This window comes from Onychomys torridus, chromosome 8 (assembly GCF_903995425.1).
Source record: "Onychomys torridus chromosome 8, mOncTor1.1, whole genome shotgun sequence".
Lineage (NCBI taxonomy): Eukaryota > Metazoa > Chordata > Mammalia > Rodentia > Cricetidae > Onychomys > Onychomys torridus.
The window spans coordinates 84,902,260-85,009,889 of record NC_050450.1 but is presented as its reverse complement, the minus strand read 5'-3'; the positions used below and the strand labels follow the sequence as shown (position 1 = coordinate 85,009,889).

Sequence of the window (107,630 nt, the reverse complement as noted above, 5' to 3'; positions counted from 1 at the left end):
CCCTGTATATGTAGTAGAAGTAAAGGATGGAATGAGGGCCAGACAGACACTGACAGGTCAAGCAGAAAGGAATCTGTACACATGACTCCTGGACGGGATGCTGGGTCTTTGCAGTTCCCCAGTGGAACCAACTGACTCTCCCCGAGCACAGCAACCCACAGGGTTAGTACCCCATGATTCTTCCTGAGACACCCTCCCTATACACACACACACACACACACACACACACACACACACACACACACACGCACACGCCAGGAGCAATAGCGGTCATGTAGGAATTCACTGGTCAAGGCTAGTTTGATGTGCAGCAGCAGAGGGGTGGTTGGAAAGGGGCAGGCACAAGGCAGGTGTGCTTGGCGTGGCCCCCGGGAGCTGAGCCAGTCCCAGGCAGGGAAGAAGGCTTGCTTTGGCATTCATCCCCCAGCAGTTACCAAGCTGCCCCGCCTGCCAGGCTGCTGGTGAGTAGAGCATAGCCCCCTCCCAAAAGGGCCCTTGAGAGGGGCCTGGAGTGGGGGAGGCCACCCGTGGCCTTGTGAGGCTGAAGCGTGAGCTCCTTCCTCAGCTGCCAGGGAAGAATTTAATTACCAATTAAAGCCCCCTCCATCTGTTTCGGGTCTGCCAGAGAGCTCTCTCTACCCTTTAATTACATCTCTGACAACAATTTAACTCAATTAGCTAGTAAACACAGCAGAATGCAGGCAACCCAGGGCACCCTCTTGTCCCTGCCATCTGTCTGTCTGTCTTTCACTTTCCCAGATCGCTCTCAGTCTGTCTGTCCTGGGCCTGCTTCCTCATCTCATTTTGACACCAGCACCATCACCCCCCTGCCCAGGTTCTTTTTTTTTCCTCTGCCTCCTCCACACCTCTTGTCTGTATCACACCAGCTGTGCCTTCTCTACACACTTTGTCCTTCTGTCTTCCTTTCCCGGCTGCTGTCTGTCCGTCCCTTTCCATGTTCTGCCTCATCCTGTCCTTTCGAGTTTTCCCTCTGCCCCAGCCTAGGTCTGTCCCCGTGAGCCCCCTCCTCTGCCCCAGCCTAGGTCTGTCCCCGTGAGCCCCCTCCTCTGCCCCAGCCTAGGTCTGTCCCCGTGAGCCCCCTCCTCTGCCCCTTGCCTCCTGCCAATCCTTCTCCCTCTCTCCCTCCATCTTGCATTCAGCCCTCCCTTCCAGCACTCGGCTGGACTCCCTTCCTGGCCCGTGAGCCCCCCGTCAGTCTCCCTCACTCTGTCTGTTCCACACAGCAAATGTGACCTCATGGTCACAGCTGTCATATTTTGGGCACTCACTTTACTGGTCCCTGGCTAACAACTTCATCTACATTATTTTCTTCTTCTTCTTCTTCTTCTTCTTCTTCTTCTTCTTCTTCTTCTTCTTTTCTCTCTCTTTTTTTCCCCTCTGGAGCTGAGGATCACACCCAGCCTTGTGTTTGCTAGGCAAGTGCTCTACCACTGAGCCAAATCCCCAAACCCTTCTCTTTTTTCAAATTCTGTGGAGTAAAGACCAGTCATGATGGTACACGCCTGTAATCCTAACAAACGCTTCAGAGGTTGAGACCTGAAGATCCTGGGTTTGAGGCAAGATTGGGCTACATGGTGAGATCCTGTCACAGAGTAATTAAAGGGAAATGAGATCTGTGCCTCCTCCTCCACAGGGGCAGTGACTGATGCGCAAGATATTTTGCAACTTGCCAAAAATCACCAAGTTTATAGCTGATAGAACCAGGTTTGAAACTCAGTCCTGCTGGCCACCCCTGGTGGTACAGGTTGGTCACCCCAACTGCTCTAGAGGCTGAGGCAGGAGGATTGAAAGTTCACGGCCTGCCTGGGCAACTTAGCGAAACTCTTATCTCAAAACAAAATGTAAGGCCGGGTATGGTGGCACACACCTTTAGTCTTAGCACTAAAGAGAAGGAGGCAGGTAGAGCTCTGTGAGTTCAAGGCCAGCCTGGTCTACGTCTACATAGCGAATCCCAGGCCAACCAGGGGTTACATAGAAAGATATTGTCTCAGCTCAATACCTTACACCCAAAACAGAACAACACAACACAACAGGCCACTCCACTGAATAGAGAGGTCTTCCTTCTGAGGACAGCAGCTGTGTCCACACTAAAAGAGCCTGAGCATTTAGGGGAAAGGCTCTGGCTTGCTAAATAAAGAGCAAAACAATAGGTTCCCACTTTACACTGGGAAGAAGGTAAACAGCGGGGGATAAACACGAAGGATACCCCTGAGAATTTCACCTTATGATTTCTGCTGAAGGGAGCCTTCCAGATTCTAGTTCCTCATGGAGTAGGTGAAGTGACTCAGACCCCCTGAAAAGGGAAAAAAGAAAAAAAAATTCTAGGACCCAAAGGAATTGGAGGGGAGAGAAAGAAACAAGCAGGCTATAATTATCCTAGCAACCTTCCCCGGGAACGGACGGAGGGGGAGGGCCAGCAAGAAGGTCAGCCTGATCTGTCTTGTGGACAGGTAGGGACATGATGGAGACCCCAGGTCAGCCAGGTAGTCACATGGCTACAGCTCGGGGAGACCCCAGCCAGATAAAAAGGCATCTGCTTTCTCCCACCATCCTTCCTGGCTTGCCTAATCAATCATTCTTCCGGTGGCTACAACAGGAAAGAACTGACTACAGCGGCGGAGGAGAGGGAGCCCTGGGTCTCCGATGCGTTCTCTGCCATCTTTATTGCTGAGATCTACAACCCATCCTCGGGACCTAGAACTCACGGGTTCCACCCCATCCCACCACCCCCCTCCTGCCATTTGAGCAAGAGTCTGGGACACTTAGTTCACTTTTTTCTTCTTCTTTGTTTTAGATTTATTTATTTTTAAATCTTACATGTCAAAGTGTGTTTTGCCTGTATGTATGTATGTATGTATGTATGTATGTATGTATGTATGTGTACCACAGGTGTGCCTGGAGCTCTAGGAGGTCAGAAGTTCCAGATGGTTGTGAGCCACCATGTGGGTGCTGAGAACTGAACCCCAAGTCCTCTGCAAGAGCAGCAAGTGTTCTTACCATCTCTCCAGATCCTTTTCTAAATGCAAGAATTATGCTATGAAAGTAAATGGCAAATGCAGTTAGCCTCAGGAGAGAGGGGTGGACAGATAGGATTTACTGCATTCCTGTTGTCCAACAGGGAAGTCTTATCCTATCCTGAAACAGGTATGGAAAGACTAGCCAGATATGGTGACTCATGACTATAATCCCAGCGCTTGCAGGACTGAAGCAGGAGGATTGTCATGAGTTTGCGGCTAGCTTGGGCTCTACGGTGAGTTTCAGGCCAACCTAAGCTACATAGTGAGACCTTGTTTTTTTGTTTTGTTTTGTCTGAAAAGGGGTTGGGGATTATCTCAGTTGGTATAGAGTGTTTCCCTGACACGTATGAAGATCTGGGTTGGATCCCTAGTACCACATAAACCAGGTGTGGTATCACATGCTTATACTTCCAGCACTTGGGTGTGGTGGAAGCAGGAGGATCAGAAGTTCAAGGTCACCCTCCAGGACACATGAAGTTCAAGGTCGGCCCCAAATATTATACCCTGTCTCAAAAAAACACAAGCCACTATGACAATCACACTCAGTGCTGTCCCCAGAGAGCCCATTTCCAGGCCACCCCAGTTTCTACTGTACACTGATGCATCTCCCCAGGTTGTGCTGTTTCCAGTCTCCCCTAGCTCCCCCTGCACATGAACTTATCTCCCCAGATTCAACTGTTTTCAGACTTCCCACACACTCTCTCTCTGCCTGCCTGTACACGAGCGGTCTCCCCAGATCCTGCTGTTTCCAGGTTCCCCTATATTTCGCTGGTACACAAATTAGCCTCTTTGGATTCGGCAGTTTCCAGACCACCCCCCTTGCTCTCTCACTAGGCAGTTCTATCTCCCCAGATTCAGCTGTTTTCAGGCTGCCCTCATTTGCTCTGTACACGGGTACCTCTCTCAGGTTCTGCCGTTTCAAGGCTCCCCTCTTCCCCTTGTACACGCATCAGTATCCAACTTCTGTTGATCCCAGCTGCCTAAGGGATTCAGTGGGCTTAAGGAGAGTGGAAGGAAGAGAGTCAGGAAGAGGAGGAGGAGGAGGAAACCCTGTCATCAGGGATACTCCTTATTCATTTCTCTTGTGACCCAGAGCCCTGAGCAGCTTGCACACCGGCAGTCTCTGGGCCTCTGCTCCTGCAAATAGATCCCTTAAGACCATTGGCCCTGAGACAGTCTAATTCCCTCCTCTTTGCCACTGCTCAAGACCTGAGCTTCAAGCTGAGGGTCCCCGGAGACCCATCTTGGTGGGCCGCTTGTCTCTGCACCTCCCCACGCCCCCTGCAAGCTCTCTCATCTCCCTGCTAATCTCCTCAGCCCCTTTGTCTTTCCTCCCTGCTACCCCTTAGCTCCCCTCAGTTTATTCACATAGAATTTAAGGGAGACTTCAATAGTCCTCCACCCCAACAAAGAGGGATTTGGAGTTAAAGAGCCATGCTTGATTTATTTTCCTCTCTGTTTTGGTTTGCAGGACGGAGAGCATCACCCACAGGAAACTCGGTGCCTGGACTAGCATCCCAGCATGCTCTCCAGGCGGGGTAAACAACTGTTTAATCTTTGTCTCAAAACCAGAGGGTCTGCAACCCGAGCTTCCTAGCCAGGGCAAGGGCAGCCATCTGCAAGGCTTCTTAAGATTCTTGGATTCTCGGATTGATTGTTAATTTACTTGTTCCTAGAATCTCAATCTGTAGCTGAGGTTTGTGCACTCAGGTTGGCCTTGAACATGTAGCAGTTCTGCCTTGAGTACTGGGATTACAGGTGTGAACCATCACATCCTGCCTTGGGCTGATTCCAATATTGCCCCCAAGGTTTCTGCTCTGCTGGCTCCCCCATCTCTTTCCTTCGCTCACACCTCCTGCTACCCATCAGTCTAATTCCTGCCATTTTGGTCACCGTAATGGAGCCATCTTGCTGGCCCTAGGAAGACTCTGAGTGCACAGGGAACAAATAGAAAGGGTGGACCCGGTGGGGTCAGGGCAGAGGGTTAATTGAAGGCTTGTCTTCTTCCTGGGGAAGCCCACACCTCGATTCCTGCCTCATTGTTTCTGTTCCCAGGGGCAGAGAGCAGATTGGGTTTTCCCACCTGTCAAGTATGGATGACAATATCTACCTCACAGAGGTCAGGGGTGCAAAGAAAGTTACATAGGTAAAGGAAGCAGACTGTTTCCAAGGAGCTTAGCAAATGCAATTGGCTCAAGTCTTATTAGAACTCTCTCTCTCTCTCTCTCTCTCTCTCTCTCTCTCTCTCTCTCTGTTTTTTCGAGACAGGTTTCTATGTGTAGTTTTGGTGCCTATCCTGGATCTTGCTCTGTAGACCAGGCTGGCCTCGAACTCACAGAGATCCACCTGGCTCTGCCTCCCGAGTGCTGGGATTAAAGGCGTGCGCCACTACCGCCTGGTCTTCTTTTTGGTTTATGCATATATTTTCCTTCAAAAAAAATGGCAGAAGAAAGCGCTTATTATTTCATCATCACCGTCCTCAGATTTTGCTTTTTTTTTTAAGACAAGATCTCGAAAAGCCTGGGTTGGCATTCAACTCTATTTGTAGTTGAGGATGATACTGAACACTTGATCCCCTGGCCCCACCTCCCAAATACTGAGATTCTGAGTATGTACCACCACCCCTACCTTAATTTTATTATTGAGGAAAATGCTATTGAGGTTGGGGAGACAGTTCAGTAGGTAAAGTAGCTGCTGTGCAAGAATGGGGACCTGAGTATGGATTCCTAGGACCTAAATAAAGAAGCCATGTATAGCGGTGACTCTGTACTCCCCTGGAGAGGTGGAGCCAGGTGGGTCCTGGGTGGTCCGTGGCACTTGTGGCAGGCACTCCGTGGTACTTTGTGGCACTCCATAGCCAGTGTAACTGAAAGTGTGAACTTCAAGTTTTGTGGGAGGTCTTGTCTCAAAACATAATGTGGGGGTTGCTAGAGAGGTACTCTGTGGTTAAGAACACCCATTCTTGAAGAGGACCCAAGTTAACCCAGCACCCCATGGTGGCTCACAACCATCTGTACCTCCAGTTCCAGGAACCCTCTTCTGGCTTCCACAGGCACCAGGTACACACATGGTATACATACATACATACATACAGACAGACAGACAGACAGACAAACACTCAAATACATAAAATAAAACAAATCTAAAGAAATAATAATACACACTGGGAAGCAGAAGCAGGTGGATCTCTGTGAGTTCCAGGCCAGCCTGGTCTACAGAGCTAGTCCAGGACAGCCAGGGCTACACAGAGAACCTATCTTGAGAAAAGAAAGAAAGAAAGAAAAGAAGCTAAGGATGTAGCTTAGTTGTAGACTGCTTGCCTACCATACACAAGGCTGTGAGTTCATACCAGGACAGAAAAACAGACAACAAACAATTATTGGACTAGAAATAGATAGCAACTACACAAAATATTTACACATGAGTATTACCTATACACTATATATGATATCTGATAAATGGGTATTGAATACCTAGTCTCAAGCTTAAAGGGGTCTAAAAGGAATGAATTCTAATGTGTTCCGGTGACTGGAGATATAGAGCAACTGTACTGGTAGAGTGCCTGCTTAGGATGCACAAATCCCTAGATTCAACCTCTAGCCCACATAAGTAGGGGTTGGAGGCGCACACCTATAATCCCAGTACTCGAGAGGTGGATGCAGAGGGTCAGAACTTCAAGGCCATGCTAGGCTACATAGGGAGTTCAAGGCCAGCCTGGTCTACATACCCAGTTTCAATGCTCAGCTTGATGGTTGCAGGATACCGGTACAGGGAGCTAAACCTGGAACTTCATGCGTGGTGGTTAAGCACTCTACCACTGAGCACATCCCTCGTCTTTCAGATCTTATCTGAAAAAAAAAATAAAATAAAACTATGTTAGAAATTCTGCGCCAGGCAGCGGTGGTGTACACCTGTAATCCCAGCACTCAGGAGGCAGAGGCAGGTGGATCTCTGTGAGTTCGAGGCCAGCCTGGTCTACAGAGCTAGTCCAAGACAGGCTCCAAAGCTACAGAGAAACCTTGTCTCAAAAAATAAATAAATAAATAAATAAAAATACAAAAAGAAAGAAAGAAAGAAAAGAAATTCTGCTACCATTTGAAATGCCTAGGAAGTCACTCATTGTCAAGGAAAAGCCATGTATAACTGTATTATTTTTTTCTTTATTTATTTATTAAAATTTTTTTCATTTTACATACTAACCCCAGTTCCCCCTCCCTCCCCTTCTCCCCCCTCCTCATCTCCCTCCCACTCTACCCCCATCCACTCCTCAGAGTGGGTAAGGCCTCCCATGGTAGTCAACAAAGGCTGGCATACCAAGTTGAAGGAGAGCCTAGCCCCATTGTATCAAGGCTGAGCAAGGTATCCCACCACAGGGAATGGGCTCCAAAAGGCCTGTTCATGCACCTGGGATAAGTCCTGGTCCTGCTGCCAGGGACCCCTCAAACAGATCAAGCCACACAACTGTCACCCACATTCAGCTGGTCTAGTTTGGTCCCATGCAAGTTCCCGGGCTGTCAGTCCAGTCAGTGAGCTCCAGCTAGTATCGGTCAGCTGTCTCTGTGGGTTTCCCCATCATGACCCCCCTCTTTTTCTTCTTCTTCTTTTTTTTTTGAATGCCGAATGCCATTTAACTGTATTATTTTTTTAAGATTTATTTATTTTATGAATATGATGGCTCTTTCTGCATATACAACTTGATGCCAGAAGAGGGCATCAGATTCCACTATCGATGGTTGTGAACTACCATGTGGTTGCTGGGAATTGAACTCAGGATTTCTGGAAGAACAGCCAGGGCTCTTAGCTGCAGAGCCATCTCTCCAGACCCCAGCCATATATAAATTGTAGGTTCTGATGTTTTACAGAAAACATGGGAAAAGAAAGGCAAGCAAAAGCTGTTAGGTATGCTAGCATACTACTGTAATTGTCAGCAGAAGGAGGCCGAGACAAGAGGATTGTGAGTTCAAGACCAGTCAGGGCTACATAGGAGATTCTGTCTCAAAAAAAAAAAAAAAAAAAAAAAAAAAAACCAAACAAACCAAGTGAGAGGTGACCGTTGGGCACACAGTCAGACACTGGACAAGTCACCTTTGGGCTTCACTTTCATCTCCTGAGCGCCCCCAGTTTGTTTAACTGCTTCACTCAAGTACTTTTCCCTACCAAGGTATAAACTTGACTGAGTGTGGGAGATCCCTGGCCCTCTCTCCAACCTGCCCTTACTCAGAGAAAATCCCATCTCCAGCGTGGAAGGCCTGGTTTTCTTAGTTGTTTATCACAGGCCCTGTTTGTTCAGCCCAACGGCTGTCCCAGGGTCCTGGGATGGAGCACCTTCTCGTCCCCCCCCCCCCCCCCGGGCTGTTCAGAGCTTTGATGTGGGACCTGCGCCCTGTGGTATTTACCAAAGCTCAACTCCTGTCCAGAGAAAAGTTCTTCAGGCCTGATTCCTTAAAGCCGGAATGCTTGATCCCAGCCAGGCTAAGGAGAATTTAAATGGCGCTTGTCTTACAGCGCCACCTTCTGGGCAAACCTGCGAGGGCTTCATTTTCTGATTCCCATTCCCGAACACTAGGACGGATTGTTTCTTTTCTTTTTTTGAGGGGGGGGGAGGATGGGGGGAGTATTATTGCTGTTATTATTATCACTATTAATGTGTGCACACTCAGTCAAGCGGATGCTATGGCGTCCTCGTGGAGGACAATTTTTGAGAGTCTGTTCTCCCCTCCTTCTGCGGGTTTAGAAAAAGGAACTCAGGCCAGGAAGCCTGCTTGACAATCCTTTCAGCCACTGGCCGTCTCTCCAGCCCACAGAGATGTTTTGTTTGTTTGTTTGTTTGTTTAGGTTTTTCGAGACAGGGTTTCTCTGTGTAGCTTTGCGCCTTTCCTGGATCTCACTCTGTAGACCAGGCTGGCCTTGAACTCACAGAGATCCACCTGCCTCTGCCTCCCGAGTGCTGGTCAAATCCATTGGAATTGGAGTTACAGACAGTTGTGAACTGCCATGTGGGTGCTGGGAATTGAACCCAGGTCCTTTGGAAGGGCGGCCAGGGCTCTGAGCTATCTCTCCAGCCCTGATTTCTGTTTGTATATTGTCTACTCTCCGAGGTCTAAATTCTTGGATTCCCCTGCTATCTTCTGGGAGGGGACATTCCACGAGCCTGCCAGCCATCCAGCCACAGGGAGGCCCCTCAGAGTGGTAGTGATGGGTGGTCCTCAAACCGTGGAGGCTGAGAAAGAGCTGTGGCAAGTCCTCCAATCACTTATCTGCCCCTGCATTCTCATCCTCACTACCAGGCTGTTGTCGGGAGACAGGAGCATCCTTTTTATGATGTCTAGGGTTTTCTCCTATGCTGGGGGTATACGAAAGGCCTCACATGTACTAAGCACAAGTGCCTAGCGGGGCTTCAGCCCCCAGCCCTCATATTTGCAAGTTAAACCATGGGTTCAGATGAAGAGAAACCACGCTGGTCTGGTCAAATGTAATCAGATTTTCTCCCTTGCTGCAATTTCTTGCCTTTAGTGTGTGTGTGTATGTGTGTGTATGTGTGTGTGTGTGTATGTGTGTGTGTGTGTGTGTGTGTGTGTGTGTGTGTGTATGCTCATGCATTCGTATGTGCCTATTTTCAGGGTGGTGCTATGTGTGTGTGTACTAAATATAGAGATATGGATGAAATTATTATTTTGTTTGTTTGTTTGTTTGTTTTGAGCTGAGGACCGAACCCAGGGCCTTGTGCTTGCCAGGCAAGCGCTCTACCACTGAGCTAAATCCCCAGCCCTTGTTTTGTTTTTTGAAACAAGGTTTCACTATGTAGCTCTGGCTATCCCAGAAGTCACTATGTAGACCAGGCTGGCCTCCAGCTCATAGGGATCTAACTGCCTCTGCCTCCCAAATGCTGAAATTATAGGTGTGCACCACCACACCTGGCTTTTGAACTTACTGTTCTAAGATACTTTCCAGAATTTAAAATGTCTAAATCATCATTATCGATTTGTTCATTAACACCAAGTCTTCAGGCTTTCAGAATAGATTGATGACAGCACACTGTGTGGTGGCTAAGATTGGCGATAAAGCTGGAGGGTGTTGTTTTATTTTACTTATGTGTTTATTTTGATTTTTGGAGAAAGAGTCTCATGTCTCCTTGGCCAGCCTGTTCTGAGGTCACTAGTGTAGCCAGGTACAGAGAGAAGCAAAGTGGCAATTATTTCTTCATCACCCACTGTGACCCACTCTCGCCCTGCCCAGGAAAAAGTCACCTATTTCAGCTTGTGTCAGGGGAAGACACACCCTCTATCAGCTCTCCTGGCAGATATACACTTTCTGCAATTACAGACAACACGTGGATGGATTGGAGAAATGGCTTGGAGGTAAAGAGCACTGGCTGCTTTTCCAGAGGACCCGGGTTCAACGCACCCACATGGCAGTTTACAACTGTCTGGAACTCCAATTTCCAAGAGTTCCAACACCTCCACACAGCTACATATGCAGGCAAAACACCAATGCGCATATACTAAAAATAAATAACAAACAAAACAGGGCTGGGGGCTGGGGCTGGAACTCTCATGAGAGCTGAAGAACACTTGTGCTGTCTCTCCCCAGATGTTTCCTATCATCATGTAATTTGAGGTCTCATCTGAATGTTTATAGACTCCTTATCTGCAAGCATAATTTTATACCCAGTCTAGTTGGAGTCTACTTAGATCAGATAGTGTGCCTTCCAACTCCTTTTAGAAGTTCCCATCAGGAGCTGGAGAGATGGCTCATCAATTAAGAGACCTTACTACTGCTTTTCCCAGAACCCAGCCTGACAGTTTACGATCTCCTGGAACTTCAGCTCCAGGGAATTAAATACCCTCTTCTGGCTTCTGAAGGTATGCTTCCACATATCACACACACACACACACACACACACACACACACACACACACACGCTAGGTGTAGTGACACACACCTTTAATCCAGGCAGAGGCAGGTGGATCTCTGAGTCTGAGGCCAACCTGGTCTCCAGAACTAATTTCACGATGGCTAGGGCTAGCCTTGTCTACAGAGCAAGTTCCAGGACAACCAGGACTACAAGGAGAAATCCTGTCTCAAAAACAACAAAAAAGATTAAAAAATAACAACAACAACAACACATTATTTTTTAAAAAAGAAGCTCCTATCGACCTCCAATAAAAGTGCCCAGCTCAGAACAGCCAGTTAGTAGATGTCTGTTGGAAAAATTCATTCTAAAAGAACTTTAATTTCAGTATTATGATCAGTACAGATTTTTTTTTCGAGACAGGATTTCTCTGTAGCTTTGGAGCCTGTCCTGGAACTCGCTTTGTAGACCAGGCTGGCCTCGAACTCACAGAGATCCACCTGCCTCTGCCTCCTGAGTGCTGGGATTACAGGTGTGTGCCACCACCGCCCCAGATTTTTTTTTCTCCCACCAAACAGTCGGTGTGGAGGGACCATAGCCATCGGTGTTCACGTATAAAATCTACACCTTTCCCAGTCACTCTCATTTCTTTCGGTCACCCCTCATCTGAGATGAAGGGGAGGTTAGGGTCCAGATGACGACCACGCAATGACGCTAGACTACGACTTGGTGACTACTTGTTTAACTTTTTGTTGAAAATTCTTACTAAAAAGAACACAAGCCAGGTGGTGGAGGCGCACGCCTGTAATCCCAGCACTCGGGAGGCAAAGGCAGGAGGATCTCTGTGAGTTCGAGGCCAGCCTGGTCTACAAAACGAGTTCCAGGACAGGCAGCAAAGCTAGAGAAACCCTGTCTCAAAAAACCAAAAAAACAAAAGACAAAAAACAAAAAACAAAAAACACATCTTACACATTGAACCTAAATTCCCATCACTACTCGGAACAGGATTGGATTTTTAAAAGGGTTTTATGTCTTGACATGTCCCTCAAATCCAATCTTTTCTTTGGACCCTCCACCCCAAGCCCACTGGCGAACCTTCGTTTCTCCCCAGTACACAGTTCATCACAGACACCTAAAAAATGTGAATACATCGAGTCAACAAACACCTGAACGAGACCCGGGTTGGAAGGAAAGAGGAGAGGGTTCCGTTGTGCCCAGTAAATTATTCCCATTGCCAGGACCAGAGTTGAAGGATCCCTGCCGTACAACAGCTCAGAATTAATTTCTCCCCACAATATAGAAAGAGTTGTCTTGTTTGTTTGTTTTGAGACAGGCACTGTCTCACTAAGTGGTCCCGGGTAGCCCCAAACCTCCTGTCTGAGCCTCCAGAAACCACAGCACGCTTCACGGTGAGTTTCAAAGGGCTCGTGGGCTTAGAAAGTGGGAACTCCGGGTGGGCCAGGGCTGCTTAGCTGATCCCTCTCCCCGGCCTGGCTGGCTCCGCCTCCGCCAATCAGTGCGGACTGAGCAGAGCTCCTGTCCCCTTCCCAGTTCTCCAGTCCACAGTGGTCCAGTCTTCAGGCAGCAGGGAGTCATCCATCAGTGTCCGGACCAGAGCCAATCCCGCACGCCCAGCCTGCCCGCCAGCCAATTGGAAGGAGGCGGGAGGAGCACAGGGTGTGTGTGTGTGTGTCTGTGTGTGTGTGTGTGTGTGTGTGTGTGTCTGTGTGTCTGTGTGTCTGTGTCTGTGTGTCTGTCTGTGTGTGTGGCAGGAGGAGCACAGGGTGTGCGTGTGTGTGTGTGTGTCTGTGTGTGTCTGTGTCTGTGTGTGTGGCAGGAGGAGCACAGGGTGTGCGTGTGTGTGTGTGTGTGTGTGTCTGTCTGTCTGTCTGTGTGTCTGTCTGTGTGTGTGGCAGGAGGAGCACAGGGTGTGCATGTGTGTCTGTGTGTGTCTGTCTGTGTCTGTCTGTGTGTCTGTGTGTGTGGCAGGAGGAGCACAGGGTGTGCGTGTGTGTGTGTGTGTGTGTGTGTGTGTGTGTGTGGCGGGAGGAGCACAGGGTGTGTGTGTGTGTGTGTCTGTGTGTGTGTGTGTGTGGCGGGAGGAGTACAGGGTGTGTGTGTCTGTGTCTGTGTGTCTGTGGGTGTCTGTGTCTGTGTGTGTCTGTGTCTGTGTGTGTGTGTGCCTCTGTGTGCCTCTGCGTGTGTTGGGCGTGGGGTGTGGCTGAGTTGACTCCAGGTGTTATATTACAAGAGGATTGAAGGGGTCCAGACGTGACTAGCATTCCCCCCGACCAAGTCCCTGAGTCTGTATCTCCAGAGCCCTCTGGCCGGGCCCTACGTTCCGTTCCGAGGTCTCCGTTTCTGACCTGATGCTAGTCAGCTGCAGGAAAAGGGGTGATCCTAACGCTCGCTCGGGAGCTGCAGGGTCTCCCTAGGATACGCAGGAGCTAGACACGGAAGGGCGGACTCTACGATGGGCCGACACGGGAAGGCAAACCCTGGCTCGGAACTGCAGACGTCCTTCCCGAAACCCCTCAGGCTCCGGTTTGTGGCAGCTCTGATGAGGCTATCATTTCGGGAAGCTGGTGCAGCGGGCAGAGCACGGGGCTGCCAGCCAGGCCTGCTGTCTTGGCAGCTCCACTTGGCTGCAGAAAGCGAGGGGACGTCCAAGAGACGCAATAGCCAGAAGGCAGGACTTGAAGACTGGGGGTCTTTGACACTGTGGGAATTCAGGGCAATCTGCTTTGAGCTACCCCTCCAGGCTGCTTTGCCAAAGTTTCCCAACGGGATCAGGGAAGCCTATAGCCATAGCAGGTGAAGGGACACTTTCTTATCGCTCCTACCCCATGACTGTGTTTTGGTTTGGGTTATTTTAAAGATGGTGTCCCATCTGTAGCCCAGGCTGGTCTCAAACACACTAAGTAGTAAAGGTGACCTTGAACTTTCTCTCTCTTTACCTTTTTAGAGCTTTATTGGGCGAGAGAGGGGGAGAGGGAGGGAGAGAGGGAGAGAGAGAAGAGAAACAGACAGTGCGGAGGGAAGAGAGCAGAAAGAGAAAAGGGCCTCTCTCTCTCTCTCTGTTTGTTTGTTTTTGTTTTTGTTTTTTCAAGGTAGGGTTTCTCTCTGTAGCTTTGGAGCCTGTTCCGGAACTCACTCTGTAGACCAGGCTGGCCTCGAACTCACAGAGATCCGCCTAGCTCTGCCTCCCGAATGCTGGGATTAAAGGCTCCCACACCCTGTGCGGTCCAAGTGTGAGCAATGAATTCAGTTGTTCTAGAATAGTGAGAAAGTTACTGTTCCTCCCCCCACCCCCTTACAGAGCGTGACTTTGTGGGAGCCGCTGCATACTTGAAAGTTTCAGGGCCTCGGCATACTCCTTAATAAAATGTGGACAGCACCGTGTGGTTCAAAGAATTGCCAGCTTGCATGAAGCTCCTAGCTCCTGCTTGACGCTTCCCATTCCCATCCTGACACAATTGAAATTGCAGGTCCATGCCAGGTTGCCAGGAAGCAGTTTACTCCTCCGAGCCTTGCCGTCGCTTAGGGACCATGGATGGAGCCAAGCTCTATGGGAGGCAGAATATTTGAGAAGTATTTCTGAAGAACTTCGTTCCCGCCACCACACTGGCCCTGAACTCCACAATTCAATTGCACATTTTCCCTCTCACTCCTTCCAGGGTTACATTTTTTGCATCTCAGGGCTGTGTGCACAGTGACTCAGGAAAGGGTTGTACACGCAGTGACTCTGGAAAACTGTATATATAGTCAGCGTTTATAATGCAAAGATTTACATTCCTGTACCTTCTCTGAGTTCTCTAATTACAAATGGAGTCCAATCTAGTATAAATATCCGGTCTGCTTTTTTGATTTTGTTTTAAGGTAGAGTCTCATGCAACCTAGGCTGGTCTCAAACTCATTATGTAGTAAAAGATGACCTTGAATTTGTGATTCTCCTGCCTCTGCCTGCCAAGGACAGGCGTGTCTTGTACGCTGGGCCTGCTGGGCCTGGAAGTGACAACCGCAGGGACAGGCTTTTACTAAGACCCAAAGCTCACCACTATATTATAGCAGCTGGCAAAAAGCCCTGTGTTGAGAGGGCAGTCGCTCGTGCTGGTTGCTAGGGCGACGCACTGCGCTGGTGTCAGAGATCAGCAAGAACGCGGAGAGAAGAGTCCATCCCACTCCAGGGGCGGAGTTAATCGAGGCCCCGGACCCGGAGACGTGCCCGTCGTTCCCTCCAGATGGCGCTGTAGGACCACGGATGTTGCGCGGGGGCGGAGCTTCCTGCTGAGCTTCGCTCCTGTGAGGGGCGGGAGCTGGGGCGGGGCGTGGGAGCCAGCCGCCCAAACCCTCGAGGGATCCAAGAAGATGACTCCCCACGCTACCGGAGAAAAGTTCGCGAGTGAAAAGCGTACCGGTCAGAGAAAGACTGGGACAAAGTGCAGAGTCTGGGGCTAGCATAGGGAAGTGGGGTCAGGATGCTCAGAAAGTTGATTCATCTCCATCCTTGAGGTTTGTCCCCGTGAATCTCTTCTATCGCCTCTCTGGAGCCCCGATCCTTCACAACCTCAGAGGTGCGGATGCTCTGGACATACATACGCGCAGTGGGCACAAGTCGGGGGCCTCCTCGCCCCCAGGATCCAGATAGAACCAGCAAGTTTATAGGTCTCTGGTGCTCAGGATATACGCCAAGACAGAATTCCGCAGTCCCAGGCACGCCAAGAAAAATAGCCAAAGGGTTCCTTAGTTTGTCAAAGTAAGCCTGACTCCTCTTCCTTTCTGGAAGCTAGGAACGGAAAACATGACTCAGGCCTTCCTGTATGTACTGCACACACAAAACGGGGGTACCATCTTCACCCTCCCCTTTCCTGGAAGACTCTTTCCTGTCACTTATACCTCGCCACGCCTTCGCATCTAGCCACTCAACCACACATGGAACCCCAGGCTATCTGTGTGGTATCCTCCCCCCACCCCGACCCCCACTCCGTGCTAAAGACTTCCCTTTCTCTTGACCCCGACGACCCCATTCACAGGTATAACCCACCCGATGGCCCTGAAAATCCGAAAAGATGCACCGCGGAAGCCTTCCTCCGAACACACACACACACACACACACACACACACACACACACACACACACTCCCAAAGCCAAGAAAGGAGATCTTGGGCAAGAAATGAAAGTTTATTAAGGCCTAGGGCTGAGAATGGCCGAGGTCCGAGGGAAGGAAGCTTTGCTGGTTCCCATGGCCCCGGGGGCAGGCCAGGGTGCTGAGCAGGGTTAACGGAGCTGGGACCAAACTGCTGCTTCTCGGAATTCCTGGCAGGAGACCTCTGGGATCAGTTCCGGGAGAGGCCTGAGAAGGCAGAGGGGTCTCTCCTGCCCCCGGAGGCTCAGGGCTTTTGCAGCGACTGGGAAAGATGCTCTCTGGACAGGGAGCCTCGACTCCAAGGTCTTCATTTCAGTAACGACCACTTAATTTGTTCCTTGGCTGACTGAAGAACCTGGGGTGAGGGGGGGATGTTGGGAGAAATAGTTGAGAACTATCAACAATCCACGTCGCCTTACCTGGAGGTCTGTGAGGCCTGAGGGCGCCTCTCCAGCCCTGGTCACTAGGTGGCGGCAGCTCGCCTCTCCTTAGTTTAAATGAGACCTGGCAGGCCCAGCTAGCTGCAGCCAAACCCCAGCTGGCTGCCGCCCACCCCTATCCAAGTGTGGGTGTGGCCGTGGCCCCTGCCTCCCCACTCCCGAACCCCCATCCATGCCATGCTACATTAGTTCCTCGTCCCACTGCCATCCCTAGGCAGGGGCTGGGCTCGGATACTCGGCACCCTAACAAACCCCCGATTATTGCGGTGTGTTCCCTACACCATAGCCCGTCCAACGATGTGGCAACGGCTGTCGATGTGTGGGCTCCTACTGCCAAGAAAAAACACCTCGGTCCAGTGCGTGCCCATATCAGTACCAAGACTCCCTCTAGGCATGAAGCCTCCTTCTCTCCCCCCAAATGTCGGTCCCACACTGCGCGTGTGTCCCTTTCTCCTGCAGGCTCCCTCCTTCCTGGGGACAGTGAACTCCTCCCATCTCTCCTACGGAACGCTCTCTCCACATTTCATTTCATGTTCACTACTATAAGCTCTGTTTTTATTTAAGATTTCCACTAACACACAGGTGTGGTTCCTGTAATTTCAGCTCCTGGGAGGCTGAGGCGGGAGGGTGATGAGTTCAAGGCCAGCCTGGGCTACATAGCAAGCCCCTACCAGTCTTCATTCCTTGTTCATTTAGAGAAATAGAAATAGTTATTTCCGGGGGCTGGAGAGATGGCTCAGAGGTTAAGAACACCGACTGCTCTTCCAGAGGTCCTGAGTTCAATTCCCAGCAACCACATGGTGGCTCACGACCATCTGTAATGAGATCTGGTGCCCTCTTATGTATATAATAATAATAATAATAATAATAATAATAATAATAATAATAATAAATCTTAAAAAAAAAGAAATAGTTGTTTCCTGATGATGTATGACTTCTAGGCTCTTTCCATTCACGAACTGGTTCATCTAAGTCTTTAAAATATTTTCTTTACAATTTGTGTGTGTGTGTGTATGTGTGTGTGTGTGTGAGAGAGAGATCTACAGTGCACACATGGGGGTAAGAGGACAATATGTGAACAGGGCATTGCGATTCATGCCTTTACTCAGAGGAGAGGTGGAGGCAGGTGGGGATTGAACTCATGTCCTCAGGCTTGGCAGCACGGCCCTTACTCACTGAGCTACCTTGCTGATATCTAATTCGTATAACTCCACACGGCAGGTCCTATTCTTCTGAGAGCCCTGGAGACGCTGAGTAACTCGCCATTCAACTTTTGCTGGTAAAGTAAAAGCTTTGAATGACTCACAGGAATGCAAAGTTGGTTTTTGTTTTGTTTTGTTTTGGTGGTGGTGGTGGTGGTTAGTTTTTGTTTTCGAAACAGTCTTGTCTTCGATCCAAATCTGAGCGCTGGAATTGCAAGCAGGCACCCCCACACATGTGCCATGAAGTGCTAGCTAAGAATCCCCCAGGGCTACGTGCAGGTTGAGAAAGCACTCTACATCACCAGTCCCAACTTACGCTCTTCTTCATTACTTTAATATTTAAAAATTGTTCGTGTGTTGCCAGGCGGTGGTGGTGGCGCACACCTTTCATCCCAGCACTCGGGAGGCAGAGGCAGGCGGATCTCTGTGAGTTCGAGGCCAGCCTGTTGGTTCTACAGGGTGAGATCCAGGACAGCCAGGGATACACAGAAAAGCCCTGTCTTGAAAAACTAAAAAAACTGTATGTGGCTTTTTTGGCTATATGTGTGTCTGTCTACCACATGTGTGCCTGGTGCCTGCAGAGTCCAAAAGAAGACATCAGATTCCCTAGAACTGGAGTTACAAATGGCTGAACTACCGTGGGTGTGCCTGAACCAGGTCCTCTAGAAGAGCACGGAGTGCCTTAACCCCGGAGTCATTTCTCCAGCTCTCCCCAACTTGTGTTCTTACTCACTCTGCTCATCAAAACTCCCCTCTAGAGGGCTGAATCTTTCTTTCCTTCATTACTTTAATGAGTTTGTGTAAAGGTCAGCAAACACCTTGTGGGGAGTCCATTCTCTGTCACAGTAATCAAACTCAGCTGAGACATCTCCATGGACTGCTTGTTGTATGTTTCTTATTTTTGTATTTTTAAAACAGGGTCTCATGGAGATCACTCTGGCCTCAAACATGATATGGCTTTGAACTCCTGATCCTCCTGCCTCCACCTCCCAAGTGCTGGGATTATGGGTGTGTGCCACCATGCCCAGCTTGGTTTATTATTTTATTTTAGATAAAGTCTCAGGCTATAGCCCTGGCTAGCCTGGAACTCACTGTGTAGCTCAGGCTTGTCTTGAACTTGAGATCTTCAAGCCCAGCTTGGTTTATTTTATTTTTAGATAAAGCCCCATGCTACAGCCCGGGCTAGCCTGGAACACACTGTGTAGCTCAGGCTGGCCTTGAATTTGAGATCTTCAGGTTTCAGCCTTTTGAGTATTGAGGTTATAGGTGTGAACCGCTGTGTCTGGTTCTTCCAACCTCCTTCCACCCTGAAAACCACCATGCAGCCACATTCTTTTCCAGCAGAACATGAGGAAACCCAGGGGAGCAGAGGGCAATGGGGTGAGGGGAACAGTGCAGGACAGTGTGCATCACTCCTGGTGCTCTCCACTGATGGCCTAAGCCTGGTCTCACAGGGCTACCACATTAGGACTAGTTTAATCCAGAGAGTGAAGCTCCTTGGACTCAGTAAGTCTGAGCAGACAGACCTACAGATGGACAGAACTGAAGTCAAACCATTTGGCTTGACTAGCAGGATGCCTGTGAGACTGGAGACCCAGTTTGTGGACAGTTTCTAGGATACACACACACATACACACACAATGCAGCCATGTTCTGCATGCACCCCAGCTCTTCAATAGCCAAGTTACTAAGGGCAGAAGGAGGAGTACAGAAAGTTAGACCCGGGGCTGGAGAGATGGCTCAGAGGTTAAGAGCACCAACTGCTCTTCCAGAGGTCCTGAGTTCAATTCCCAGCACCCACATGGTGGCTCACAACCATCTGTAATGAGATCTGGCACCCTCTTCTGTGTACATAATAAATAAATAAATCTTTAAAAAAAAAGAAAAGAAAGAAAGTTAGGCCCTATCCCTGGGTGATGAGGCCCTTAACAATCCAGCAGGACCCCTGAGTGGGGCAGGTAAGTGCTGGAGACAAACTCCCACATGGTATCCTGCCCAGGTTGGAGGAAATATGAGGGATCTGGGACTCCGCGTCACTTTGGTAACAAGTAACCCCTGGTTTAGGGGAGGAGAAGGGGTGAGCAGGCGGTAATTTGCCCACTCATTCTTCAGCACCCAGTTCCCAAGAGCTCAGTATCCTCAAGGGCTTACTCTAAGAGTCACCACCTCAGCCTGCGGTGGTGGGGCACAAAGCATTCAGGAGGCAGACAGATGGAGCTCTGTGAGTTCAAGGCCAGCCTGGTCTACAAAGCGAGTTCCAGAACAGCCAAGGCTACAGAAAGAAACCCTGTCTCAAAAAACACCAACAACACCAACACACACACACACACACACACACACACACACACACACACACACGCACACATGGAGAGAGTTACCAGCTCATCCCTTTTGTCCCACATCTCTGGTTTCTTAACTCCGACTATCTGCCCTGGGGCACTGGACTCTCCTTGTCCTTTGACCTGTTTCTGGCCAAGGCAGATGCATGGGGCTTACCTGGGCCACACTCTGTTCTGTTAGGCCAGCGTCATCAGTCTGTGGGGAAGGAGAATCACAGTCAGAAGGGAGAGGTGTCACTGAGTCAGGGAGGTGACGGCTTGCAGGCTGAGGGGTGCAGTAGTTAGCGTGACCCAGAACTGCACCTCTATCTCTGCTTAGCAGACAGAGGTCCTGCAGCCTGTCATTTGGAAGTCAAGACGTCTGATACCCCATCCTCCATTGCTGGGGACTAAACCCAGGGTCTCACACAAGCTAGCCAAGTGTTCTACCCCTGAGCTGCATCCTTCACCTAACTGAAGGGAGGCTGGTAAAGGGAACTAAAGTTGGGGAAAGGTGTCAGCCAGGCTGCAGGCGTGAAAAAGCCAAGCCAGAGCAGAAGGGTGTATCCACAGTCCCCAAGGCTGCCTCCTGGAGTCTGCAGTTGTTCAGTCCAAGCTTCTCACTGGAGGGTGGGGAGGAGCTGCTGGTTTATTTTTTTATTTGTTTGTTTATTTATTTATTTATTATTTTTATGGGGAATGAACAGGAAGTTTTTCCTCTTAGCAACAGACACCCTGCAGCTGCCACCAATAACTGCTTCTAAGTGTGAAGCCTGAGTGGCCAGGCTCCCCGCAGCTGAGCCCTAACAGCCTGATGCCCAGGAAGGACAGGGGGAGAAGGACAGGAAAGGCATTGTGGAAAGGGTAGGGGTGGGGTACAGGAAGGCTTACCCTAAAATTCACTTTCTGGATCACTTGTTGGGGGTCACTCTCCAGAATCACACTGCAAGGTAACAGAAAATTTGGAGGTGAGTCAGTGATGTGATTCCCCTCCAGCAAGCCACTTTCTGACTTTTCCATATATCCTGCAGTGTCTCTCCTCCCGGGAACCTTCCCAACGGTGGTCCTGGAACCACACCTGCCCCTCCCCCGGGGGACTCTCAGCTCCGTTCCCTCTGCACTTTATACCCTGGTCTACCTCCATGATCACCTGAGGGAATACTCATCTGAGGGGCTTGTGAGATGGTACAACCGTTAAAGGTGCTTGCCACCAGACCTGACGACCGAAGTTCGGTCCCCAGAACCCACAGGATAGATGGAAAGAACTGACCTCCATACTCAATGATCTGGCACACACAGTGATCAAATATAAATAATAATAAAAAATGTAAAAAACGGTTGGGGATTTAGCTCAGTGGTAGAGCACTTGCCTAGCAAGCGTAAGGCCCTGGGTTTAATCCTCAGCTCAAAAAAAAAAAAAAAAAGTAAAAAACAAAACAATAAAACAACAGAAATCAGGATAGCCCAGTTGAGATGAACAGATGCTGTGGAGGGCCTGGGTCTTCTCACATTTAGAATCCAGCCATCAGTATACCACCAAGCAATAGCAGGCAGTTAATAAAAACATTAGGAGGAGTGAGGCATTCACAGTACCCCCGCCTCCCAAAGGTCCCTGCTCTGGGTGCCATGGGAAGAACATAGCCTCTGAAACATCTCATGCACATGGTTTTAGATCTTGGCCCTTCTAATTCCCTTGCTGTGTGTCCTCGGATAAGTTACTAGAATCTCTGAGCCTCTGTTTCCTCCTATGTAAAATGGGCAGATGTTTCAAAGATGCTATAATCCCAGCACCTCTCTCCGGCACCAAGGCAAGAGGGTGGGTGGGTGGGGGGGTAAGGGGAAGACACTCAAGAGGTTTCTGCTACCATTTCCCCAGAGTCAGAACTTTTTTTCTTCCCTGATTATTGCCCCTCTTTCAAGGAATTCTACAAACCAACCTTTCTCATAAAGGCTCCCAATCATCTAGGAGTCTGCTATCATACTAACGAGAGGCAATATTTACTGAAGAAAAAGACAAAAAAAAAAAAAAATCCCCAAATTACCAATGAGAACCCTGGGCTTTCTACGCATCATTTTGTATGCCCTTCACCACCATCCTATATGCTAGCTTCCTTTTATCCCCATTTTAGTGACAGGAAAAGTAGACTTGGCTGGGTGGCGGTGGCCCACGCCTTTAATCCCAGCACTCGGGAGGCAGAGGCAGGAGGATCTCTGTGAGTTCGAGGCCAGCCTAATCTAACAAGTGAGTTCCAGGAAAGGCCCAAAGCTACACAGAGAAACCCTGTCTCAAGAAACCAAAAAAAAAAAAAAAAAAAAAAAAAAAAAAAGTAGACTCAAGGAGAGACAGTGCCACACGGGTATCCAGCTGGCATCAGAGGGGGATCCTCTGACTGAGGTCCTTTCAGAAAGGGATGGGAGTCTATATTCCTCCTCAGCCCTGGAGAACAATTTAGGTTTCCCCAAACTCAACCCACATAGCTGCCTGCTGGACATGGGTGTCAGGCTACCCTCCCCTTTGGCTTGACTCTGGCTAGTCATGACAAAGGGAGAAGGTTGGGGGCCTAGCAGGGATACATGGGAGAAGGAGGATGAGTTGGCCAGAGTGCTCCCAGCAGCGAGCCCACAAAGGTATGCTCAACATCTCTTCTCTCTCTCCCCTCCTCACCCGCCATCTACAATTTCATCCAGCACCAAGAAGGCTCCGTCCATGTTCTCCAACAACCAGCGTCTCTCCACGTTCTTCCTGTGGGCGGACACAAGCACCTGAGCCTCCAGGTGGCTGAGAGGAGCCATGACCTCAGCGAGGCAGCTCCCCTCCTCCAACACCCCTTCCCAACAAGGCCTGGGCCGGAGCACAAAAGGCAGGGGGAGCAGAGCCGATGTCAGAGACTCCTGAGCACAGGGCAGGCTAGGGTCGTCCTGGGTTGGTTTGTCCAGTGGTTATCAACCTTCCTAATGCTGTGACACAATATGTTCCTCATAGTGTGGTGACCCCCCAACCATGAAGTTATTTTGTTGCTACTTGATAAACTGTAATTTTGCTACTGTTATGAATCGTAATGTAAATAGCTGGTATGCAGGCTATCTGACATGCAACTCCTGTGAAAGGGATTTGACCTTCAAAGGGGTTGTGACCCACACTCTGGGCCATGTAGCTGGCGTAGGTATCAGTGTTGATTGAGGGTGCATGGAAAACCAACTCTGAACTTAAAGATACTGTTTATAGTGGGGCGTGGTGGTACACACCTGTAATTCCAGTGCTTGGGGGACTGAGGGGGAAGCCAGTGTGGCCTATGTAACAAGACCTTCCTCTCCTTGCTCTCCCTGCTTTAGGAACTTGTATTGATTTGAGGACTATGACCTCAGGCAACTCAGTGTCTTGAGATTTGATAGCTGATCATACCCTGTGCATGGCTCTGCCTGGGGCACCATGGAAGTCAGGGGCCCTGGAGGAAGCAACTCCAGTTCCAAGGCTTGCAGAGCCTTCCAGGCCAGCAGGGCAGAAGAGCCTTGCCTCTGGACAAAGGGAAAGGCTGGGGGCTGGGGCCCTGGAGAGCACAGGGTCTCACTTACCTTAAGATGTGGCTCAGAGAGTCAAACAGGCAGGCCAGAACAGACATGAGCATCAGCTGAGGAGGAGGGTGTGGGAGGAGGAAGAGAAAAAAAAAGAGCCGACGCTGAGGTCCAAAGCAGGCCTCGGAGCTCCCTGTGTGGGCCAGGAGGGAGCACTCCCTTTTTAGAGAGGCCGTGGCTGGAGGCTAGCTCACTTTGACTTGGGAAGGGGAATTTCCCTAGGTTTGAGCTGAGGGACACTGGAGTGCTCCACTGGAGGACATACTGGGTGTCTCCTTCCCTAAATATGTTTAGAAAGAACTAAACAGCTCCCTACAGAAAGGTGTGATGATTTAGTTCTTTTCTAGTTCCCAAGGACCTAAGGAACATTATGGATGTGTACAATTGCAGAGAGACCCATTCTGGCTGCCCTTCCACCCCCAGATCCTAAAGGAAGGATAGCAACAGGGAGCACCCAGAACCCACCTCCACCATAGGACAGACCCTCCTTTGTCACCCAACCTCTAAATTCACCTCGTTCTCAGAGGAAGAGCCCACCACATACAGGAGGAGGTCAATGCTGCTCTTGTAGACGATGGTCATGCCCCCCAAAAATGCGATCTCACCTAGAAGCAGGAAAGCTTTCAAATCAGCATAGGCTCACCCCAGCCTGGGGCTAGCCTGGTCTCCATTCCCCAGGCCTCTCTCTTTGTTTCCTACTTCCTTTCCCCAGGATTTCCAGTCAGACCACCATTACTAGGAGGCTGTTCTGTGTGTCCTTGGTCCCATCCCAAGTGTTATGTCTTGAGAGGGCCTCCTGGTGAGAAGTCAACAAATCCAGCCTGCAGCTGACCTCCCGCCCACCCTCCAGTCCCCTTATGGGCAGTGCAGTTCCCAGGATGAATGGAGGAAAGGAGTGGAAAGCAGCTGGGGAGGAGAGGACAAAGGGCCTCAGAGGAGAAGGGAGTGGCCTGTGGGTGTGAGAGGCCAACAAGGACAGATGTGTCCAGATGGAGAAGATGACAGGCAGTGGTGGTCAGTCATCTGGGAGTGTCAGTGGGAGAAGGCAGGCATTACTTTCAGCGCGGCTGGTCTTGTTGAAGACATTTTTCTCGAAAACCATCTGCTCCTTCGTGGAGGGAAATGTATCATCATAATACTGTGAGAAAGAGAAGGAGAAAGGCCATAGCCATCGCACAGAGCCAGCTCCATCCTTGGGAGGGGGCTAGCAGGGAGTGCTGGGGGCTGGCTAAGCTGGACCTCCTTGTCACCTCCCTCCAGGCCCTGTCTGTTTCCAGGTCCCCATAAACAAATTCCAGGGAAAGAAAATCAAAGTGGAGAAATATTGGGGCTGCCTTTGGAATCTTCATCTGGCTTCCTCCCTCTCTCCCTCCTTTCCTTTCTCACTTCCTCCCTCTCTCCCTCTCTCCCTTCCTCCCTTCCTCCCTTTCTCCCTCCTTTCCTTTCTCACTTCCTCCCTCTCTCCCTCTCTCCCTTCCTCCCTTTCTCCCTCCTTTCCTCTCTCCCTTCCTCCCTCTCTCCCTTCCTTGCTTCCTTCCAGCACTGCTGGGGTTGCAAACCAGAACTTCATACATGCTAGCAAAAAGTGTTCCACACCGAGCTGCGCCCAGCTTGTTTTCTCTTTCCCAACCCTTCCTTCCTTCCTTCCTTCCTTCCTTCCTTCCTTCCTTCCTTCCTTCCTTCCTTCTTTCCTCCCCTCCCTCTCTCCCTCCCTCCCCTTCCTTCCTTCCTGCTGGGAATGGAACCCAGGCATGCTAGGCAAGTAAGTGTTTTGAGGCTAACCTATATCCTCAGGCCCCTGTCTCAATTATTTTGTTTTACTTTTGAAACAGGGTCTCACTGTGCCACCTGGCTAGCCTGCTATATGTAGACCAGGTTAGCCTCAATTTCTTTTTTTTGGTTTTTCGAGACAGGGTTTCTCTGTGTAGCTTTGCGCTTTTCCTGGAACTCACTTGGTAGCCCAGGCTGGCCTCGAACTCACAGAGATCTGCCTGGCTCCGCCTCCCGAGTGCTGGGATTAAAGGCGTGCGCCACCACCGGCTCATCCTCCATTTCTTTCTTTCTTTTTTGTTTTTGTTTTGTTTTGTTTGTTTTTGAGACAGGATTTCTCTTTGTAGTTTTGGTGCCTTTCCTGGATCTTGCTCTGTAGACCATGCTGGCCTCGAACTCACAGAGATTCACCTGGCTCTGCCCTCATCCTCCATTTCTTTTTCTTTCTTTCTTTTTTTTTTTTTTTAAGGATTTATTTATTATGTATACAGTGTTCTGTCTGCATGTCTGCAGGCCAGAAGAGGGCACCAGATCTCATTACAGATGGTTGTGAGCCACCATGTGGTTGCTGGGAATTGAACTCAGGTCCTCTGGAAGAGCAGTTGGTGCTCTTAACCACTGAGCCATCTCTCCAGCCCTTATCCTCCATTTCTTAACCTATAACAAGGATGAGACCTTCTAGGAGGAGGCCCCTGAGGCTTTGGCAATGCCGATCCACCTCTGCCCATCTACTAAAGCAAGGAGTGGTCAGCTCAGTTTTCTGAATGTGACTTTTCCATTCAGTAGTCAGTTCTGCAGGCAAGTTATCAGACTCCCTGCTGAGTTCTACCGTGGGGAACAAACTCATTTAAATGAAGATTAAGTTTCAGCTCCAACAATTGGAAAAGCTTTAACAAATTTCATATCTAATGTAGATGTGATAGCTGGGTGTGGTGGCATATGCATGGAATCCCAGCACTTGGGAGGAAGAAGCAGGAAGATCACAAATTCTGGGCCAGCTTTGACTACACAAGACCCTGTCTCATTAAAAAAAAAAAAAAAAAGTATGGATCACACAAATAGTCTCAGAATTTGGGAGGAAGCTGAGGCAGGATCACTGACTTCCAGGCTAGTCTGGGCTACACAGTAAGTTCCAAGCCATCCTTAAGTATAGAGTGAGTCCCTGTTTCAAAAAAACAAAATAAGCAAACAAAAATATCTAGAGGGCTAGTTGAGGTGGTGCCCTTTAAACCTGGCAGATCTCTGAGTAGGAGGCCAGCCTGGTCTACAGAGTGAGCTCCAGGACAGCCAGGGCTGCACAGAGAACCCTGCCTAGAAAAACAGACAAACAAAAAAGTTAGGGCATGGTGTTACATGCTTGCCTGTGATCTCAGTACTCGAGAGGCAGAGGCAGGAGAAGCCAGACAGGTTTAAGGCCAACCTGATCCACAACAAAACAAAACAAAACAAGACAAGAGAGTTATATTTCTGCTACAGTTAATTGTGTTGGTGGCAGGAGTATTCTTTATTTAATTATTGGGATCGTTTTTGTTTTTGAGATAAATCTCAATATGTATCCCTGGCTAGCCTGAAACTCCCTACGTAGACCAGGCAGGCCTCGAACTCACAGAGATCCGCCTGCCTCTGCTTCCCGAATGTTGCGATTAAAGGCGTGCGCCACCATTGCCTGGGCTTCAGTGGCAGGAGTTTTAGGGCAGTTTTCTTTCTAAAGTTCTCTCTCTCTCTCCCTCTCTCTCTCTTTCCCCCGAGACAGGGTTTCTTTGTGTAGTTTTGCGCCTTTCTTGGAACTCAATTTGTAGACCAGGCTGGCCTTGAACTCACAGAGATCAACTTGGCTCTGCCTCCTGAGTGCTGGTTGCTGGGATTAAAGGCATGTGCCACCACCGCTGCCCGGCCTCTCTTTTTAAACAGTTATCTATCTGTGTGTGTGTGTGTGTGTGTGTGTGTGTGTGTGTGTGTGTGTGTGTTGTGGGGGCAAGTATGGACAGGGCAACTGACAACTTGAGGGAATGTTTCCCTCCATAGTGAATTCAGGATCCAACTGAAGCTATCTGGCTTGGTGGCAAGTGCCCTTACTCACTGAACCATCTGGCCCACCCTGAGACTTAGCTTCAAATTTAGTTTAGCCCATCTCACCGAGGCCATGTAGGATGGACGCCAGACAACTGAATGAGAGGTCCCTGAAAACCACCCAGAGCCTCCAATCCAAACCCTGAGTCTCAGTGTCAGTGATGACACCAACCCTGTGACCTCAGGCAGCCTACCTAGCTTCTCTACACGTCACTTTCTGCATCTGTGAAGTTAAAGTGGGACAACATGACCAAGTCCCACTTATTTCTAAATACCCACGCTAAGCTCTTTGTGTTTACCAAGCTGAAATGCAAAAGCACACGGGTTGCTTGTCTACAGTTTAGGGACTGGGACTCCTAGGTCCCAGCTCAGCTCTCTACTTTGGTGGAACTTCCCACGCCCGCCCAGGGTGCAGCTGGACAGAGCAAGGGCAACGAGAAGACATGTCAGGGAACATGAGTAGCAACAGAGAGGATGCCCCCTTCCCCCGCCCGCCATCAGATTGATAAGGCACAGCGTGGACAGGATGACTTCTAGAGAATCTAGGCTGGGCTGCTCTGCCATCCAGAAAGCAGAGTTTTCCCTACAGGACTTAAATGGGCTGGGTGGGGACCGCTTGTTTTGGACATGTGGCACTCACTGTCTTTAGGGTTTCTGTGGTTGAGGGGTTACCTTGGCCAGCAGCCTTCGCCCATCATTATCTAGGATGAAGACCGCCTTGATGGTGTAGAGAGAAGGTTCCTGAAACTGATACGGGAAAGGAACCTCTGACTCAAAGTGGACCGTATGGTGGGTCTATGGAGTCAGCTATGCCCCAATCTACAGCTAGTTCCAGCCCAACCCTGTGCCACATGGACCATTTCCGGTGCCCACTCTACTCCCAGGCAGATGTTCCACTGCAGGTCCAAGGAGTGGGTGCAGAAAGTCCTACCAGGCCCAAGTTCTGTCATGCACTGACTGCTCCAGAACCCGAGTCGGAGTGTATCACAGAACCTGGGCCCGGGGAACCGCGGCGCCGAGCCTCCTTGTGTTCAGCTGACCCCAAGCTCCAGAAGCGCGGCCATCACCCTGGAGCAAGGGAACCCAACCAGACCACCCCGCCACTCCCACTCCTCCCTCGTCCCGCCAGACTCTCACCCCCCAAGCCTGCCACCGCAGTCAGTCCCAATCACAGCTCTGAGTTCCCCCAGAACTTCAGCCCCGCGACACTCCACGCAGGCCTGGCCTCCTCGCCCCATGCGCTCCAGATCGAACTTTTTCTCCCTTCCTTGGGCCCGGGCTCCCTCTCCGGGGCTGGGCAGTGGTGGCACAAAGTTCCCAGCCCAAGAGCCCGGGGCAAGTCAACTGCCCCCCCACCCCAATCCTGCCGCCCCGGGACCCAGCACTCCATGCTCCGTACCCGCATTTCCGTGGCTCGGGTGGGTGGCGCTGCGCCCCCGGCTTGGGCGGCCGAGGCCCCCTCCCCCGGGTGCGGACGTGGCCAGGCCTCCGGCCGCTGCATTCCGCTCGCTGCTCGCACTGACAGCGCCGCCCCGCCCCGCGCCCGTCCCCCGCGGCGCCGCCCCTCCGCCCAGTCCTGCGTGGCTGGCCTCTGTGTGCGTCCCCCCCTCTCTGAGCGAGCTTTCCGCCTGACCCCCCACTCCGCAGAACCTCCTCTCCCCACCTGGCTTCTTTCTCATTCTTCACCCTGGGCCCCTCTCTGCGCTTCCAAGTCTCTCAGGTAACCCAGAACCAGCCCCCCTTTCCTCCTATGTGCGTCCTCTTCTGGCCTGGGCGCCTGTGGCTTCGGTTCATAGAGGTCTCTCCATGTGGCTGTCCTGGGCCAGCCCGAGTCACAGGTGAGGCTCACTTTTTTCTCAAGGACCCCCAGGTGTTAATGGGACAAATATTCCAAGTCACCTTTTTTGGATCTCAGGACAAAGTCTATCAGAAAGACCAGGTGGCGACTCCCTCCATGGAGAAGAAAGAGTTCCTCTCATACTACTTGGAGAAAGGAGCCATGGGCTGAGGGACACCTCCTCCGGACATTTTTCAAGACCCACAGGTGGATTAGGAGGGTAGGACATTGCCTGTAATCCAGCGTGAGCCTGTGGACTACTCTGGCCAGAGTACAATCACACTCAGTAAAGTGGTAATGGTACTTGGGCAACCATTCAGGACACTGATAGGTGTGCCTTTTACACTGAACACTCCCACTGTGTGTCAAAAGTCATGCCTGGGAAGTAGGTGTTTTCAGACACACCAGCTGAGAAGAGTCAGGTTTCATGTGAGCTTTTCGTGCTGGTTGGGCTAAGTTTCCTGGATTTTGCCCTTCAGGGCCTCCGTGTGGGGTGTCACAATCTCTCCTCTCAGATGGTTCACACAGGGCTTTCTTCCACTGAAGACACAAGCCTTTCTCTTTCCAACTTTCACCTTTTTTGTCTTTAAAAATACACTTCATCTATCTGTCTATCCATCCTCTGTCCTCGATCCAGATCATTCATGGGAGTGAGCCACAGCACCCACGTGGAGGTCAGAGAACAACTTCCAGGAGTCTGTTCTCTCCTCCTTTCCAGGTCCTGGGGATTGGACTTAGGTTGTTAGTCTTGGTAGCAAGTGTCTTTACCCATTGAGCCATCTTATTGGCCTGAAAGTTTCTTATTAAATATCCTCATCAAGGGGTCTGGAGAAACGGCTCAATAATTAATAGTATTTGTTGCTCTTGCAGAAGACCTGAGTTCAGTTCCCATCCCCACATCATGTGGTGCACAACCACCTGTAACTCAGGTTCCAGGGGATCTGGAACCCTCTTCTGGCTTCCACAGGCATTGCATACATGTGGTGCACGTACAGACAAGCAGGCACACACACAAAAATGAACGAATGAATAAATAAATACATCTTCCCAGGTATGGTGGTACATGTCTTTAATCCCAGTATTTGGGAGGCAGAAACAAGGTGTATCTCTATGAGTTTGAGGCCAGCCTGATCTATATAGCAAGTTCTAGTCCAGCTGGGGCTGCATAGGGAGAGCCTATCTGAATAATAACTTGATACTATTATTATTATTATCTGGATGTGGTGGCACATTTAGTCTCAGCCCTTGGAAGACAGAGGCAGCTCTCTGAGTTCGAGGCCAGCCTGATCTACAGAGCAGTTCCAGGACAACCAGGGCTACATAGAGAAACCCTGCCTTGAACAACCTAATGATGATGATGATGATGATAATAATAATAACAACAACAACAGAATAAAAATAGATTCCTCATCAAAAGCTAGTCTGGATGAATAGGTCTCACCTGTGGCAGTCAGCCTGTCATTTTCTTTCTTCCTTTTTTTTTTTTTTTTTTTTTGGTTTTTTGAGACAGGGTTTCTCTGTGTAGCTTTGCGCCTTTCCTGGAATCCTAGCTTGGTGGAGGCTGACACAGATGAGTGTGAGGCTGACACAGATGAGTGTGAGGCTGACACAGATGAGTGTGAGGCTGACACAGATGAGTGTGAGGCTGACACAGATGAGTGTGAGGCTGAGACAGGAGAACTATGAAATTGAGACCACCAGTGCGTGCTATGGAGTGAGTTCTCAAAACCAAAGGAAGAAACAACAACAACAAGAAGCGGGGTAGGGAGAAGCGTGGCTGTAATCCCAGTAATTGGAATAGAGAGGTAGGATGATCAGGAATTCAAGGCCAGTGTCAGCTGTACAAGATCCCGCCTTCCAGAAGAACTAACCTGGCGGCGCGGAGATGGCTCGGTGGGTATTGCTTGCTACCTAGCCCAATGGACTGAGTTTAATCCCCGAACAGACACGGTCAGGGGAGGGTGAACTCACAGTTAGTCTTCTGACCTCATATCTAAGCTGAGGCATGCACACACAAATGTACATACACAATAAATAAATGTGAAAAAACAACAACTAAATAAATAGGTGAGACTTAATATTTCTGTGACGTAATCTTTTTTTTTTTTTTTTTTTTTTTTTTTGTCTGTATAAGAACAGTATCAAAGCCAGGCAGTGGTGGTGAATGCCTTTAATCCCTCAACTTGGGTTGGGGATTTAGCTCAGTGGTAGAGTGCTTGCCTAGCAAGTGCAAGGCCCTGGGTTCGATCCTCAGCTAAAAAAAAAACAAAAACAAAAAACAAAAATCCCTGAACTCAGGAAGTAGAGTCAGGAGGATTTCTGTGAGTTCAAGGCCAGCCTGGTCTACAAAGCAAGTTTCAGGACAGCCAGAGCTGTTATATAGAGAAATCCAGTTTTGAAAAACAAAAACAGACAAACAAAAAACAGTACCCAAAGCTCATAGTCTTTCCCAGCCCTTGTTTGGTACATGAACCACATTGGGAGGTCAGTCTCTAAAGAAGGGACAGAGACCTTGAGAGACAGGAGCCTGAGAGAGCTGGGTGGCTCCACAGGGGTAATGGGGGAGGAGCTAGGCAGGGAGTGCGTGAGAACTGGGGATAAGGGAAGTCTAGGAAGGGACCGCAGGAGCTTTCAAGTTCAACTTCTTAAGAATTAGATATTGGATTTGGAAAGATGGCTCAGTGGTTAAGAGCACTGGCTGCTCTTCCAGAGGACCAGGGTTCAGTTCCCAGCACCCACATGGCAGCTCACAAATGTCTGTGTCTCCAGTCCCAGGGGATCTGTAGTGGGTAGCCATTCCAGCTTTGATCTCAATGGGGGTTAGAACTTCCAGATCAAAGCTGGAATGGCTACCCACTACAGGGATTCAATGCCTTCATCTGTCTTCTGTGGGCACTGCAGGTATGGTGCACAATCATGCATGCAGGCAAAACACCCCTACAGATTAAAAGAATAATTTTAGCTGGTTGTGGTGGCGCACGCCGGTAGGATTTGCTGAAGAAGGCGGAGGCAGGAGGATCATGAGTTGAGTCCAGCCTGGGCTACACATTAAAAAAAAAAAAGAATAATTTTAAAAAATGAGATCTCTGGGGTTGGGGATTTAGCTCAGCGGTAGAGCACTTGCCTAGCAAGAGCAAGGTTCTAGGTTCAGTCCTCAGTGCTGAGAAAAAGAAAAATGAGATGTTCATCAATGATAGCCCCTCCCAAGTCTTCAACAGAGCCCCTGGGATTCTCCCAGGTCATGGTTACTGTGAGTAATGGCACAGAGAAACTACCAAACTAGACTGCTTCATGGGCAGAAAGGAAGAGCTATTGGGGATCAAACTGCCAAGGTTATCTCTTGGGTGGTGGGGGAAGGAGAGGGACAGAGAGAAGAGCAAAAATGGCAGAAAAGCAAGATTTTATTTGACAGTCGTCAGGGTGGGCATCTGAGCTGATAGAAGCTGTCTGATTTGGAACTAGGTACCCTTGTCAGGGGTGTTTGACCTTGGGAGAATGTTAAGGGAAGTTCCCAGTGAATATAAACCGTCTTGAAGTCATCAACTCTTCTAGTGAACAGAAATCTTTAGGCTTGTTCACCCAACAGCAGTCCTTCTGTTAACTGGGCCAGAGTCCTTCTGTTTAGGACAACGTCACCACCAGCACTGCCATTTTGGGGGCAGGAGACTTTTGATAGTTACGCCTTTTAAGGAGCTTCCAAGTAAACATGCAGGCTCTCAAATGGAGCCGAGGTTGGCCAGTGTCATCCACACGGCATCCCCCCCGCTAGAGGACTTTACAGTTCACAGCCAGCTCTGGAAAAACACACAGGTGCAGCATCAGACAACTAGCTTGGTAGTCTGCCCAGAGTGAAGAAGCCGTGGCTGGATTTAAAACCAACCAGTCAGTAAAGTGCTTGCCTCAGAAGCCTTAGAATCAGAGTTCAGTCCTCAGAACCCATGTAAAGATGCCATGCATGGGTCATGCTTGGGAGAAGGACACCTGAGGATCTCTAGGGCTTACTGGTTAACCACTCTAATCTAATTGGGAGCTCCGGGTTAGTAAGAGACCCAGTATCAAAGCGGATGGGCAGCATTCCTAAAGACGACACCTGAGCTTGTCCTGGAGCCTCCACAGTACAGCTGCACACACACGAACAAGGACACGTTTGCCTCACAAAATACAGGGCAGAGAGCTAGGTGTGGTGGTGCAGGTGTAATCTTAGTGGAGTGAGGCAGGAGGATCGCACATGTGAGTACAACCTGGGATACACAGTGAGAATCTGTCTCAAAAGACAAAACAAGTGTGGTGGCACACACCTTTAATTCCAGCACTCAGGATGTAGAGACAGGAAGATCTCTGAGTTTGAGGTTAGCCTGGCCTACGTAATGAGTTCCAGGACAGGCATAACTGAGGAGAGAGACCCTGTCTCAACAAACAAACAAAGCACGAAACAATAATAACAAAATAATAATGAAATAAAAACAAGAGCTCCAGAGATGGTTCATTGTCTCGCTGGTTAAGTAAGAGTCCTTGCTTTGATGGGCCTTGCAGTTACTAGAAGCAGATATGAGGACAGTCAACAGCACAGACCTTTTAAAATGGGATGCTGAGCTGGGGCTGGAGAGATGGCTCAGTGGCTAAGAGCATCAGTTACTCTTGCAAGAGGACCCAGGTTCAATTCCCAGCACCCACATGACAGCTCACAACCATCTAGTTCCAGGGGATCCAATGCCTAAAAAAAAAAAAAAAAAAAAGTAAACTCTGTCTCCAGTTCTAAATCTAAATCCACCATTTAGAATTTTAGTTAAAAGACTGAATGATGGAGATGAAGAGATGGCTCAGCAGTTAAAGAGCACTGACTGCTGTTCCAGAGGACCTGGGTTCAATTCTCAGTACCCACATGGTGCCTCACAGCTGTCTGTAGCTCCAGTTCTAGGGGACCTGACACCCTCACACAGACGTACATGCAGGCAAAACACCAATGCACATAAAAGTAAATAAATTTAAAGTACTGAAGAAAAAAAAAAAAAAAAAAGCCGGGCGATGGTGGCGCACACCTGTAATCCCAGCACTCGGGAGGCAGAGGCAGGCGGATCTCTGTGAGTTCGAGGCCAGCCTGGTCTACAGAGTGAGTTCCAGGACAGACTCCAAAGCTATAGAGAAACCCTGTCTCAAAAAAAGAAAAAAAAAAGCGTTCTTGCTTTGAAGGGTCACCATGCCTTTAATGCCAGCACTCGGGAAGACAAGACAGGCAGATCTCTGTGAGTTTGAGGCCAGCCTGGTCTACAGAGTGAGATCTAGAAGAGCCAGGACTACTGAGTAAAACCCTGTCTCAAAAAAAAAAAAAAAAAAGAAAGAAAAGAGAGAGAGAGAGAGAGAGAGAGAGAGAGAGAGAGAGAGAGAGAAAGAAGGAAAGAAGGAAGGAAGGAAAGAGAAAGAAAAAAAAAGGAAAAAAAAAAAAGAATGCTTGCTTCTGTTCTAGAGCACCTGAGTTTGATGTCCAGCACCTAAGTCAGGCAGCTCACAACCTGTAACTCCAGCTGCAGGGCCTCCAAAGGCCCCTGTGGTCCCACTAGCACTGCACATCCATAGCACTCATACACAGACACACACGTGGATAAAAATCAAAATCAGTCCTTAAAAACAAACCCCACATGTCATCTTGGGGGTTCTTCCCTCTGCTTCCTCCAGGACTGTGTGACACTTGGGGGCCTGTCCCTCTCTAATTCAGAGCCCATGCCTCGGGGCGCTCCTGTCTGTCCTTTGTCTTTTGGAGCCCCAGGAGACGGGCATTTCCAGCATTTCCTGTGGGTCTTGGTATTTCTTGGAGAGGAGATCATTTTATTTCCTCTGACTCACCCCCCTGCTGCTGCCAGGCCTGAGTGTCTGTCCTGGGATTTTAGCATCTGCTCCTATGTGACAGGAGGAAACAGCTCTCTCTCTCTCTCTCTCTCTCTCTCTCTCTCTCTCTCTCTCTCTCTCTCTGGCACCAGCCTCGGTCCTTCCTGCTAGAATGTCAAGAGGGGGAGGTGTGTATGTTTCATAATATGAGAAGTGCGTGTGCTGCCCTGGACGGGAGCCGGATGGACGCGTTCCTGCTCTGTCTACAGGACAGCCTTCAGCAGATCGTTCTGGGGACAGCTCTCACATCTCCAGAGCCTTTAGTTTCTCTGAGACAAAGCTGCAGAGTGGGTGGAGAGGTGAAGTGAGAGAGCTGGCCAAGAAAGGAAGCCTGGCATGATGGTGCGTGTCTATAGTCCCAGTATTTGGGAGGCAGAGGCAGGTATGGCAGGAGTTAATGTCACCTTGATTACTTAGCAAGTTTGAGAGCAGCCTCATCTGCATGAGACCTTGTCTAAAATCAATCAGTCTTATCCTCAACTTAGCCCATTCATGGAATAACTACACATACACTGACTTTTTTCTTTGTTCTGAGGCAGTGTCTTGCTATGTAGCCTTGGCTGGCCTGGAACTCAATATACAGTTCTGTCTAGCATTGAACTCATAGCAATTCTCCTGCATCAACCTCCCAAGTGCTAGGACTACAGATGGGCACCCCCATGCCTGCCTGGCTGTCACTTGAGTTTTAGGATTTGTGATTATGCATATTGTTGCGTTCATTGAGCTAAAGCTAGTCCAATTAGTGAGCGACAAAGCTGGGCTTTGAAACCTACTAAATCCGAAACACCCACTGTCCAGACCTCCCAGTGCACCTGCCTGATTGTGACATGTCACACTTGCGACCTACACAAAGAACATTACCTAATTTTGTTTGGGGCAATTCTGGGAGACCTATCGGACAGTTGAACTCAGCTTCAAAAAATGTTATGCAGAGACACGAATGAACAATGAGATGTGTTCATTGTAGAGGTCAAGAAGAGCACGTCCTGAAATAGGATGATGATTCTAGCCTGGGCCTTTAACACTATTGTGGACTTCATCCTACCTGGATCCTTGCTTCAAGCTAGGGAATTATTCTCTACTTTAGCCTATAATCCCAGCACTTGGGAGGCAGAGGCAGAGGCAGGTGGATCTCTGTGAGTTCGAGGCCAGCCTGGTCTACAGAGCTAGTCTAGGACAGGCTCCAAAGCTACACAGAGAAACCCTGTCTTGAAAAACCAAAAAAAAAAATAAATAAATAAAAAAATAAACAAACAAACAAACAAACAAATAAATAAATAAATAAAATAAAATAAAATAAAATTCTGATTCTCAGTTATGCAGGGGATGGGGAGTGGATCTGACCAGGCTGGGGTGGGACTGGGTCACTGTTCTTTTTTCATAAGTTCCCTGGGTGGTTCTCGTGTGCAGCTGAGGTTGAGAAGCACTGTGGTAATGGGACACAGGGAGAGGCTGGATTTATGGGAACACACTTTCCAAGGAAGATTACCACCCAAGAAAAGAGACCAGATGTCTGCAGTAGCTGGAAAAACCAATTGATTTCCTTTGCAAGACATGTTAACGTTTTAGTATTGACAGGATATAACCTCTCTCAGTAGGGCTGTAGGAAAGCAATCTCAGGCAGTTATCTGGTCCATTCCCCTGGATTACATCGTGTTGGAGAGGGAAGAAACTTGTATAGATGGATTTGTTTTTTAAAGACAGGTCTCATGTATCCCAGGGTAGCCTCAGATTCTCCTACACTTGCTACAGAAGGAGGCCAGCCTTCAACTCCTGATCTTCCTGCCTCCACCTCCAGAATGCTAGGATTATAAGACATGCACCACCACATCTGGCTACTTTTTTTGTTTTGTTTTAAAGACAGGGTTTCTCTGTGTATCTCTGGCTGTCTTGGAACTTACTCTGTAGAGCAGGCTGGCTTCAAATTCAGAGATCTGTCCATCTCCGCCTCCCAAGTGCTGGGATTAAAGGTGTGCGCCACCACTGCCTGGCATGTATGTATGTGCATGTATGTATGTGTGTATGTGTGTATGTATGTATGTATGTAACACAGGATCTCATCATGTAACCCAGGCTCGACTCCAGTTCTCAGTGCCCTGCTTCATCTTCCTGAGGATTGGGATGGTAGGCATCCATCACTATATCCAGCTAAACAATTTTGTTTTGTTTTGAGACAATGCCCTGCTTCATCTTCCTGAGGATTGGGATGGTAGGCATCCATCACTATATCCAGCTAAACAATTTTGTTTTGTTTTGAGACAAAGACTCACCAGGTAGCTCTGGCTGGCCTGGAACTCACAGAAAGATGCCTGCTTCTGTTTCTAAGTACTGCGATCTGTCTCCAAGGGCGTGCCCCACTGCACCCAGCCAGGCAAAGGTTTTTAAAGAAAGGAAGACAATGGACAAGCAGAAAGGCAGCTTTAGGGGACAATGCAATTTCCACTGTTCCCGGTGTGGGTTCCAGTCCTTCCAGCCTCTCATAGCCTCTTCTTGGAGGGTTTTTGTTTGGCCTCCTTCTTCAGGGATCCTAGAGGACAGAAGTGCCCCGGTAGCAGCCTTTCCTAATGGAGGGGTGGCAGAGTCACCATGCATCCCCGGAGAGGTGGGCATTTCAGCATATGCCCTAGAGGTAGCTGGCCCTTTTAAAATCTTTATTTACTTTGTGTATGTGTGCCCGTAGTTGTCCAGACATGTCGCTGCAGGTGTGTGGAGGTCAGAGGGCAACTCTGTGTATCATTTCTCTCCTCCCTCCATATCAGTTCCAGGGACCAAACTCAGATGATCTGGCTTGGCCAGGGTCTTTACCTGGTGAGCCATTTCCATGGCCCCTTAGCTACTACCTCTCTTATGATCCCCAATCCCTGTGCCTTATGGCCAACTCTCCTCCTGGCTTCCCACTGCTCTTCTCTGTTATTGTGGCCTGCAGTTGCCGGGCAAGGCCTGGTTTTCCTGATGACAGTCAGCCCCTCCCTTAGGGAGCAAGGGCATGCTCTCACTTTTTCCAGCTGTCTTCTCGGTCTGATTTAAGGGATATACAGGGACTGATGACACATGAGCATGGGATCTTTCTTTTGCTTCTTGGGTAATTGTCCTATTAACAGCTGACCCAGGCAAAGAGAAAGGGGAGGGCCTGAGGGAGGGAGGAGGGTGCTTTCCTGGGTGAAGAACACACCCTGGATTTTACAAGGTTAATCAGCAGGTTTCGGGAAGGAACCAGTGCACCTGTTCAGACTTGATCTGGAACTCTAGACAGTGGCGATTGGCTTTTGGGCTGCACTCCCAACTACTGCATATTAAAAATCCCTAGTGCCTGCCCCCTGCCAGGGCCAAGTTGCCTGCCATTACGACAGAGGCTGTCTGTGTTGGTAAATCTCAGCAAGTTGTGAACCTTCCGTCTTTCCCTTCCTTTCCTTGCTACCCAGGTAAAGTATGTGTGTGTACTACTGGTATGTTACAATTCTAGCCTGCACCAGCCATAACATCTACACAGTCTAACCACAACAGTTTCTGATCTCTCTTTTTCTCCCCCAGTCTACACACAAACAGTTATTATACACATTTAATATAGTGTTGGGTGGTAAAAGAAAATGATCAGGACAGTGTAAGAAAGTCCAAAAGATCCCTTCACAACCTTCTCACCCTTCTCTATCTCTAGCCCCTCTCCTCAGTGCCTGCCATTCCCCTGACATCTGGAACCCCCGAGGGAGGGAAGGGATGGAGGAAGATAGTCACTGCTATTCTGTGATACTTAGCAATTATTAAAAAGTGACCAGACAGGGCCAGCTGCGGTTGCACGGCGCTTGGGAGGCATAGGTAAGTGAATCTGTGTGAGTTCAAGGCCAGCCTGAGCTGCACAGTGAGCTCCAGGCTAGCTAGGGCTGCATAGAGAGACCCTGTCTCCAAATAAATAAATAGACAAAATAAAAAGTGACCAACTAACCATGAAGGTGGTGGCAGGCTGAAGCAGAAGGATCACATGTCCCCAAGAGGAGTTTGGGTAACATAGTAACACCTATGTAGTAGAATACTTTAACAGGTGCTACTTTTGTTTATGTTGCATTTGTTTAACTCTGAGAAGCTGTGTTACTGTGCCTGTCGAAAACACCTGATAGCTTAATAAAGAACTGGCCAATAGCAAGGCAGGAGAAAGGCTAGGTGGGGCAGAGAGTGTATCTAGAAGGAGAAGACCGGGAGGAGAGAGCTAAGAGCAAGGAGCCAGGGAAGGAGGACCAAGAGCCAGTCACCCAGCTACACAAGAAGTTAGAGAATGGGAAAAGCCCAGAGGCAAAAGGTAGATGAGATACTTAGATAAGGAAAGGTAGCTAGAAACTAAGCCAAGCTAAGGCTGGGTATTCATAGAAAAGAATAAGCCTCCCAGCCGGGCGGTGGTAGCACAGACCTTTCATCTCAGCACTCAGGAGGCAGAGGCAGGCGGATCTCTGTGAGTTCGAGGCCAGCCTGGTCTACAGAGTGAGTTCCAGGAAAGGCGCAAAGACACACAGTGTTTTTGCTCCTGGGCTGTTTTCCTGTTCTCTTCCTCCCTGTCAGAATTCCGGAGGGAGCATCCCAAGCCAAAGACAAGGGAGGACATGTGACATATGACATAAGCATACTTGGGTGGGTGGGGGCATCTCAGCTTTCACAGCCACCTTCTCAGTGAACTGGAACAGCACAAGACACTTCCCCAGTGTACTGCGCGGTACGATGGCATTCCAGACTTCCATACTGCTAAGCCGGTTGTCATTTCTTTTTCTTGCCTTCTATTGCGAGATAAGATAAGTTCTCTCTCTATAGCAGAGGCTGCCCTTGAACTATTGATCTTCAGGTCAGCTTACCAAATGCTAAGATTAGAGGTGTGGGCTACTGTGCCTGGCCTGGCTCCAGTTTCTCCTTTTAAAAAATATTTACTTAATAGTATACTTACTTTTTTGTTTTATTTTTGAGATTATAGTTACACCATTTTCCCCTCCCCTCCCTCCAAACCTTCCCATATTCCCCTCCTTGTTCTTTTTCCAAATTCATGGTCTCTTTTTTTCATTAATTGCTGTTACATGCATATATATATGCATGTATGTATATACATATGTATTCCGAAATATACCCTGCTCAGTCTGTGTAATATTACTTGTATGTATATTTTCAGGGCTGACCATTTGGAACTAAACAAACAATTTCTGTCCTCTTCCCTGGAGAAGACTATTTTTCTCACTCAGAATTCCTCAGTTGCCCATAATTCTTTTGTGTAGGGTTGAGGTCTCATGGGCTTTCTCCCATCCTCTTGGCACATCTTGCTGTGGAATAATCCTTTTGTACACTGTGAAGATTTGTTGCTGTGATTGGTTTAATAGCAAAGCTGACTGGCCAAAAGCTGAACAGCATAAAGTTAGGTGGGAAAGCCAAACTAAGAATGTCAGGAAGAGCTGGGCGGTGGTGGCGCAGGCCTGTAATCCCAGCACTCGGGAGGCAGAGCCAGGCGGATCTCTGGACATTTGAGGCCAGCCTGGTCTAGAGCAAGATCCAGGACAGGCCGGACAGGCACCAAAACTACACAAAGAAACCCTTAAACAACAACAACAACAACAACAACAAAAGAATGTCAGGAAAAAGGGCAGGGCCAGTGGAGTTGTCAGCAGATGCAGGGAGAAGCAAGATGGGCATGCTAGTACTAAGAAAAGATACTGAGCCATGTGGCAAAGTGTGGATAAAAAAATATAGGTTAATTGAAAATATAAGAGCTACTTAGTAATAAGTCTGAGCTATTGGCTGAGCATTTGTAGTTAATATTAAGCCTCCATCCACAATGTCTATTGGCATTGCTCTTGTTCAGCCAAACAAACAAACAAACAAACAAAACAAAACAAAAACCCTTTTTAATAAAACAAATAAATAAAACAATTTCCCTCACAAATGCTGTTGTTACTGAGGGCCGAGAGTCCCATTTATTTGTGTTTGCCACAGTTGAGTTGGTATACTTGCTGGAGCCCAGAAGAGCCTTTCCCAACACCAAAATCATACCTACTGCTTCCACCAACCACCAAGATACATCAGTCACCCAGTGGAAGAGTGCCTGATATCCACCTGGTACCATTGAACTGCTGACTCCAGGTCCCCACACCTGCGCAATGGGATCTCTTCCTCTAAGGCCTCTGGTCTCTCCATGTTTCTGTCCTTCAAGGTCTTGGCTAGAAAAGGTACTCATTACTAAGTTCTTGGCAAAGCTGTGGGTGAGGGGGTTCATTCTGACTGAGGAGGACTTTGGTGCTGAGTATCAGCTGGTTGAAGTTACATTGCTGGACTCCAGGAAACCAGGGTACCTCTCTTCCCAAACTGGGTCACTACCACCAGGATCTTGTTACTGAAGTTTGCGCAGATCACCCAGTGAGAACCCCCTTCTCTAGTCCCTATATACCACTTCCTTCTGTCTGGAGACTTCCAATGGTTTATACTCTGTGGTCCCGCTCTTCAGGGGAGGCTGGTCCAGAGGAATCACCATCTCCTCGGTGTGTCCCACCTGAGGGTGAAGGACCCCGAGCTAGCACAGGACAGTGGGTGATGCTGGGTCATGACGGGATGCAGCCTGCAAGGGACACATGTGTGACCTTCTGTAAACTGTGCCTTGATCCTTTTTCACTAATAGTAGTATTTACGTTTGTGGTCTTGAAAATTTAGTGGCTAAAACATGGTCTGTTTTCTTGTAGCATATCATAGCCTCTTTCCAAGTGTGGAAAGTAATTCTTTTTTTTTTTTTTTTTTTTTTTTTTTTTAATAATTCTTGACTGTATTATCAGAATTTTAGGACAAAAGCTTGGGCTCTGGCAGTTCTAACTAGCCAGGCTCTTGGATCCATCCCAATATATCAATTAAAGAGATGAGTGTGTTACTTCTTTATGGCTGTGATAAAACACCATGACCAAGGCAACTCATAGAAGGATTTGGGGTTTACAGTTCCAGAGGGCTAAGAGTCCCTTCCCATCCTAGCGGGGAGGTGTACAGCAGCCAGGAATGGCAACTGAGCTGGAAGCTAAGAGCCGAGGGTTCGCGTCTCTCACAGTGAACAGGAAACAGAGAGAGTGAATTTGAAATGGAAAGTCTGCACAAACCTCAAAGCCCGCCCCAGTGACATACTTCCCCAGAAAGGCCACAACTTCTAGGCCTCTGCAAATAGACTTCGACTGGGCAGCAAGTATTCAAGTGTCTAAAACTATACAGGGCTCATTCAAACCTCCACAAGCAATGGGGAAAAGCAAAGACATTTTTAATCGAAGTGGTTTATTGGAAAGAGGAACAAGTTAAGGAGTCCAGTGAAATCGAGTTTGTCTTCAGAGCACTGACATAAGTTCCAGATTAGTAGTTCTCAACCCTGGGGGTCTCGACACCCTGGTGGGTCAAAGGAACTTTTCACAAGGGTCGCCTAAGACCATCAGAAAACACAGATATTTACATTATGATTCATGACTAGCAAAATTACAGTTATGAAGTAGCGACGAAAATAATTTTATGGTTGAGGGTCATCACAACACGAGGAACTGTATTAAAAGGTCACAGCTGCTGGGCGATGGTGGTGCATGCCTTTAATCCCAGCACTCGGGAGGCAGAGGCAGGCGGATCTCTGTGAGTTCGAGGTCAGCCTGGTCTACTGAGCTAGATCCAGGACAGGCTCCAAAGCTACAGAGAAACCCTGTCTCGAAAAAAAAAAATCAAAAAAACAAAAAACCAAGCAAGCAAGCAAGCAAACAAAAAGATCACAGCATTAGGAAGGGTGAGAACCAGATGCTTTAGATTTAAACAGGGGGAGAGCTGAGACAATAGGTAAGAAATACGCATAATGAAGATGTCTTGGACTAGGTGAGTTCTGGTTCTGCAAAGTGGCCTGAAGAAGTGATTGTTCTAGAAGCCCAAGGAAGCAACCTGGATCCATAGGACTCCTGCTTCAGGGAACAGCCTTATCACCAGACAGATTGCCCCCGTTTGATTAGTTATCTGACTAGAGCACATTTTAGGGGGCTTGAAGGGGCATTTAACAACTGATAAAAAGATGGCTAACTAAACAAGATAGATACAAAATGAAGGGAGAGACTCTGGGCTTTTGTTCTGCTTTTAGTTATCTTGTGAGGCCAAGTGAGGAACAGAGCCTTAAAAAAAAAGAATCAAAAGTAGTTTCCAAAGCCTGTAATAATTGAACCTCTTCTCCGTTTTAAGGAGGGTTTGTTAGGGATTGAATTTAGGGCCTTATCGTTTTTTGTTAGATTTTTTTTTTTTTCACTTTTCTGGTTGTTTTGTTTTTTAGATAAGCTGTCGCTATGTAGCCGTCATTGGCCTGGAACTCAGCTTGTAAACCAGGCTGATCTCAAACTTGCAGTGTGACCCCTCTGCTTTCTGAGTGCTGAGATTACAAGCCTGTGCCCCTACACCCATCTGGGCCTTTATTTTTGTTAGGAATGTACTCTTGCTGAAATAGTTGAAATGCACCCATAATACTATAGCACTTGGGAGGCTGAAGCAGATGGCTTGCCCTAAGTCCCAGGACAGCCTGGGGCTAGAGAGTGAGAGCCTGTCTCAGAAAATAACAAAACAAACCACTGTACTCTCAGAATGCTTCTATTTTAGTGGGAGCTCTACGTGCTTGACTTCCCTTTCTGTCATTACATCTTTCATCTCAGCAGTTTGAACCCAGTGCCTCTTGCATGCTAGGAAAGTACTCCAGGTAAGTACTCTGTCACCAAGTATCCCACTACGACTCTTTTCTCTCTCTCGTTTTTTAGTATTTAACATCTAAGTTCTGTGCACTTTTTTCTTTTCTTTCTTTCTTTCTTTCTTTCTTTCTTTTTTTTTTTTTTTTGAGGTAGGGTCTTTATGTAGCCCTGGCTATTCTGGAACTCTCTATGTAGAGTAGGCTGTCCTCGAACTCACAGAGATCCACCTTCCTCTGTCTCCTGGGTGTTGGGATTAAAGGCGTGCACCACGACGTCTGGCTGCCCTGGTGTTTTGACACAAATTTCTAGTCTCACCGAGTTTATATTCTAGTTATTTGAGATACACTAAAAATGATGAGTAAGTAAAACAGCGTTAACTAGCCGGGCGGTGGTGGTGCATGCTTTTAATTCCAGCTCTCGGGAGGCAGAGCCAGGCGGATCTCTGTGAGTTCGAGGTCAGCCTGGGCTACCAAGTGAGTTCCAGAAAAGGTGCAAAGCTACACAGAGAAACCCTGTCTCAAAAAACAAACAAACAAACAAAAACAAAAAACTGTAAACTAGCTCAAAATAATTTAAGATGGTGTATAGTAGCCTAGTAATTTTTGCAAGGACCAGTTGAAAAAATGCTGGTGCATATTTATATCCGTTAAAGTATTTTACACTCTGTGAACCTCTCCTAATTCAGGCTAAACTTTTCACACACAGCATGAATTTATCTGTTATCAATTGGCCTTGTCCTTAATTACACAAGGACAATGAGCAATGAACTGTCAACTAGATTATGGCCTCTTTAAAGGAGCCGAGAACTCTCAGGTGGCACCTCACCTCTGTCCCACAGTTGGGGGCAACACAGCACCAATTCCAATTGAATTTCCTAAATGTGGTCTTCGGACCAGCTGCATTAGAATTACTCAAGAGGGCATGCTATCAGGTCCCTACCCCATGACTACCAAACAAGACTCTCTCTAGAGGCTTTGGAATTCGGAATCTAACAAATGTTGAGAGCATACTAAATTTGATGGTCACACAAAATGGTTTGGTTGCATTGGTGTATGGGATTGGAGAACTCTGACAACGAAGGAACGTTCCTGAAAAGCAAAATCTAAGCTGTGTATGAAAGGTAAGAGGAGGGGGAGGGGCTGTTCGCCGTATTCCTTCGAGGACTAAAATGGTTACTATGTCCCATCTCTCACACTACCAACATCCCACTACGGGCCACGATAATCTGTCTGCCCGGCAGTTTCCGCCATTTGACTGTTGCCTGGGCTACAGGATACCAGCCTTCCTGCATGACCCAGGTTACTACGCCAGGCCCCAAGGCAGAGAAGGGGTACCGGTTTCCGTTGCCAGTACCCAAGATGGCGACACGAACGTCGCCACCACGAAAGCCACATGCTCCGTGCTCCGTCTCGGCCACCTTAGGTCTCACTGGACTTTTGCAAGTCACCGTGGGAACCCTCAAGGATGGAACTGCGGGCTCCGGCGGCAACACTACTTTCTCTGCCTTAAAAGACCTTATTCCTAGGCACACAACACACCAGAAGCGCCTAACTTAATAACACCACCCGCCTTCGACGCGCGGCGGAGGGGTTCAGAATGCCGGACACTAGGGCCTTCGCCCCACTCATTGGCGGGCCCATTCCGCGGGGCGGGTCTGCACATTCATTGGACCGTTCACCACGTCAGTCTCGGGAAAACGAGGCCAAGGAGGCGGGGACACGCTCGGCTATTGGGTTCCTTTTGCTGTCAATCAAAACGACATCCGGTGACGGAGGCAGTCTCGGCTAGCTGATTGGAGCAACTGTTTCTGGTGTGGCCGTGGAGGGCGGGTTTCCGAGTGCAGTGGAAGGAGGGGGCGGGGAGGGAAGCCGAGGCTGGGCGCTCCAGGCCGGCCGGAGGTGGCGGCGGCGGCGGCGGCGGTGGCGAGGCCGGGACTCGGGCTGAGGGCCTGCTGTGGCGGCAGCGGCGGACTGCGACCTCAGCAGTGGGTACCCGACACATTCCCTTTCCTGACGAGGGAGCCGAGGCGCAACAGGGCCGAAGCTTGTGGGATGAGGGGCGGCGAGACGTGATTGAGGGGCAGGAGGCAGGACGGGGGAGGCCAAGCGGAGTCCTAGTGCGACTCGGGCCCTGGGCATGGCGGGAGAGAAACGCGAGACCGAAAAGAGCGTGTTGCTGGGTGGGCTGGGCTGAGACGGGCCGAGGGCCCGGGAGGGCGTGGTGAGGCTGGAGCGGAGAGTGGGGGGGGCTTCGGGGCGGGGGGCGGGGTGAGGCGCACTGTTAAGGGTGGGTCAAGGCCAGGAAAGGAGCACTTGTCGCTTGGTGTCCCAGGAAGCTTGAAGCCGAGGCGCCGACAGTGGGCATGGCAGCTTGGTCCCAGCCAGACTCGGGTAGGGAGCAGGGTGGGACCGGACTCGGGCCAGGGTGCTCTCTGGCCTTCTTGGCTTTGAAGAACTTTGTCCGCTCTCTCAAACTTGGTTGGCACTTGGGACGTTTTAGTAATAAAATTGCGTGAGGACGGGCGGGTGTCAAAAGCAGGCATGTTTACTCAGCCGGATCAGGGGATTCGTGGGTGTGTGTGCCTCGTACCGGGGGAAGATCCCACTTCACCTTTAGAGGGAAGTGGAGAGTGGGTTACAACCGAGTTAGTTGGTTTGTGAGGCTAATGGAAGCTCAGAAGTAGAAACCAGAAACAGAAAGGCAAATTTACCTTCTCCCCACTTGGCAACTTAGATTGAGAACTTGGCCATATCCTTTTTCTTTGGCTCAGAAGGTCATGCAAATAAAGATACAACCTGTGAATTCAAATTCTGGATGGAGCAGGGGCCCACCCTCCTCCACTGCTCTCCTGTACCTTTTCTCTTTCTTTCTTTCATTTTGCCGTACTGGGATTGAACTTAGGACCTCTAACTAGGCACCAGCCCTTTAAATTTTTTTTCTCCTTTACTATTGAAACGGTCTCATTATTGTGTCCAGACTGGTTTAATACTTCTGCTCCTTATGGTTCAGCTTTTTGTGCTGGTCTTTTATTTATTTTTTTAACGCAAAAAATGGTAGGAAAGAGAAATTAGATTTCTAAGTCAGAAAAACAAAAAGGCATATTTCTTTGTGTGAGATGGGGTCCTGAGCGTTCCCTTCTACTTTTTACAGGTCTCCCATCAATAATCTCTCCCACCTCTTTAGAGTTGGAAGGGACAATGACATGGGAAACCAACTTTTCCCCCCCCCCTGAGATAGGAAATGGACTTCTTGTGCTAAAATTAGAAACTGGGTAATGTGTTCTATTGGGAGTGTTGGTAAATTAGACAAAGTGTAAGATATTTTGAATGCTGCGCAGTGTCTGCTTCTTCAAAGAAAGCTACTTTAAAAAGAATAGAAAACTATAGTATTTAGTAACTTGAGAGTGGGCCTCTCCTTCCTTCCCTAGTTGGTACAACAGGTTTGGTTTAGTTTTTCCATGTTAAAGTAACCTTTTAATGTGTTTCCTATCTTCTCCCTGAAGGTTCTTACCCTGAGCATGATGTAAAGAGCATGGAATCTTACCTCTTTGCTCTCATGATTCCTATTTCAGGTTTCTCTGGAAACCCCCCTGGTAAGTGCAGAGGAGGCGGGACACTCTGACCCAAGACAAAGACCTGAAGCTCCAGCCAAAGAAAATAAACCCTAGAAGGAGAAAGAAGGAAGAAAAGAAAGAAATCCACCCGCCAGCTGTTCCTGTGAACAGCCCACAGTGGGTTCTCCACGGAGGACAGCCGATGTGAGTGGGAGCTGACTGGATGTGGACTGGAGACAGTAAGTTGAGAGGGCCTTGAGGGCCTGGACTGGGTTAGTAACAGCTGGACTTTAGAGGTGAGGTGTCAAGAAGGCAAGAGTGAATGCGGTCTGGAGTGTGGCTTTCGCTCCACAGGGAGTGCTTTCCTCTGGGGCCATCAGGGAGCTCAGCCCCTGTGTTGTGCCAGGGTAGGGTACAGGTTCTCCTACTGAGGTGGGTAACCTGCTGGCTGGAGTGGCAGAGCAGTGGCCTTGATTTGTTTTGTGGAAGATTTAAAAACAAAAAAGCATAAACATTCTGGTCCTTCAGCAATGCTTTCTCTGAAGAAATACTTAACGGAAGGACTTCTCCAGTTCACCATTTTGCTGAGTCTGATTGGGGTTCGGGTGGACGTGGATACTTACCTGACCTCACAGCTCCCCCCACTCCGGGAGATCATCCTGGGGCCCAGCTCTGCCTATACTCAGACCCAGTTCCACAACCTGAGGAATACCTTGGATGGCTATGGGATCCACCCCAAGAGCATAGACCTGGACAATTACTTCACTGCCCGGCGACTCCTCAGTCAGGTGAGGGCCCTGGATAGGTTCCAGGTGCCTACCACTGAGGTAAATGCTTGGTTGGTTCACCGGGACCCAGAGGGGTCTGTCTCTGGCAGCCAGCCCAACTCAGGCCTCGCCCTCGAGAGTTCCAGTGGCCTTCAAGACGTGACAGGCCCAGACAACGGGGTGAGAGAAAGTGAAACGGAGCAGGGATTCAGTGAAGATTTGGAAGATTTGGGGGCTGTGGCCCCTCCTGTCGGTGGAGACTTAACTAAAGAGGTTAGTGGCCCTGTGGTGGTGGGTGGGCCTGGGTGTTGGGAAGGAGTGGGCTGGTTCATACCAGGGTTTTTACCACTTAGATTTCAGTATGACTGCTGGAGGCTTTAGATGGGGGAGGGCAATGTCATGATGGGCTTTGATCAAGTGTATGTTACTAAGACACATACTACGTGGCCTATTTTGTCTTGTTGTCCCCTCCACCGCCAGCATTAAAACACAGATGCTGCGCCCTAAAGTTCTCCATTGCGGTTAGGCCTGTGTCGTAAACTCCCTTTAACTCTCCTGGGCTTGAGCCAAGGGGTAGACTTGGATAGTTAGTCTTGGCTGGGAGAAGCCAAGTCTCCCATTCTTTGCTAAAGGCCCACTTCAGGGAGTAGAGCAGAAAAGGCTGGGAGCTAGAAGAGAAGTGTTCTCTCCCCAGGTCAGCATGTTCTGAGCTTTTAGAGGTGATCTTGAGCTCCTAGCACAGGGCTGACAACCTTCTGGGTAGAAAAGATTCAGTTTCTTTCCTTTAGTGATGCAAATGGTTACTGCTGCCTCTGTCTGACCTAGGTAGTGAGACAGCCTTCTTGCCCCAAGCCCTAGGAGCTCAAAAAGACCCACTGCACTGGGCTGATTAATGTGAAAGGTTGGCTGGCTGCAGAGCTGGACTCCTGCCCATCATCTCAGACCACACTTTGTCTCCCTTTCATTATCTCAGTTGTCTTATTAGTGACTGACAGAGAACATGGCTTGTTTAGGTCCATGGTCCTCATTTAGGGGTGATTTTGATTTAGATTTATTTATTGTCACAGCTGTGGGGAGGGATGCTACTGGCACCTGAGAGGCAAGGCAGGGATGCTGCTGACTGTCTTAAACAGCACAGGGCAGCCTCAGACTACATAGTCACTGAGATTGGGAAAGCCACTCAGATCAGCTAGCTCTGACTGGATCTGTGTGAGAAAAGCTGGGATTGTCTGATCATGGAAGTCAGGAGCATGGCTGACTTTTTTTCCCCTATCAGGGCCTTTTGTCTTATACTCTTAAAGTTTTATATTTATGAGATAATCTGGCCAGCTTGGATCTTGCTATATAGACCAGGGTAACCTTGAACTTGTGACTTTCTCTTGCCTCTACTAAATGCTGGGATTGCAGGCATGTTCCCCTGTGTTTGGCATCTTCTTAGGTTCTGGCGTGTCACTTGAACTTCACCTTTTCCTGCCTCTTTTATCCTGTCTCTCAAATGGGCTTCTGCTGTCCAGTGATCTGAAGAAACCTATTCCTGCCCGCTCACGGCATGGGAAGGTCTTCTCCTGAGAACCCTACAGGGTTTAGCACTGATAATGCCCTTCAGGCAGTTTTTCGGGGGTATAGAATGTTTGGGATGTAACTGGGTGTGTTTGGGCAGAATGGGATGGAGTTTGGTATCTGCTTTCCTGTTTCTTGGCCATAAAGAAGAAGGTTGTGTTTTCCTTGACCCCAGGCCTTTGACTCCCTTTGGAAAGTTGGGTGGGTCATGCTTGAGGGACCTAGGCTGGGGAGGAGGGAAGGGAGGATTATGATGTGCCTAGAGCAACATTTCCTCAGTAACTCAGGGATAAAAATACCCAGGTCCAGAGCATGTGACAGGCACTGCTGGAGCTGGTACTATGGCTGGGGTGGTAGTGCTCCCTGCTGCCAGGCCTGTTCGATGGACAGCCTTAGCTTAGGCCCTTGGCAGGGATAGGATTCCCTCCAGGTTGGCACCCTGCCCAGAGCAAGGGGCGGCCTGTTTACAGCTCTTCCCGGGCAAGAAGCAGGCTGTCACCAAGGGAGGACACACTGTCTCTGGCCTGACCTTAGGCTCGCGGGAGTAGTGGGAGGAGAAAGCTGTTTCCCCCAGGAGGCAGACGTGTGATTTCAAGTCCCAATTCTGCCAGGTTTTACCCCTTTCCTGCTAGGATTGACACTAGCTGGGGCTGGACACCAAATGCTTTTTCCCCTTCTTGATCCTCCACCCCCACCACAAATTGTTCTTTGAAAAAGCTAAAATGGAAAGGGGCACTGGCATATTTGGGGCCAGGATGGTGCCCAGCTAGGCTTCAGAATTGTGTTCCCCACCTTTTGTCGGCTCGGCCTGGCCTGCACTGACATGCCGCATGTATGTAATGATGGCTTTCCCTTTCCTCCAGTCTGGCCTGTTTTAGGGTGACAAAGCTCCTGGCCTCTTTTTTTTTTTTTTTTTTTTTTTTTTTTTTTGGCTTGGGAGCCCTGGGTTTCTGCCCAGCCTGGCTTGTGATCCCTAGCCTTGAGGACTGGCCACAACCTTCTTAAGGAATGGGAAAACTCCTTCCACTTCCCAGCAAAGAATTTAGTTTCTTAGTGAAGCTTCTGGAGGAGTGTCTGCCCGGTCACAGGAGTGGGCTGGAAGAGCAAGATACGACAGGAGGGAGGGAGGAGAGTGGCACCCCTTCCCCCCCAGGACTCTCTTACTGCACCACCCCAGCTGATTGACTGGGCTGGGTGGGGCTGCCCGCCCCTGGGTGCATCTCCTCAAGGAGACGGAGGCGGCCCAGGGATGGGCCGGTTCCTTGCGGCAGCTTCTCCAGCTGCCCTGGTGCAGAGATTGGCTCCCTTCTGCAGCTAGGTAACAGGCGGTGGGAGGGGATTGGCTCCTTCCGCATCTCCAGCGGAGACTTGGGGGAGGAGATTGGCTCCCGGCGCAGCCTAGGTAACGACAGTGGGAGGGGATTGGCTCTTTCCGCAGCCCCAGCTGCTGACCTGGGGGAGGGGATTGGCTCTCTGCAGCCTCAGCAGTGACCTGCGGGGTGGGAGGGGGAGGGGATTGGCTCCTTGCGGCAGCCTAGGTAACAAGTTTGAGGGGCGTGGGGAGTGGGAGAGGGAGGAGCGGGAGGACAGGCCCAGGAGGTAGCTCGCTTTCCTCTGCAGCGTGAGCACGGAGCATGGGGTGGGAGTCCCGACTCACTGCAGCCTCTGCGGTGAGCTTAGGGTGGGGGCTGCTGGGCTCCTGAGTGGAACTGGGGTTGTGAGGTGGGAGGGGGCTGCTCCAGGATGGAGAAAGGGGGCTGGGCTGGGCCGCCCAGGCAGCAGCACGGGCGGGGCACCTTCCTCGGGCCCCTCGGAGCTACCAAGGGGCCACCCTTCCAGCCTGGTGTGCTTCCTGCAAGTCACAAGCTCTTTGCAGCCCCCTGTCCGGCTTACCGGCACCGGCTGCCCTGGGGCTCCTCTCGCAGACCATGACCCGCCTGGACCGCAGCTCTCACAGTGGTGGGGGCCATGCCAAAGACAGGCCACTTAACTCTTGGCTGGCTGGTCACCGGGTGGCCCAGCCCCCCTCTGCTCCTGGGTCCAGGGCTTCTGTTCAGGTTGGTGTATGGTGGGAGACTCAAGGGAGAGGTATATGTGGGAGGAGGTCTTAGGGGTCTTAGGATGGAGTAGGTGGTGATAGGAAAGTACCGCCCCACCTTGGGGGTACAGAGGTGGGTCTGGTCTAAAGATACTTTTCAATGGAAAGTGTGTGCTTTTAAGTCTCTAAATGGAAGGCAACACTTGAGGGTCCCTTCAGGAAGACTCCTAAAGGGAGGGGTATATATAGGAAATCCAAATGACTCTGTTGGGGTTCTGTGCTGATGTCAGTGGGGGTGGCAGTTGGTGCAGGAACTGTCTAGGAGCCACAGAACAAAGTGGAAGGAGGCATTTTAATGTCCAAGGTTGCAGTCAGAGCTCAGCAATGATGAGAGTTATGTCCTTGAGTGGGTTGACTGATGGGGAGCTGGTGAGTCCTGGGGTGTGGTATGGGAGGGAGGGATGGAGGGAGCACTGGTGTAAGGAGATACAGTGAGATTGGCCTGAGCAGGGGTGGAGTGTGTAGTGGGGATCATCTGACTGTCTGAGGTTCCCTTGGGAATGAGGCAGCTTGCTAAGATGAGTTGACTTCTGTCAGTGACGGATCTTGAGGTGAGGTTGGGCCTTTCATAGTGTGGATGTTCAAGCTTACTCCAGCTGTCAGCCGGTGAAGGGGAATGGCCGTAGGAAGGGCTGGAGACAGCCTGTCGCTGTCATTGGTTGCATCAGGTGGTTGGAAATGCAGGGATTTTCCTCTCCAGGCCACCCCACCCCTTTATGCAAATGCAGTGGCACCACAGGCTGATGCAAGCCTGGTCACTGCTAAGCAATTCCACGGGGCACTTTGCCCTTGCTTGCTGGAGTCAGGCAGTCCATCTTCAGGGTCTCTTACTCCTAAAATGAGAGGGCTCTCTTGCTTCCTCCTGTTCCTTATTAGAGGTGATGCAGCCCTGCCCTTTAGCCTGGATGTGACTCTGGCCCACATCCTAAACCTGAAGACCTGTGTGACGCTAGATATTTTAGTAGTTTTTACTCATGACTCTTTTTTTGGTGGAAGATTGCCTGGGAATGGACAAATGATGCCTTACTGGTCAGAGGAAGCAAGAGAGAAAGGCTGACAGGCACGGGCCTGGGTAGAGCCCCACCCAGGACTAACTGGAATGTCACTAGGTGGGACCTCTGAGGGGGTAGGACAGGGAGCTCCCCCCCTGGAGCGGGGGCTTCTTAAAAGCTAAAGTCATCTTGGTCTGTCTTTCAGGATATAGATCTGATTGACATCCTTTGGCGACAGGATATTGATCTGGGGGCTGGGCGTGAGGTTTTTGACTACAGTCATCGCCAGAAGGAGCAGGATGTGGATAAGGAACTACAAGATGGAGGAGAACGAGAGGACACCTGGGCAGGCGAGGGCGCGGAAGCTCTGGCTCGAGACCTGCTAGTAGATGGAGAGACTGGGGAGAGCTTCCCTGCACAGGTACTGCCGCCTCCAACACTGCTCTCCGCTCTCCCCACTCCCCAGACACAGCAGCCTGGAACTCTTCCAGAAAACTTGCTCTGGAGGAGAGTTGTGTCTTTGAGGTGGACCTGATTGTGTTTTGGCGTGGGGTCTATAAAGGCACAGTGGCTGGGTGACGGCAGTGGGGAGGAAGGAGCGGTGGACTCAGAAGCACCAGGTCTCGGCAGTATACATTGCAGACAGGCAAAAGTGTCTAGCATCTTAGGACACTTCTGTCATTCCTGCTGTTGTCCCTGGGAGTATGGGACTAAGGTCCACCACTCAGAATGGCTGGGAAGACACTGCAGGGAAGAGGTATCAGTCCTAGATAGCCAGGGCCCAGGCCAGTCAGACTTATAGTTGCTGTTGCCACAGGTGCCTGGTGGGGAGGATCAGACAGCCCTGTCCTTGGAAAAGTGTCTTAGGCTGCTGGAGGTCACCTTTGGAGAGAATGCTGAGGTGAGCAGGACCAGGGAGCCCACTGAGCAAATAGCTCAGCCTGCACAACACACACCCTTAGTTACAGGGCCGGCCGTGACTCTGGCCTTAGCCAGAGAAAGAGACAGGGAGCCAGATGGGAGTCGCTAGTGAGAAAGCAAAAGGTGGTCTGCTCATGGTTAAGCCTGTGCTCTGCCTTAGTTCCCAGCAGACGTTCCCAGCATCGCAGAAGCAGTGCCTAGTGAGAGTGAGTCCTCCACCCTTCAGAACAGCCTTCTATCTCCTCTTCTGACGGGTACAGAGTCGCCATTTGATTTGGAACAGCAGTGGCAAGATCTCATGTCCATCATGGAAATGCAGGTAGGGCTGAGAGAGAAGCCCAGGCTGCAGGGTGCTGGGTAGGTGTCTCAGCATGTAGTCGTGCCCCCTGGCTGGTCGTTAGGAAAGCCGAGACATTTGGGAGGGTTGACTCCAGGTGTCCCTTGGGGCTGGGCAGGATTGAGCTAGAACTCGGTATGGAGCCTTCCAAAGCATGGCCTGTCTTGGAGTTGCACTTTCTCTTCCGTAGGCAGATAGTCAGACGACAGTGCTTTATCGCCATTGCTGTCTCCCTGTGGCCTGCCTGTCTCTGCTTAGCCCTTTGCTGTTTTATTTTTTTTACAGTGCTAGGGATGGAGCCCAGGGTACCTGCGAGGCACGTGATCTACCACTGAGTTCCCTTTAGCCCTCAGTTGTTCATTGTGGGCAGTGGAAGGTCAGAAATGTCTGGTGATCCGCTTGTGGTCACAGCAAGCTTGGCAGCAGGTTTTCTTACCTATGTCTGAATATGTTCAGCGTGTGTACTGCATTTCACTCCAAGACAGTGGTATCTAGCCACACATGATCAGGAGCTGGTCAGTCCTGCATTTGGGTGAAGGCCATAGTTAGGAACCCCTTGTGCCAAGCCTGCTAGTCCAAGCTAGGGGCTTTGCTGTCCAGTTTCTTGCTCTTTTGCCAAGGGAACTGTGCTTCAGTCAGGGGCCTGCAGGGTGTGAGTTTGCTCCTTTTGAATGCTGGTACACTTCTTCCTCCTTCCAGGCTATGGAAGTGAACACATCAGCAAGTGAAATTCTGTACAGTGCCCCTCCTGGAGACCCTCTTAGCACCAACTACAGCCTTGCGCCCAACACTCCTATCAATCAGAATGTCAGCCTGCATCAGGCCTCCCTGGGTGGCTGCAGCCAGGACTTCTCCCTCTTCAGCCCTGAGGTGGAGAGCCTACCTGTGGCCAGCAGCTCCACACTGCTTCCACTCGTCCCCAGCAACTCGACCAGCCTCAACTCCACCTTTGGCTCTACCAACCTAGCAGGGCTTTTCTTCCCATCTCAGCTCAATGGCACAGCCAATGACACATCAGGCCCTGAGCTGCCTGACCCCCTGGGGGGCCTGTTAGATGAAGCGATGCTGGATGAAATCAGCCTGATGGACCTGGCCATTGAGGAGGGCTTCAACCCGGTGCAGGCCTCCCAGCTTGAGGAGGAGTTTGACTCTGACTCAGGCCTCTCCTTGGACTCCAGCCATAGCCCTTCCTCCCTGAGCAGCTCTGAAGGCAGCTCTTCCTCCTCTTCCTCCTCCTCCTCCTCCTCCTCTGCCTCCTCCTCTGCCTCTTCGTCCTTTTCTGAGGAAGGTGCTGTCGGTTACAGCTCTGACTCTGAGACGCTAGATCTAGAGGAGGCTGAGGGTGCAGTGGGTTACCAGCCGGAATACTCCAAGTTCTGCCGCATGAGCTACCAGGATCCTTCTCAGCTCTCTTGCCTTCCCTACTTAGAGCATGTGGGCCACAATCACACCTACAATATGGCACCCAGTGCCCTTGACTCTGCTGATCTACCACCACCCAGCACCCTCAAGAAAGGTAGCAAAGAAAAGCAAGCTGACTTCCTGGACAAGCAGATGAGCCGGGATGAGCACAGAGCCCGAGCCATGAAGATCCCATTCACCAATGACAAAATCATCAACCTACCCGTAGAGGAATTCAATGAGCTGCTGTCCAAATACCAGCTGAGCGAGGCCCAGCTGAGCCTCATCCGGGACATCCGGCGCCGGGGCAAGAACAAGATGGCCGCACAGAACTGCCGCAAGCGCAAGCTGGACACCATCCTGAACCTAGAACGTGATGTGGAGGACTTGCAGCGAGACAAGGCCCGGTTGCTCCGAGAAAAGGTGGAGTTCCTGCGGTCACTGCGACAGATGAAGCAGAAGGTCCAGAGCCTATACCAGGAGGTGTTTGGGCGGCTGCGGGATGAGAACGGGAGGCCCTACTCACCCAGTCAGTATGCGCTTCAGTATGCTGGGGATGGCAGTGTCCTCCTCATCCCTCGCACGATGGCTGACCAGCAGGCCCGGCGACAGGAGAGAAAGCCAAAGGACCGGAGGAAGTGAGCCAGGGGCGGCAGGGGGTGGACGCTCACTAAGACAGAAACTGGAGAAGGGCTGGGCCTGGACCTAACACTGGGGACTTAAATGCCTTCTTATCCAATATATCTTCTCAGATGGGATGACTGCGGGTCAGTGCACAGAAGAGGCAGGCGCAGGCGCTGTCTGGCTTAGCTTCCCCCTGGGAGTGGGTGGGAATGACCAGACTATTTGAGTGATTGGGGTCCCCAGCCTGCTCCCTTCTTTCTCCTGAGGGAAGGGTGGTGGTGGCATGCTGGAGGTAGAGGGCTGTGTGGAGTGAAAGGGAAAAGGAGGACTTGGGAGAACAGGGAAAGTAGTGGGAAGTCTCATTCCTGCAAGGAGAAAAGGAAGGAAATCCCCAAAATCAAAGCAGTCAGAAAAATCAGAGGGTCTGTTAAGGGCCTTGGCCAGCATTCCGGGCAGTGTGACTCCAGTGGGCCTAAGTGAAGTTACTGGTGTGGAAACACAGACATGGTGGGGCCATGGAAGGGCTTTTTAACTGGTTCTTGAACTCTGTCATCCCTGAAGGGGACGAAGCTCTTGGATGGCACCTATTTTGTTTTAGTTACTTAAACGGGGAGCTGTGGGGGACCCAACACTGACTTGTTTTCAGGCCAGAGGAGGGCAGAGGGTATAGACAGTGATAAAGAGGCCTGTGTTGCAGCAGCCCCAACATCAAGCATGTCACTCACTGCCCTGCCACAGCCACCTCCCTCCCTAGCCATCTCCTAAGAGCCTGCATGGAAATGCTGTACTCTTCCCACTCTCCCCCTTTTGTGGTACCCACCCTCACTGGCTGCCTAGAGCTCTCTGGAGTGGGGTGCTACTCTGGCAGTACCCAGAACCTGGCCTATAGCTTCCTCTGCAGGGGCTAAACAGAAGCAAGGTGATGGTGTGGAGGGAGAAGCCAGCTCAGTGACCTCCAGGCACTGTTCAGCACAACACTGGGAAGTGACCTTCCTTCAGGCCCCTCTGCCTACAAACACCTGGGCTTGTCACTGGGGGAAAACGAAAACCTATAAACCCCAGCAACAAAATCTAGTCCTCTTAGACTTTCTTGCGCTTTGATTTTTTTAGGGCGTGTGCCCTGTTTCACTTATAGGGCCTAGGATGCTTGTGTTGAGTAAAAAGAAGATGCCCCAATATTCAAAGCTGCTAAATGTTCTCTTTGCCATAAAGACTCCGTGTAACTGTGTAAACACTTGGGATTTTTCTCCTCTGTCCCGAGGTCTTGTCTTGTTTTCTTTTTTTGGGTTTCTTTCTAGGAAAATGAGAAATGCATGAAAGGGCCGGAGATGCCCCTCCACTAGGCTTTCAGCTTCAGGCAGCTGCTTCACAGCCTGGTTAGCCTGGGCTCCTGAAGGACAGCCCTGGGAAAGCAGGGAGGGGGCAGCACCAAGGTAGCCAGATGGTTCCAGGACCACAGTGTCTTTTTTTTTTTTTTTTTTTTTTTTTGGTCACTTGCCACTGCCGCGCCCCCTCCCCCAATTCTGGTCAGTTCTGGAGTACTGTCTGCCCCCAACTAGCAGGGGTGAGTCGGGGGAAGCACTGATTCTCCTCCCTGTGCAGGGAGGGCTTTCCTAACTGAGCAATAGGGATAGAAAGAGTGAACCTGGGAGTGCTTTTTATAAATTATTTTCCTTGTAGATTTTATTTTTAATTTATCTCTGTGACCTGCCAGGGAGAGGAGAGAGAGAAATGCTGTGAGCACATGACAAAATAAAATCAAATAAAATGGATGATTCAGCTTAAGTGCAGTTTTTCCCCCCTTCCCCCTTTTGAATTCAGATGAGAGTCCAGGAAACTGGCCCTGTAGGGGAAGATTGGCCATTGTGTGTTCAGGTAGAGTTCCCATGGGAAGGTGGGTGGAGGTTGACAAAGACAAAGGAACATTGCATTGAACTCCCTCCCATGCAGGTGCTGGGGATGCTTTCTGCTTTATCAGTTGAGATTTCTCAAAGGAAGGAGTCTGCAGTTTTTTTCTTTTTCTTCTTTGGCTTTCCATTCCTTGAAGAGGTGGTATCATCTAGCTCTTACCTGTCCCCTTGCTATATTTTTTTTTAAAGATTTATTTATTTATTATGCATACAGAAGAGGGCATCAGATCTCATTACAGATGGTTGTGAGCCACCATGTGGTTGCTGGGAATTGAACTCAGGACCTCTGGAAGAACAGTCAGTGCTCTTAACCTCTGAGCCCTCTCTCCAGCCCCACTTGCTGTATTTTTAAAGCTTGACAATTCTGTTAATTTCTCTAGTAGCTTTACCTGCTGGAGAGAGACAGAGCACTGGACTGGAGTTGTGATTTTAAAATTTGTGAAATAAGTTGGGTGGTAATGCACACCTTTAATCCCAGCAGTGGTTGGCAGAGGCAGGTGGATCTCTACAGAGTGAATTCCAGGACAGTCAGGGCTACACAGAGAAATCCTGTCTGGGAAACACCCCGTCCCGCCCCACCCCACCCCGCACCCCAGTATTAACCCATTGACCTAAGGCAGTAGGAGAGGTGGTGGCAGCACGCGGGAGACCCCGCCTTAGTTTTTGTTTTGTTTTGTTTTGTTTTGTTTTGTTTTTCGAGACAGGGTTTCTCTGTGTAGCTTTGCGCCTTTCCTGGAACTCGCTTTGGAGACCAGGCTGGCCTCGAACTCACAGAGATCTGCCTGCCTCTGCCTCCCGAGTGCTGGGATCAAAGGCGTTCGCCACCTCCGCCCGGCCCATGGCTTACTCTTAAGAGACCAATCCACGGTATCAAACTGTTCAGCATGGGTCTCACCAGTGAAACAGGGGCTATTTCAGAAATAAAAGAAATTAGCCTCTGTAAATAGTGGATAAGCACCTATAATCCCAACACTTGAGCTGATAAGGTAGGAGGGTTGCAAGTTTGAGGCCGGCCTTGGTTATATAGGGAGACCCTGTAACTGTAATGTGTAACTGGAACACTTAGTTATTAGTTTGGTGGCTTCTCTAGAGCCCACTTTCCCAGCCAGGCATTTTTAAATTTTTTGTTGTATGGACATCTTGTGTCTATGTATATCTGTGTACCACATGGGTGCCTTGTGCTCACAAAGGCCAGAGAGGGCATTGGATTCCTTGAAAGGGTTGTGAGCTGCCTTGTGGATGGAACCCCGATCCTATACAAGGGCAGCGCTCTTTTTTTTTTTTTTTTAAAGACAGGGTTTCTCTGTAGCCTCCACTGTCCTGGAACTCAGAGATCTGAATGTCTCTGCCCCGAGGGCCGGGAGTAGAGGGCCGGGAGTAAAGGCATGCGCTACTGCCCAGCTAACTGCAAGTGTTCTTAACCACTGAGCCTTCTCCAGCCACAGGTCTTTCCCAGATGGTCTCCAACCCCTGGCATTCTTCCTGCCTTAGTCTCCCAAGTGCTAGGATTCTAGGCATGGATTACCACTCCTGACCAGGTATGGAAATTCTGTAGCAGAATCCTATGGCCTAGCGTTAGGAGTGGTTAAATCTGCGTTTCCTGTCATCGATCCCTGTGGTTAAGTGAAGAGTCCCCACGAACTGACTTACCATTTTATCGAGGTATGACGATGAACCAGCACACCTTTAATCCTTTTTCTTCCTCATATGGCAGTACCTTGCCTCTGGTTTTGAAATGGCTTGGAACTCATTATGTGGACCAGGATGGCCTTGAACTCAAAGGTTTGGTTGCCTCTGCCTCCTGAGTATTGGGATTAAGAAAGGTGTATACTACCATGTCTGGCATAAAGTAAAATAAAAATTTATTTATTTAGATAGGTATTTATATAACCCAGGCTGGCCTCAAACTCATGGCTGTCCTTCTGACAGAGCCTCCTGAGTGCTGGAATTATTGGTGTATGCCACCATGCCTTTTGTTCCCTGAGGTTTTTCTATATTAAATATACATATATTGTGTGTGTACAGGTGCCCATGGAAGACAAAAGGGGGTCAGATGCCCTAGAGTCAGTCACAGGCAGTTTGAAGACACCCAATGTGGGTTCTGGGAATTGAACTCAAGTCTTCTAGAAGAGTAAGCAAGCACTTTTAACTTTATTTTTTTTTAATTTTTTTGTTTTTTGAGACAGGGTTTCTCTGTGTAGTTTTGGTACCTGTCCTAGAACTCGGTTTGCAGACCAGGCTGTCCTCAAACTCACGGAGAACTGCCTGCCTCTGCCTCCCGAGTGCTGGGATTAAAAGTGTGTGCCTGGCTATGTTCATCCATTTCTGCAACTCCCAACCTCAGGACTTTTTTGTTATTGTTGTTTGTTTGTTTGTTTTTCGAGACAGGGTTTCTCTGTGTAGCTTTGCGCCTTTCCTGGAACTCACTTGGTAGCCCAGGCTGGCCTCGAACTCACAGAGATCCACCAGGCTCTGCCTCTCGAGTGCTGGGATTAAAGGCGTGCACCACCACTGCCCAGCAGGACTTTTTTATTTTTATTTTTTTTTTTATGTAGCCTAAGCTAGCCTCAAACTTTGTAGAGAGCCAAGAATGATCTTGAACTTCTTCTGATCCTCCTGTCTCCTGATCTGGTTGGTTTATGTAGTGTTTAGGATCAAACCTAGCTCTTTGTATATAGTAGCAAGCACTTTACCAACTCTACTTTTTTTTTTTTTTTTCTCGAGACAGGGTGTCTCTGTAGCTTTGGAGCCTGTCCTGGACTAGCTCTATAGACCAGGCTGGCCTCGAACTCACAGAGATCCACCTGCCTCTGCCTCCTGAGTGGTGGGATTACAGGTGTGTGCACCATCGCCCAGCTAGTCTCTACTTTTTGTTTTAATAGAAATTTGAAACCACTGGCCTTCCAATCTCTTCCAATCCTCAGATAATGAGCCGATGTAGTAATTAGTAATTGAAACAATGGACTAATGTGCCAGTGCCAGGCCTCAAAGTTGGCCAGCCTGACCTTAGACTATGCAAATAAAAAATAAATCAGGCTTGGTTAAAGTCAAACTACAATTTAAAAATCCATTTGGGAACAGGCAAGTGGGTGCACACCTTTAATCTCGGCACTTGGGAGGCAGAGCCAGGCAGATCTTTGTGAGTTCAAGGCCAGCCTGGTCTACAGAGCTAGTCCAGGACAGGCACCAAAACTACAAAGAGAAACTGTGTCCAAAAAAACAAAACAATAATAGAAAGCCAGTGCTATACAATATAACCCTGTCTCAAAAAAAAAAAAAAAAAGTAAGTAAAATTGATTTGGGGTCCCTGAAGAGAGGGTTCAGTAGGGAAGAACACTTGCTGCTATTCTAGAAGACCTGATTTGTCTTCTAACATCCTTATCATGAAGCTCCACAACCACCTGTAATTCTAGCTTCAGAGGATCTGGCATCTCTCTGTACCCTCAAACATGGTGCACACACACATACACATAAATTAAAAACAACTTAAAACAACCTGCTAGGCATGGTAGTTTAATTGGAACACTTAGAGGCAGAGGCAGGAGGATCTCTGTGAGTTGAGGCCAGCCTGGTCTACTACATACTCTGTCTCAAAACAACAATAAAGTGATTTTGGGAAGCAATGGCTTTGGTACCGTTATAAACCACCATACACCAAAAAGAACATAATGCAAACTCAGGCTTTTAATACAAACAAAACCCATAGGGCTGGGGTGTAGCTCACTGGTGGAGTACTTAGCTACCACACATAAGGCCCTGAGTTTGATTCCAAGTATTGAAATAAGGAACCAATTTAAAGGGTTGCAGCATTAGGAAGGTTGAGAACCACTGGCCTAAGTAATGCTCAGTGTGCTCACATAACTGAAATCACTTGATACTTTACTTCAATTTTTTTTTTTTTTTTTGGCCAGAGCTGAGGACCAAATCCAGGCCCTGCATTTGCTAGGCAAGTGCTCTACCACTGAGCTAAATCCCCAAACCCTACTTTTCTTATAAAGTGTCCTGATTGGTTTATATTCAATTTTGGAGGAAAGCTGGATGTGGTGACATTGTAATCCCAGCACTTGGGAGGCAGAGGCAGAATTGTTGAGTTCTAGGACATACACACAGGGAGGAAAAACCTAAGTGTGTATTTCAGAATTCTAGCTGCAAATGATTCTGTAGCAGCAATTTCTCTTACTTCCTCTTTCATTATGAATGCTTTGTAATGCAGATCCAGTGTCACAAGGGACTGTTAAGATGTGCTAGGCACACAGGCAAACACCAGATTGTCAAAGGTTAACATCAAAATGAGCAGAGGAAGCTGGTGATGTGGCTCATTTGGTTGAGTCCAACATGAAAGCCCCAGGTTTCAGCCCCAGCACTGCATGATCCAGGTGTAGGACAGTCTTGTAGCCCCAGTACTTGGGGGATGGCGGCAAGATTAGTAGTTCATCTCTTTAACAACAAAGCCTTTATTAAATAGGACTGACTGGCGAAGCTGTAGAATCTAGCATTCCATTTAGATGATGGTTCTTGCCTGTAATTTGAGCACTCAGCAGGTTGAGGCAAGGTTGCCATTGTTAGTTCAAGGCCAGCTTGAGCTATAATGGTAAGTTCCAGACTAGACAAATGAGAGCCTGTCTTTAGAAAAAAAAGGCCAAGTGTGGTGGCACACACCTTTAAGCCCAGTACTCTGGAGGCAGAGACAGGCCTGGTCTGTATAGTGAGTTCCAGGACAACCAGGGCTACATAGACTTTTTACAAAACAAAACAAAAAACAATAACAAAAAGGATTGTCAAGATGGCTACTCAATGGGTAAGGATGTTAAGCCTTATGATCTGAGCTTGATCCTTGGGACTCTCATAGTGGAAGGAGTACCCACTCCTGCAAGTTGTTCTTTGATTTCCACACAACACCATGGCATATGTATGCCCCCACCCCATAAATAAATCAAGGGATTGGGGAAATAACTTTTAGTAAAGTGCTTGCCCTTCAAGCCTGAGGATCTGATTGATCCCTTAACATCCATGAAAAAGCTGGTGACGTAAGGCCTGTAAACCCAATACTTGGAGAGGTGGAGGAAGGAGGATCAGGAGTTCAAGGACATTTTTAGCTACCAAGTAAACTCTTATGTGATCATGTCTTTAAAAGTAGCGGCAGGGGCTGGAGAGGTGGCTCAGCAGTTAAGAGCACAGGCTGCTCTTCCAGAGGTCCTGAGTTCAATTCCCAGCAACCATATGGTGGCTCACAACCATCTACAGTGGGAGCTGATGCCCTCTTCTGGCATAAAAGCACACATGCAGATAGAACACTCAGTACAGGAAATAAATTAAAAAAAAAATTAGCTGCTAAAAAATTAAATTGGTGGATTTTTTGCCTTTGCAAATTGGAGTAATTGAAAGTCAGCAGCAGAGGTTTCAAGGCTGGAGAGATGGCTCAGCTGAGAAAGCATTTGCCCCACAAACCACAAAAGACACCCTGCTTCAGTAAAATAGAATGGACACATCAATCTGTAACCTTCAGACACGTGCACACCGCTACACGTGCAAACATCCACATCCGAGTGTTTCTGTGGTCACTGCATAGTTCACTTACAATATTAACAAATTTAACTGAAGTCGGGAAGAGCAAGATTGTCACAGGCTCTGACAGTTACAGGACACCAAGATACTGGTATGTGGGCCCACACTTGGAACCCCAGCACCTAACCTGGGTGATGTAGTGAGACCCTGTCTAGAAAGAAGAAAGGCCAGTGATGGAGCTCAGTGGGAAAACACATGGCTGGAACGCACAAGGCCTTAGGTTCAATTCCCCATACTGTGAAAACAAACTGAAGCAGACAGCCCTACTGCCACATGAGCAAGTTCTGAGTCCATGATGGTGAGATTTCATGGAAGCCATCTATCATTTATGTATGTGTCTATGTGTATGCACACGTGTTGGGTTGCCTGTGGAGACCAGGAGAGGACATTGGTTCCCTGGGGCTATATTATGTGTAAAAAGACATGGGTGATGGGAACCCAACTCCAGTCCTTTGTAAGAGCAGCAAGCATTCTTAACTGCTGGGCCACCTCCCCAACTTCGTTGTACCTATTTATAATTAACAATTTTGCATGTGCATCTACAACAATCACTTAAGACAATTTTACTCTTAAACTTTTTACCTGGAAATATGCAAATTGGTCTTTAGAAAATTGTCAGTGGGGCTGGAGAGATGGCTCAGAGGTTAAGAGCACTGGCTGCTCTTCCAGAGGTCCTGAGTTCAATTCCCAGCAACCACATGGTGGCTCGAAACCATTTGTAATGAGATCTGGCGCCCTCTTCTGGCGTGCAGGTATGCATGCAGGCAGAACCCTGTATACATAGTAAATAAATAAAATCTTTAAAAAAAAAGAAAAAGAAAATTGTCAGTAATCTCAGCACGTGGAACGCAGATCTGAGTTTGAGGCCAGCCTGTGCTACACAGATGAGACCTTGTCTCAAGACAGGAAAAAGAAAATTGTCAGTGAACACAGTTTGTGCTGCATGCACATCTTCAGTGTCTTCCCTGAAGAATGGCAAGATGATTTTTTTTTCCATATGAAGTTTCTCTGTGTAGCCCTGGCTGCCCTGGAACTGAAGAGATCCATCCGCCTGCCTCTGCCCAGGTGCTGGGATTAAAAGTGTGCTCCACCACTGCTTCATGGGAAGATTATTATTTTTTAAAGATTATATTTAGTTAGCTGTGGTTTTCGAGACAGGATGTCTCTGTGCAACAGCCCTAGCTGTCCTGGAACTAGCTCTGTAGACCAGGATGGTCTTGAACTTACAGAGATCTGCCTGCCTCTGCCTCCTGAGTACTGGGATTAAAGGCATGTGCCACCACCTAATTTATTTAGTTATTTTGAGCTGAGGATGGAACCTAGGGTCTTGGCGCTTGCTAGGCAAACATTCTACCACTGAGCTAAATCCCCAACCCACCTAATTTATTTTTAAATAATGTGTCTGTGTGTGGGTATATACACCTGAGTGTAGGTACCAGGAGAGGCAAAAATGAGTGTTGGATCCCTTGAAACTGTAGTTACAGCACCTGACTTGGGTGCTGGGAACTGAACTTGGGTCTTCTCTAAGAGCAGTATGTGCTTTTAACCACTAAGCCATCTCTCCAGCCCATGACAAGGTTTTCCCACAGGTCAAGAATGCTAGAAATTCCTATGAAGCACTCACAGAGATCCGCCTGCCTCTGCCTCCCAAGTGCTGGGATTAAAGGCGTGCGCCACCAACGCCCGGCAACAAATAATTTTTAAAGAAAGTAGAAACGAACAGCTGCTTATTTGGGATGTATCAAGGCTGATGTCTCAGTTTAGTGTACCTGATGGTACAGAACAAAATGCCTGTACCCATCTCAGCCAGACTCAGTTGTTACAGACTGCTATGTTGCTGTACCTACAATGACAGAAACCTCTGTACAGAAACACTTCATGACCAGGTAAGTAAATAAGATTTCCTAGTTTCCTTTACTTACACTCCTCCAAAACTTCCCCTAGGGCACTTTGAAAACAGCATCTACATGTTTATCTGAATGGAATTATCCTCTTTTCACTGACGCAGGGTCTCAGTCTTAAGAATTGGAGCTGGAGAGATGGCTCAATGATTAAGAGCACTTGTTGCTCTTGCAGAGAACCAGGCTTCTGTTAACCTGTACATACAATGGCTGACAATCATCCTTAACTCCAGGTGGAAAGCTGATGCTTTCTTATGAATTCTGTGGGCACCAGGCATGCATTTGGTATACAAACATACATGCAGACAAAACACTCATACACATAAAATAAAAACACATCTTAAGAAGTGGGGGAAAAAAAGGTACCCAGGCGGCAGTGGCTCGCTTTTAATCCCAGCACTCGGGAGGCAGCAGGCAGATCTCTGAGTTCGAGGCCAGCCTGGTCTATAGAGCGAGTTCCAGAACAGCCAGGGCTACACAGAGAAGTCCAGTCTCGAAAAACCAAACAAAGCAAACAAGGGGAAAAAAATGTAAAGATCTGAGGTAAGAAGATTTAAGTCTTCCAGGCCTGCTTGGGCTGGGCTACATAGTGAGATCCTTTGTAAATAAACCCTAAAACTAAATATAATGACAAGCAGGAAATGTGGGGGACTTATGAGAAGCTTCAGTAGTCAAGAGCACACACAGCTGGAAGGCTCAGGTTCAGTTCTGAGCACCCACATGGCAGCTCACTGTAACTCTGGTTCCAGCTGATCCAATGACCTCTTCTGACCTTGGTAGGCACGTGGTGCAGACATAAGGTGCAGACATAACATGCAACCAAAACATTCATAAGTAAACAACAAGAGTCTGTACTGTTCTTGCAGAGGATTCAAGTACAGGTCCTAGCACTCAGGCAGCTCAAAACTGCCTGAACTCTAGCCCCAAGGGAAGCCAGGCACCAACTGGCACTCATGTACACACAACCACACAGAAACATACATAATTAAAAGACAAGATCACACAAAGTTTTTTAAACCAGCCTAGTCTACATAGGGAGTTCCAGGCCAGCCATGGAGTGAGACTTTGTTCTCTAACACAAAACAACAAAAACAGCCAAGAATCCAACCGCCCTTGTGACACATGCCTGTACCCCTAGCACTTGGTAACTAAGTGCTAGGAACTAAGCAAGAGGGTCAAGGTGATTGAGCTAAACAGCAAGTTTCAGGATAACCTGGGTTAGAGTAAACCCTGTCTTTAAACACATAAGCAAGTGCTAGTGAGTTGGCTTGGCGCATAAAAACCAGCAAGCAAGCTGAGCCTGGTTCCCTGAACCCAACTCCACCGAGTTGTCCTGATTCTTTAACATGTATGTGTACATACTATTGTATTAAAACAAAACAGGGGGCTGGAGAGATGGCTCAGAGGTTAAGAGCACTTGGCTGCTCTTCCAGAGGTCCTGAGTTCAATTCCCAGCACCCACATGGTGGCTCATAGCCATCTGTAATGAGATCTGGCGCCCTCTTCTGGCCTGCAATTGTACATGCAGGTAGAACACTGCATAAATAAATAAATAAAATCCAAAAAAAAAAGAAAAAAAACAGGGCTGGAGAAATGGCACAGTGGGTGAGAACCCTGGTGCGATTCCTAGCACCAACACTAGATGGGTCACAACAGTCTGTATCATATGTTCTTTTCTGGTCTCCAGACACTGGACACACAAGTGGTGCACAGACATGCAGGCAAAACGTCATACAATAAGATAATAACATAATTAAAAGCAACAAAGATCTATTCCTATTTGGGCTCCAGAATTATAGGCAGAAGAAAAGGTCATCAAGAAGACAGATGACAGACTGGGTGGTGGTGGTGGTGGTGGTGGTGGTGGTGGTGGTGGTGGTGCAGCACACCTTTAATCCCAGCACTGGGGAGGCAGAGGGTGAGCTTGAAGTTAGCCTGGTCTACAGAGTGAGTTCCAGGACAGCCACGGTACATAGAGAAACTGTCTCAAAAAACAAAAATAAACAAAAACCCCAAAAGAAGATGGACGATACTCAATCTGGTATTTAAAACATAGTGTCAATTCCTAAAACTTCCTGGAGTTGATTTCTGCTAATGCCATCCCGTTGATTGAGCTAGTTCATAAAATGCCTATTTTCAAGTGGGAAGTGTTCTCAGTAAATAATTTCTCAGCAATATGGAAGACAGAATGATGTGACAGTTCTTACAAATGTACAGCAATTATAAATGCTCAAGCATTTGCTACATTAATAAATTGAGACCATTTAAAAGATTAAGGCATCAGATTTCAAGCCTATAGTGTCCATCTATAGACATGAAGCCATGGATGCTACTTCCAACAAGCTGAACTGAGGCAAGAGGGGTTTCTGGTAAGATAATCATACCCACTGTAGTGGTACGTGCACCTGTGTAGTCCTAATACTGGAAGGCAGAGGCTTAGGATTCAAAGTTCCAAGCCAGAGTGAGCAATACGGAGGAAGGAGACCTGGTCTTTAAAAAAAAAAAAAAAAAAAAAAAGACAGAAATCAAGAATTATAAATCTATAGTTTTATTAAGACAAAAACTGACAGTATGGTATGAAGTTTACATTTAAACAAAATTTTCACACATACATCTAACACATGCTTTAAAGATTTTACAATGTAGTTCTAGATGCAGGTCTAGACAATACTAAAAATGGATGGACTTCATGATTCAAGACAGTATTTTGGACATAGTTAATCTGAAGATGTGTATTCTCGATGAACCACTACCCCAATATGAAAGTGAATCTCCTGAGACCAGGGCTTGTGAAGTCATTCAGCCCTTGAACTGACTCAATGGGATTTGTGCTGTCAGGAACTGAACCTGCCACAAGCAGTTTCAGGGTTCAAAGCTGAAGAAAACAAAAAGAAAAAAACAAAAACAAAACCAGGCTCTAAGAGTTTCCACCCTAAGAGCACAGGCCCTCCGCTCCCATCTCCCATACAGGCCCTTCTGCAGTACTTGAGCCAGTGGCTTGGATGGACAAACTGATATTTATAATTTCATAATTGGAAAAAGGTCTTTTTCTATTTCAGGAATTAGCACCTCTAAAGGCAGAATGGTCTGCCTGTATATACTCTCCAATAAAACTTTCCCTCCGCAGTCAGTTTCCATCTTCAAAGGGTAGCTTTGGTAACTTGGGAACTGGCTTTGTCCTTTGTGGGCCACAATGAGCTCAGGTAGGGGGCACCTTAGCTGCAGATTTCAGCATTCACAGATTTTTAACAGTCTCTCAATCCTCATTAATGGTGCCAATGTAATTTTTTGAAAAGGCAAAATATTGACATAGAACCAATTGATTAGTTAGTTGTTCATTCTACTGTTTCACCATATCCCCAATCAGACCCCAAATTTTAACCAAAATGATTCCACCCATCTCCCTTCCTCCCTGCCCCATCCCTCCCACCCCCAATGAATATACCAGTAATAGCCAAAAACTACACACATGCTAGGCTGTAAAAATGCAGGTAACACTATTGGGAAGGCTGTGGGTTGTGGAGATGCTCTTTGAAGATCGACAGTGTCTTTGCTCTCCCACACCCCAGTTCTGCAGGTTTTGTCCTTCATGGAAGGCCCTCCGCTTTCTTAGCAAAGCGCAGAACGGGTTGCCTTGAAACACTTACCCCTTTTCCCCTCCACTGGGATGGGTGTGCAAACTATACAGCTTAAAACGACTTAAAGCACTTGGGCTGCTGCAGGGCACAGAAACTATGCTGGCTCTTCAAAGGACATCTTCTCAAGCCACCTCTACGGTGTCAAGAAAGTAGAACTCCCTCCCTCCCCATTCGAAACCCGCAGTCAGAGGTGACAGGGCCGGTACTCAAGAGGGCTAATTCTTGTCGTCTTTTTTGTCATCATCCTCTGAGGGGTAGGAATGCCACGTTAGCCTTTCCTCATAGAAAGATATGACAACCTGCGGGCACTTGACATTGGCTTCCTTGGCAGGGACCAGGTCAGCCTCATCAGAGTTTTTCCTGCAGAACAAAGCACAAAGAAACTTTGAGATCAGCTGTTGTGGTCTCCTAATTTGGATCACCCAGGGAATGGGGCTTGGCTTAAAGTCTAAATTCTAGAAACAAACTAGGAGAACAGGATGCAAGCAGCATTTACTAGGTGGGTTCTGTCACATAATACCCTCAGAGATCTTCCTCCTCCTGTTAAAAATCCCCTCTGGGAACTTTGTCAAAAGGTAGGTCTTTGGAAAAGGCCAAAGAAAGCTCCATTAACATTCCAGAGGGTGGACAGGAGGCTCTGCCACACTCTTCCAAAACTATATTCCAGCCAGTGCATACAGCAAGTTTGGCTTTGTAAGAGGACTTAATACTGATCTGGCACAATCTTGCTTACTTATGACATACTGTTTACCACCACATGTGACCTGTACACACATCAATCATCTCCAGTAGTTAACAGACCTCCAACATGAGGAGGGAAACAAAGAAGGCATTAGGATATAATGCTCTATTAGTTTTCCGAATTGTTGTGTTAAACTGGGCCTGTCCCAGATACAGGCAGCAGCGTTGGGCAGGCAACAGATACATGACATAACCTCACATAGCACCACTTCAAGTCTCCAGAACCGGAACAGGAACAAGAGTCCACAGCCACAGGGAACCAGAGAATAAGCTGATATGGTTAAGTTTCCGTAAGAAACACCAAGGAGGTGGTGGGAAATGTACTGAATCCTTATAGGGTGTCTAACTCATAGCCCTCTTCCAACTGAATGATTCTAGAACAAATTTAAGACCTTTCATTATGTAGAAGTATTTTCCGTGGGCGGTAGTGGTGGTGCACACCTTTAATCCCAGCACTGGGGAGGCAGAGGCAGGCGGATCTCTGTGAGTGCGAAGATAGCCTAGTCTATGGAGTTCCTGGACAGCCAAAGCTGTATGTATCACAGAGAAACCCTGTCTTGGAAAACCAAAAATAAAAAATAAAAGAAGAAATATTTTCTATAGATAGGTATCTCCACTTTCCTGGAAAATCAGGTTACAATTAAAAAAAAAAACAAAAAAAAAACACAACAACTACAAATTATATGACAAGTGTTTTGCCCGAAAATATGTTTATACACCAAGTGCATATCTAGCAAACTCAGGCCAGAAGTGGATGTTAGAGTCTCTGGAGCTGGAGTTACGTAAGGCACTGAGCTACACTGTGGATGCTAGGAACTCAACCCAAGTCTTCTAGAAGCAACTGCTGAGTCATCTCTTCAGCTCCATATTTTTTTTAAAGAGCATGTATGTATGTGGTATTAGGAATGGAAGCCAGGGCCACATGTATGCTAAGAAAGCTATACCCTGAGCCGTGGGGGTGTAGAGTATCACTTTTTGCTGTTGTTTTGTTTGAGACAGGGTTTCTCTGTCTGTGGTTCTCAACTTTTCTAATGCTGTGACCCTTTAACACAGTTCCTCTTGTTGTGGTGACCCCCAACCACACAATTACTTTTGTTGCTACTCCATAACTCTAATTTTGCTACAGTTATGAATTGTAATACAAATATTTGTGTTTTCTGATGGTCTCAGGTAACCCACAGACAGAAAAACTGTTGTATGTAGTTCTGCAACTTGATATGTAGACTGGGCTGGCCTCAAACTCAAGAGCTGACTGCTGGGATTAAAGGCACACACCACCACACCTGGCCATGCATAACTTTTTAAAACCTTGGGTTTTATAATCAACATTCAGTCTTTTGGGGGTAAGGGAGTGGATGCTAAGGATTAAGTTATGGGCCTTGCACATGCTAGGCAAGCCCTCTACCAGTAAGCCAAATTCCTACCACAAAGGTTTGGGTTTTTTGGGTTTTGTTTGTTTGTTTGTTTTTGCAGGGCCAGGGATCAAACCCACCAATTTTGTTTGTTAGGTAAATACTTTATCTCTGAGCCACATCCCTAGCCCAACACCCAAATATTAATTTTAAATATAGTAGTAAGATAACCAATCCTCTACACTTCTTTCTTTCTGTTTGTTATTTGAGGCAAAGTCTTACTCTATATTACCAGATGCCCTCTAGTGCTGTAATTACAAATAAGGGTTATGACTGGCTCTTCTGTGTGTGTGTTTATGCTTTTAAGACTTCATCTTACTCTAGGCCAGGCTGGCCTCCAACTTGTAATACTTCCATTTTACCTGAGTGCTGGGATTGTAAGTGTGAATAACCACGCCTGGCCAAGAATACAACCCTACAAAATATGGAGGTACTACTGCAACTCACATTGGTCATATGCAGAGCAAGTGTATACTAGCTAAACTATTTAACACACCCTATTATTCAGTTTTTCTTTTCCCCTCTAAGTTAGAAGAAATAAGCTAAATGAGGGTCAGAATCAATACTAAGGAACACACAGGAAGAAAATTGGTGGTTAGTTGATTATGACACAAACCTTCACCTACATTGAAGTTAAACCTCTTTTTTAGCCATTACCTAGGTGAGAACTACCATAGATACCAGTTGAGAGAAATTTCTAGACCAATCAAAGGACAAAGCCTTGACAATCCTATTTTAACTAGCAATGGCTTAACACTTATTCTTCCTAGTCCATCATGGGGCATGTTTCTGTAATCTCAGCAGAGTCTGGGGCAGGAGATTTCAAGCTCAAAGAAGGCTAGGCTAGATAGAGTACAACTGTCTCAAAACAATAAAAAAAAACAAAAACAAAAACAAAAAAAACAAGATCAAGATCATTACTTTGGCTACCTTGAACCTCTCTTCATTAAACTTCATTAAGCTAGTCATAGAAACCTACTACTACGCTGGCTGTCCATAAAAACACAGTAACACAAGCATGTTTAGCAGGTGATACTGACTAGTGCTAACAAACACTACCCACTGTTTCTACTTAGAACAAGTCTGTATTGTTACCACTACTATTTATAATACAAAGAAGCAGGTTTACATTATCTTCAGTAACAGTAAACAGTAGAGGTCTTGCTGACCTCTGCTGGCTGATTTTGAAAATTTGGAATCTTCAAAATAAATTCTATAAATTCTTTCCTAACCCTCAAACATGAAGAGAATCCTGTTTATGGGGCCAGCCTGATTTTTACTAAGGAGGTGGCAGAGAAGGAGGGTAATTCAATCACATTTCAGAATTTTTTCTTTACTTAATAGGACTGAAATGTGATTCCTCTCCACAGTCTCTCCCACCTACAAAAAAAGAAAAAAGAAAAAGAAAAAAAGAAAAAAGGGAAAAGGAAAAAAAAACAAAAAACAAAAGCAAAGATCTGAAACCCTAAGGCCCCTACCTGTAACTCATGAGTCCAGGTTTGTAGTCAGGCCGAGGGTCACTATCGGAGGACTATGTCATCTTAAAGATTTCACACCTGGGCGACTGCGTTTTCCAAGGTCAGCTCTTGCCTCTGGCATAGAACAGATGGGGAGAAGGAAGAACAACCACACAGAGCCACTGCCAGACTCACCATTTCATCAGGAACATGAGTTCTCCACTGGAGTCAGTAGCTCCAATAATCCGCTCAGGCTCCAAACCCCGGGCAAAGCCTCGTGGCTTTTCTGACTGTGAAAACCAGATGGGCAGAACAATTTTACTGGCAAAGGACTATATCCAGAATGGAGTTATTCTGTGTTTCTAAGAAATGTAGTCACAAACATTCACTCAAGGCTTCCTCTGCTTCCCACATTAAATCTGAAGCACAGGAGGTCCTCCCAGCATGAATGGAACGCACTACTATCTCTTCAAAGGAAAATTACTTAAGATACTAAGTAAGACCAAACAGCCACCTCAAATCTTTAGTGATCTTTAGTGATCAAAACACTGAATTCCATCTACTGACAGGAAATGAATTCAGTTGCTGTCTTACGTCTCTGGTAACTGTTACATGTCAGCATTTACACCGTTATGCCAGAAGAGGGCATCAGATCCCACTATAGATGGTTGTGGTTGCTGGGAATGGAACTCAGGACCTCTGGAAGAACAGCCAGTCAGTGCTCTTAACCAGTGAACCATCTCTCCAGCCCCCACGCTATCATTCTTGCAGCATGGACAAAAAGTAAGATTAGATCACTTTTCAGGAGTAAGCCCCAAATCCTTTTGTTTTGTTATGTTTTGCTGAGATAAGGTCTCCTATAGTCCAGGCCTCCTGCATGCTAGGATTACAGCTGTGCACACAGTTGGCCCCAAATCCTTGTAAAACCTTCGCTATTTCTGAAGGTCAGAGAGGACATGGCTGCTGAGATGAAAAGGGAGAAGTTCAAGAACAACAGCTCAAAACTAATCCCAACACTTAGAGGACTAAGTCTTGCCACAAGCTTGAGGGCAGCCTAGGCTGCTATGCAAGACCTCCAAAACAAATAAAATGAAAATGTCAAGGAAGAACAAATGCAGGGGAGGGCAGGAGAGAGACGAAGTGGGACCAAACTGCTGCGATGCTCTGGCCTCTGGCTGGTGAAGGCCCTGTCCTAAGTCTCACCTCTTCTCTCTTCCTCTTTGCTTTGCCTTCTTCTCCCTTGTCGTCAGAATCAGAGTCAGCTTTGCGTTTGCCTCCTTCTGGTTTATCTGTCTCATGAGCTGCTTTCTGTGACTGCAGGAACTCAGCGATGAGGTCAGGGCAATCCAGGTTCTCTTCTGGTTCCCAAGTGTTGTCCTCACTGAAACCAGCAAGCATGACAAGTTAGACTTCCGCCCAGCCGACCTTTTGAACTAAGAGAAGAGCTAGTCTTGGAAGACAGTTCAGTGATAATGAACAGCTAGATTTTTCCCCCCCTAGGAGGGGAGGGTACAGATCAAAGGCTTAGAAAATTGCCTACTTTGCAAAAGTGGACTATTGTATACAAATTGCTCCTCAGAAATCACTGTTGTGGACTGGCAAGATGGCTCAGTGGGAAAAAGGAGCCATCCACCAAGCCTTAAGACCTGACTTTCTTTCTTTTTTTTTTTTTCCCCTTCCAGACAGGGTTTCTCTGTAGCTTTTGGAGCATGTCCTGGATCTCACAGTGTAGACCAGGCTGGCCTCGAATTCACAGAGATCTGCTTACCTCTGCCTCCCGAGTGCTGGGATTAAAGGTGTGCACCACAGTCGCCTGGCTAGGACCTGACTTTCACCCCAGGATTTACATGACACACATGGCCACATGCACAAATAAACAGAACAAGAAGCTGTACTATATTATAGCCCTCTGCTTGCAGGTCCTTCCTTCTTCGGTAGACTATAGGCTGTGGAGGTCAGGACTGAACCAAAGTACACCCATCACGGAAGAGGCAGCAAGCACATCCTGACTCCTCTCTCAGTGACTGAATTTGCCTGTGTCATTGGCACTTACTCTGAGAAGCCCTTCCACTTCAGAAGATACTCCACTTTGCCCTTGACAACTCGCCGGTCAAGAACCTTTTCCACCACGTATTCCTCTTCCTCTTCTTCTAGCACCTCTTCCACTTTCTTCTTGTTCTGTTTTTTTCCCATAGTCCCCGCCAGCTTTCCGGTGTAGAGGGTGACGCTGCTACAATGAGAGGGAACCAAAGGGCACGGGCACCTTTACTGTGCGGTAAGACCAGGCGTGGGGCACTGCTTAGATACACTGCTCTACTATTTCCAGATCACGGCCACGGCTGCTGTCTGAGAAGTTAGCCGCACCATTAATCTCACAGCAACTCTCTGTCCTCTCCCTTTGGACAAGGACTTCCTGTGAAGCCCAAGCTGCCCTCAGCTTTCTAAGTGATGGAGTTACAGGTATACATACAATGTGTGGGAAGAATTTCTCAATTCTTACATCCATTTACAACTTTTATACCAAGTCTAATTTATACTAATTCCTAATACCCCTTTGCCACAAAGTATACCTAAAATACTATGTTGACTCACAGTTACAAGTATTTAATCATTTGATTTTTTTGTTTTTGTTTAAGACAGGGTCTCATGTAGCGCAGGCTACCTTTGGATCCCTGATCTGGCCTCTATGGTCTCTACCTTTCAAGTACTGGGATTACAGATGTGCACTATCATGTCCAACTAAAAAGTCCTTTATTGTTCACTTTGCTTTTCTTGAATGCCACCATAAATTCAGAATTCAAACTTAAAACATTCTTTTACTGCATTTACTCATTTAGTGTGTATATGCATGTCATAAAAGTCAAGGGACGATTTGTGGGAATCAGTTCCATGTGGATTTGGGGCTTGACTAAGCCACCTCACCCAGGTTGGCCTGGAACATAAGATATAGCAGAGGATGACCTTGAACTTCTGATCTTGTCTCTTCTTCCCTGAGTGCTAAGATTATAAGCTGCAGCCCTAGCCCATAAATCACTGTTATTTGACCTAGTTTACTTTATACTTTATTTCTAAGACTCAGGACTGCTTAGGAAAAGCACCAGAAAAACTATTAATTTAAGCTGCAGTATAATAACTGCAGTAATTTAGAACATAAGGGATGGGTCAGGAGGAAGGCAGCTACCACAGACAGTCCTACTTTACTGTCTCTGAGGAGGACAACTCTGCACAGCTGGGCCTCCTCCTCTACCTTCACCTGGTTCCACATAAAAACTCAAGGCCATCTGGCTTGCATGGCAGGTGCTTTACCTTGTAGGTCCTCAGTTTACTCTTTTCTAAAACATGCTTCAGGCTGGAGAGATGGCTCAGCAGTTAGAGCTACTGGCTGCTCTTCTAGAGGACCCAAGATCAGTTCCCAGCACCCACATGGCAGTTCCCAATTGTCTGTAACTCCAGTTCAACCTGGGCGGTGGTGGCGAATGCCTTTAATCCCAGCACTCGGGAGGTAGAGCCAGGCAGATCTCTGTGAGTTCAAGGCCAACCTGGGCTACCAAGTGAGTTCCAGGAAAGGTGCAAAGCTACACAGAGAAACCCTGTCTCGAAACAAACAAACAAACAAACCAACAACAAACCCCAAAGTCTAAAGAAATACAATTTTTTTTCTAGAATAAAAATTTTAGTTCCCTGTAAATCTCTTGCCTTTAATCCATTCAATTCTGATGTTTTAGTTTTTTAATTATCCTCCCCCCCTCCTTCCCCCAGCAGGGTTTCTCTGTGTAGCCCTGGCTGTCCTGGAACTCGTTCTGGCCTTGAATTCAGAGATCCGTCTGCCTCTGCTTTCAAAACTTCTTGGGTGGCATACTATAAAATGTTCAGAACATCTTTGATGGAAAGTGCCCAAAGCCTTAAAATTACCAATTTATGTCAGTAGATGGCGCTGTAACATACCGGTCAAACAAAATTGGCTAAAATCTTAGAAATGGATGGATCAATTATCCAGAGTGAGATACAAAGAATAAAGCAAACGGGCCAGGTGTGGTGGCACAGGCCTATAATCCCATAATTTGGGAGGTGGAGGCAGGGGAATTAGGAGTTTAAGGTCAACACGGACTAGATTGAGAGATCTTGTCTCAATCCCCTCACCTCCTCAAAGGAACATGGCAAACAAACCAAGACACCGAAGGAGCATTGTTCTGCATTAGTTTAATAACCCAATCTCAGATTAAACCGACCGGTATTACCAGTGTTCTTGGACAAAAGTTTTAGATATTGTGCTGAATTCTAGAGACTCAAGAGAATAAGAAATGGTCCCCACATTTTGAAGCTTAATGTAAGAAAAAAAGGCAGTGGTTGGGTATTTAGCTCAGTGGTAGAGCACTTGCCTAGCAAGCACAAGGCCCTGGGTTCTATCCTCAGCTCCTTTTCCATTAGAGGTATTCTGAACTTTATAGTATGCCATCCAAGAACGTTTTGGAAAACTGTGGATATAGCTCAGTAGCATAATGCTTAGCTTGTATACATGAGTCCCTAAGGTTATTGAAACAGCATTGAAACCCCCACAAAAAAAACAAAAAACAAACTACCAAGAGTACCTATAATCGCAGGAGGCTTAATAAGAGAGGCTAAGGCAGGCAGGTTGCAAATTATGGGCATCCTGATCTACAGAGCAAACACCAACTAAAATATATGTATATATCTATTATGCATGACATATGTGGGTGCATATATGACACAGCTTGGGTGTGATAGTCATGGGATAACTTCCAGGAAGCTGGCTTTCTCCTTCCAACAAGGGCTCTTTGTTTGTTTGTTTTTGAGACAGGGTTTCTCATGTAGTCCTGGCTGTCCTAGAACTCTCTGTAGATCCACCTACCTCTGCCTCCTGAGTGCTGGGATTAAAGGCGAGTGCCACCTCTGCCCAGCCTAACAAAAGTTCTGAGAATGAAACTCGGATGATCAGTTTTGCATGGGGAGCAATTTTACTCGCTGAGCTACCTTGCTGGCCCTGTTTTTCTTTTCTTCTTATTTATTTGTTTAACATGCCCTCCCCCTCTGTGTAGCTCTGGCTCTCGCTCTGTAGACCAGGCTGGCCTCAAACTTAAAGAGATCTGATTGCCTCGAGTTACGGGATTAAAGGCATGTGCCAAAGAAAAGAACACTGTGATTTTCTCACCAATTCCCAGGGCCAATTATACAGAAGAGGGATGGCAGACTTGACATGCATTCCACCTTCAGATCCCACAAGGTGGCAAAAGAGAACCAGCTCCAGACAGACCTCCATCTACGCACCAGCATGTGTGTGCACTTATACATGCACAAACACAATAGATAAAAATTTAAAACCTTGGGCCGGGCGGTGGTGGCGCATGCCTTTAATCCCAGCACTTGGGAGGCAGAGCCAGGCGGATTTCTGTGAGTTCGAGGCCAGCCTGGGCTACCAAGTGAGTTCCAGGACAGGCACCAAAGCTACACAGAGAAACCCTGTCTCGAAAAACAAAAACAAAAACAAACAAACAAAAAATTAAAACCTTTATGAAGAATAATTCTTGCTCTTTTTCTTGTTCAGATAGAGATTAAATCCAAGAACATCTCAGCCCCTTATTTTCAGACAGTCTTGCTAAATTGCCCAGCTGGCGTTCAAATTGAGATCTCCTTGCCTTTGCCTCCAGAATAGTTGGCAATAACTGTGTACCACACCTACTTCTTAATATATGTGTCTGTATAATATTTACTGATCTATTTTTTTGTGTGTATATCAGACACAACATTAACAATTTGTTTTGCTTTTGAAGTTTGCACAAACTATTCAAAGAAACGGGAAAGGCTTAACAAGTCTGTGAAGCCAGTGTAGACATAGGGTCCAGCTGTTACCACAGAAAAGCATGGGCTACAGCTGGGTTGATACCTCAGCTGGTAAAGTATTTATCATGCAAGCATAAGGATCTGAGTTGGATCTCCAGAACCCTTCTAACACAGGAATGGGGTGTGTGCTTCGAAGATCAGTGCAAGGGAGGCAGAAATAGATCCCTGGGGTTTGCTGGGCAGCCAGGCAGCCTAGTCTACTAAGTAAGCACCAGGGAAAGGAGAGACACTCTCTCAAAACAACGACAAAAACCTATAAAACAAGGTGGAGAGCATCTGAGAAATTATACCCAAGGTTGACCTCTGGCCAAATACACAGTGAGCTACCCAAGAACTTCTAGAATACCTATTTTTGTGCAGCTTGAGAAATCTAATTCTAGGGGCTAGAGAGATGACTCAGTAGTTAGGAGCACTTGGTGCTGTTCTTCTAGAAGACTTGAGCTAGGCTCACAACTGTTAACTCCAGCTCCAAGGGATTGGACACCTCTGGCCTCCCCAGGCATCTGCATATACCCACATGCAGACACACACCTACACAAAGCCCTAAGTGGTAGGGTGCATCTGTAATCTTAGCTATTTTACAGCAAGATGGAATGAAGAGACAGAACTGTTAGGAAAACTCACTGGCCAGGTAGCCTAGAGTACAAAGTACAACAGAAAAAAAAAAAAATCCTGCCTCAAATAAGATGGATGGAGAGAACCAACTTCTAACAGTCCAACCACCACATGCACTATGGCACCCATACACACACATAAATAAATGTGTGTATCTATCACCCACCCACCCACCCACCCACCCATCCACCCACCCACCCATCCATCCATCCATCCATCCATCCATCCATCCATCTATCTAGAGTAGATATATAAACCCACCAAACTGCTGGGCTTGGTGACACATATCTTTAATCCCAGCACTGGGAGGCAAAGGCAGGTGAACCTGTAAGAGTTTGAGACCAGCCTGGTCTACAGAGTGAGTTCCAGGACAGTTAACACTATACAGAGAAACCTTGCCAAGGAAGAAGAAAGAAGAAAAATTACTGATAACTATGATCATCCTGTAGTGGGTGCTAGTAACTGAGGGTCCTCTGTAAGAGCAACATACATTCTTGTTTTTCGTGACAGAGTTTCTCTGTGGAGCCTTGGCTGTCCTAGAACCCACAATCTGCCTGCTCTGCCTCTCCAGTGCTGAGATTAAAGGCGGCACAGCCCACTGTATCTATGGCAACAAACACTCTTAACTGTGTCAGTGCAGGCGTGCACATGCTACAGTGTACATGTACAAGTTTGAGGACAACTTGTCTGGAGTTAGTTCTCTTTCAATCTTGTTTTTCTGAGACTAGGTTTCTTTTTCTTTTTCTTTTCTTTTTTGGAGCTGAGGATCAAACCCCAGGCCTTGTGCCCAAGCGCTCTACCACTGAGCTGAATCCCCACCCCCGAGGCTAGGTTTCTTGTTTCTTCATTCTATACTCTATTACCCAGGCTACCTGGCCCCTAACATCTGAAAAACTCTTCACTCCACCTCTCATCTTGCTGTAAAAGGTACCTGGATCTGAACTCAGTCCTTATACTTTGGTGACAAACATTTAACTGAGCCATACCATTTCCCCAGCCCCTAAGATCTCCATTCTCACCTGCTCCTATTATAGCACTCAATTGTATGTACAAAGATGCTTGAACGTTTTGTTTTTGGAAAGTTTTTTTTTTGTTTGTTTGTTTATTTATTTTTGAGACAGGGTTTTTCTGTGTAGCTTTTGCTATCCTGAAACTCCCTTTGTAGATCAGGATGGCCTCAAACTCATAGAGCCTCTACTTCCCAAGTGCTGGGATTAAAGGTGGGCCCCCACCATACTACACCCTGGCAGATAATTGAACTCTTAACAAGCTCAATACAGACTTTTTGCATAACAACCAATCCTGGGGTGGGAGAGATGGCTGAGCAATTAAGAGCTATGGCTGCTCTTACAGAGGATCTGAGTTTGGTTCCTAGCACAATTGTGAAATGGCTCAGGTCCATCCATATGTAACTCCAGCTCTAGGGGATCCCTCATGTGCACATACCTACACTGAGATACATAATTTCAAAAAACAAAACAAATCTCAGGGCTGGAGAGGTGGCTCAGTAGTTAAGAGCATTGGTGGCTCTTCCAGATGATCTGGGTTCAATTTCCAGCAACCACAAGGTTGCTTATAACCATTCCTTGTTGTATTCAGTCAGAACCCTCCTGTTTCTTCAAGACCTAGCCAAAATGATACTTCTCCCATAAAGCTCACCCAACCTAACCAAATTTCTCTCCTTTCCTTGGGATCCCCAAAGCATTTTGTTTCTATTTTCCCTCAGACAGTCAATTGGAATTCTGAGCCCTGTGCAAATTATGAACATTGTATGCCCAACAAAGAAAGATGTTTCAAAATCAAACAACTGGGAAATAAAAGTACAAAGCCACCAGCTTTTTTGGGAGTGACCAATCAATAAGCCCTGAACTGAAAACAAGGACAAGGCATCCTTGCTATAATAATCGGCAACTACACACCAGTAATCAAAACACAAATGAAGCCATGCACAGCAGTACAGTACACTCCGGGGCCAGTCATATTTCTGAATTGCTTTTAGTTGGCTTTTTATTTGGCTGTTTGTGAAGCAAATGCTTTCCAGACGCAAATCTGAGTGAAAACAGGAACCACATACACATCAAGCAGGAAGAGTGGTTTGGCTCCTGTAGTTTTGTTTTTTGAGTATGGCTCTGGGAGCAGAGTTGGTTGGTACAGCTTGAATCCAGAGTAAATCCACATTTTCTCCCCTCCCCTTTTTTGTGCCAGGGTCTCAACTCTGTAGCCTAGGTTGGCATCGAGTATGTGATTAATCTTTTTGCCTCAGCCACCTGTATTTAGTCAGTGTTTGTAGCAGGGAGCACGAGGGCAGAGGATAACCTTCAGAAGGCAGTTCCCTCCTAATATGTTGGTCCTGGGAGCAATAAGCTATCTATCAGGCTCTGCGGAAAGTGCCTTTATCCACTAAGTTATCTTGAAGGTCTAGCCTGGTTCTTCAGACAGGTTCTTACTCTAAATAGTCCAGATTGGCATGAATCTTATTATTTAGACCAGGCTTTCTTCAAACCTGAGGCAATACTCCCTGCTCTGCCTCCTTCGGTGATATATTATAGGCATGAGTCACCATACCCAGTTGTGAAATTATTCAACTTTACACAAGACAGTAAAGATTTTAAGAAGGCTGGTAGTACAGCTCAAGGACAGAACACATGGGTTTTGGGGTTCAATCCAGTGCACTACCACCACCAGAAAAAGAAAACAAAAACCAGCCCAACATTCCCCACATTTGGGCTAGAAGTGTAGCTCACCAGTAGAAAGTTTGCCAAACTGGGATACAGCTCACTGTGTGTGCTTGCCTGACTTGTAAGAAGCCCTGGATTAAATTCTTCAGATTGCAAAAAGTAAGCAATGACATACATACACACATTAAAAATAAATGTAAGCTAGGTATGGTTGTGCTCACCTATAATCTTGGTTCAAAGCCAATCTGGGCTACATAGTGAGTTCCAAGCCAATTTGGAACATAGATAATAAAATCCACACATACTAACTTCTGCTAGGTCTAGTCCCCAAAATTTAGAAAATGGGGTTATCAAGCTGGTTCAGCAGGTAAAGGTGTTTGTCTCATAAGCCTAATAACCTGAGCTCAACCACCAGCTTAGCATAATAGTAGAAGAGAATGACACCAAAGTTGTTCTTTGATCTCCACAAGTATGTCATGGCACACTTCCTACCTTCACTTTTAAAATCCAAAAAACCAGCTGGGTGTGGTTGCTTTACTCCCAGCACTCAGGAGGCAGAGGCAGGCAGGTGGATCTCTGAATTCAAGGCCAGCCTGGTCTATAGCATGAGTTCCAAGACAGCCAGGGCTACACAGAGAAAAATCAACAAAAAAAGCCTTTTATTCCAAAAAATTGTTCAGAGGGCCCCAGAGACAGTTCGACAGGTAAAAAAAAAAAAAAAAAAAGTGCTTGCCATGCAAGCCTCATGGGTTGAGTCTGACCCCCTGAACACATGGCAAAAGAAGGGACTCTCCAAACTGTCCTGACCTCTACCCATATGCACACCGTTTTGTGTTTTGTTTTGTTTTTTGGTTTTTTTTCTTTTCTTTTCTTTTTTTTTTTTTTTTTTTTTCAAGACAGGGTTTCTCTGTGTAGCTTTGTGCCTTTTTTCCTGGAACTCACTTGGTAGCCCAGGCTGGCCTCAAACTCACAGAGATCCGCCTGGCTCTGCCTCCCGAGTGCTGGGATTAAAGGGGTGCGCCACCACCGCCCGGCTTGTTTTTTGTTTTTATGAGACAGGGTTTCTCTGTGTAGCTTTGGAGCCTTTCCTGGAACTCTGTAGACCAGGCTGGCTGGGATTAAAGGTGTGAGCCACTACCACCCGGCTGCACACAGTGTTTTAATTGCTCAGGAAAATACCTAGAAGAGAGGGTAAAAATCTACCAATTTGATTGCTATCTATTAAAAAAAAGTGACCAAACAGAAAACCAGAAGTGACTAAAGATCTTCTACTGAGAAGCAAGTGGTTTCAATGTGGGAGCTTTCCCTTGGCCTTGAACTCCTGACGATCATGCCTCCTCCATCTCCCAAGAGCTGGCTGGGATTATAGGAGTGCCCCAACATACACAACAGGAATCTTGTCAATGTACCACATATATATTCCAAGGAGGGGCACAGGCACTAATTTCTTGATTGCAGTCATAAATCTATCCCAAAACCTTTGATCTTTCGAAACTATTCCAAACTGCTGATTCTTAACCCAAAACTGCAGAGGATATCTTCCTTATACACTAGTAAAACTCATTTTTTTTTTCTCTTGGTTTTTCGAGACAAGGTTTCTCTGACAGAGATCCACCTGAGTGCTGGGATTAGAGGCTTGGGGCCACCACCACCTGGCTGTAAAACTCACTTCTTAAAATTATTTTTGTGGTACTGGAACATAATTCAGTGGTAGATAACTTGGGAAAAATGAGTTCCATATTTCATATGCTATTTTTAATAAAAATATTATTACTGTGTGTGTGAACGCCTGCTTCTGTGGGTCCCTGTCATACCCTCATGTGTGGTGGATCAGAGGACAACTTTTTGGAGTCAGTTTGTTCTTTCCACCTTTACCTGGGTTCCAGGATTTAAACTGAGGTCTCAAGGCTTGCTCAGCGAGAGCAAACACTTTATCTGATGAGTCTTGCCTTATCCACGCTATTGTTACAGCCTCCCAACTCACACTAAAGACCCATTATTAGGCAGATGGTGGCCCTTTCACCCTTTCTCGACTCTTGATGCAGCCAAGGAAGGTCTCAAACTTCTGATCCTCCCGAGTGCTAAGATTACAGGTACATGCCATCACACCCGGCCAGCGTATGTGGTACTGGAGATTGAATCCAGGGGTTAGCAGCCCACTAGGCAAACACTCCACAAACTATGCTACACCCTCAGGAACCCCATTTCTCTTCCACATTTTACAAGATCATTCTCTGGACCTCCACCCTACTCATCCCAAGAATTCCTTACACAAGCTCCACCAATCTCTTCTCCATTCGCACACCTTGAGCAGCCCAAGCCCCCTCGTCCAAGTTTACTGGAAGTTACTTCTTCGTGACCCTGGCAAGAGAAATTTCTCTGACAGTGTCACGTGGACCCAACATCCTCAGGTTCCTTTTCTTTTTTTTCTTTCTTCCCTCCAAGTACTCCTGGGATTGCCCGCGTCCGCCACCGTGTCCGCTTTCTCAGGTTACATTTCTAAACCTCTAGCGTAGGAAGCCGTGGTCGGTGCCGTGCACACCCAAAGCACCAAGCCTGTCTGTCCCCTTATCGATGTCCTCAAGTTTCTCTTCTCCCGCCCAACTCCGGAGCGGCTCACTGGAGTCCGACAGTCTCCGTCCGGATCGTGACGAGCTAACCCTCCCGTGGCTAAGCTCAGCGGGAACCTCTTGGCTCCCGGGATTCTGCATTCGCTGCCCCGCCCTCTCCATACTCCCGCCACCCGCGATCGCGGCGCGGGAAGAGGAATCGTAGGGCGCGGGGCCCGGCCGCGCCCCCAACTCCTCACGCTCCAGGCTTCCGTCCGCGGCCCTCGACCGCCCGCGGCCTCCCGCCGGCGCCGCGCCCCCTCCCCCCGCCTCCGCAGCCCGCCTCTTCACCTCGCAGCAGCGCCCGAGAGTTCGAGAGGAATCGGTGTTGCGCTACTCGCGCGTCGCGTGGGGCGGCCCGAGGGAGTAGCGCCCAGGGAAGCAAAAAGGCGTGTGGTCGCGGTCGAACGCCTAGCTGAAGCGGCGTACCGCAGGCTCCGCCAACGGCCCTCCCTCCAGCCGAACAAAAGAGCCTCTCACTCTGCGGGGCCCGCCGCCTGCACGGCGCAGACGCGACGACCCGCCGCACGGCACCATGGGACTAGGGAGCCTGTCCAAGACTACAAGTTCCAGAGTGCCCCGCGAGTCTCGGACCGCCCGCCCCACGCTCAAGGGTTGTAGGGAGTTTTCGGAGTTTGGTTTTTCTTTTAAACTGGAAAGGCGGGTCGACTGTAGTTTATAACTCTACAGTCTAGAAAGTTGGTGAGTGGTGGTGGGGTTTGTTTGTCTAATAAAAGGGTATTGTAGCCCAGCTGGCTTCGAACTCCTGGCTTTTCTTTTGCCTCAAACTTTAGGATCATAGGCGTTTGCCACTACTTATTCAGTCTATCCAGAACACGTGCGTTTCGAAACTAGCCTCTTGCTATTTGATGCGGAAAACCATTTGCCTCTGGGCAGTTCTGTAATTATCATCCTCTGCATATAAAAAAAAAGTAACCTTAATTGCCAGGCATGGTATGCATACCTTTAATCCTAGCATTTGGGAGGCAGAGTTAGGCGGATTTCTGTGAGTTCGAGGTCATGCTAGTCTAGAGCGAGTTCCAGGACAGTTAGGGTTGTTACACAGAGAAACCCTGTCTTGAAAAACCAAACAACAAAAACTTAACATTACTCGTCGCCTGAGATTCGTCGCAAATTCAGGGCCTTGTATATGAGAAGAAAGCACTTTACAGGCCTGGAGAGATGGTTCAAAGGTTGAGAACATTTGCTGCTCTTGCAGAGGATCTGAGTTCTGTTCCCACCACCCATATGGTGCTTCACATCGGCCGGTAACTCCGTTTCCAGGGAATCCAACTCCTTCCGAGATCTCTGCTGCACATACATCCACTCAGGCACATAGCACTTACTACAGAGCTCCGCTCCACTCCAAGCCTAAGACATTATCGTTATGTGGTCCAATGGTAGGAACCCTGGTTTCCTTCTTTCTCTTCTCGGTCCTGAATCTGGAACCTTGTGCATAACAAGCCAGCACTCTCCAGCCGGGCACTACCCCCAGCCTCTGCAGCCCACGGGAGGTTATTGTTTGCTTGTTGTGGAGTCAGGTTCTTCCAACAAATCTCTTGGCCTTGAACCCTGTCTGCATCTTGCTTCAGTCTCCCTGATTGCTGAGAGTAGAGATCTGAACTGTCCAATAGGCAGGCACCTGAGCCGTTTATCCCAGGACGTGAGCACCCCGTTTCAGCACTGGATAAAGGGGGGAAATAAAATAAAATAAAGAACATAACTGCCCCTAGATAAGGCCGAGGAGGAAGTTTATTGTAGTTAGAAGAGAGAGCACAGCCAGAGGCAGAGACATCTGAGAGAGTCCAGAGTGGACACGACCCTGAGCCATGTGAGGAGAGGGGGAGGGGAAGGAGGAGGAGAGAGGGAACCAGGTTCATCAGCCAAGAGGGCAAAATAACGGTTAAAAGGGGGCGGGTAAGGAAAAAATGGCTGGATTATATAGGGAGGAGCCTCTGGGGGAAGGGCAGCCCAGCTCCTGCACTGAGGAGGATAGAGAGCTGGGGTCTGGCAGCCACACCCTGTAACAGATAGGGACTGAGAGATGCTGGGAGAGCCTGGCGACCAGGTCTGCTTTGGTGTGTTAAATTGGCACCTCAGCCATTTGTCTGGGGTTTGATACTTAACGTGCAGTGCACCACACTCTCACCAATCTATGTTAAATTCTTTCTGGTTTTTGCTTTTTTTTTTTGTTTTTTTGAGACAGTGTAGTTTTGGTGCCTGTCCTAGATCTCACTCTGTAGACCAGGCTGGCCTCGAATCATACAGATCCGCCTGGCTCTGCCTCCCAAGTGCTGGGATCAAAGGCGTGCACCACCACTGCCTGGCTTCTTTGTTAAATTCTTGATTGGAGGTGAGAATTATAATCCCACATTTTTTTGCATTTCCAATTCCCAAATCATGTTCCCGTCAGCATCAAATGCTGCCATCCCCAAGTGCCACATTAAGCTGGATTCCACTCTCTGTCCAGAGAATCCGGCAGCACCCACATGGCTGCTAACAATTCTCTGTGACTCTAGTTCCAGGGGATCTGACACCCTCACACAGACAAACATGTAGACAGAACACTAACGCACATAAAATAAAAAATAAATTAATTAAAAAAAGAGTTAAGGGAGTCAAAACCTACCTTTGGTTTTTACACAGTGAAACACTGCTGGTTTATGCTAATCTGAAAATCTGCCTGGTGTAGATGTCAAATTTATCAACCTAAAATCTCTGTCTAACAATATCCATTTTGAAAATTGTTAAGAGGTTTGATGTGGTGGTCTGTAATCCTGATACTGAGGAGGCAGAAGCAGGAAGATTGCTATAAATTTGAGGCCAGTCCAATCTACATGGTGAGTTCCGGGCTAGCCAGGACTATATAATAGAGGGGTCCCAGAAGAGGTGGGGAGGGACGGGTGTGTTTGGGATTAAACTGTTTTACTGCCCCCCCCCCAATCCTTTAAGAGTAGTAGTTGGGCATGGTGGCACAGGGCGGCATTCTCAGCACACAAAGGCCTGAGACAGGAGAATGAGTTCAAAGCCAGCCTGGGCTACACAGTGAGACACTCAACAAAACAACAAAAGAAACACATCACAAGTAATGAGGGGAAGAGAGAACAAATGTGTTGTTGAAAAACTAAGGGAACCCTGTCAAACCCTGTCTCTTCTCTTTGTCCACACAGTGTAGCCCCAGGCAAGCTGCTGAACCTGTGAAAATCCAAAGCCACGAAACTTATCATGGTCTCATTTTATAGCATTTCTACAGAACTGACAATATGTCAGTATACACTAGATATTTTTAGATAGCTTTTTCTAAGAATTTAAAGAGGGAAGTACAGAACGTTTAAAACATATCCCCCAACACTGTTGGGAATTCTTTGTTTCACTTGAATATGACTTTCTTTCTTTCTTTTTCTATACAGAGTTTTTCTGTGTAATCCTGGCTGTCCTGGAACTCGCTCTGTAGACCAGACTGGCCTGGAACTCACAGAGATCCACCTGCCTCTGCCTCTCGAGTGCTGGGATTAAAGGCCTGCACCATCACTGCCCGGCTTCTTTTCTTTCTTTCTTTTTAAAAATTTTTAAGGTTTATTTTCATTTTTATTTCATGTGTATGGGTGTTTTGCCTGTAGGTATTATGTTGAAGACCAGAAGAGGGCGCCAGATCCCATGGAACTGGAGTCACTGATGGCTGCCAGCTGCTCTGTGGGTCCTGGGAATGAAGCCTGGATCCTCTGGGAGAGCAGCCAATGGGTTTTTTTTTTTTTTTTTTTTTTTTGTATGTTGCTTTATTGTATGCTGCAGCCAGTGTATATGAAATAGTTAAACCTTGTGCAACAGAAAATTCAGAGAGGTAGATGTTAAGGACTCACAGTAGAAGATTGTATATTATGGCACGTGTTATAGGGAAACTTTGTACAGAATTCAGATTTAGTCCTCTTGATTGAATATTCACTGGTTCATGAAAAGTGGTTGAGAAACCTCAGGACATCCGAATACAAAAAGGAGCAGACTTTCTGGGATTTGGAACTTGAAGATACCCCAGTCAGCGGAGGGTCATGTTGAGCATTTTGCAGACAGAACTGTTTAGTCTGCAGCTGTCTGGGAAACCTTCACTTGGTTGAGCCGGGTCTCTAGCTGGAGCTTCTGAACCACCTTCTTCCTGGGGGCAACACTAGAAGAACCCAGCATGGCGCTGGGGGCAGCTGGACCAACTCTCTAGGCCGTCAGGCCCAGGGAGGGCGGCAGTTTAGGGGATGGTGGGCGCAGCCTGTGCTTTCAACTCACTGTGTAGACCAGGCTGACCCAGAACTCACAGAAATGTGCCTGCCTAGTGCTGGGTCTTTTCGTTTTGAGACAGGAGTCTCATGTAGCCTGGACTAGCTTCAGACTGTGGTCAAGGACGGTTGGGTCTCAAACCGTAGAGGAACGGCTAAAGGGCCTATTTAACAGATCAAAGCAGACCAGCCGCTGGCGGCCAGCTTCTTCCTGCATTCCTCAGCTCCTACCTGCTACAGGGCCCTCCTGGCTTGTACATCCTGCCCCCCTACCCTAAACTTCTCTAGCCCAGGGCCTGGGCTGCCCGTGCCCCGGCTGCCCTTCCCTATATAATCCAGCCATTTGGGGTCCTTGATCGTTTTGTGTGCCCTTTCCCCTCCTGGCCTCCTGGTACGGCCCTCCCCTCCCCTTTTCCTCACTTGGCTCAGAGTCAGGTCCACTCTGGACTCTCCCGGATGTCTTTGCCTCTGGCTGTGCTCTCCACTTTATCTATAATAAACTTCCTCCTCTACCATGCCTAGGAGCAGTCGTGTCCTTTCCTATTTCTTTCTTTCCTTTTTTAAAAAGATTTATTTGTTTATTTATTTATTTATTTATTTATTGGTTATGTATATGGTGATCTGCCTGCTTGTATCCCTGCAGGCCGGAGGAGGGCACCAGATCTCATTATAGATGGTTGTGAGCCACCAAGTGCACTCAGGTCCTCTGAAAGAACAGTGAGTGCTCTTAATCTCTGAGCCGTCTCTCCAGTCCTCCTATTTCTTTCTTTTTTCTATTTAATAATCTTAAATTCCGGATCTTCCAAATTCATCCTCTAAAGAACTGGGATTGCTAGACTGTGAGCCCCCAGGCCCAGTTTGGGCAGCTACCTGAAATCCAATTGTTAAAGATTTATTCATTCTGGGGGGTGGGGTGGGCTGGAGACATGGCTCAGCGGTTAAGAGCACCGGCTGCTCTTCCAAAGGTCCTGAGTTCAATTCCCAGCAACCACATGGTGGCTCACAACTACCTGTAATGAGATCTGGTGCCCTCTTCTGGCCTGTAGGGACACATGCAGGCAGAATACTGTATACATAATAATAAAATAAATAAATAAATCATTTATTCATTCTGGCTTGGTGTTGGCGGCAATGTTGGCGTCGAATGCTTTTAACCCCAGCACTCGGGAGGCAGAGGTAGGCGGATCTCTGTGAGTTCGAGGCCAGCCTGGTCTACCAAGTGAGTTCCAGGAAAGGCGCAAAGCTACACAGAGAAACCCTGTCTCAAAAAACCAAAACCAAACAAACAAAAAATTATTCATTCTGGAGTTAATATGTACATTCCTATAATACATTTAAGAGACATTTCTTCTCACATCTTCTCATTTGTTTGATTTTTTTCATATTGATTCCCTGATAGTTGAGTTTGATTAAAATATATACATTTAAGCCATATATACCCCTGACTTTGACTAGCTGCCATGTGGACTCTGGGAATTGAACTCAGGACCTCTGGAAGAGCAGCCAGTGCTCCTAACCGCTGAGCCATCTCTCCAGCAGCTCAGTATGGTTTTAAGTGTTTTGGAGTTTGGATTGTTCCAGTTGTTTGGGGCTGTGGTTGTTATTTCCCAGCATTTATTGTATAAGGATTGGCCCCAACATCAACAATTGAAATTTTCAAGGAAGAGTGGCACATGCCTATAATGCCAGCATTTGGGAGGCAGAAGAATTATGAATTCCAGGGGTACCTGGATACCTGAGCTATGTAGTAAAATCTTAGCCAAAAAAAAAAAAAAAAAAAAGACAAGGGAAGAGTTGGCCATGTAAAGGAAAATAGTATTACTGCCAATGAGGAATTGTCTTTCAAGCAAAAATTTTACCTTTGGAAATTTGGTGTCTACCAAAGTGAATCTGACAACTTCCTGAAAGTTTCCTGATGACATCAGTGGTGATATTAACAGGATTAAATTTTTTATGGGATTGGACAGATGGCTCAGTGGTTAAGAGCATTTGCTGCAGAGAATCTGGGTTCAGTTCCCAGAACATTTGGGTGGGTCACAACCTTCTATAACTCCAGGGGAATCTGATGCCCTCTTCTGGCCTCTGTGGGCACTTGCACACACAGGTAGTACATATAAATGCATGTAGCTTCATATACATACACATAAGTAAAAATAAATGCTTAAAAAGAAACCACCACCTGTTAACTGGGCGTGATGGTACACACCTGTAATCCCAGCACTTGGGTGACAGAGGAGGGAGGATTGTACATTTTGCATTTGAGGGTAAGTTAGTTCTGGGCCAGCCCAGGCTAGGTAACAAGACTTTATCTTAAAATTAAAGGGGAGACAGAGGTGTAAAAGGAGAGGGAGAGTACTATTTGATGTTTTGTTATAGCAAAGGAGTATTCACAACTTTTTTTTTTTTCCGAGACAGGGTTTCTCCGTAGCTTTGGAGCCTGTCCTGGACTAGCTCTGTAGACCAGGCCGGCCTCGAACTCACAGAGATCTGCCTGGCTGGAATTAAAGGCGTGTGCCACCGTCGCCTGGCTATAAGAGGCACTCGGGAGGCAGAGCCAGGCGAATCTCTGAGTTCGAGGCCATCCCGGGCTACTAAGTGAGTTCCAGGAAAGGCGCAAAGCTACACAGAGAAAGCCTGTTTCGAAAAAACAAAAACAAAAAAAACCAACAACAAAAAAGAGGGTTTTTAAAAATCGTGCTTTGAGGTTGAGCTCTGTAGCCGGAGTTGCCTAGAACTCACTATGCAGCTTTAATCTTCAAAGTGTTAGGATTCCAGGCAGGTGCCCTTTCATTGCCTTAAGAGGAAATTTGATGTCACCAGGGTGAGCATTTTCACCAGCTTTTTCTTGCTTACTAACTAGGCGATCCTGTTTTGGGCTTGTCTCGGGGAGTCACAGTGAGTTGTGAGCCATCTCGTTTGGTTTTTGCCGGGATAACCCGCGCGGCTTTTACAAATCTAACTGGCAGTGCCCTTGCCATTTCAGCTGGGGAACTGCAACCTCCGAGGTTCAAAGCGGGACCTCTGGAGATCTTAGTAAGACTCGAGGAAAGCGTGGAACCTCCCCACCGTACTGAGAACCCTGTAACACCCTACAGACACCTGGGTTCCCAAGATGCTCTCGCAGCCCTTTAATGATGCTCCCTGAGCGCTGATTGGCGCGCCTGGCGGCGGTGGGCGGGACGAAACCCTGGAGTGGGACGCCGAGGGCTTTCAGTTCTCGCGCTCCACCTCTCGCGCCCCGAGCGATTTCCGGAAAGATCCGGATGGCAGCTCAAGTCTGGGCGGGGCGGAGAGCCTCCGCTGACCCGCAGTCACCACTGAGAGCCCAGGTCTGCAGGGGTGGGGACGCCCTGGACACTCAGGATTGGTCCGTCGGGAGCCGCCTCCCGTCGTGCCCCGGGGCGCCGGCGACTCACCCGGAAGGAGAAGCCGGGGTTCGGGGTATCTGGTGCGGTGCTGGAGGTGTCGCTGTAGAGAGCTGCTGCTGCTCTCAGGTGAGGGGGCGTGGGCGGGGCCGTGGCTCGTAGGTGCTGCTTGGGGCGGGGGATGGGACGCGGGCTTGGGGAGCCTCGCTTGACATGTCAGGGGAGGGGTTGTCTTCCCGCCCGGTGTGAAAGTGAGGGCTTGCTAGGGACCCCACCAGAAAGGAAGCCTGGCTTTTCAGTTTGCCTTGAGAATAGAAGGTGTCTTTCGTCCCCAGGTCTAACCCGGAAAGGAGAAGGAGCGTGTGGCTGTTTTCCATCTTATTTGATAAGAATGGAAGGGAGCGGCCAGAGTCAGAGTTTGGGGGTGTCTATCCAAGTGGCCGGGAGTGGGAGAACATGGCAGGTATTTTTTCGCAGACACTGGAAATTGTGGTCGCCCTGTAACTTATTTCCAGGTGGAATGAGAGGGCTGTCACTGAAAGGTCGAACAGCTGCTTGATGGACGGGATAGAGTGTCGGGCCGGAGAGCTGTCCCTAACACCTATGGGAATTCAGGAAGGCCGGGTTTGTGAGCTGCTGTCTGTTGACACCCAAGGCCCAAGAATGAGTAAGAAAGGCGAGAGGCTCCTTGGCGCAATCTTTTTGCAGCCTGATTTGTTTTTTTTAACGTGTCTCTTGAAGTGGTTTAAGTGGCAGAAAACATGAGGGGAAGGCCTTGAATGAGCAGCTGTGAGCTTTACAGTGCGTCAAGTCAAAAGATCTGGTTCTTCCCCAGGGCTGTTGGTGCTGGTACTGCTGAGGGAAGCAAACAGCACTTCAGATGTGATGGAAAGGGCCCCGAAATGTAGTTAGCATCGCGTAAGTCACCTAACCCTTGGAGGTTACTTGACTTTATCCTTCCTTAGTGGGATGCACACAGGTCCATCTCTAGGTCGTAGAACTTGCTGCTTCTTCAGGAATGGACTGAACTTCGTTTTCTTTCAAAGAGTGGTGTCTTTGGGAAGGAAATTGATGGAGAATAGTGGTGGTTAGAAATGGAATAAAGCTACACAGAGAAACCCTGCCTCACAAAAAAAGAAAAAGAAATGGAGTCTAGGTTTTACTGGGTGGTGGTGGCACACACCTTTAATGGCAGCACTCTGGAGGCGGAGGCAGAGGCAGATCTCTGAGTTAGGAGCCAGCCTAGTCTACTACAAAGTGAGTTCCAGGACAGCCAGAGCTGTTAAACAGAGAAACCCTATCTTGAAACAAACAAAAAAAGAAATGGAGCCTAGTTTTTTGTAGTTTCAGTATTTTAAGGAAATTTACAACCAGAACTTCCTCAGTGCCCTTTAAACTTAGGTTTAAGCATACAAGCATATGGAGACTTGGAATTTTTAAAAGCCAGTTTTTGGTTGTTTCTATGTGATGGTAGCTCCGCACTAAAGGAGAAAAACTTCCACATGGGGGTGCTGCAGGCCCCTTTCAAATTCTTCTTGGAGACCAAAGGTATGGTGACTAGTTATTGAACTAGTCTTGAATTTTGCAGACCTTTTCAGGAAGAGTGGTGTGAAGTCCCTTTAGTGTAGAGATAGCTCTTTTTCTTGTCATCTTTCCTATTGTACTACAAAAGGACACTTCAGAATAGTTAACTCTCTATTCCTATGCTGGCAGTTCGGCAACCGCCTAAAAAGAGAAGGGGGTGGGAACCCCAGGAGGTTAATTATTCACAGCAAGCCTGTCTGCTGGGGTTTGGACACAGACCTTTGTTTCGGTCTGGACTGTTGTTAAGCTGGGTTATTGGGGAGTTTGAACTTCCTACATTTCAGTTCAGGGCCTGTTGGAGGTGGTGACTTCCGCGGATGAAAAGTCAGATTGTCAGCAAGAATGCTGGTTGTGATGGTGTTGAAATCACAGAACCTTGGGTTTGCGCCACAGTGTAGCTCAATTTTGTCATCTGCCATGTAGCTTTGTCCCTGCGTGCAATGTCTGTCTGTAGAAGTGAGACCTTCTGGGATATTGGAAAGAATTGCAAAAGCTGTTTGCTCTGCTAATTTCATGCTGTAAATGAGTTCCCCTTCTTTTGAAACATTAGCCCTGTGTTAGCAAAACATAAAATAGACGGAAGCTCATTATGTGCTCTTCTAATGGTAAGGCAGAACTAATAAGAGAATGTGTTTACAATTAATTGTGGGACTGTAAAAATGAGTGGGTGTGTGAATGGGCATGGGGGGAGGAGAGGGGGAGCTTAGATAGGCTTGTTTTCCCAGGAGCCGGCCCGGATCATTTGTTGGCAGTACATATTGGCTGAAGTCAGTTTTCATTTCAAGGTAAATTGGAAAGGGAAATTAAACCTTATTGTTCTGCTCTTAAGAGAGAGGAAGGGGGTGGAGGCGGCAGCCGGGGTGGATGCCGTTGGAGCAGTTCTAAGAGTGAGAAGATTAGTGCTGTATTTTAACAGAAGGTGACATCATGGGCCCCTTTGGAATCCAGTAACCCTGTGCTACAGCCTTCATGGTCCCCTTGTTGGAGTGGGCGATGTCGCTGTACACATAAACTACCACACTGGGGGAAATCAGTGGCTTAGGCTTTAATGAATCTTTACAAAGGAGCGGAATGCATCCTGAGTTGACCTGCAAAGCTGTGGGGTGCTTGGGCAGAGGTACAAACCACATGGCATGTCAAGACTGGAAATGATTACAATGGTTGGCTCCAGTTCTAGAGAGCTGATAAGGGAAGGTGGTAACCAACTGGATCATTCAATTGGGTGCTCCCAGGAGCACTCCAGCTCAATGAGTCACCTGTCTGGAGGTAACTTTTGGTTAGATTGCTGGAGCATTGCTATGTGTAGGGACTGGGTTGTCTCTAAACAACCAGGAGGGGGTGCTGTTCGGCTCCTTTTCAAAGCTGTGCTCCACAAGCCTGCTAAGCCACAGTCCCCAGGCAAAAGTTTTCCAAGGGACCCCACCTGCCTTTCTAGCCACCCTTGACACACTCTCCACACACAACAAGCTCTAGGTTGAGGTGGCCTTGTAGAAGGTCCCAGGGGTAGTCTGAGAATGGAGACAAATTCCCCAGGGCTTTTAACTTGCTACTAACTAATGTGGGTGTTTTCCTCTTCCTCTTTAAAGTTTTACACAACATGATTAGGGAGAGGGGAGTTGACCTGTGTTTCCCCAAGGGCTGTCTATTAAGAACTTTCGGGGTTTTGCCCTGACAAAGCCTGATTAGGACATACCTGCTAACTGTGCTTGTTCCTGTGTCCTCTGTTCCTCCCCAGATGTTTTCTTCCCATGGGCTTTTGGTGTAGGATGTTGGAGAACCAAGAGCTGGAGGTAAGAGTGGGCTCCAGGTGGTCAGAGTTGGGGGGCCTTTAGGAGGAAGGGACACAGATGCAGATCATCATCTGTGCTGTGTTTTCCCCTAATAATACTCTTGGTGTGTCTGATGGGCTCAAAATAAAGCCATTGGTTGGAATGTTCTAGAATGTAAGCTTTTTAAAAATTAAATTTTTAGATATCTAAGAAATGGAGCTCATTAGGACATTTTCATACATATTTATCATTGTACTTTGTTCTTATTTGTCTATTCTTTCCCTGTACAGATTAAACTCAGGGGCTTGTGAGTGCTTAGCTCTACCATTGAGCCATATATCCCTAGCTCTCTTTTTATCTTTATGTAGTGAGACAGGGTCTCACCATAGTCCTGTTTGTCCTAGAACTTCAACTAGCTGACCTTCAACTTGATGGCAGTCTTCCTGCTTCTTCCTGAGTGTTGGGACTACAGGGGGGAGCCACTGTCCAAAGTTCATTCTTTCTTTTTGTTTTCCAAGACAGGATTTCTCTGTGTAACCCTGCCTGTCCTGGAACTCCCTCTGTAAGCCAGACTGGCCTTGAACTCAGAGATCTGCCTGCCTCTGCCCCCAAGTGCTGTGATTAAAGGCGTGTGCCACCACTGCCCAGCCTTCTTTTCTTTTCTTTTATTGGTTTTTCAAGACAGGCTTTCTCTGTGTAGCTCTGTGCCTTTCCTGGAACTCACTCTGTAGCCCAGGCTGGCTTCGAACTCACAGAGCTCTGCCTGCGTCTGCCTCCCGAGTGCTGGGATTAAAGGCGTGCCTCCACCACCACCCGGCACCTTTTTCTTTTCTTTTGATGTCTTTATTTTTTTATTTGGAGTCTCACTAAGTTCCTCAGATAAGGCCTGGAACTCTTGACTCTCCTGCCTCAGCCTCCCAAGTCGTTAGGCTCACAGGCCTATACTAGTTGGCATGGCCTGTGGTCTCCTGGAGAACAGGGAGCTTTGTTTCTTGTTGATGCTCTGTCTTAGTACAGTGCCTGGCACACACCGGTGTCAGTAAACACTTGTGGAATTGACTAGGGCAATGATTGGAAGTTGGTATTGAGTTAGAAACTTTGGTAACTGCCTTGCTAGCTAGGCGTGGTGTCTTATGATCTCAACACTTAGGAGGCAGATGTGTGAAAAATGACACATGTTCTGCAATAACTCTACATAGTGAGTTCCAGGCCAGCAGGGCTCCAAAGCCCGAACGAAACCACTTTCCTTCTGCGTGGTGAGCTGAAGCTCAAGGAGCGTTTCTTTTCCCCACACCTGCAGGAGGTGATCACGGTGCGTGTTCAGGACCCCCGGGTGCAGAATGAGGGCTCCTGGAATTCTTATGTGGACTATAAGATATTCCTTCATGTGAGTCAAGCTTCTGTAATGGGGTCAACTCCAGGGCTATGGGCTGTGCTGGAGTAGAAATGATTGTGGGTGTTCCCAGCATCCCGAGACAGAAGATTGAGAGAAAAGGAGCATGGTGAAGCAAACGCAAGGTGTAACTGTGACTTGTGTTCAGCCTGTCCAGTGGCGTCCTGGTCTGGGGACCAGCGGCGTCCTGGTCTGGGGACCAGCGGCCTGACCATTTGGCCCTTAATGAGAGTGATGACAACGAAGTCCTGGGGCTTAGTCCTTTCCTTTTTTTTTTTTTTTTCCCCTCGAGACAGGGTTTCTCTGTGTAGCTTTGCGCCTTTCCTGGAACTCACTCTGTAGCCCAGGCTGGCCTCGAACTCACAGAGATCCGCCTGGCTCTGCTTCCCGAGTGCTGGGATTAAAGGTGTGTGCCACCACTGCCTGGCAGTCCTTTCCATTTAACCCTTTTTACGAACCTCCTCTTGTAGACGAACAGCAAGGCCTTTACTGCCAAGACATCGTGTGTGCGGCGCCGCTACCGTGAATTTGTGTGGCTGAGGAAACAGCTGCAGAGGAACGCGGGCTTGGTGTGAGTTTGCTCTTGCTGCTTTCTCAGGTCTGAGTGGACATGGGGATCACATGGGAGCTCGAGGTTACAGAGAAAAGAACTTACAACATGCCGGGCACTAAAGAAATGCTTTAAATCATGTGTTTAGGTCGGTGAAGAAACCAACATTCTCCTTTCTAGAAGAGGGCGCCAGATCTCATTACAGATAGTTGTGAGCCACCATGTGGTTGCTCGGAATTGAACTCAGGACCTCCAGAAGAGCAGTCGGTGCCTTTAACCTCTGAGCCATCTCTCCAGCCCTCCTTTCTAGTTTTTGACCTAGCAAAATTATATGAACAGGAAAAAAGTGTGTATGCACTCATGTGACTTAAACACGGTTTAAAACAGTTCCCGGCTTCTTTAGTGACTGGCATGTTGTAAGTTCTCTTCTCTGTAAACTCCAGGTTCCTCCTTTTCTCAGGCAGGGTCTTACTATGTAGTCCAAGTTGGCCTTGAACTTGCACTCTTGTGGCAACATCTGGAGCGCTGGGATTAGAGGCATAGATCACCACACTTAGATGGTCTTCTGTGGCACAGGTTGGCCCGCAACTGTTGATTCTCTTGCCTCTGTCTCCCTTCATTTACTTCAGAGTGGTCACTGGTGGATGGTCTGCCCAGTTAGTTCCCATGTGGGACTGATGGGGCTGCTGCCATGGGCCATGCCAGTTGACTCCCTTCGTCCCTCTCCTCTAGGCTGCTTCAGGGTGTCTGTCTGTCCGTCTGCCTGTCTGTTGTTCTCTCTCTGAGAGTGTCTGTGTCTTTCTTTCCTTTCTTTGTGTGCTGGGGATTGAACTCAGGGCTTTGTGCATGGTTGGCAATCACTCTACCACTGAGTTATGTCTTCAGTCCTGGCTTCTTATTATTTTATAATGTGTTCCCTGGGCCTTATAACAGAAGCTAAGGGCGTTTAACAGTAATATGCAATAACTCACTTCATTTATAGCAAATTCTGGGGCTAGAGTAGTCTGTTTTATTTGTTTGTTTTTTTGTTTTTCCCTGAAATAGAGGTTGTATGTGTAGCTCCAGGCTGGCCTTGAATGCTCCTCCATCTTCTTGCTTTAGCTTGCTGAGTAGTTGAGATTATAGACACATGGCAACATGTCCGACTTGGAATAGATAGTTTTAGTTTATATGAAAGGAACCACATTCCTACTTGAAGTTTCGTCCTTAAAGAAGAAACTTAGAGCTGGTTGCTGGGGAGATGGTTGTTGGTAAACATGATCGTTGTAAAGCAGGAGGAGCTGAGCTGGATCCTTAGTACCCATGTGAGAAGCCTGTAATCCCAGTGCCGGGAGACAGGCAGGGGAATCTTGCGGGCTTGATGGCCAGCTAGTCTAGCCAAATGGATTAGCTCTGGGTTCAGTGAGAGACTCAGTTCAGCAAATCAAGTGGAGGGTAATTGAGGAAGACATCCTCTGTCAACGTCTGGCTTCCATACATGTGTGTATGCACATGATCCCCCATCCCAATGCAGAGCACAGAGGCAGTAGAGCTGGGTGTAGTGGAGCCTGCTTGTAGTCCTACCACCTAGGAAGCAGAGATGAGAGGATGACCCAAATTCCAGGCTAGCCATGGCTACATAGCTTAGTGAGGCCATGTGTTAGAAAGTCCCCAAAGGGACTGGAGTTAAGAGCCCTTGTTGTGGGCTGGAGAAATGGCTCAGAGGTTAAGAGCACTGGCTGCTCTTCCAGAGGTCCTGAGTTTGATTCCCAGCACCCATGTAGTGGCTCACAACCATCTATATTTCGATGCCTTTTTCTGGCTTGTAGAGATACATGCAGGCAGAATAGTGTATACTAAATAAATGAATGAATGAATGAATGAATAAATAAGCAAACAAACAAAACAAAACAAACAAACAAATTTTAAAAGAGCCCTTGTTGCTCTTACAGAGGACCTGGCAATCCACACTAGGTTGCCTACAACTGGCTGTAATTATAGTTCCAGGGGATCTGATTCCCTCTTCTGGTCTGTGTGGATACTGTGTATACATGGTGCACATATCAAGCAAGCTCATACACTGAAGAAAAAAGCAGTTGATGTTGGGAGTGTGTATACTAGATGGAGTGGTAAATAGCATGGCTTTGGAATTGTAGACTACCTGGGTAGTATGACAATGGGACTTTTAAAAAAATTGGTTTTTTTTTTTTTTTTTTTTTTTTTTGGAGCTGAGGATTGAACCACTGAGCTAAATCCCCAACCCCCCACCCCCCCTTTTTTTTTAAGACAAGGTTTCTTCTGTGTAACACTGGCTGGCCTGGAACTCACTCTGTAGACCAGGCTGGCTTTGAACTTGGAGATCAGCCTGCCTCCCAAGTGCTGGAATTAAAGGTGTGCACCACCACACCCGGCAGATAGTGGGAATTATGTCACCTCTCTAGTTTTCTAAAAGGAGGACACTAATATTTTTCTCATGGGATTTTTAGGAAGATTAAATGCCATGTTTGTGGAAATGTGATGCAAAGTACCTGCCATAGGGCATACTTTACTAAAATCTGATTGTATTGATTGGGCCCCTTTTCAGGGGATTATTTTGGGGTGGGGTTGGAGTGCTGCTTCACTTAGTGTTTCCACAGGCCGGTACCAGAACTTCCTGGGAAGTCCACTTTCTTTGGCAGCTCTGATGAGTTCATTGAGAAGCGACGGCAAGGCCTACAGCATTTCCTAGAAAAGTGAGTGGACATGCAGGGTTAGCACTGGCCACCATTGTGGAGGCAGGGCCACAGGACAGTGCCAGGCAGATGCAAACTCCTGCCCCGCTCATGCAGTCCCGCTTGTGGTGGCTTGCTTTCCTGTGCCCCCTCCCCCCATCTCCAGTGCTCCATGAAGCCAAAGGCTGGCTGGGAGGGGGGTGGGGACAGCTACTTCCTCACATGGTCGGTGTTGTGCTCTCTGTTGCTCCAGGGTCTTGCAGAGTGTGGTCCTTCTGTCAGACAGTCAGTTACACCTCTTCCTCCAAAGCCAGCTCTCAGTCCCCGAGATTGAAGCCTGTGTCCAGGGCCGAGGCTCCTTAACCGTGTCTGATGCCATTCTCTGCTATGCTATGTCAAACTGTGGCTGGGCCCAGGAGGAGAAGAGGCAAAGCACCTCTCACCTGGCTAAGGGAGACCAGCTCAACAGGTAATTGGAGGACCTGTTAAGTGACACATGGGATGTGGTGTGTCCATGTGTTAGGAAAGGAATGTCACAGCATTGGTAGCCTTGGAAAGGCCTGGTTCTCTATCTTGAAAGGGAAACTAGAGGTCCAGCTGAAACTCAGGGAGAAAGAAGGGCAGCCTTCCCTGGATGGCTTTTTTCTTTTGTTTAAGGCAAGTCTATTGTGTGGCCTATACTGGCCTGGGGCTCACTGTGTACCAGGCCAGTCTTCAACTTTTGGTGATCTTTCTGCTTCAGACATGAGCTCAGAGATCCCAGGTGTGTATACAGCACTCTGTTTCTTCTTCTGTTGTTTCATTGTGTAGCCCCAGCTGTGTAGACCTACTCATTATGTCGGCTACTTGCTATGTAGACCGGGCTGGTCTCAAACTCAACAGAGATCTGCCTGCCTCCTGAGTGCCGGAATTATAGGTGTGCAGCACTACACTGGGCTCTTTTTGAAAATTGACTAAGTAGTTAATTTTTGTGATTCTGGGTGGGAATGAAGTCCTGGGCTTCACTTGTGTTCTACTACCAAGCCACCTCCTCAGCTCTGAGCATGTTCCTATTCTAAATGAAGAAACGCCACCCCAGTGAACAATCGCCATTCCCCTGGTAACCATAGTCTACTTTCTGTCTGGATTTGCCTGTTCTGGTCATTTCAAACACACTGAGTCATATTATATATAATATATACATATTATTATGTATACAGTGTTCTGCCTGCATGTGTCCCTGCAGGCCAGAAGAGGGCACCAGATCTCATCACAAATAGTTGTGAGCCACCATGTGGTTGCTGGGATTTGAACTCTGGACCTCTGGAAGAATAGCCAGTGCTTCTTGTGAGCCACATCTCCAGCCCACATCATTCCTTTTTATGGCTGAATATTTCACTGAGTGAAATGTATATGTCTATGCCCATCTCTTCATTTTTATCATCTATTCATGCCTATCTTTTTCTTTCTTCTTCTCCTTCCCAGTTGCTGCTTTCTTCCGAGATCAGGCAGGAGGAACTCTCCTTCTCCACCCCTCAGTGAAGAGAAGGACCACTTAGAAACGTGGGCTCCAGTGATGGACTCTGAGGGCCCATCCTTAGAGAGTCCTATGCTGCCGCCCAGCTCCTCACCATCATGCTGTGATATTGCAGGACCTGATGAAGGAATCTCTGTGTCCCAGCCTGTGAGCAGGGCTGTGGGAGGGGACCATGCTGTGCCTTTGGACCCTGGTCACCTAGACACTGTGGGGGAGGTGAACTGTGGTTGAGCTCTAGGTTCTCTTGGGTAGTGGAGAAGATGCAGGCCACGTCCATTCAGGTGGGGTCGGGCACAGGGCAGGTGCAGGGGAGTCGGGCTGTTTAGCACCCTCCATCCACATCTACTCAGGTTCACTATGAGGAGGTTGGTTGTGGCTGCCTGCTGTGTCTCCTCCATGGGAATAAACACCACACCGGTGTTTGTAAGTTAAGTACAGGGCCCAGAAGCTGTTGGTTTTAAGTAGAACTATATTTACTTCTGCAGGAGCTTAGTTTCTCCAGGTGCACTGCCACGGGTGAATAGTTTGGGGAACCTCTTCATGGTAGATTTTTAGCTGCCGTATTAAATACTGTCCCAACAGAATGCTTCTATTGTTATATTCCCATCTTGACAGGCTGCAGTTTTTGCCTGGAGCATTTTGCTTGTGGGAGGCCTGCCTCTTTCCTGCCTCCTTATGTGGACAGGGTGGTGAATATTTATTCGCCACCTCCTTGCTTATCAGTAAATGGCAGTAATGTGACTCTTATCGATAGGGTTTCCAAGACCTTGGCAGGTTGAGTGGGTCCTGAGAGCTGCAGGTAGGCAGTTCAAGCCCATGGAGGCAAAGTAGCTAGCTGCAGCCAGGGGAACAGCACAGAGGCTTTGTTTTGGCAGAGGTGGCTCTGGGCTGCCCATCTTCTGCTCATAAAGCAGAGCTGGTATTTCTGCAGGGGTAAAGTGGGCTCCTTTCTTCTCTCTTAATAGCAACTCCCTGGCCCAGGGCTTTAGCTGCCATAGTACCCACAGGAAAGCCTCAGGCTTGGTCCAGTGGGCCCACAGGCTTTGTTTCTGCCTGGAAGTGAGGGCTCTAGGGATGGAGATGAGCAACCACGTGCTTTCCTTCAGACAGTGAGGCTTCTGCCCTCCTGCTGCGGAAATCCTGTTTGCAGAGAGCAGGGCCTAGGTGCTGGAGTGCTGGGCTGGGCTCACCTTACCGCTCTGCTCTCAGGTTTGTGTGGGCTTCATCCCCTCTGGCCATCTGCCGGTCTGTGGGCTCTTTTACTACTGGCCTCTGTTGTGGGATTGTCATGGCATTTAGTTCAGAGTTGAGGGGCTTTGGCCTGAAATAAAGTGCAAGTATTTAAGATTGTTGTTGCAATTTGTGTCTAACAAGCTGTAGCAGGGAAGGAGGGAGAGAGAGCTGGCAGGGGTTACTTTCATAAATCATGAATTTATCAGCGTGGAAATAACACTCGCCATAGAACTGTGTGCTGGAACTCTCCTGCATTGTGTGCGAGACTCAAGTTCACCGCTGCAGGAGGGACTGTTTTCCAAAGAGCCAGGATCCAGCTCTTCTCACAGTCCTGGGCACGAACCTTGTTAGGTATAATTTACCTGATGCGCTTCCATCTTCGAAGCCTGTTTGAGGTGCCAGGTGCTAAAAGAGAAATAAAGTTTGTCAACAGGCAGATGCAAAGCCCTGGCTGGCGTTCATCCCTCCTTCCTGGCCGCCTCCCCTGGGTCTCTCCTTTATATGATGCATCAGAGCGAAGCGAGGATGGAAAACCTACAGAGGCAGATCCAAAATGTCAAAAGAAGTTCATTTAAAAGGGGAAAAAACTCCATACACAACCCTCACAAAACCCGACAGATGCTAGGCTAATGGCATCCACTCTGCCGATTGGTGGGGATGGCTCATGAATATTAATGAGTCCAATGCTCCAAATGGTGCAGCTGTGAACCCAGCTGTGCCTGAAGCTCTCTGATCTCAAAACTTCCAGACAGGAGCCGGAGGTGGTCTGTGTCAATTCCCTACTCAGCCAAAAAACAGCAAGCTGGATTGGCCTTCTTCTGTTCTCCTCTCTCCTCCTGGAGTTGGTGCAAGGCAGCCAGCTCTGCCAGCAGGCTGGGCTGCTGGGACAGCAGGCGCTCTCCAGACATGGCTGCGATTTCTCAGACTCCCAGCTTTTTTAATGATCCATTAGCAGCAGTGCATACAACAGCACCTCAGTTAATGTGAGGCCAGGCGCCTTCTCATCTCAGTCTTGTGCTGAGTTGAGTATTGGCTGGAGAAGATGTCCGAAGAAGGAGCGAGCTTTCCTAATAGCATGGGCCCACGTACCAGAGAAATAGCAAACCCCAAAGAAAATTTCTTTTTATCTAGGCAATGCTGGAGGCCTCTCTTGCATTTTTCTCTGTCCAGTGTGTGCTGAAGTCTAGCCACCACAGCTGGATGGCCTTCTCTATGAGAGATGTGTCACTAGCTGTGGGGAGTGGCCCACTGAGTGATATAGAGTCAAAAGTGTTCTTTGTTTTGATCTGAGGTTTGAGGCAAGTTTGGTGCCTGCTTTAGTCACAGCTTTTGTGACCCAAGTCTAGTCACCTCTTAATCTGAGTTGTGGGAGGTTGGGGACCAGTGGGGAATGCTTAGAGGTTATTTGGTAGGGGACCAGTGGGGAGTGCCTGGAGGTTATTTGGTAAGGACCAGTGGGGAGTGCCTGGAGGTTATTTGGTAGTGAAAGTGGAGGTGGGGAAATTCTGGGGCAAAAATAGTTTCCTATGAGCTATGTGATTTGGTCAGAATCAGCAGGGTAGATAGGCAAGCCTCACATTCCATTTCTAGCTGAGTGTGACTTGTAAAAGAGAATTTTGAAATGCTGGGCAGGATGTGGCGTGATCTGTGCCATTTCTATACCCAGTGTGTCTGATCTTTGTAGGAGGTACTTTCCAAGCTCTGTAGTACTAGGGTGTGGTGACACACGTACAATTCCAGCACTTGAGGGGCCAAGGCAAGAGGGATTGCTGTGAGTTTAAGGCTAGCCTGAGCTACAGAGGGTGTTCAGGCCATCCTGGGGTATAGTATGAAACTGTCAACAACAGCAAACAAACCTCACACTGTCCTTAGTTTTCCGGCTTCTGGGTCTTAGGTCCCCACCTCTGAGTCCTAGATGGCTCCTACCTACCGTGTGGTAGCTTTGCTCAGAGAGCCTTCCAATACCAGATTGGAGATTAAATTAGTTCCATATTGGTGAATTTGTGTACAAATCTTACATGTTTTTGTTTGTTTTTTGTTATTACATGGTATTTTTTAACAATTTCAGGGAGCTACAAACAGGTCACAGGATTCAAGGGTATTTCCAAGTGCAGAAACAGGATCTGAGCAGCCCCCTGGCCTGACTTTACCGAGGCTGCAGGAATGTTGGATTGGGGTGTCTGGCCTTTGTAGATGCAAGAACAGCACAGTGCTGAGACTCTGGGAAGCCAAGCAGATAGGCATGATGGCTTGAGCACTTCTTCAAGGGTGGGCAGCGCTGCCAGCAGGGAGTTACTTCTGTGGGAGCCACAGAGCCTGGCTCACAGAACCCTTTGAACTCTCAAGTGTCCTGCTTCCTAGTGTCTGTCTGTCTGTCTGTCTGTCTCTCTCTCTCTCTCTCTTTTTTTTTTTTTTTTTCCTGAGACAGGGTTTCTCTGTGTAGCTTTGCGCCTTTTCCTGGAACTCACTTGGTAGTACAGGCTGGCCTCGAACTCACAGAGATCCTCCTGGCTCTGCCTCCCGAGTGCTGGGATTAAAGGCGTGTGCCACCACCGCCCGGCTGCTTCCTAGTCTCTTACCACTGTACTTTCCTCCTAAAAGTTCTCCTCAGCCCACTTTGAAAGCCCCCCCCCCCCAGCTCCTCTCTAAGGAACTGTTTTGGAAATGGCTACAAAGACCAAGTGTGCGATGTCCCTTCCAACAGAGCCCTCCTCACATTGTAAGAGAAGTCATGTCTGGAGAGAGAAACAGTTCTTCTGCCTTGGCTGTGGTGACTAGATGTGGAGGGGAAAGCTGCTGACCTCAAGTCTCAGGTGCCATCAATACAGACAACTTCTGCTTGAAAGGCTAGCAAGAGCCACCCTCCTTAGAAGCTGAGTGCTTCCCTGGGGTTCAGGGCAGAGGGCTCTACTCAAGCAAAGCAGAGAAACCCCAGCACTTTACAGTGCGCAGTGTAGAGACACGAGGTGGCCAGCACTTCACAGTAGTGAGTGTAGAGATGCTAGGGATGTGGAGTTAGGAGATCACTGGGAAGTTGGTGATCTTCGGTTCATGGGAACCCACGGCCATAATTTTAAGTCTTTCCTGCATTTCAATCTCTTTCTCACCCACTTCATTAGTCCAAAGGGGCAGCTTGTCGGTTCCTTCCACAAAGAACTTAGCTTGTTTGTCTCTTCCCTTAGTGGCTGTGTTGGTCAGGGATCCTGGCCCACCGAGCCTGACCCGGGGCCCTCCAGCCTAGAATAGTGAGGGCCCCAGGCAGTCTGCTGGAGACAGAGCAACCTGCCTGCTGTAAGCTACAAGACTTAGATCTATTCTGCCAATTAGGGCACATCTGTTCGGAATGCTGAAAGGCGGGCACTGTCTCTTTAAGAGCCATCCCACTCCTCTCCTTGAGTGATGAGGGCTGAGAGCACAGGGGAGTCGGATGCTGATTAAACAGTCCTACTGCCGAGCTCTGTTAGAAAATTACTGTAATTATGATCTAGTCCCAGCAGAGGAATGAGTTCCAATCCTGCTAATAACCCTTCCAGGTGCCTCAGCTTCAGTGCCCATGGGAGGCAGCATGGACAGGGCTCTGGCTGGCATCATGGTAGGCTGGCCCTCCTGTGTGGCCTGCACAGGCAAACACAAAGGCACCAGAGCCTCATCCTGTCTCTGTGCCTCCTGAGGGGGTGGTGGATTTTGGTTAGTTTTTGTTTTGTGTTTTGGTTCTTGACAGAGCTCCTGAGAGTCATATTGTATGAGAAAACTTTCCTCTAAGCTAACAGTGACAACCAGGAAAATCACAACCTCAGACAACATTCTGTCCTGAATCTCCCTCTGGTGTGTGTGTGTATGGGGGGCTGCAGTCAGTACCCCCAAGTGCAGTGGTAGCACCAGTCTGACCCACTTCAGGGGATTCGAAGGGATCCGGGCCTGCATCCTCCTTTGTGCTGCATAAAAATGCGCTGGGTTTCTACCTCTTGCTCTGAAGTGGTATTGCTATTCATGGTCCCAGTAAAACGTTCCTATGCTGCCCTTCCCAATTCCTGCCATGGCAGAGGGAGACAAGGGGGAAGAACCCCAGAGTTCCAGACTGGCAGGCCTGCAGCTCTGGAGCCTTGAGGCTGGCCCTGGTCAGTCAGACCCTGCTCATTTTCCAGTACAGATCTGCAGCAGTGCGGGGCTGGTGAGTTCACCATGGGGCAGGAGCTGCCTGCCTGGTGCTTCAGTCCTGAAGTGCCTGTGGGCTTGTGTGCTGTCTCCCCAGCCCTGCCAGAAACCACTTCTGTAATCATCATCTGGTGGCTAACACACAAACTTAGAAGGCAGGGGCTTGGTTCCGATTTTGCCTCAGGAGACATTTGGCAATGTCTGGGAGCATTTTTGTTGTCGTGAGTGTGTGTGTGTGTGTGTGTGTGTGTGTGTGTGTGTGTGTGTGTGTGTACATGGAGAGTGAGATGATAGTGATGACCAGGGATATTGTTTAATGTCCTATGGAGCCATCAACAAAATAGAATTTTCTGACCTATGACCAGATGAGGAGGCTCACTTATAATCCCAACACTTAGGAGACTAAAGCAGGATGATTACTGTGTGTATGAGGCCATCTCGGGCTACATAGTGAATCCCAGAGCAATGTAGACTACAGACTGAAGTTCCATTTCTAACAAAAACAAGGGGGTTTAGCTTGGTTGGTAGTGTTTGCCCAGCATATAGGAAGCTCTGGGGTTCAGTCCCCAGCTCTGCATATATGCCTGGGAGGTAAGTCGAGGGTTAAAAAGCCAAAGGCATCTTTAGGGAGTTTGACATCAGTGTAGAT

The 107,630-nt window shown here is 48.1% G+C and overlaps 4 protein-coding genes across 15 annotated transcripts; 2 read left to right on the top strand and 2 right to left on the bottom strand.

Moving 5' to 3' along the window:
* Nucleotides 1-16,055: 16,055 nt before the first annotated feature.
* Copz2 (COPI coat complex subunit zeta 2) lies at nt 16,056-28,922 on the bottom strand. The gene is made up of 9 exons (XM_036197057.1): nt 28,810-28,922; nt 28,083-28,157; nt 24,627-24,708; nt 24,084-24,175; nt 23,571-23,626; nt 22,663-22,740; nt 20,889-20,940; nt 20,176-20,214; nt 16,056-16,392 (listed from the first exon to the last, which is right to left on the bottom strand). Exons 1-9 carry the CDS (start codon nt 28,909-28,911, stop codon nt 16,345-16,347), a joined length of 624 nt encoding a protein of 207 aa, XP_036052950.1. The 5' UTR covers nt 28,912-28,922; the 3' UTR covers nt 16,056-16,344.
* Nucleotides 28,923-45,658: 16,736 nt separating this feature from the next.
* Nfe2l1 (nuclear factor, erythroid 2 like 1) lies at nt 45,659-57,330 on the top strand. 9 transcript variants are annotated; one of them, XM_036196131.1, is made up of 6 exons: nt 45,692-45,807; nt 47,395-48,416; nt 52,999-53,214; nt 53,611-53,694; nt 53,875-54,033; nt 54,751-57,330. In XM_036196131.1, exons 2-6 carry the CDS (start codon nt 47,907-47,909, stop codon nt 56,092-56,094), a joined length of 2,313 nt encoding a protein of 770 aa, XP_036052024.1. In that variant the 5' UTR covers nt 45,692-45,807; nt 47,395-47,906; the 3' UTR covers nt 56,095-57,330. The 9 variants fall into 9 exon arrangements, with proteins under 9 accessions (XP_036052030.1, XP_036052024.1, XP_036052026.1 ...); XM_036196133.1 differs by having other exon boundaries at nt 45,692-45,811; XM_036196132.1 differs by lacking the exon at nt 45,692-45,807 and adding an exon at nt 46,135-46,213.
* Nucleotides 57,331-67,984: 10,654 nt separating this feature from the next.
* Nucleotides 67,985-84,983, bottom strand: Cbx1 (chromobox 1). The gene is made up of 5 exons (XM_036197687.1): nt 84,753-84,983; nt 74,754-74,930; nt 73,904-74,081; nt 72,896-72,990; nt 67,985-69,450 (listed from the first exon to the last, which is right to left on the bottom strand). The coding sequence occupies exons 2-5, from the start codon at nt 74,891-74,893 to the stop codon at nt 69,306-69,308; spliced, it is 558 nt and encodes a 185-aa protein (XP_036053580.1). The 5' UTR covers nt 74,894-74,930; nt 84,753-84,983; the 3' UTR covers nt 67,985-69,305.
* A 7,077-nt stretch (nt 84,984-92,060) lies between these two features.
* On the top strand, nt 92,061-102,938 carry Snx11 (sorting nexin 11). 4 transcript variants are annotated; one of them, XM_036197828.1, is made up of 9 exons: nt 92,065-92,220; nt 92,607-92,758; nt 94,401-94,460; nt 95,411-95,465; nt 96,745-96,831; nt 97,308-97,408; nt 100,003-100,098; nt 100,331-100,546; nt 101,542-102,938. In XM_036197828.1, the coding sequence occupies exons 4-9, from the start codon at nt 95,424-95,426 to the stop codon at nt 101,822-101,824; spliced, it is 825 nt and encodes a 274-aa protein (XP_036053721.1). In that variant the 5' UTR covers nt 92,065-92,220; nt 92,607-92,758; nt 94,401-94,460; nt 95,411-95,423; the 3' UTR covers nt 101,825-102,938. The 4 variants fall into 4 exon arrangements, with proteins under 4 accessions (XP_036053723.1, XP_036053722.1, XP_036053721.1 ...); XM_036197827.1 differs by lacking the exon at nt 92,607-92,758; XM_036197830.1 differs by lacking the exons at nt 92,607-92,758; nt 100,003-100,098 and having other exon boundaries at nt 92,061-92,220.
* Nucleotides 102,939-107,630: the final 4,692 nt, after the last annotated feature.

What these genes read in the sequence shown, in the direction of transcription:
- Snx11 (XM_036197829.1), top strand. Translation starts at nt 95,424, where the DNA reads ATGGGCTTTTGGTGTAGGATGTTGGAGAACCAAGAGCTGGAG. An exon ending in CAGAGGAACGCGGGCTTGGT is followed by an intron (nt 97,409 to 100,002) that starts GTGAGTTTGCTC and finishes GTGTTTCCACAG; the next exon opens with GCCGGTACCAGAACTTCCTG. An exon ending in CTACAGCATTTCCTAGAAAA is followed by an intron (nt 100,099 to 100,330) that starts GTGAGTGGACAT and finishes CTGTTGCTCCAG; the next exon opens with GGTCTTGCAGAGTGTGGTCC.
- Nfe2l1 (XM_036196131.1), top strand. Translation starts at nt 47,907, where the DNA reads ATGCTTTCTCTGAAGAAATACTTAACGGAAGGACTTCTCCAGTTCACC. An exon ending in CCTTTGGAGAGAATGCTGAG is followed by an intron (nt 53,695 to 53,874) that starts GTGAGCAGGACC and finishes GCTCTGCCTTAG; the next exon opens with TTCCCAGCAGACGTTCCCAG. An exon ending in TGTCCATCATGGAAATGCAG is followed by an intron (nt 54,034 to 54,750) that starts GTAGGGCTGAGA and finishes TCCTCCTTCCAG; the next exon opens with GCTATGGAAGTGAACACATC.
- Copz2 (XM_036197057.1), bottom strand. Translation starts at nt 28,911, where the DNA reads ATGCAGCGGCCGGAGGCCTGGCCACGTCCGCACCCGGGGGAGGGGGCC. An exon ending in CAAGACCAGCCGCGCTGAAA is followed by an intron (nt 24,176 to 24,626) that starts GTAATGCCTGCC and finishes TCCTGCTTCTAG; the next exon opens with GTGAGATCGCATTTTTGGGG. An exon ending in GCTCTTCCTCTGAGAACGAG is followed by an intron (nt 23,627 to 24,083) that starts GTGAATTTAGAG and finishes CCTCCTCCTCAG; the next exon opens with CTGATGCTCATGTCTGTTCT.
- Cbx1 (XM_036197687.1), bottom strand. Translation starts at nt 74,893, where the DNA reads ATGGGAAAAAAACAGAACAAGAAGAAAGTGGAAGAGGTGCTAGAAGAA. An exon ending in CAAAGAGGAAGAGAGAAGAG is followed by an intron (nt 72,991 to 73,903) that starts GTGAGACTTAGG and finishes TGGTTTTCACAG; the next exon opens with TCAGAAAAGCCACGAGGCTT. An exon ending in CTCATGTTCCTGATGAAATG is followed by an intron (nt 69,451 to 72,895) that starts GTGAGTCTGGCA and finishes TTTGTTCTGCAG; the next exon opens with GAAAAACTCTGATGAGGCTG.